General features: G+C 40.6%; 4 protein-coding genes across 4 annotated transcripts; 3 read left to right on the top strand and 1 right to left on the bottom strand.

The window, feature by feature from the left end:
- Positions 1-7,471: 7,471 nt before the first annotated feature.
- On the bottom strand, positions 7,472-19,130 carry LOC139314982 (leukocyte elastase inhibitor-like). The gene is made up of 7 exons (XM_070941003.1): positions 18,964-19,130; positions 17,484-17,661; positions 13,729-13,866; positions 13,148-13,230; positions 12,794-12,828; positions 12,149-12,291; positions 7,472-7,546 (listed from the first exon to the last, which is right to left on the bottom strand). The coding sequence occupies exons 1-7, from the start codon at positions 19,128-19,130 to the stop codon at positions 7,472-7,474; spliced, it is 819 nt and encodes a 272-aa protein (XP_070797104.1).
- A 17,253-nt stretch (positions 19,131-36,383) lies between these two features.
- On the top strand, positions 36,384-45,208 carry LOC139314830 (serpin B8-like). The gene is made up of 7 exons (XM_070940749.1): positions 36,384-36,589; positions 38,950-39,127; positions 40,453-40,593; positions 41,115-41,232; positions 41,579-41,721; positions 42,520-42,675; positions 44,155-45,208. The coding sequence occupies exons 1-7, from the start codon at positions 36,423-36,425 to the stop codon at positions 44,557-44,559; spliced, it is 1,308 nt and encodes a 435-aa protein (XP_070796850.1). The 5' UTR covers positions 36,384-36,422; the 3' UTR covers positions 44,560-45,208.
- A 14,536-nt stretch (positions 45,209-59,744) lies between these two features.
- On the top strand, positions 59,745-68,331 carry LOC139314826 (serpin B6-like). The gene is made up of 7 exons (XM_070940744.1): positions 59,745-59,950; positions 62,303-62,480; positions 63,807-63,947; positions 64,469-64,586; positions 64,930-65,072; positions 65,871-66,026; positions 67,301-68,331. The coding sequence occupies exons 1-7, from the start codon at positions 59,784-59,786 to the stop codon at positions 67,703-67,705; spliced, it is 1,308 nt and encodes a 435-aa protein (XP_070796845.1). The 5' UTR covers positions 59,745-59,783; the 3' UTR covers positions 67,706-68,331.
- Positions 68,332-82,362: 14,031 nt separating this feature from the next.
- LOC139314825 (serpin B6-like) lies at positions 82,363-90,949 on the top strand. Its single transcript, XM_070940742.1, has 7 exons — positions 82,363-82,568; positions 84,921-85,098; positions 86,425-86,565; positions 87,087-87,204; positions 87,548-87,690; positions 88,489-88,644; positions 89,919-90,949. The coding sequence occupies exons 1-7, from the start codon at positions 82,402-82,404 to the stop codon at positions 90,321-90,323; spliced, it is 1,308 nt and encodes a 435-aa protein (XP_070796843.1). The 5' UTR covers positions 82,363-82,401; the 3' UTR covers positions 90,324-90,949.
- Positions 90,950-105,368: the final 14,419 nt, after the last annotated feature.

The following is a 105,368-nucleotide window of genomic DNA, read 5'->3' as shown; positions in this document are numbered from 1 at the left end:
AATCGAGCCGAGAATTACAGTCTTTTTGCAATCATGAGTCACAATATCATTTGACCAGATTCAGTGATATGATAGTTATAATGATGGTCATTAAGTGAACATGCGGTTGTTAAGGAAATCCCCAATGGGCATTTTTTTCAGGAAACTTGAAGTGAAAGCTGGAATCTGGCAAAAAAATTGTGGTCATGGGACCACCGGATACTTGCCATAAAAGTGAGTCAGTTGCCAAATGCCCAAAATACAATCACATAACCAGAAGATATGTGCCTGGGTAGCTTAACCACATCATAAGTAGCTCTGGGGAGGACTGTTGTAACTTCATTAAGTGACCTTTTGGAAATCAATGATGAGCTGTAGGATAAAAAAAATATTTTTTTAATCCTAATTAAGAATGAATGAATTCTGTAATACAGCCAAAGGGAAACCAATAAGCACTATGCATCCAGTTAACAGAATAAAATGTAGTAGAAGAACCAGTAATGTAAAAGTAATGAGACATTGTACAGTATTAGCACTGTGAGAAATGGATTATTTTATTTTATTTTATTTTATTTTGAATTTGTATACCGCCCTTCTCCCTGAGGACTCAGGGCGGTGAACAGCCAAGTAAAAACATCAAGTACAAATATTAAAATACAGTTAAAATATACATATATAAATTTGGCCCCATTAATTAAAAACAATAAACAAAACACTTAAAAACACTTAAAAAAAATTAGGCCAGCCCGGCTTGCTGGAAAAGGAAGGTTTTAAGGGCACGGCGGAAGGCACCGAGGTCTTGGATTCTCCTTATCTCTGGAGGCAATTGATTCCAGAGGGTAGGTGCCCCCACAGAGAAGGCCCTCCCCCTGGGGGTCACCAGCCTGCACTGTTTGGCTGATGGCACCCCGAGGAGGCCCTCTCTGTGGGAGCGCACGGGTCGATGGGAGATTGTCGGTGGCAGCAGGCGGTCTCGAAGATAGCTAGGCCCTATGCCATGGAGCGCTTTAAAGGTGATAACCAACACCTTGAAGCGCACCCGGAAGACCACTGGGAGCCAGTGCAGCTCGCGCAGGAGCGGTGTTACATGGGAGCGCCAGGCTGCTCCCGTCACTACCCGCGCTGCTGCATTCTGGACCAGTTGGAGCCTCCGGGTGCTCCTCAAGGGGAGCCCCATGTAGAGAGCGTTGCAGTAGTCAAGGCGAGAGGTGACGAGGGCATGAGTGACTGTGCACAGGGAATCCCGATCAAGAAAGGGCCGCAACTGGCAAATCAGGCGAACCTGACAAAAGGTCCCCCTGGTTACAGCTGTCAGATGTTCCTCCAAGGACAGCTGCCTATCCAGGAGGACTCCCAGATTGCGAGCCCTCTCTGTGGGGGCCAACGACTCGCCCCCAATAGTCAGTGATGGAGTCAACTGACTATATCGGGATGCCGGGAGCCACAGCCACTCAGTCTTGGAAGGGTTGAGCCTGAGCCTGTTCCTCCCCATCCAGATCCGCACAGCCTCCAGGCACTGGGACATCACTTCAAGGGCATCGTTGGGGTGGCCTGGGGTGGAGATGTACAGCTGGGTGTCATCAGCGTACTGGTGGTATCTCACCCCAAAGCCACGGATGATCTCGCCCAGCGGCTTCACATAAATGTTGAACAGGAGGGGCGAGAGGACCGACCCCTGAGGCACTCCACATATAAGAGGCCTTGAGGTCGACCTCTGCCCACCTGCCAACACGAACTGCGACCGGTCGGAGAGAAAGGAGGAGAACCACCGTAATACGGTGCCCCCCATCCCCAACTCTTCCAGCCGGTGCAGCATGATACCATGGTCGATGGTATCAAAAGCCGCTGAGAGGTCTAACAGGACCAGAACAGAGGAACAACCCCTGTCCCGAGCCCTCCAGAGATCATCAACCAACGCGACCAATGCCGTTTCCGTGCTGTGCCCAGGCCTGAAACCAGACTGGAACGGATCCAGATAGGATGTTTCCTCCAAGAATTGTGGAAACTGTCGCGCGACCACACTCTCAACAACCTTCGCCAGGAAGCGAAGGTTGGAGACAGGACGATAGTTGGCCAATATTGCCGGATCCAGGGACGGCTTCTTGAGGAGAGGCCTCACCACCGCTTCTTTCAAAGCGGCGGGGAAGTGACCCTCACTCAACGAAGCGTTGATAACACCCTGGAGCCAGCCTCGTGTAACCTCCCGGGAGGCCAGTACCAACCAGGAGGGACACGGGTCCAGTAAACATGTGGCCGCACTAAGTCTCCCCAAAATCCTGTCCACATCATCCGGAGTCACAGCATCAAACTCCTCCCAGGTAACATTCTCAAGACTATTCCTCGTCACCCTGCCCTGATCTACCCAGTCAGAGTCCAAATCCCCCCGGATCTGAGCGATTTTGTCATACAGGTATTGTCCGAAATCCTCCGCCCTGCCTTCCAAGGGATCCTCCCGCGCTCCCGGATGGAGCAGGGAGCGGGTTACCCTGAACAGGGCGGCCGGACGATTCCCTGATGACGCAATAGAGGCGGAAAAGTAGTTAAACTTTGCCGTCTTTATCGCCACTAGGTAGGTCTTAATATGCGACCTTACCAGTGTTCGGTCAGATTCAGCGAGACTGGCCCTCCAACCACTCTCTAGGCGTCTTTTCCGGCGTTTCATCTCCCTCAGCTCCTCGGTGAACCAAGGAGCCGCGAGGGATCGACACCGGGTCAGAGGCCGCAAAGGCACGACTCGATCCAAGGCCCCACCAGCCGCCCGATCCCAGGCAGCTACCAGGTCCTCGGCCGAGTCGTGTGCCAGATCTTCAGGAATTGGCCCAAGCTCCATCTGGAACCTATCAGGATCCATCAGGCGCCTGGGGCGGATCCATCTAATTGGGTCCGCCTCCCTGCGGCGGGGTGTAGCGGTTCGAAGGTCCAGACGAAGGAGTGAGTGATCTGACCATGACAAGGGTTTCATGTCTATATCCCCTATAATAAGACCACTCAACCACTGGCCAGAGACAAAAATCAGGTCCAGCGTGTGTCCCCCCCTGTGAGTGGGGCCATGAACTAACTGGGTCAGGTCCATGGCCGTCATGGAAGCCATGAACTCCCGAGCCATCTCTGACGTTTCACCAACGGACGGCAGATTGAAATCACCCATGACCATAAGCCTGGGTGTATCAACTGCCACCGTGGCTATCACGTCGAGTAGCTCGGGCAGGGCCGTTGCCACGCGGCAGGGAGCCAGGTACGTAAGCAGCAAGCCCATCTGAACCCCATGACCCCATCTCACAAAGAGGGACTCACACCCGGCAATCTGTGGCACAGTGGTCTCCCTCGGACCCAGACCTTCGTTAATAAGCCACCCCCCCGCCCCTCCCCTGGGCCCTTATCACTTTTGCTGGTTACATTTTCAATCAATTTATTACAGTCTTAGACCAGAGACCAAAAGAAATAAAAACGCTCAGTAAATATACATAAAATAATAAATAACAACTAAAATCTATAATAAAACCCAGTCTTCCAATTATACAGGGTCTAACTATACTGCAATTACAATCTTGGTGGCCCATTGTAGTTCAACACTAAAAGGGAAAAGACTAAGCAGTGCAAAGGGTTTGCCACATTTATTATATAACATAACTATGGTGGAGAAGACACGTGTTTGTGACGAATCCCCAATGCTGCTGCAGAGAATCTTGCCACCTGCACTGTAATGATGGACTGTTCATCCTTAAGCAGCCACTGAAGATAGGTAGTCCCGGAAAAGCCACAATACCTAGCAGTTATTGGCAGAATATGTTTTTTCTTAATCTCTGTGTAAAAGGAACATCTAAGGATCTTGTGACCCACAATCTCCACCTTTCCTGAGCCACAGGAACAGAGTCTTTCTGTCAATGGTATCCTTTTATACTTGGAGTACAGGATGGCCGATGGAAGTGCAGGGCACTGTGTGAGTGAAAATGCTTTCCAGTGGTTTGCTGACTCCAACTGACTAAGATAGCTGGCAGGAGCAACAACACATCTAATGGCATCTGGAGCCAGAAACAGCAGAGCTTTCCCTAACTCCGCCTGCCTCTTGATGTCCTCCACCCTTTGTCAGAAGGTTTGTCTTGCTAAGTCATAGTCCACCTTGAGTATTGAAGCTGGTCAGAAGCTTGATTTGGCAAGGTTGGACTCTGCAGCCTTGATCCATGATGGAAAGAATTTGTCTTGGAGGATTAATGGACTGCAGGTTACATTATCTGCTGCCATATTTACCATCCCGAAGAGTCTTCTCTTCTAGGCAATAGCAGGCATTCTGTCCCATGTAAAAGGAATGAGCTGGTATTCACTGAGATGACTTGGAAATTTTGCATAATACCCTAAAAATTCACAATATAGCAGGACATACTTTATTAATAGTAATAAATGAATTATTACCTAGTAGTGAAGCTGCAGAATAACTAGATTCCTTATTATGGAAAATGAGGAATCAGATTGTTGGGGGCAATATGCTGACTTTGTAAACTGATTGGAGAGCGTATGAAGTGGTATATTCTGTAAGTCTATGTGCTATTGCTATTAACAATCACATGATTCACTTAACTGCAGCAATTCGCTTAACAACCTGGGAAAAGAGGACATTAAATGCGACTCACTTAACTGCCTTCTTTAACAAAGGAAATTCTGGACCTAATTGAGGTTGTAAGTCAAGGACTACCTGCAATATATGCTGGCTTCCTTTATAGTGGACTCTCCCAAATTTGTATACTGTATATAATTCAAAGCAGCAAATATTCCTAATATTTCCCCTCCCACTTTTAGCAATTTGATATGATTGACAGACATTTTACCCTCACACATAAGTTATACATATTTTTTAAATGTTTATTATTCTTAACATGCAAACTATGATACATTTTTAAAAGATAAAATGTAAATAAGATCCAAACTCAGAGAAGCATAGCCAGGAAATTCAAAGGGTTTTCAAGTTTCAGGATTGAAATTAAATGTGTTTAGACAGTAAGTGAGCAAACATTTTAAGCCTGATGTTCTTTAAATTTGGATACTATTTACATAATTTATATAAAATGTTATTTACAAATACAAAACAACTGTTAATGTGCATGACTACAATTACTGGTAAGAAGACTTTGTTATTGGATTATCCCTGAACTATTGTTTTGTCACTGCGTTTTTTTATTTACCAGCTGAGCTCTCATTTCTGGACTATCAGACTTTCCGTAGTTTGCCAAGAATCCTTATCAGTAAGCTAAATTGCGCATGTCTCTCCACCCACATTCCTTCACACTTTTTCTTTCTTCTCTTGCCAAGAGCCGTCCGGCTGATGAGAAGTAGCCGATAAGAACTTTTGCAAAAATGTAACAATTAAATTTTAGCTAGTTAGATGTTTTATTTTCTTTATAACAAATAAATGAGTTTTCTTAGAAGATATATCTTCGGGTTTGTTTTCTTAAAGTATGCTGGCAAGGAAAGGTCTTGATCCACCCCTCTTAATCAAGGTGCAATTATCCCAATGGCAGAATGGGATTAATCAGCGCCCTGACAATATCTACTGCTTTATCTGTGTATGACCTGCACTGTTTATTGGACTGTGTCTTATTACTATTTCCCGAAAGTAAACACAACTCAGTGTATCTGTGTGTTGGCTGTGTTATTTCCTAATTACTCACAATTGCTTTTCATGTGCACACCCTTGCTGCTCAAGGGTTGCTCTGCGAATTCCTCAACATTGGTTATGGGCCCAGGATATTGAGAGTTAGTGTGAATACACAGTACCATATTCAGACAGCTGTTTTTGTAGTTTATTGTTTAAGTGAAGATGGCACAAGAACAGTCACCAACATATTTCTGATAACCCGGTTGGATGGAACAAACTACGTTTCCTGGTCTATGAAGTGCAGCCTAATTCTGCGTAAGGAAGGACTATGGGCTGTAGTTCATGATCCACCAGATTTAACTGCTTGGAATTCAGCAGACGACGAAGATGCAAAAAAAAAAAAATAGCCAAATTTAACTGGGATAATGAAAGGGCTCTTTGTATAATTGGACTGACACTGAGTGACCAGCAGCTAGTCTATATTTCTGGTGAGGAATCTGCTGCCAAGTGTTGGGACGCTTTGAAGAGGATTTATGTTCATGATAGTGTGGGTGCACACATACATCTTACACATAAACTGTTTAGAATTCATCTTCTGAAAGGTGGAGATACGTTAGCTCATTTGGAGTTTATGAAAAGGACTTTACAAGAGCTACATGAAAAGGAGCTGATTTTCTCAGAGCTTCATCAGGTCTATATCATTTTTTTCGTCTTTGGATGAAAGTCATGATGATTATGTGTCTTCACTGGAAGTCCTGTCCAGAGATGAACTGACATTGACCGCCATAACCAGAAGTTTGTTAGAAGAGTCCAGAAGAAGGCAAGATAAAGACCAACTGAGAAAGTGACAACCACAGGAAGAAAACCTGTCTTCAACTGCCTATACTGTTAGAAAATGTTTTTCTTGTGGAGCTAAGGGTCATATAGCTAGTTTCTGTAAAAAGGGCAAGAAACTGAATAGTGGTAGTTAACAGAGAGCTTAAAAGGATGTTAGTTTAGCAATATCCAGCTCAACTACAAGTGTAAACCATGATTTGTGGGTAGTTGACATTGGAGCATCGCAGTCTATAACTAATGCTATCTGTGAAAGCATTGTTAAAAGCTTGGTTTGTAGTAACATTTAGGGGAGATAAATGTATGATAGAAAAAAATGGTATAAGTGTTACTGCAAAGTTAGAAAATGATTTGTTTGTTCTGAATGATGATCTATTAATCATGGCTAATGCTATCTCAGTTTACGATAACACGAAGCCACATGATGAATATATTCATTTGCTTCATAGGCGTTTGGGACATGTAAACTTTAAAATGTTAAAGAAAACTGTAGAATTATCTGATGGGATAAAACCAAAACCTTGTAAAAATATTTAAACTGCAATCTTGCAGCCAAGAAAAGAGTAAGGTAACTCCTGCAAACAGAGTTAATTGGTTTACAACCAATGAACCTTTAGAGGTAGTGTTTGCAGATATCATTGGTCCTAAAAAACCTAGTTTAGGAGGAGCCTGTTATATATTGAGTATAATAGACCATTTTTCCCATAATGGTTTCTGTTACCTTATGAAAACCAAAACAGAAACATTCCAGCATTTTTCAAACTGGCTGAGGTTTCTGAGAGGAAAAAGAAACGCAAGGTTCTTTGCCTGGTAACTGACAATGGTACTGAGTTTACCAATCACAAGTTTACAGCTATATTACAGAAAGCTGCATTGAACACAAGCGTTCTGCCCCTTATAGACCGCAACTTAATGCGTATATTGAATGCAGAGGGCAAACGTTGCAGGCTATGGCTCGAACCATGTTATCTGATTCTGGTTTGCCTGAGACACTTTGGGGTGAGGCAATAATGTGTGTATACCATGTCTTGAATAACATAGTTAATTCAACAACTGGTGAATTACCATTCACACGTTGGCATGGTAGAAGACCAGAATTGAGTTATTTGCATACATCTGGAGCCCCAGCATGGGTTCATATTCCTTTGCAATTGAGGCGAAAGGGGCAACGTAGAGCAAAGAAGCTGTTTTTTGTTGGTTATGAATCCAACCACAGGTTATATAGATTTTGGGCGCCAGGTACCACTAGTGTGTACTGCAGTGCTAGTGCCAAGTTCTTGGAGCATGTTGGTTGGAGTAAGCTTGAGTAGGAATCTGACAAGGTAAATGATAGTGTTATTGTGGATACTCAATTATTTAATGATAACCCTGATAATGAGATAGTTGAAGAACCTTCTATTACTGTAAAGGAAGAAGAGGTTATAGGGAAGGTAGAAGAGGAATTACCTATAGCAAGTCCTGAGTTACCTAGATGTTCAACTAGAGAGAAACGTCCACCTGATAGGTATCAAGCAAATATGGCATGTCAGGTGAACATAGAGCTGTCTAACTTTAATGAAATACAACTGTATCCTGAAAAGGATCAGATAGTGTGGAAGAAAGCGATGGACAAAGAGCTGACATCATTAAAGGAGTTAGACGTGTATGAAAACATTAGGTTACCACCAGGTGAGCATGCAATTGTTGTAAGTGGGTTTATAAACTAAAAACTGGTGTGGATGGGACTGTTACCCATAAGGCAAAATTAGTTGCTCAAGGATTTGCTCAATCAGATAAGGACTATGATGAAGTGTTTGCACCTAGTCTGAGGGAGACTACTTTGCGAGCAGCTTTAGTGTGGGCAGCTAAGAATAATTACAGGATAAATCATATAGATGTTGAAACTGCATATCTGCATGTACCATTACAACATACGATCTTTATGAAGAAGTCTCTAGGTTTGAATACTGATGGGAAGACTGATTGTTGGAGACTGAAGAAAAGTCTTTATGGCTTAAAGCAGTCTGGTTATGAGTGGAATAAATCTATTGTTAATAAGTTGGTTGATATGGGTTTTGTAGTTAGTATAGCTGATCCATGTTTATTCAAGAAAGAGAAAGATGGTTTAATTTCTTTATTATTGCTGACGATATAGCACTTATAACAAAATCTGAACAAGAAGCTACCAAAATTGTTTCTATGATACAAAATAAGTTCAGAATTAGGAATTTGGGAGAAATTAAGCATTATCTAGGACTTGATATAGTTAAAACTAGTAAAGGTTACAAAATTTCGCAAGCCAAGAAAATTAATCAATTGCTTAAACATTATAATATGGAACTCTGTAAGTCTGCAAAAACACCAATGAGTCAGGATTTTAAACATAGTAATATTCAAAGTCCTATATTTGATAAGGAGATATATCAATCCTTAATAGGCAGTCTATCATATTTAAGTAATTGGTCTAGGCCAGATATATCTTATAGTGTGAACCAACTGGCTAGATATATTGCTGAACCTACTGAAAGGCACTGGCAAGCTGCTAAGTGAATACTTAGATATCTGAAGCAAATGATTTATTATTGGTTATATTTGGAGCCTAGTAGTAACTTAGTTTTAAAGGCATATGCTGATGCAAGTTTTGCAACTGATCTACGTACTCGTAAATCAACATCAGGTTAATGTTGGGTAATGTTTTGCTGGACATAGTTGAGCTGGTTGCATTGGTAGATGATCTCTGGAGGGCTCGGGATAGGGCTTGCTCCTCTGTTTTAGCCCTGTTAGACCTCTCAGCGGCTTTTGATACAATCGACCATGGTATCATGCTGCACTGGTTGGAAGAGTTGGGGATGGGGGGCACCTTGTTACGGTGGTTCTCCTTTCTCTCTGACTGGTCGCAGTTTGTGTTGGCAGGGGGGCAGAGGTCGACCTTGAGGCCTCTCATTTGTGGAGTGCCTCAGGGGTCGGTCCTCTCGCCCCTTTTGTTCAACATTTATGTGAAGCTGCTGGGTGACATCATCCATGGCTTTGGGGTGAAGTACCACCAGTACGCTGATGACACCCAGCTGTACATCTCCACCCCAGGCCACCCCAACGATGCCCTTGAAGTGATGTCTCAATGCCTGGAGGCTGTGCAGATATGGATGGGGAGGAACAGGCTCAAGCTCAACCCTTCCAAGACTGAGTGACATCCCGATATAGTCAGCTGACTCCATTGCTGACTATTAGGGGCGAGTCTTTGGCCCCCTCGGAGAGGGCGCGCAATCTGGGAGTCCTACTGGATATGCAGCTGTCCTTGGAGGAACATCTGATGGCTGTAGCCAGGGGGACCTTTTGTCAGGTTCGCCTGATTCGCCAGTTGCGGCCCTTTCTTGATCGGTATTCCATGTGCACAGTCACTCATGCCCTTGTCACCTCTAGCCTGGACTACTGCAACGCTCTCTACATGGGGCTCCCCTTGAAGAGCACCCAGAGGCTCCAACTGGTCCAGAATGCGGCTGCGTGGGTAATTACGGGAGCTGCATGGCGCTCCCACATAACACCACTCCTGCGCGAGCTGCACTGGCTCCCAGTGGTCTTCCAAGTGCGCTTCAAGGTGTTGGTTACCACCTTTAAAGCGCTCCATGGCATAGGACCTAGCTATCTTCGAGACTGCCTGCTGCTACCGACAACCTCCCATCGACCCGTGCGCTCCCACAGAGAGGGCCTCCTCAGGGTGCTATCAGCCAAACAATGTAGGCTGGTGACCCCCAGGGGGAGGGCCTTCTCTGTGGGGGCACCTACCCTATGGAACCAGCTGCCCCCAGAGATAAGGAGAATCCAAGATCTCGGTGCCTTCCACCGTGCCCTTAGAACTTTCTTTTTTCAGCAAGCCGGGCTGGCTTAACATATTTTTAAATATTTTTAATTGGTTTGTCATTTTAAACTGGGGCCAAATTAATATATATTCTTTTAATTGTTTTTAATGTTTGTATTGTATGTTTTTATCTGGCTGTACACCGCCCTGAGTCCCTCGGGAGAAGGTGCGGTATATAAATTCGAAATAAAATAAAAATAAATAAATAAAAAATATAGCTAAACTAACATCGTTTTTAGCTCTCAGTTGACTACCAGTATTCAGTTTCTTGCCCTTTTTACAGAATCTAGCTACATGAACCTTAGAACCTCACAAGAAAACATTTTCTAACAGTATAGGCAGTTGAAGACAGGTTTTCTTCCTATGGTTGTCTCTTTCTCAGTTGGTCTTTATCTTCCCTTCTTCTGGACTCTCCTAACAATCTAACGGTTATGCCAGTCAATGTCAGTTCATCTCTGGACAGGACTTCCAGTGAAGACACATAATCATCATAACTTTCATCCAAAGAGGAAAGAATGATATAGACCTGATGAAGCTCTGAGAAAATCAGCTCCTTTTCATGTAGCTTTTGTAAAGTTCCTTTCATAAACTTCAAATGAGCTAACATATCTCCACCTTTCAGAAGACGAGCTCTAAACAGTTTATGTGTAAGATGTATGCGTGCACCCACACTATCACGAACATAAATTCTCTTCAAAGTGTTCCAACACTTGGCAGCAGACTCCTCACCACAAATATGGACTAGCTGCTGGTCACTAAGTGTCAGTCCGATTATACAAAGAGCCCTTTCATTTTCCTGGTTAAATATGGCTATTTGCTTCGCATCTTCATCGTCTGCAGAATTCCAAGCAGGTACATCAGGTGGATCATGAACTACAGCCCATATTCCTTCCTTACGCAGAATTAGGCTGCACTTCATAGACCAGGAAATGTAGTTTGTTCCATCCAACCGGCTTATCAGAGATATGTTGGTTGACTGTTCTTGTGCCAACTTCACTTAAACAATAAACCACAAAAACAGCTGTCTGAATATGGTACTGTGTATTTACACTAACTCTCAGTATCCTTGGCCCATAACCAGTGTAGAGGAATTCGCAGAGCAACCCTTGAGTAGCAAGGGTGTGCACATGAAAAGCGATTGAGAGTAGTTAGGAAATAACACAGCCAACACCCAGATACACATACAGTAGTTGTGTTTATTTTCAGGAAATAGTAATAAGGCCCAGTCCAATAAACAGTCCAGGTCATACACAGATAAAACAGTAGAAAGTAATAAAATAGTCCAGGGATAATCCAGTAACAAAGTCTTCTTACCAGTCGTTGTGGTTAATAAACAGTTCTTCTGGATTTGCAAACAGTAGCATACAGAGATATCAGAGAGCACGAACAGCAAAGATATCAGGAAAAGAAGTAAAGAGAAAAAAACAGGTTTTTAGCACCCTTTGAAGGACATTGGCTACAGAGCTAACCAATCAGGACACAGTATGATACAATACAGCACTACAGCAGTCTTAAAGCTATAGTCATGGTCTATATACTGCCAACCCAACAAGTTAGATAAAATCATTTCCTAACACATATATTAACAAATATATTCATTAAACACTTTGTAGTTTTTGCGGTTAATCACATAGAATTAGTGGGAATAGTGCTGCACGAAAAATCCCTGTGCAAAGTTTCAATGACAGAAAAGTCTGAATTGCTACACACAAAGCCTGAAGGACTTAAGATGACTGACTTTCATGATTCATCTATTTCCATGAAGATCAATAAAATGGAAGGAGTAAGCAATTTCTTTGCTACAGGAATGTTTCAAATTAATTCCACACTTGCTTCAGATATATGCAAAATAACACAATTTAAAATATTCAGAATGTCTCTTTTACTTTGTTAATACAGTAAATGAATACCTTGTTAATCCAGAAGGGCTTTTCCTCTGTGTAATTTTTGTTGAACTTATTTGCCCAGTTTCCCTTGAAATAGATTGCATTCACCAAAACCAGTCTTATAAGCGAATCAATTATTCCAGGGACAAGCAGATCCTGAATTTTTCCTTTGAAAAATTCCTTTGAATTTTTCTCTGTCTCCGTCTTTGTGTCTGTCCCTCTGTCTCTCTGTCTCTCTCTCTTCATTTTAATTTAATTATTAGATTTCTCTCTTCAGGAGCTCAAAGTAATCACCCAGAGAACTCCTCTGACTGAGGATGGAATGTAGCTTTGGCTTCCTCGGGGCCAGTCCAACCTCCATCCACCCATCTTCCCTCCCTTAACATTTATATAGTTGCCCATCTTATATCATTATTTAGTAAGGTTACCACACACATACAAGTTAAATAACAGGCAAGTTAAATAACAGAAATATGCTCAGATGTGTCCATCAATAAAACCAATAATATATTCATGGCTAGAATTTCATCTCAGGTTTGATGAGCTTCTATGTAGCAAATAATGGTTAACTATGATGGGTTTGCCTGCCTTGTCTGTCTCTCTCACAGGCACACACAATATTGCATGTCTTACTTAATGCAGCTACTAATTAACTCTTATCAATCTCACCTGAGGTTTTTTCTTCTACCCAGGCATTTATATATTTTATTTATTCATTTGATTTATTTGATTTTTATACCGCCCTTCTCCAGCGGGACTCAGGGCGGTGAACAGCCAAGGTAAAAACATAGCATACAAAAATTAAAACAGTTTTAAAAATATTAAATAATTTCAGCCCACAATTTAAAACAACCCAGTTAAAATTAATTTCAAATTAAAACCAAAGGATGGGATCAAGCCAGCCCGGCTAGATGAAATAAGTGAGTTTTAAGGGCCCGACGAAAAGTCCGGAGGTCCGGTATCATGCGTATCTCTGGGGGTAGGTCGTTCCAGAGGGCGGGTGCCGCCACAGAGAACATATATCTTTTCGAATCTTCTGAAGCTTGTGTGAAGTTAAATTTCTCCAGACCTGCATGGTAGAATCTCTGAGTGGATTCTATAAATGACTTAAGAAACAATGACATCTCAACAACAGAAGCAAATATAAAGAACACGAATTGATTTTGTCTCATTTTTCTATGAACTAATAATCTGGAAACATGATTTATTACACTCAATATTACCTAAAACCAGCTAATGCTATTGGTTAGTTAATACAGCCTAGAAATTTTCAGATATTAGGAACTATATGGAATTATCCTAGATAACATAGTTTATTCAAAAATATATCTGGCAATTATGGGTCACATGGTTGTATTTATGACTTTTATTTGAAAGTTCTATATTTAGAAACATCCCACTGGATGTTCCTGTAACATTCCCAGTAAAAGCAGTTACACTTTTAAATTCCCCCTCTAGATAACTCAATGAACCAAATAAAGCTACAGGAATATTTGGTACTTTATTAGAGCCAAACTTCAATTGCAATGAGATAGGCAAACATTAGAATAAACAGAGCATTTATGGTGGTTTCCAGCCAGATCTCCAACATGTATGTAACTTACTGCAAGAAAATCATATGATGTTTCTCCAAAGAGCTGGTTGACTAGACTGAGGCTATAATTGGCACCTGGTTTGTTGATATCAGAAATAAGATTCTCAAATCTTTTGTGAACCTCTCCATCTTTGGGTAGAGATAGCCCCTATAAGATGATATTTAGTTAGTCAAATTAAGTTTAACATCTATTCAAAATGTAATACCACAATAGCAGACTTTGGAAAACAGACACATTTCAATCTCTACATGTTTTGGGGAAAATTTTTTTGAAGTATTACCTGCAGATGTATAGCTTTTAAAGTTAATGGCTAATGAAAGCCAAACAGTATTGAGCCTAGATAATATAGACATCGACATGGACATATGAAAAAAATTGGCACAAATAAAAGGATAAAAATAGGCAAAACATAGCCATAAACACATTGAAGGATTACATATAAATGGGGATAGTAGGACAGGGAGGGTATGCACGCTGGTGCGCTTATGCATTTTATGTATTTATTGATAATATTTCTTCACCCATTTGCTCATATACAGTTCTCCATTGTTAGATCTTGGACTAGGAATCTGAATTATTTTAGTGCTTGAATCTCAAGCTTACAGAGGAGGCTGAATTTATTTTTTTTAAAAAAACCTTCCTTAAAGGCAGCTGATTCCTCACTGTTGCCCAGAAAACTGATATACTATGGGTGTCCATAAAGTTCCTAAAAGTTAAGCTTGACCTGACTTTACTGCACATGTTTGGAGTTCTCCATGTTTGAAAGTCCTAGTCTTTGATCTCCTTTGAAAATCAATTTGACTGAGAATCAAAAGAAATAGGGAATTTTCAGAAATGTTATTTTCCTAGAAAAATAGATTTCTAAATCACAAAGAGCAACCCCTCCATGTATAAAATATTTTTTTAAGAAGCAGAAGGAACATTCTTGTATTTCCTATAGGAGCCATCTTTAAAACATGTTTTGCCTTCTCTGTCACAATATTTGCTCTCTGAAACCATGAGTCCAGGTGGACACCCAAGTTGCGAACCCTCTCCATGGGGGCCAATGACTCGCCCCCAATAGTCAGTGATGGCACCAACTGACTATATCGGGATGTCGGAAACCACAGCCACTCGGTCTTGGATGGGTTGAGCCTGAGTCTGTTTCTCCCCAACCAGATCTGCACGGCCTCGAGGGACCAGGACATCACTTCAAGGGCATTGTTGGGGTCGTCCAGGGTGGAGATGTACAGCTGGGTGTCATCAGCATACTGGTGGTACTTCACCCCGAAACCACTGATTATCTCACCCAGTGGCTTCACATAAATGTTGAACAGGAGGGGCGAGAGGACTGACCCTTGTGGCACCCCACATATGAGGGGCCTCGGGGTCGACCTCTGCCCCCCTGTCAACACAGACTGCGACCGGTCAGAGAGAAAGGAGGAGAACCACCACAATACAGTGCCTCCCACCCTTAACTCTTCCAACCAGTGCAGCATGATACCATGGTTGATGGTATCAAAAGCCGCTGAGAGATCTAACAGGCCCAGGGCAGAGGAGCGTCCCCTGTCCCGAGCCCTCCAGAGATTATCTACCAATGCGACCAATGCCATTTCCATGCTGTACCCGGGCCTGAAGCCCAACTGGAACAGATCCAGATACGTCGTTTCATCCAGGTGCTGGGGGAACTGTTGCGCAACCACACTCTCAACAACCTTCGCCACAAAGCGAAGGTTGGAGACCGGACGATAATTAACCAACATTGCCGGGTCCAGGGAAGGCTTCTTGAGGCGAGGCCTCACCACTGCCTCTTTCAAGGCAGCGGGAAAGTCATCCTCACCCAACGAAGCATTTATAATACCCTGGAGCCAGCCTCGTGTCACCTCCCAGGAAGCCAGCACTAACCAGGAAGGACACGGGTCCAATAAACAAGTGGTCGTGTCCAGTCTGCCCAGAATCCTGTCCATGTCCTCAGGGGTCACAGGATCAAACTCATCCCAGATAACATTCTCAAGACCTGCCCCTGTCCCTCCCCCTGAGACTACCCAGTCGGAGTCCAAATCTTCCCGAATCTGAGTGATTTTGTCATAAGATACTGAACAAAATCCTCGGCTCTACCCTCCAAGGGGTCCTCCTGCGCTTCCTGGTGGAGCAGGGAGCGGGTCACCCTAAACAGGGCGGCTGGGCAGTTATCTGATGATGCAATAAGAGCAGCAAAATAACTACATTTTGCTGCTTTTATCGCCACTAGGTAATTCCTAATATGAGATCTTACTAGTGTCCGGTCCGATTCAGAAAGACTGGCCCTCCAACTACTCTCTAGACGTCTTTTCCAGTGCTTCAACTCCCTCAGCTCCTCAGTGAACCAAGGAGCCAAATGAGATCGGCGCCGGGTCAGAGGCCACAAAGGCATGACCCGATCCAGAGCTCCAGCGGCCGCCCTATCCCAGGCAGCCACCAGGTCTCCAGTCGAGGCATGTGCCAGAGCCTCAGGAAATGGCCCAAGCTCCATCTAGAACCTGTCAGGTTCCATCAGGCGCCTGGGGCGGAAACATCTTATCGGCTCTGCCTCCCTGCGGCCGGGTGCAGTGGTTCGAAGGTTGAGACGAAGGAGAGAGTGATCTGACAATGACAAGGGCTCGGTAACTATATCCCCTATCTCAAAGTCACTCAACCATTGTCCAGAGACAAAAACCAGATCCAGCGTGTTTCCCCCCGTGTGGGTAGGGCCATGAATTAACTGGGTCAGGTCCATAGCTGTCATGGAAGCCATGAACTCCCGAGCCACCTCAGATGCCTCACCCATGGACGGCAGGTTGAAATCCCCCATGACCATAAGCCTAGGGGTATCAACCGCCACTGCGACAATGACGTTGAGTAGCTCGGGCAGGGCTGCTGCCCGAGCTACTGATTTTGGGTTAATTGTGGTGAAATTGTGGTGAAATTGTCGGATCCACAAAAATGATTTTTCAAATCCTGAGACTTCAAGTTAAGGACTTTTGCCCGAAATAATACCATTTTCTAAGAGCCGTGGTGGTGCAGTAGTTAGAATGCAGTACTGCAAGCCAACTCATGGCTCACTTCAGGAGTTCGATTCTGAATGGCTCAATGTTGACTCAGCCCTTCCATCCTTCTGAGGTTGGTAAAATGAGGACCCAGATTGTTGGGGGAAATATGCTGAATATTTCAGCATAAATTGCTGAAGAAAAAGAAAAGAAAAAGCAATTTTAAAGAAAATTGCTTAGAGAGGGCTGTAAAGCACTATGTACTATGTAGTAGTATATGAATATTTTCATAATCAGCAGTTGCCATAATGACCTTGAAGAAGTCAAGCACAGAGGGCTGAATCCCTATCAGACTTCCTATGCATGCTGTTTACATTCCAAGAAAATAGGAGCTGCTCCCATCCTCATGCAAACAGAATCCCAAATCTGGATGAGAATTGGGAGCAGAGTTAAAGAATCTGAATAACAGTGGCATCTGTTGAGCTTGCTGCATTTTTCAAAAGCTAATCAGAAAGTTGGCAATCACCAACAAGTTGCTGGGAGGATCATTTGCATTAAACTTCTTGAAGAGGTTGAGGGCAAAAATGGTGTTTGCCGCAGAAAGGCTGTCCATGTTTTCGAGCGTAGAAAACAAATTGCAGTTGCATGATTGCAAAATGGGCAGTGTATAAACTTCATAAATAAATAAAATAGATGTTCTCATAATTGGCTAGCTAGAGTGGGACAAGATCACAGCCAACCCCCTTTTTTTTCTTTTTGATAAAATGTATCTTAATATACCTTTAACATCTGAGCTTCTGTGTTTTTTCTGGCACCCAACAAGACCATTAGCAGTGCAGAAGATATACTCAAAGGAGAAAAAAACAAGTTTTGGGAAGAATCATTTGCACTACGTTTCTTGAAGAGGTTGAGGGCAAAAATGGTGTTTGCCGCAGAAAGGCTGTCCATGTTTTCAACCCTGGAGAACAAATATAGTACGATAAATCACAGATTAATGCCTAGATAATGAGATTACCAGAATATCCCACCCATGTTCTACTCGATTGTTCTACTTGAACAATTATTCTACTTGCTTTAAGGAATGTGATTTACAGAACCTAGTGGATAAAATATAAGGGAACTATGAACCCCACTTCCAGATTCATATATATTTCCAAATTTTTTTTAAATATTAATATTAATTTTTAAATATTAATTCCAAAAATAAGAACACCTCCTGATTGTGAAAAGGAGGACACTGCTGTACACTCATGCTCATTTTCTATAGAGGCAGCTCTCATTTCCATGTGAGAAAGGAGGGGCAGGAGAAGCCAGGTGGACGCCAAATCTTATACAGTAACTAAAGCTACTGAATAAGGATAACTACATTATTCCCCCATGAAAGTGGTCTTTTTGTAGGCCCCCACTGCAAAAAACGGAAGGTCCAGAACAAAAATGTGATCTGAATTGAGATGAAACTGCAATTAACTTAAATTTAATTAAAAACTGTCAATGCTAATATTAAATAATTGATGAATAAGGACTAACGAATAATACCAAACATTATTTAAGAACCTTCCCCTTCTTTCACATAGACACTATCTCTCTCTCTATCTATCTATCTATCTATCTATCTATATATATATATATACATGTATGTATGTATGTATATTACATTAATGCACCACTATAGCCTAAATCACCATAACATATTAGATTACATATATTAGGTGCTGTAAATGCTAATTTGAAAAGAAAATTAGAAGAGAAGAGAGAAGTAGGCATCTTTCTAGTCGGACGATGCAACTCCTACCTGTGAACTCAGGTGAATCCCTGTTTCATAGCAACTCTGCTACAAATAGGCTGACTCAAGTATTCAGCACACAGATATCCAGTAATCCTAAACAATAGGAAGCAAACGTCTTGCCAGCTTGTATCAGTCAGAGTAGAAAAGTAGTAACTTTATTAAGTTTTTCATCCTGCAGGATTTCGTGGGGGGATGCTCCCCCATTCAATGCAACGATACAGCAATCCTGTCAGGACACTGGGATGGACAATCCCAACTAGGCAGCACGTCCTCACCTTATAGTTAGGTGTTTTCATGATGCCAAAGGCACCAGTCAGCTCTATCACCAGAACATCTAAATATTTACACAACAACGTCCCAACCAAGGGAGCCACCATGAAGTGTCAAGCAGCCCTAAAGTGAGGCTATGTCAATCTCACCTGTGGCACCTACAGGGATTAGAACAAGACAGAGAGAAACATACAATGGTTTTACCTTGAAGAGGTAGTGTTCTGAACTGGTAGGGCAGTTACTGGAGACATCTGGCTGGAGAGGAACACTGACAAAGCTGCAATAAGTCGTGGAAGAAGTAAAATGAACATTTTGGGGGTAATGTCCTCCCTGGTTTGACTCAAGAGCCTCCAGGCACAAGGGCTCACCATGAGCGATGGAAATCACTGGTTAGAGAAGGAAGAGGCTAGAAGGGCAGGAGAGGAATCTGGATGTGGAGCAGTGGTGAGTTCCTCCCGGTTCGGCCCGGTTATCCTGAGCCGGTAGCGGTGATGATATGATGTCACCGAACAGGTTCTGTCACCCCCCGCACCTCCCCACCCACCTCTTGCGCCCCCATCCACCCCCGGGTTATTCTTACCTTTTATTTGGCCCCACCCCCAATCTATTGCTGCATCCTGAGTCCCAGCTGATGGCTAGAGGGAAAAAAACTGTTTAAACTCTTGCCAGGGGGCTTCAAAGGGCCGCCCTACAGCTGATCAGTGTTAAAAGAAAACAAATGAGTAGACCGGTGCCTGCAAAAATACATGAGTAGATCAGTGCCTGTAAAAATAAATGGGTAGATTGGTACAGCTCTGCAAGCAGTTAAAAGCCTGGTAGACCAGTACCTCTGCTAAATCCTAAATAATTGTCACATGACCATCAAGCCACGCCCACAAAATAAGCCACGCCGACAGAACCGGTAGTAAAAAAATTTAGAACCCACTCCTGATGTGGAGAGGTGGATGTTCATGACTATCTCTTTAAACTTCCTGGGAGTGGCCTTTTGAACAGTCACAGTCTCACTTGGGGCTACACCATTGCAACATAATTTCTAGCTATCTTAATAAACCTACTCTTTAGTTTGTGGGAAGGCCAGCAGCTACTAATCATAATTTTATGTATAAGTGGTTAAACTTAATAAAATATCAAATTAAATTATTAATTTGGTTAATTATTAACTCTGGGGATAGAGCTGACTGGTGCCACACTGTCCAGAGACTAATAGTAAAGATATCCTAGCAAATTTTGACTAATCTTGAAAATTTAAGCAGGATGAATCCTGGATGGAGACCACTGCAGGGATAGACTGAGATAAGAGAAAAACATCCTGGAAGAAGGCAGGATCGAAGCATTTGTACATTATGCCAAGGAAGCAAAATTGATCTTTCCTTCCAGAAGTTACTCTAACTTCCTAACTAGTTGTAGGTTTGGTGAAACTATTCTGGGTGTAGCAACCGCTGATTCAGTCTAAAGAGGGAACGGTGCAATCGATCTTGAAATAGTCTTTGCACATAGACCAGGGGTGACAAACTGAATTTCATTGAGGGCTGCATCAGGGTTGTGATTGACCTTGGGGGGCCAGGCAGGTGTGGCCGACGGGTGAATGTGGCCAACTGGATGGGCGTGGCCAGCTTGATGCCACTCCACAAACTGCTGGCATGTTTCCTCTTTGCATTGGGTAAACCGGGCCAAAGCGACATGGGCCAACCCCTTAAATTTTCCAGTAAGGTCCTCCAGGCCAGATCCGACCACATCACATGCCTTGTGTTTGATGCCCCTGATATAGTTCATCATTTGTCCATATCCAAATATCTAAATTACTTCTGGCTTCCATTCTACCAAGAAATAGGATGTAGGAACTGCTGCAATAGCACTAACTTTGTTTTCCACAACTAGTTAGGTTTTTTTTTTTAGAAAAGTGTATTAAGATTAAATGTTTGATTTATGAGAAGAAAAAAATGTTATTCACTGTCTGATTTGACACAACCCTCTCATTGTGCCTTCAGACTTCCAGTTTAGATTCTTCAATGCACTGAGTCCCATGTTCTGAGCTTCTACATCATGGGGGTTAAACTCATGGCGTCACATTGCTGACATGTGATGTTTTATGACATTTTTTCCAGGAGCTGGGGCGGGTGTGGCCTGTGCATGACGCATCCGGCCCATAGGCCACCAGTTTTACACCCCTGCTCTACATGTTATGCAGGAAACTAGAGGAGGAAAATGCATAAAGTACATTTGGTACCCTGAGTTATTTATAAAAAAATAATAAAGGCGGAATAAAAATAATAAAATAATATACCCTAATACGGGTGAAATGCTCCTGGTTCGGACTGGATTGCCTGATCTGGTAGCGATGGGTGGGTGGTTCGGAGAACCAGTAGCAAAAATCCCTGAGCCCCCCCTTCCCCCCCCCCCCCCCACCATGCCCAGCTGAGCCACACGATCATCAGAGGCTTTTTTTTTTTTTTACTTTTAAAAGCATTTTTTCTACAACCTCTTCCGCAGAAAAAATGCTTTTAAAATTTAAAAAAAAAAAGCCTCTGATGATCGCGAGACTCAGCTGGGATTGTCAGAGGCTTTTCAAAGCATTTTTTTCTGCAACCACTTCGTCTGAAGAGGTGGTAAAAAAAATGCTTTGAAAAGCATCTGACGATCCCAGCTGTGTTGCCTGATTGGCGGAGAGGCTTTTCAAAGCATTTTTTTCTGCAAGATTAGTCAAAATTTGCTAAATTTTGACTAATTAGTCAAAATTTGCAAAATTTGCTTTACTGTTAGTCTCTGGACAGTGTGGCACCAGTCAGCTCTCTCACCAGAGTTAATAATTAACCAATGGTGTAGCCCCAAGTGAGACTGTGACTGTTCAAAAGGCCACTCCCAGAATGTTTAAAGAGATAGTCAGGAACATCCACATCTCCACATCCAAATTCCTCTCCTGCCCTTCTAGCCTCTTCCTTCTTCTCTAACCAGTGATTTCCATCGCTCATGGTGAGCCCTTGTGCCTGGAGGCTCTTGAGTCAAACCAGGGAGGATAGTACCCCCAAAATGTTCATTTTACTTCTTCCAGGATTTATTGCAGCTTGGTCAGTGTTCCTTTCCAGCCAGATGTCTCCAGTAACTGCCCTACCAGTTCAGAACACTACCTCTTCAAGGTAAAACCATTGTATGTTTCTCTCTGTCTTGTTCTAATCCCTGTAGGTGCCACAGGTGAGATTGACATAGCCCCACTTTAGGGCTGCTTGACGCTTTGTGGTGGCTCCCTTGGTTGGGACATTGTTGTGTAAATACTTAGATGTTCTGGTGATAGAGCTAACTGGTGCCTTTGGCATCATGAAAACACTTAATTATAAGGTGACAACGTGCTGCCTAGTTGGGATTCTCCATTCCAGTGTCCTGACAGGACTGCTGTATCATTGCATTGAATGGGGGGAGCGTTCCCCCCCAAAAAATCCTGCAGGATGAAAAACTTAATAAAGTTACTACTTTCCTACTCTGACTGATACAAACTGGCAAGATGTTTGCTTCCTATTGCTTAAGATTGCTGGATACCTGTTTGCTAAATACTTGAGTCAGCCTATTTGTAGCAGAGTTGCTATGAAACAGGGATTCACCTGAGTTCACAGGTAGGAGTTGCATCGTCTGACTAGAAAGATGCCTACTTCTCTCTTCTCTTCTAATTTTCTTTTCAAATTAGCATTAACATTAATGCACCACTATAGCCTAAATCACTATAACATATTAGATTACATATATTAGGTGCTGTAAATGCTAATTTTACAGCACCTAATATATGTAATCTAATATGTTATGGTGATTTAGGCTATAGTGGTGCATTAATGTAATATACATATATATATATATATGTATATATAGTAAGATTGTCTATGTGAAAGAAGGGGAAGGTTCTTAAATAATGTTTGATATTATTCATTAGTCTTTATTCATCAATTATTTAATATTAGCATTGATAGTTTTTAATTAAATTAAGTTAATTGCAGTTTCATCTCAATTCAGATCATATTTTTGTTCTGGGCCTTCCGTTTTTTGCAGTGGGGGCCTAAACAAAGACCACTTTCATGGGAGAATAAGCAAGTTGTATTTGTCTGCATACCTTCAACTTTTGTCTTTAGGAATCTGTAATTATCCTTATTCAGTAGCTTTAGTTATTGTATGGCATCCACCTGGCTTTTCCTGCGCCTCCTTCCTCACATGGAAATGAGAGCTGCCTCTATAGAAAATGAGCATGACTGTACAGGAGTGTCCTCCTTTTCACAATCAGCAGGTGTTCTTATTTTTGGAATTAATATTTAATAGTTAATATTAACTTTAATATTAAAATTAATTTTTTTTGGAATTTTTGCAATTATAAATGAATCTGGAAGTGGGGTTCATGGTTCCCTTATATTTTGTCCACTAGGTTCTGTAAATCACATTCCTTAAAGCAAGTAGAATAATTGTTCAAGTAGAACAATCAAGTATAACATGGGTGGGATATTTTGGTCATCTCATTATCTAGGCGTTAATCTGTGGTATATATCATACTATATTTGTTCTCCAGGGTCGAAATCATGGACAGCCTTTCTGCGGCAAACACCATTTTTGCCCTCAACCTCTTCAAGAAGCTTAGTGCAAATTATTCTTCCCAAAACTTGTTTTTTTCTCCTTTGAGTTTGTCTTCTGCACTGCTAATGGTCTCGTTGGGTGCCAGAAATAAAACAGAAGCACAGATATTAAAGGTATATTAAGATACAATTCATCAAAAAGAAAAAAAGGGGGGTTGGCTGTGATCTTGTCCTCACCCTTGCTAGCCAATTATGAGAACATCTATTTTATTTATTTATGAAGTTTATACAATGCCCATTTTGCAATCATGCAACTGAGGGTAGGACAAGAAGTAACAGGTGGAAACTAATCAAGGAGAGAAGCAACCTCGAACTAAGGAGAAATTTCCTGACAGTTAGAACAATTAATCAGGGAAACAACTTGCTTCCAGAGGTTGTGAACCCTCTAAAACTGGAAGTTTTTAAGAAGATGTTGGATAACCATTTGTCTGAAGTGCTGTAGGGTTTCTTGCCTGAGCAGGGGGTTGGACTAGAAGACCTCTAAGGTCCCTTCCAACTCTGTTATTCTTTCTATTCTATTAACTGTGGGTGGCTAATATATCATCTGGTCTAAAAAGTTCCTTTTTTTTTAATTACTAACATTACAAACAACATATACAATACTTCACCCTGCGCTATACATAAGAAAGGAAGATTTGGTTCTTCGGATATATCCTCATGATCGCCAAAATCCATGTTCTCGGGGTACAGGTACCGAAGCATCCAATTTTCCCAGCGCATAGTCCACGAATGGTTTCCAAATTTTCCAGAAAATATCTTCTTTATAGTCACCATTTCTAATTTTAATATCACATGTCATTTTATCGTTTAGAGCTAATTTCCACATTTCACAATACCATTCTTCTATTCTAAAATTCACATCTAATTTCCAATATCTGGCTATTATAATTCTACCCATTATAATCATAATTCTAATCAATTCTTTCTCATATTTTGTTGGTTCTATTTCCTTAATTATCAACAGTAATATAGTTTCTGGTCTCAATATTATTACTTTCCCCATCATTTCAAATATCATTTCCTCCAATTGTTGCCAATCATCTGGTCTAAAAAGTTCCAAATACACCTATAACCTCAACCTGGCTGCCCCCCCTAAGATGATGCTGTTCATGCAATTGCCAATTTTCTGATTAACTTTTGAAAAATGCAACAAGTACAAGAGGTGCCATTGTTATCAAGATTCTTTAACTCTGTTCCCAATTCTCATCCAGATTTGGGGTTCTGTTTGCATGAGGATGTGAGCAGCTCCTATTTGCTTGGAATGTAAACAGCATGCATAGGAAGTCTGATGGAGATTCAGCCGTCTGTGTTTGACTTCTTCAAAGATATTATGGCAATTGCTGATTATGAAAATATCAATAGCAATAGCACTAAGATTTATATACTACTACATAGTGCTTTACAACCCTCTCTAAGCAGTTTACAGAATCAGCATATTTCCACCAACAATCTGGGTCCTCATTTTACCAACCTCAGAAGGATGGAAGACTGAGTCAACTTTCAGCCATTAAGAATCGAACTCCTGAAGTGAGCCGTGAGTTGGCCTGCAGACTGCGTTCTAACTACTACGCCACCAGGGCTCTTAGAAAATGGTATTATTTCGGGCAAAAGTCCTTAACTTGAAGTCCCAGGATTTGAAAAATCATTTTTGTGGATCCTAGAGATACCTTTCATCACAATTAACTCAAAATCACCTTAAAGTCAGCTCTTCAAGGCCCATTTGAAGGATGGGATGGTCAGGGGAACTTGAATCTCTGAGGCAAAATGGTTTCAGAGAGCAAATATTGTGACAGAGAAGGCAAAATATGTTTTAAAGATGGCTCCTATAGCAAATACAAGAACGTTCCTTCTGCTTCTTAAAAAAATATTTTACACATGGAAGGGTTGCTCTTTGTGATTTAGAAATCTATTTTTCCAGGAAAGGAACATTTCTGAAAATCCCCAATTTCTCTTGCTTGTCAGTCAAATTGATTTTCAAAGGAGATCAATGACTAGGACTTTCAAACATGGAGTCCAAACATGTACAGTAAAGTCAGGTCTCGTTGTTTACTAAGCAGTTTACAGAGCCAGCATATTGCCCCCCACAATCTGGGTCTTCATTTTACCAACCTCAGAAGGATGGAAGGTTGAGTCAACACTGAGCCATTCAGAATCAAACTCCTGATGTGAGCCGTGAGTTAGCCTGCAATACTGCATTCTAACTACTGCGCCACCATGGCTCTTAGCAAATGGTATTACTTTGGACAAAAGTCCTTAACTTGTAGTCTCAGGGATTGAAAAACCATTTTTGTGGATCCTAGAGATACCCTTTACTACAATTACCCCCAGATCAGGACAATTTAATGATATGCTGTGGTAGGAAAAACATGCTACCTCCAATTTAAGTCCTAAAATTGACTTCATTTTCTTTTAAATAAAAGGAACTCTGAACTTGGGGAATGGAAAGATGGACTAGAACTTTCAAACATGGAATAGTCCAAACATGTGCAGGAAAGTCGGGTCAAGCTTAAATTTTAGGAACTTTATGGACACCCGTACTATATCAATTTCCTGGGCAACAGTGAGGAATCAGTTGCCTTTAAGGAAGGGTTTTTAAAAAAAAACAAAAAAAAAAAAACAATCAGCCACCTCTGAAAGCTTGGGGTTCAAGCACTACCCAAATATTAACTAGGCCCAATAGTGTTTGGCTTTCATTAGCCATTAACTTTAAAAGCTATACATCTGCAGGTAATCCTTCTAATAATCTACCTCCAAAATATATAGAGATCATTTGAAATATGTATGTTTTCCAAGGTCTGTTATTGTGGTATTACATTTTGAATTAATGTTAAACTTAATTTGATTAAGCATATGTCATTTTATATGTGCTCTTATAGGGAGGGAGGGGGTGCAGCGGGGGTTTGAGGCTGGTTTGGGGCTTCCCGCCTGAAGGAAGAAAGCAGCAAAGCCAGGAGCCATGCACACCCCACTCGACCCCTGCTGCGCAGTTCTCCTCCCCCGCCTACCAAGGGCAGGGGAATGATTAAATCCCCTGCTCTTCTAGGCAAAACAAAGGAGGGCCAGCCATCATCCCTCTTGGCAGTTTCCACCCCCAAAGCCTCCCCAGAGCTCTTTTTGTGCCAGAGGCCGAAATTTTGGTGTAGGCTCCGTGAACTGCCAGAGCGCCCACCTGGGAATCAAAGGTGGCGCTGGTCAAAGGCAATCCCAAGGCTCCAGTTGCCTCCATCTCCCGCTCACTGACCTGATTCACATAGCGCTGGTTAGCGGCTGGTCTTTCTGACGTCGGGGCCCGTGGTAGCGCTGGGTCAGGTGTGATTCAGGCCAGGAGATGGATGGAGGGTTCCCGCTTGGCGGACCCAGGCAGCCTCGTTGCCAGGTGTTCTTTGGATGGAGCCCCGAAAGCGGCTGGCGAGGGGGATGGGCAGCAGCGGCGGGTGAGGCTAGTTCACGGGGTGGCCGGGGGACGGGGAGATCAGAGCCGGGCTTGGGCAGGCCCTGCCCAGCCCCAGAAGCACCGGCTGCAAGGGCTTCCCGGAGGGGAGCCGGCTGCCTACCTGCCGAGCCTGGTGGCAGGATATGGCCCTTGGGCGTCTCTGCCTTCCAAATATGCAGTTTCCTGGAAGCAATATGGAGAGTCTAAATATAAGGAGCAGAAATCTGTTGAGCGTAATCAGGGCTGGGAGGCTGCCATGTTGGTTTTACGTCCAGCAGATGGCGCTGTTTTTCAATGTTTGTCAATGTTTGTCAATGTCTTTCAATGTTTTCCAATGTTTTTCATGTTTTTACCTGTCACAGGTGTGACATGTATATAATATAGGTATATAAGAACACACCCGTAGTCAAATTCAACATTGTGTCAAAACTTGAAAGCAATCAGTGAAGAACTTTCGGAGATGTGCGGTTATGTACAAACGGACATTTACATTTTTATTTATATAGATAAAAGCAGCTAAATTTAAAACTTCCTAAACTTTAAATGGCTAGGCCTAAAAAAAGAACAACTAAAAAACCCCCCAATTAACTATTTTTTTAAAGCTCCCAAAGGGGGAAAAAACTTACCCAATAGAACAGGGGTCTCCAATCTTGACAACTTTAAGACTTGTGGACTTCAACTCCCAGAATTCCTCAGCCAGCTTTGCTGGGAGTTGAAGTCCACAAGTCTTACAGTTGCCAAGGTTGGAGACCAAGGCAGGCAGGCAGATAGAGCTGCTCACCGATGAGTTTGATTGCAGGCAGGGAGATTCAGTTGCTTGCTGATGCAATGGGTTGCAGTTATTACAGCAAGCGAAGCAAGAAAGGAGTTGTGACCAGCAGCTAAAGTAAGCAAGCTGGAGGCTGGAGGGGGAGGGATTTTTGCTAGCGGTTAGCAGGCAACTCAGCTGGGATCGTCAGAGCTTGGATTGTCAGAGCCATTTAAAAGAAAAAACTTTTTTTCTTCGAAATGGGTCTGACGATCCAAGCTGAGTTGCCTGATTAGCAGACAACTCAGCTGGGATCTTCAGAGCTTGGCTCGTTAGAGCCATTTAAAAGAAAAAAAAGGCTCTGATGATCGCGCACCTCAGCTGGGCATGGGGGCGGGGGCAGGGATTTTTGCAACCGGTTCTCCAAACTGCCCGCCACCATCGCTACCTACTCACACGAGCCGGTCCGAACCGGGGGCATTTCACCCCTGGAAAAGACTAAGCAGTGCAAAGGGTTTGCCACATTTGTTATATAACATAACTATGGTGGAGAAGACACGTGTTTGTGACAAATCCCCAGTGCTGCTGCAGAGAATCTGGCCACCAGCGCTGTAGTGATGGACTGTTCATCCTTAAGCAGCCACTGAAGATAGGTAGTCTCGGAACAGCCAGGATACCTAGCAGTTATTGGCAGAATATGTTTTTTCCTAATCTCTGTATAAAAGGAACATTTGAGGATCATGTGACCCACAACCTGCACCTACCCTGAGCCACAGGAACAGAGTCTTTCTGTCAATGGTATCCTCTTATACTTGGAGTACAGGATAGCTGATGGAAGTGCAGGGCACTGTGTGAGCGAAAATGCTTTCCAGTGGTTTGCTGACTCCAACTGACTAAGATAGCTGGCAGGAGCAACAACACATCTAATGGCATCTGGAGCCAGAAACAGCAGAGCTTTCCCTAAGTCCACCTGCCTCTCAATGTCCTCCACCCTTTGTTGGAAGGATTGTCTTGCTAAGTCATAATCCACCTTGAGTATTGAAGCTTGCGAGAAGCCTGATTTGGCACGGTTGGACTCAACAGACTTGATCCATGATGAGGAGAGTTTGTCTTGGAGGATTAATGGTGTGTAGGTTACATTATCTGCTGCCATGTTCACCGTCCCACAAAAGTCTTCTCTCTTCTAGGCAGTAGCAGGTGTTCTGTCCCATATAAAAGGAATGAGCTGGTATTCACTGAGATGACTTGGAAATTTCACAAAATACCCTAACTATTCACAATATAGCAGGACATACTTTATTAATAGTAATAAATGAATTATTACCTAGTAGTGAAACTGCAGAATAACTAGATTCCTTATTATAGAAAATGAGGAATCAGATAGTTGGGGGCAATATGCTGACTTTGTAAACTGCTTGGAGAGTGTATGAAGTGGTATATTTTGTAAGTCTATGTGCTATTGCTATTAACAATCACATGATTCACTTAACTGCAGCAATTCGTTTAACAACCTGGGAAAAGAGGACATTAAATGTGACTCACTTAACTGCCTTCCTTAACAATGGAAATTCTGGACCTAATTGAGGTTGTAAATCAAGGACTACCTACAATATATGCTGGCTTCCTCTATTGTGGACTCTCCCTAGTTTTTATACTGTATATAACTCAAAAGCAGCAAATATACCTAATATTTCGCCTGTCACTTTTAGCAATTTGATATGATTGACAGCCATTTTATCCTCACAAATAGGTTATACATATTTTTTAAAAAATGTTTATTATTCTTAGCATAATTGAAATTATTGAATTTCACATTGAAATTAAATGTGTTTAGACAGTAAGTGAGCAAACATTTTAAGCCAGATGTTCTTTAAATTTGGATATTTACTTGGGTATTGGATATTTATTATTTACTGCCATTAAGAAGAAAAGAAATTGCATTTATCTTTTCAGGAATTATTCTTACAACTCTGTTATCCGGTGCTTCATTTCAACCCAACAAAAGGAACTAAAAAATTTTCATAGGTTGTGAAACCAACCAAAAGAATAAAATAAAGGAAGAGAGCAATTCTGCCATAAATACTGTATATAAATAAAATGTGCATGTACACAGCGCATGACTATCTATTTCCTGTTTTGTTCTGTTCCTTATTTTTGACAATGTATCAGCAATTTTTTCACCATAGGAAGAACCAAGCTAACCCCGTTAATTGCGTCTTTAAAGTTATCATTTTCAATCAGTTGTGATGAATGATTTTATTCTGGAATGATTTTATGCTGTACTGAACCTGAAAACTTTGTGTGTGATGGCAACAGCGGGGGTGGTGGGGGTGGATTTTGATTCATGTTTTCAGTCATTAGGAGTTTCTTTGATAAATGTTTCTAATTCTTGAAGGAACATAGAAAGCTTGGTACAGCCTGATAAGAGAACTGGTTCAAATCATTGAGGATATTGACGTTCATTACTTGCAAACTCATTATGATATAAAGACATCTCCTGAATATGAAGATGAGCTTTAACGAGATTTATGTTAGGCACAAATAAAAAAGTTATTTGCCGTCTGATTTGCCACAGCCCTGTCAGTGTGCCTTCAGACATCTAGTTTAGATTCTTCAGTGCACTGAGACTCATGTTCTGAACTTCTACTTCACAGGTGTCAAACTCACCACACATTGCCACCATGTGATGTTTCATGACATTTTTTCCCTTCGTAGAGCTGGGGTGGCTTTGGCCTGTGTGTGAGACGCATCCAGCCTGCGGGCCGCAAGTTTTACACCCGTGCTCTACATGTTATACAGGAAACTAGAGGAGGAAGAAGCATAAAGTACATTTGGTACCTTGAGTTATTTATAAAAAAAAATAAAGGCAGAATAAAAATAATAAAATTATATACCCTGCTGGAGTCTTACTCTGGAAGGGAAGATTCATGGAGTTTCCTTGGCATAATATACAAATACTTCAATCCCGCCTTCTTCCAGGATGTTTTTCTCTTATCTCAGTCTATCCCTGCAATTTCCCAGTGGTCTCCATCCAGGATACATCCTGCTTAACTGTTATGTCCTTATAAGGACATCCGCCCTGATTGGCTGCTAGCCATCGGGCGGGAAATTTGAATCCCTGTCAAGGGGCGGTGCGTCTGCCGGAGCGAATATAAGGAGAGCTCCGGCAGCGCGCCAGCAGTCTTGTCTTGTTACTTTTGTAGCTAATAAAGTTACTAATGTATCGAGCTGGTCACGTCTTCATTTCCTGCGCCTGATCTAACACTGGCGACGAAGGACTAGAGAAGAGAACCTGAGCAAGACTCGTGGCACGATCGCCCACCGAGCTGAAGTCACTAAACCACAGCGACTCTCAGAATGGCAACTCCGCAAGCTCCGATTGCCGCACTGAACCCATTCGACCCATCCCGAGAGAAGTGGAGGTCATACATGGTCCGATTCCGGCAGTTTCTGCGAGGCAATGGCTATCAGAACCTCGACGATGAGCGGAAAAGAGCCCTCTTCCTGGCTCACTGCGGATCGGACGTCCTGGAGATGGCGATTGACCTCGTGGCACCCAGGGACATTGAGGAGATGTCCTGGAACGACCTGCAAGAAGTCCTACAGGAGCACTATGCACCCACAGGCACCCCAATCGCCAACAGGTTCACCTTCCAGCAGAGAAACCAGCGGGAAGGTGAATCCATCAAGGAATTCGTGGCAGCGCTTCACCAAATCGCTGCCAACTGCGAGTTCGACAATGTGGACAATGCCATCCGAGACCGCGTTGTTTTTGGAATGAGAGATGTGGGTCTGCAGAAGAAGTTCCTCAGCCGAAAGAGGATCCCACTCAAAGACGTCCTCGACGAAGCAACAGCGGCGGAAACATCCAAGAAGGCAGCCACCGCGATGGTAAAAGCAAGAGGGATCCACAAGATCCACAAGTCGGGCCTGAACTCATCAGACGACTCAACCACGCAATCCAAGTCTGATGAGGAAAGGGCCGTCCACAAGGTTTCCCGCGCCCCCCAGGCGAGAAAACCCACAGCATGGCGACCGGGGAGAACGATGCGGCAGCTGCAAAGGCGACCACCCCAGGGCAACCTGCAGATGGAGGGACGCAACCTGCCGCCGATGCCTGAAGAGGGGGCACATCGCCGAGGCCTGCAGAGCAGCAGATCCAGCCCCAGAACCGCCCAGACCACAATTCGCGGGGAGGAGGAATATCCCCGTAACAGAACTGTGCACCAGACCACCATCGCACACACAAGCGACGAGGGGACCACCAAGTTCCACGTGACGCTGCTGGCAGAGGGGTCACCATGCAAGATGGAGGTAGACTCCGGATCCGCCTACTCCATCATGGACTGGCAGCACCTACAGCAGCTGAAGCCATCCTGCAAGAAGACCCAGCTGAAAACCCCGAAGTCAAGGCTTGTGGACTTCAACGGAAACCCCATTGGAATCCTGGGCAGAACCACCATCCACATCAAATACAAGGACTTTAACGGAGAGCTGCCCATCACCATCATGGAGAACAGCCGACCGAACCTGTTAGGAGTGGAGTGGTTTAAGCCACTGGGCCTTTCCATCGAGGGCATCCACAAAATCCACAGGGACGAACTCGACACCATCATCGAAGAGTTCCAAGAAGTCTTCGATGGTAAGCTGGGGAGATTTGTGGGGAGGCCAATTTCCTTTAATCTGGACAAGGGAATCACCCCAATTAGGCTTAAGCCCCGCCGAGTTCCGTTTGCCCTGCGGCCTAAAGTAGACGAGCAGCTGGATAAGCTGATCGCCCAGGGCATCCTGGAACTGATCGATCAGGCCTCATGGGAGATCCCCATTGTGACCCCACTGAAGCATGAAGGGTCTGTGCGCATCTGCGCCGACTACCATTGTACCATCAACAAGGCGTTGGCACAGCGCGCATACCCAGTCCCAGTAGTGCAACATCTGCTGCATTCCCTGGGATCTGGCTCAATTTTCCCGAAACTGGACCTGGCCCAGGCTTACCAGCAACTGCCAGTGGATGAAAAAACGGCGGAGGCACAAACAATTGTCACGCACAGGGGGGCATTCAAATGTAATCACCTCCAATTTGGAGTCAGCGCTGCCCCCGGCATTTTCCAATCTATGATGGAGCGCCTTCTCCAAGGCATTCCAGGGGTGGTGCCTTACTTCGACGATGTGCTAATCTCCGGTGACTCACGAGCTCAACTCCGTGAAAGTCTCAGGCTTGTCCTGCAGCGTTTCAGGGCCAAGGGCTTGAGGGTCAGGCGGGACAAGTGCATCATAGGAGTACAGGAAGTCGAGTTCCTGGGCTATCTCATTGATAGCACTGGCATCCACCCCACCAAATCAAAAGTGGAAGCAATCCATGAGGCTCCAAGCCCAAAAAACAAAACGGAGCTTCAGGCATTCCTTGGGTTGCTCAACTTCTACGAAATTTTTCTAAAACAGAAAGCCACAGTTGCTGAGCCACTCCACCGCCTGCTGGGGAAATCGGCTTCCTGGAAGTGGGGCCAGGAAGAGGAAGCAGCATTCCGGGCCATCAAAGGACTATTGACGTCCAAGAGCGTCCTCATCCAGTACAGCGAGACGCTCCCCATCAAGCTGACTTGCGATGCGTCGCCTTATGGGGTGGGGGCAGTTCTCAGCCACGAACTGCCCAACGGCACGGAAGCCCCAATCGCTTATTTCTCAAAGACCATGTCCGGCGCAGAACGGAACTACAGTCAGCTGGACAAAGAAGCCCTGGCCATCGTGGCAGGAGTGAAGCGCTTCCATGAATACCTCTACGGAAGACGTTTCACCATAGTCACCGACCACAAGCCACTCCTGGGACTCCTCGCAGGCGACCAACCCACCCCGACCTTCATGTCCCCACGGATGATGAGATGGGCCATCTTCCTAGCCGGTTACTCTTATAGGCTCGTGCACCAGCCAGGCACAGCCATAGGAAACGCCGACGCACTCAGCAGATGCCCATCGAAAGATCCGGTTAAAGACCCAGCCCCCACGCTCCACCTGTTCCACATAGATGATGACGCCAGCTGTCCAGTATCATCCGCAGATGTGGCCGTCCACACCCAAAAGGATCCCACACTCCGCCAAGTGAAGTCCTGGATCCTCAGAGGGTGGCCATCGGAAAAGACGGAAGAGAGGTTCAGCCCGTTCGCCAGGAAGCAGAAGGAGCTGTCCACCATAAAAGGCTGTCTGCTATGGGGAGACAGGGTGCTGATCCCAAGCACTCTGCAACGGCGGACGTTAGAGACTTTGCACAAAGGGCATCCGGGCATCGTCCGCATGAAGGCCCTGGCACGGAGCTACGTCTGGTGGCCCTCCCTGGACAGAGACATTGAACAATGGGTCTCCAGATGTGACCCGTGCCAAGAAGTTCGCCCAGCGCCGCCACAATCCAAAGTCGCAAAGTGGGACACCCCCAGCAACCCATGGTCGAGGATACACATCGACTTCGCGGGTCCAATGCAAGGGCGACACCTCCTCATCATGGTAGATGCCTTCTCCAAGTGGCTCGAGGTGGTACCCATGGCATCTACCACAACAGAAGCGACGATCCGAGCCCTGCACCGCCTTTTCACCACACATGGACTACCGGACGTGCTGGTCTCCGACAACGGCCCCCAGCTCACATCCCTTGCCATGGAGTCCTTCCTGGCAGGACTGGGCATCCGCCACGCCCTGTCCACCCCGTACAGGCCAGCCGGAAACAGACAAGCTGAACGCATGGTGAGGCTCACCAAAGAGGCACTCACCAAGATGGGCCCGGGAGACTGGCAGGAACGGATAGACAACTTCCTCCTCACCCAGCACATCACGCCGCATGCCACCACCCACAAGAGCCCGGCCGAAATGCTGATGGGCAGAAGGTTGAGGTCACCCTTGGACCGGCTGCACCCCCAATACAGCCCAGAAGTGACCGCAACCGCCAGCCGCCCGCTTTGCGCCTTCAGCAAGGGAGATTCAGTTTTCGCGCTGAATTTCAACGGCTCTCCTAAGTGGCTGAAGGGGAAGATTGACAGCACAACCGGCCCGAAATCCTACACCGTGGAGTTGGAAGATGGACAGGTCTGCAGACGTCACATCGACCAACTCCGGAAAAGGGGGGGGGAGCACACGAAAACCAACCTGACGAGGAAGGCCTACAATACCCAGACGAGGCAGGCCTACAACACCCCGGCGAGGTAGGCCTACCACACCCAGACGAGGTAGGCCTACCACACCCAGACGAGGCAGACCACCGCCATCCCGACGAGGCCGGCCCAGCACACTACCAGGCACTGTCACGTCGGCAGTCCAGCAAGGTAGACCGGGGCCAGCCGCACGGGGGATGGCAACACCAACCCAGCAAGGTGGGCACCTGGCACAACAGGGCCAGGGACCACCAACCCAGCCCACAAGTAGACCGGGACCTGCCCAGAGGAGAAGCATCGCACCCCACCAGTGACGGCAGCCTACGCCAGCCCGGCCAGGGAGACCGCAGTCCCAGGTGAATAGACCGGGACCCAGCCAAGACGGGCACCCCACTACCCATGGGCGAGGGTGGCACACGACTCCCCGGCGAGGGGGACCCCCACCCATCTCAGAAGACAGCCAGGAAACAACAACCCGACCCGGATGACCCCAGGCACCAACCAGCGGTAGACCAGGGACTAGGGGGAAGGGAAAGCCAACAACAACCCAGCCAGGGAGACCTGCACCACCCCGGCAGGGGAGACCTCCGCCGCTCCGCAGAGGTAGCCCCTCAACAACATCCCGACCAGGTCGACCACTGCCAACCAGACGGGGTAGACCAACGCCAGCCCAACCGAGGGGACCGACACCGCCCCTGCGAGGTCGAACAGCATGCCACGAGCCAGCACCAACCGCAGCCGGCGGGCCGGACCCAAGGGCACCGAGTGGAACCACCACCCAGACGGCAGCAAGCCGGACCGCAACTGAACTGCAGCGCCCGGGAGACCAGGGAGGAGCAAGCGACAGCCTGGGACTTACCGAGACTCAGATGCTCTTCCCGGGTCGGAACCGAGCAACCAAGACGAGGCGATAGATCCACAGGCCAGGAGGAAGACCACCAGAACCAGCCAGCCAAGGTTTGCGGTCCGGCCGGAGGCGCTGAGGGTGACCCCGCACACTCGACAGCCGAACCAAGCCCGGTTCCGGGGAGGGAACCAGGAGACGCAAGAGCCCCGTCCATCCAGGCCGGAGACGGAGAAGAAGTGAGACTGCGCAGGTCAGCTAGGGTGCCGAGGCGTCCTACGTACCTACGCGATTACGTGACTTTTGTTGACGAAGTTTGACAGTTCCCGGACTAAGGGGGGAGGAGTGTTATGTCCTTATAAGGACATCCGCCCTGATTGGCTGCTAGCCATCGGGCGGGAAATTTGAATCCCTGTCAAGGGGCGGTGCGTCTGCCGGAGCGAATATAAGGAGAGCTCCGGCAGCGCGCCAGCAGTCTTGTCTTGTTACTTTTGTAGCTAATAAAGTTACTAATGTATCGAGCTGGTCACGTCTTCATTTCCTGCGCCTGATCTAACATTAACTTTTCAAGATTAGTCAAAATTTGCTAGGAAACCTTTACTGCTAGTCTCTGGACAGTGTGGCACTGTATTTAATAATTTAATTTGATTTTTTTAAGTTTAACCACTTATATATAAAATTATGATTAGTAGCTGCTGGCCTTCCCGCAAACTATAGAATAGGTTTATTAAGATAGCTAGAAATTATGTTGCAATGGTGTACTTCTGTTTTTAGAGCCCAAGGGCCACTCCCAGGAAGTTTAAAGAGATAGTCATGAACATCCGCCTTTCCATGTCCAGATTCCTCCCCTGCCCTTCTAGCCCTTTCCTTCTTCTCTAACCAGTGATCTCCATTGCTCATGGAGAGTCATCGTGCCTGGAGGCTGTCAAGTCAAATCAAGGAGGACAGAACTCCAAAAATGTTCATTTTGCTTCTTCCAGGATTTATTGCAGCTTTGTCAGTGTTTCTCTCCTGCCAGATGTCTCCAGTAACTGCCCTACCAGTTCAGAACACTACCTCTTCAAGGTACAACCATTGTATGTTTCTCTCTGTCTTGTTCTAATTCCTGTAGGTGCAACAGATAGTCCCAATTTAGGGCTGATTGACAGTTTGTTGTGGCTCCCTTGGTTGGGACGTTGTTGTATAAATACTTAGATGTTCTGGTGATAGAGTTGATTGGTGCCTTTGGCATCATGCAAACACCTAACTATAAGGTGACAACGTGCTGCCTAGTTGGGATTGTCCATCCCAGTGTCCTGATAGGACTGCTGTATTGTTGCATTGAATGGGGGAGCGCCGGCCAAAATCCTGCAGGATGAAAAACTTAATAAAGTTACTACTTTTCTACTCTGACTGATACAAGATGGCAAGACGTTTGCTTCCTATTGTTTAGGATTGCTGTTCTTGTTCTTTTCTAATATGGAAGGTAGTTTCCAGTTTTTCGAAAGATTTCTTGACTACACCGTTTGCAGAGAAGAGGTAGAAATTCTCTTGAGCAACAGAAAAATGATAAAATTTAGTGGAAGCCACAGTGGACATATTGGGAGGCAAAACTAAAGGCTTATTGTTTGTAGGATTTGTTAACTAACTCAGAGTCATAAATAGCATCTATGATTTCGGATTCTCCTAAACGAATCATTTGGCTAGGCTAGACTAGTCTGGGCTGGGCTAGAATAGAATAGAATAAAATTAGAATAGAATAGAATAGAATAGAATAGAATAGAATAGAATAGAATAGAATAGAATAGAATAGAATAGAATAGAATAGAATTCTTTATTGGCCAAGTGTGATTGGACACACAAGGAATTTGTCTTGGTGCATATGCTCTCAGTGTACATAAAAGAAAAGATACGTTCATCAAGAATCATAAGGTACAATACTTAATGATAGTCATAGGGTACAAATAAGCAATCAGGAAACAATATCAATATAAGTGATAAGTATCCAAGCAACAGTCATAAGTGGAAGGAGATGGGTGGTGGGAACGATGAGAAGATTAATAGTAGTGCAGATTTAGTAAATAATTTGACAGTGTTGAGGAATTATTTGTTTACCAGAGTGATGGTGTTCGGGAAAAAACTGTCCTTATGTCTAGTTGTTCTGGTGTGCAATGCTCTATAGCGTTGTTTTGAGGGTAGGAGTTGAAACAGTTTGTGTCCAGGATGTGAGGGGTCTGTAAATATTTTCACAGCCCTCTTTTTGACTCGTGCAGTATACAGGTCCTCAATGGAAGGCAGGTTGGTAGGAATTGTTTTTTCTGCAGTTCTAATTATCCTCTGAAGTCTGTGTCTGTCTTGTTGAGTTGCAGAACCAAACCAGACAGTTATAGAGGTGCAGATGACAGACTCAATAATTCCTCTGTAGAACTGTTTCAGCAGCTCCTTGGGCAATTTGAGCTTTCTGAGTTGGCGCAGAAAGAACATTCTTTGTTGTGCTTTTTTGATGACGTTTTTGATGTTAGCTGTCCATTTTAGATCTTGCGATATGGTAGAACCTAGAAATTTGAAGGTCTCTACTGTTGATACTGTGTAGTCTAGTATTGTGAGAGGTGGAAGTATGGAAGGGTTTCTCCTAAAGTCTACCACCATTTCTACGGTTTTGAGTGTGTTCAGTTCCAGATTATGCACTTTTCTATAATCTATTACTTAAAAGCCACCTTTATCTTCTCTTTACTGAATTCTTTTTAATCCTCTTTCTGTTTGTTTCTTCTTTTACCATAAATATCTGTTTGCTTGATACTTAAGTCAGCCTATTTGTAGCACAGTTGCTATGAAACAGGGATCCATCTGAGTTCACAGGAAGGAGTTGCATTGTCTGACTAGAAAGAGGTCTACTTCTCTATTTTCTTCTAATTTTCTTTTTAAATTAGCATTTACATTACCTAATATATGTAATCTAATTATTTTACATTAATCTGAAAAATCCTCGAAAACAGGTCAAAAAAACCTCAAAAACGGGCTGAAAAAAGCCTCAAAAACGGGCCAGAAAAAGCCCCAAAAATGGGCAAAAAAAGATTGGAAAAAGACAAGAAAAAGGGGAGCCCAAAAAAGGGCTGAAAATGGTGTGTGCAGAGACCAAAAACTTTTTTTTTGTTTTCCTCTTCTAAATTTAGGTGCATCTTATCGTCTGAAAAATACGGTAGGTAGGTAGGTAGTAGGTAGGTAGGTAGGTAGGTAGGTAGGTAGGTAGGTAGGTAGGTAGGTAAAGAGAGAGAGAGAGAGTTCCCTTATATTTTGTCACCTAGATATTGTAAATCATATTCCTTAAAGCAAGTAGAATAATTTTTCAAGTAGAACAAAAAATAGTTGCATGGATGGGATGTTTTTTCGTCATCTCATTATCTAGGCGCTAATCTGTGGTTTATCATACTATATTTGTTCTCCAGGCTTGAAAACATGGACAGCATTTCTGCGTCAAACATCAAATTTGTCCTCAACATCTTCAAGAAGGTTACTGCAAATGATTCTTCCCCAAACTTGTTTTTTTCTCCTTTGAGTATATCTTCTGCACTGCTAATGGTCTCGTTGGGTGCCAGAAATAACACAGAAGCTCAGATATTAAAGGTATATCAAGATACAATTTATCAGAAAGGGAAAAGGGGGGGTTGGCTGTGATCTGGTCCCCACCCTTGCTAGCCAGTTATGAGAACATCTATTTTATTCATTTATTAAATTTATATGATGCCCATTTTGCAATCATGCAACTGTGGGCGGCTAATCTAGCATCTGGTCTAAAAAGTTCCAAGTACACCCATCAACTCAACCTGGCTACACTCCTAAAATGATGCTGTTTATGCGATTGCCAACTTTCTGATTAGCTTTTGAAAAATGCAGCAAGCTCAACAGATGCCATTATTATCAAGATTATTTAACTCTGCTCCCAATTCTCATCCAGATTTGGGGTTCTGTTTGCATGAGGATGGGAGCAGCTCCTATTTGCTTGGAATGTAAACAGCATGCATAGGAAGTCTGATAGGGATTCAGCCCTCTGTGCTTGACTTCTTCAAGGTCATTATGGCAACTGCTGATTATGGAAATAGCAATAGCACTAAGACTTATTTACTACTTCGTAGTGCTTTACAGCCCTCTCTAAGCAGTTTACAGAGCCAGCATATTGCCTCCCACAATCTGGGTCTTCATTTTACCAACCTCAGAAGGATGGAAGGTTGAGTCAACATTGAGCCATTCAGAATCAAACTCCTGATGTGAGCAATGAGTTAGCCTGCAATACTGCATTCTAACTACTGCGCCACCATGGCTCTTAGCAAATGGTATTACTTTGGACAAAAGTCTTTAAATTGAAGTCCCACAGTTTGAAAAACCATTTTTGTGGATCCTAGAGATACCCTTTACTACAATTACCCCCAGATCAGGACAATTTAATGATATGCTGTGGTAGGAAAAACATGCTACCTCCAGTTTAAGTCCTAAAATTGACTTCATTTTCTTTTAAATAAAAGGAACTCTGAACTTGGGGAATGGAAAGATGGACTAGGACTTTCAAACATGGAATAGTCCAAACATGTGCAGGAAAGTCAGGTCAAGCTTAAATTTTAGGAACTTTATGGACACCCGTACTATATCAATTTCCTGGGCAACAGTGAGGAATCAGTTGCCTTTAAGGAAGGGTTTAAAAAAAAAACAATCAGCCACTTCTGTAAGCTTGGGGTTCAAGCACTACCCAAATATTAACTAGGCCCAATACTGTTTGGCTTTCTTTAGCCATTAACTTTAAAAGCTATACATCTGCAGGTAATCCTTCAAATAATTTACCTCCAAAATATATAGAGATCATTTGAAATATGTATGTTTTCCAAGGTCTGCTATTGTGGTATTACATTTTGAATTAATGTTAAACTTAATTTGATTAAGCATATGTCATCTTATAGGTGCTCTGTATACCCAACGATGGAGAGGTTCACCAAAGATTTGAGAAACTTATTGCTGATATCAACAAACCAGTCTCAAACCAGACTAGCCTCAGTCTAGTCAACCAGCTCTTTGGAGAAACATCATATGATTTTCTTGCAGTAAGTTACATACATGTTGGAGAACTGGCTGGAAACAATCATAAATGTTGTGTTTGTTCTAATGTTTGCCTATCTCATTGCAATTGAAGTTTGGCTCTAATAAAGTACCAAATATTCCTGTAGCTTTATTTGGTTCATTGAATTATCTAGAGAGGAAATTTAAAAGTCTAGCTGCTTTTACTGGGAATGTTACAGGAATACACAATAGGCTGTTCCTAAATATAGAACTTTCAAATAAAAGTCGTAAATAGAACCCTGTTACTTATAATTGCCAGATACATTTTGAATAAACTATGTTAATTTAGGATAATTCCATATACTTCCTAATATCTGATATAGTTTTTCTAGGCTGCCCTATGGCATTGACTGGTTTTAGGTAATATTCAGTGTAATAAATAATTACACTGTAAGTATTGTTGTAATAAATAATTTCCAGATTGTTAGGTCAAAGAAAAATGAGACAAAATCAATTCTTGTTCTTTATATTTGCTTCTGTTGTTGAGATGTCATTGTTTCTTAAGTCATTTATAGAATCCACTCAGAGATTCTACCATGCAGGTCTGGAGAAACTTAACTTTACACAAGCTTCAGAAGATTCAAGAAGACATATAAATGCCTGGGTAGAAGAAAAAACATCAGGTGAGAATGATAATAAGAGTTAATTAGTAGCTGCATTAAGTAAGATATGCAATATTCTGTGTGCCTGTGAGAGAGACAGACAAGGCAGGCAAACCCACCATAGTTAACCATTACTTGCTATAGAAGGTCATCAAACCTGAGATGAAATTCTAGCCATAAATAGATTATTGGTTTTATTGATAGACACATCTGAGCATATTTCCATTATTTAACTTGCCTGCTGTTTAACTTGTATGTGTGTAATAACCTTACTAAATAATGATATAAGATGGGCAACTAAAATAATAAATAATAAATCTTATCCGTCAATTAAAACAGTTTTTTTAAAAAAAAAAATCTTTCAAAGGTAAAATTCAGGATCTGCTTGTCCCTGGAATAATTGATTCACTTACAAAACTGGTTTTGGTGAACGCTATCTATTTCAAAGGAAACTGGGCAAATAAATTCAACAAAAATTACACAGAGGAAAAACCCTTCTGGATTAACAAGGTATTCATTTATTAACAGAATAAAAGAGACATTCTGAATATTTTTAATTGTGTTATTTTGCATATATCTGAAGCAAGTGTGGAATTAATTTGAAAAATTCCTGTAGCAAAGAAATTGCTTACTCCTTCCATTTTATTGATCTTCGTGGAAATGGATGAATCATGAAGATCAGTCATCTTAAATCCTTTAGGCTTTGTGTGTAGCTATTCAGACTTTTCTCCCATTAAAACTTTGCACAGGGATTTTTAGTGCAGCACCACTCCCACTAATTCTATGTGATTAGCCGCAATAACTACGGAGTGTTTAGTGAATATATTTGCTGAGAATGTGGATCTATTATGTATTATCACTTGGACGTATTCGATGGAGGAGGAACAGGCACAATATGTTTCTATGTTGCTCTCCACAAGCAAGCCTAGTTTTGATATTATAAAATTCTGTTCATTTGACAAAACTGCTGATTAAAACCACTGACCTGTGTTTCATTCCATTCTTTTCCTCACAGAATTGATAGTTCGTTTTCCTAAAGATCATAATCTTTGTCTGTTTTTTTAAAATCTAATCCTTAATATTCTAAAATTATTCAAATTCTGTGAAAAGTAAATGATCACTATGTATAAAGACTGGTGGATTGCTAAGACATGATAAATTGTCATATACTGTAAATCCTCAGTTTGTCTTAAGCAAAAGATGAAAGATTTAAGCAGAGGGGAAAAAAACCCTAAGGATAAATACATGGTAGAATTATTTGCATTTATTTGAATGATTTCTTCTAACACACATTTTCCCCACCTGTAGAAAGAAAAGAAAACAGTGCAGATGATGTTCAGGAAAGGAGAATACAACATGGCCCACATATCAGCCGATCGGATTTCCATTCTTGAGATTCCATACGATAATGATTACTTGAGCATGATCATTCTGCTCCCTGATGAGATTACTGGATTGGAAAAGGTGAGTTTTTCTTTCATGAAACAGAATTTAAGCCCTTGTCCATCTCTGGTACTAGATGTACGCTGTTCTTTTTAATATTGAAGCTTGGCTTTCTGCCATTATAGTTGACTTGTATTTTCCCTTATTTTGAAAAGATGCCAAAAAAAAAAAAGAGTCTAAAAAACACCAGCGAATGCATTTATATTTCAAAGTATTGTATACAAAGGGGGATTCCATCTGTAGCTGTTGTGTACAAGGCAGTTGATAAGGTTGCCAATAATGTACAGTATTTCTTCTGATATTATTCAAATGCAAGGGATTCAGTTTTTGATTCTTCAGTTTATACTGTTTCATGTTGAAACAGCTACCAAGGTTCATGTCTTGAAGGAAAGAATAAACAAGTTCATATAGCTGAGGTATTTTTGTGTGTGAGTATCAGGGGTGGGTTCTACTTACCTTTACTACCGGTTTACAATGGAGCCATCCACACGCGTTTGCTTCGCATGTGCAGAAGCGTTCTGATGATGTTGGGGTTGGTGAGCGGAGCCTCCCAACCGTAAGCAACCCACCACTGTTGGGTATGTGCCTTCAACTAAGGTTTAGCTTCTGGCAACTGTCTGGAGAAATTCAAGTAGTTTATTTGGCAACATTTTCAGAAGTTGTTTGCCCTTGCCTGCTTCCTAGGGCTAAGAGAGTGTGACTGGCCCCAAATCACCAAATCTCATAATTCAGATCAAAGTGATGATTTATAACCCAGTGCTTTTAACTGCTACACCAAACTAGGTCTCGTTGTTTACTTTTCTTTTAGAATTCCTTTTACTTTTAGCATAATTGTAAATTATTGGGTTTTCTGGAATAAAAATTGGGATAAATATTTAATACAAACCTGAATAAATTGTAAAAATATTCATTATCAGCACGTGAGTTTTCCCAGAACCGAGTAGATGTGATTCTACTGAGCTGGAGCTACAAAAATATATGTATATATATATATATATGTGTGTGTGTATATATATATATATATATATATATATATATATATATATATATATATATACATACATACATACATACATACATACATACATACATACATACATATATATATATATATATATATATATATATATATATATATTTGTCTGGGCTGTTGGATAAACAATTCTAGAACTAGTGATTCTGCCAGGTGGATCTGGTTATATTCCACATGTTATTTAAAGAATGTAATTGAGTTAGAAATGGATGTACTTTGAAGAGACAGTAAAGTTACACTTATATTCCTACTTTTTCTCCTGGGTCCAAGGTCTACACTATTTTTGTGACTTAATTATCTTTCCTAATGTTCTAGGAAATACAAGAATTTGCAACTGTTTTGTAAGATTTCAGGATTTTTCTGTCATTGTGAGCCCCTGCATCATACTTGTGTCAGTATCAGGATAAGTCATAGTGTCTCGTAACTAGGAATTTCTTTCTCCTTTAATGCTTTTCATCTTATTTTAGCTGGAGAGAGAAATTACATATGAGAAACTCATGGACTGGATCAATCCAGAGAGGATGGCCCTAACAGAAATTGATCTCTCCTTTCCCAAATTTAAATTGGAAGAAAAATATGACCTGAAGCCGGTTCTGAGAAGCATGGGAATGACGGATGCATTTGATGAAGACAAGGCAGACTTCTCTGGAATGTCAACTAACAATGATTTAGTCATATCTGAAGTTGTTCACAAATCATTCATAGAAGTCAATGAAGAAGGGACTGAGGCAGCTGCTGCCACTGGAATAACCTTTGGATTTTACAGTGCAAGGTTGCCATTCACTGTCATAGCTGACCATCCATTCCTCTTTTTGATTAAGCTGCGAACTACAAACAGCACCCTGTTCCTTGGTAGGTATAGTTCTCCATAATGGGTGCATCCAGCATATTTTGGTACAATGGCTCTGACCCTTAATTCCTCATCAGATTTGTTTAAAACATGTAGTACTCAGCTTTCACTATCACACTTACGATCTTTTCTGTAATTAGGGTAGAGATAGTTCCTTCGTAATACTCCATAATACAGGACTTTAAATCTTTCTTTCCAGGATAGAATCATTTCTAATCTATTCAAGAAAATAAGATTTTAGTACAGGTGTTCTGACTGGTAGATGAATCCTGCAAAATTGCTTTGTTTATAGGAATGTGGGCAATGGGGAGCTTAGCAATAGTTGCTAAGCATGAATCAAGGTATTACATCACAGATGTAACTATGCATTTGCCCAATATCCATTTCCATGTGATGATACAAGTGCAGTCAGCTCAGCTTCCATTGTGACATCATGTTTTGTTATTTAATGATGTCATGGCTAGCTGTAGTTGCCTCTGCTTTGCTTATAATAGCAACTGTTAGAATGAGCAAACATTCTTATTGCTTATCGTATTTTTGTGATCATCATTTAATCAAGCAATTTGATTCTATGCTACTCAAATATTTACAAATGATATTTACCTTATATAATTCTTATTTTCCTGCAGTCTTTCATGTAATCAATATTGAAATAAAAGAGCATTTGATTATGTTGCTTCCAAATTTATTTAACAGTTGGTATGGTGATAAGACTCTTTACATCACAGGTCCCAATCCCTGGTCCGTGGCCCTATACCAGTCCATGGTCTGTTGGGAACTGGGCGACACAAGTGTCAGATGAGCATTCAAAGCTTCATTTCAATATGCACAGAATTAGATTGACTGCACAAATCCTTCTGCTCCCCCACTGCCGCCGATCCATGTAGTCAAAAAGTGGGGACCACTGGTTTATATTATTCAGTCGCATATCACTGACACTCATCAGTTATGCCCAAATTGCATTTCAACTAGTCCTTGACTTTAAAGCCCAGAATTACAGTCTTACGTTTTTGCGGTCATAAGTCACATAAGATATTATGAGACCAGATTTATTGCTATGATCTTTATAATGATGGTCTTTAAGTGAACATGCGGTTGTTAAGGAAATCCATTTTCCACAATGGGCATTTTTTGCTAGAAACTGGAAGTGAAACCTGGAAACTGGCAAAAAAATTGTGGTCATGGCACCATTCGCCATAAAAGTGAATCAATTGCCAAGTGCCCAAAATACAATCACATAATCACAAGATGTGTGCCAAGGTAGCTTAACTCTGAGACAACATCATAAGTAACCTCTGGGATGGACTGTTGTAACTTCATTAAGTGGCCAGTTGGAAGACAATGATGACCTGTAGGATAAAAAATTATTTATTGGATTAACAGCATGGAATGGATATGCAAGTGTCAAGTGTCCACTTGATTAAATTCATTATTTTGATATTGAAAGTGGTAAGGTGGATAAAAAGGCTGGTGGGTATTGCCTCTCCTCTTTCTCCATCGCAGCTATCTATCAAATCTTCTAAATGCACAAACTTTAAAAAAAAAACCTATTAGAAATCATGTTAAATAACTGTTAAATAAATTTATTTAACAGTTGGTATGGTGATAAGACTCTTTACATCACAGGTCCCCAACCCCTGGTCCGTGGCCTAGTATCAGTCCATGGTCTGTTGGGAACTGGACCACGCAAGCATCAGATGAGCATGCAAAGCTTCATTTGCATATGCACGAGATTAGATTGAGTGCACAAACCCTTCCACTCCCCCACTGTCGCCGATCCAGGTGGTCATGGGACCACCGGGCACTTGCCATAAAGGTGAGTCAGTTGCCAAATGCCCAAAATACAATCACATAACCAAAAGATGTGTGCCTGGGTAGCTTAACCACATCATAAGTAGCTCTGGGGAGGACTGTTGTAACAGGATAGAATGGATATCCATTTGAGCCAAATGTCCATTAAATTAAATTCATTATTTTGATATTGAATATGGCAAGGTAAATAAAAAGGCTGGTGGGTATTGCCTCCCCTCTCTCTCCATCACAGCATGGCATATCCCACTGATCCATCTATCAAATCTTCTAAGTGCACAAACTTATAAAAAACCCTATTAGAAATCGTGAATGAATGAATTCTGTAATACAGCCAAAGGGCAACAAATAAGCACTGTGCATCCAGTTAACAGAATAAAATGTAGTAGAAGAACCAGTAATGTAAAAGTAATGAGACATTGTACAGTATTAGCACTGTGAGAAATGGATTATCACTTTTGCTGGTTACATTTTCAATCAATTTATTACAGTCTTAGACCAGAGACCAAAAGAAATAAAAATGCTCAGTAAATATACAATTAAAAATTCTAGGATAAAATAATAAAATGACAACTAAAATCTATAATAAAACCCAGTCTCTCAATTATACAGGGTCTAACTATACTACAATTACAATCACAATCCATAAACTGTGTGGCCCGTTGTAGGTTCAATGCTAAAAGGAAAAAGACTAAAAAAAAACTCTCTGTAGAAGGAACATCTAAGGATCATGTGACCCACAATCTCCACCTATCCTGAGCCACAGGAACAGAGTCTTTCTGTCAATAGTATCCTCTTATACTTGCCGTATAGGACGGCCGATGGAAGTGCAGGGCACTGTGTGAGTGAAAATGCTTTCCAGTGGTTTGCTGACTCCAACTGACTAAGATAGCTGGCAGGAGCAACAACATGATGCCACATCTCATGGCATCTGGAGCCAGAAACAGCAGAGCTTTCCCTAAGTCCACCTGCCTCTCAATGTCCTCCACCCTTTGTCGGAAGGTTTATCTTGCTAAGTCATAGTCCACCTTGAGTATTGAAGCTGGGGAGAAGTCTGATTTGGCAAGGTTGGACTCGACAGCCTTGATCCATGATGAGGAGAGTTTGTCTTGGAGGATTAATGGGTTACATTATCTGCTACTATATTCACCATCCCACAAGAGTCACAAAATTTCGCATAATACCCTAAAAATTCACAATATAGCAGGGCATACTTTATTAATAGTAATAAATGAATTATTACCTAGTAGTGAAGCTGCAGAATAACTAGATTCCTTATTATGGAAAATGCAGAATCAGATAGTTGGGGGCAATATGCTGACATTGTAAACTGCTTGGAGAGTGTATGAAGTGGAATATTCTGTAAATCTATGTGCTATTGCTATTAACAATCACATGATTCACTTAACTGCACCAATTTGCTTAACAACCCAGGAAAAGAGGACATAAAATGTGACTCACTTAACTGCCTTCTTTAACAATATAAATTCTGGACCCAATTGAGGTTGTAAGTCGAGGACTACCTACAATATGTGCTGGTTTCTCTATTGTGGACTCTCCCTAGCTTTTATACTCTATATAACTCAAAGCAGCAAATATTCCTAATATTTCCCCTGAGCAATTTGATATGAATGACAGCCATTTTATCCTCACACATAGTTTATACATTTTTTTAAAAAACTGTTTATTATTCTGAACATGCAAACTATCATACATTTTTAAAAGATGAAATGTCAATAAGGTCCAAACCAAGAGAAGCATAGCTAGGAAATTCAAAGGGTTTTCAAGTTTTAGGATTGAAATTAAATGTGTTTAGACAGTAAGTGAGCAAACATTTTAAGCCAGATGCTCTTTAAATTTGGATATTTACTTGGATATTGGATATTTGTTATTTACTGCCATTAAGAAGAAAAGACATTGCATTTATCTTTCCAGGAATTATTCTTACAAGTCTGTTATCAGGTGCTTCATTTCAACCCAACAAAAGGAACTAAAAAATTTTCATAGGATGTAGACAACCTGAAAAAATAAAATAAAGGAAGAGACCAATTCTGCCATCAATATTGTATATAAATAAAATGTGCATGTACACAGTGCATGACTATCTATTTCCTGTTTTGTTCTATTTTTCACAGTACTCTTCCTTATTTTTGACAATGTATCAGCAATTTTTTAACCATAGGAAGAACCAAGCTAGCCCCACTAATTGCTTCTTTAAAGTTATCATTTTCAATCAGTTGTGATGAATGATTTTATTCTGGAATAATTTTATGCTGTACTGAACCTGAAAACTTTGTGTGTGATGGCAACATCGGGGGTGGTGGGGGTGGGGGTGGATTTTGATTCATGTTTTCAGTCATTAGGAGTTTCTTTGATAAATGTTTCTAATTCTTGAAGATACATAGAAAGCTTGGTACAGCCTGATAAGAGAACTGGTTCAAACCATTGAGGATATTGACGTTCATTCCTTGAAAACTCATTATGATATAAAGACATCTCCTGAATATGAAGATGAGCTTTAACGAGATTGATGTTAGGCACAAATAATCAGGAACAGCGGTTGAATTCAAAGCACTAAGAGGTTACTCTTGTCATCTATATGCAAGAATGTAAAGCTAAATTGGCACTAGACAAATGTCAATGGAATTCAAGAGGGGCTGGACTTGGGTCCCTCATGGCTGTGCAATGACCAAGCTAAATTGGTGGTACAATAAGGGTCAGTGAAATTCATGGGGAACTAGACTTGGGTCCCTTGAGACTGTTCAATGACTCTAAACTGATTGTGTGTTTTACTGCACCCTCCAGCTCAGCCTGTTCATCTCCTATAATTGTACTAAGAATGTCTATGGAGATTCTCAGTCATCCAGGTCATGGTTCTCCCAAAGGTGCTTTTTCAAAAGGCAACTGGTCTTTGCTTTTCCTTGAAGTTGTTTCGCTTCTTATCCAAGAAGCTTCTTCAGTTCAGTTACAGAACTGAAAAAGTTTCTTGGATAAGAAGCGAAACAACTTCAAGGGGGAAAAAAGCCCAGTTGCCTTTTGAAAAAGCACCTTTGGGGTATATTAACTATATTATGGGATCCTGTGGTATGTTATATGCCACATATTAGAGTTATGGAGCACGTGTGCTCCATCAGAGATATGTCAACCGATATTAACCAATGAAAGAACTCACTCCAAACTCAATATGTTGGAATTGTATATCAAGTGATTCTCTATCTTTCTAAGTATAACCCACTCCTGGTACACCTCTATTTAGTGAACAACCTACTGCATATAAGTATTATATTTTTAGATTCGGTTTCTGCATCACTCAAGCTGACGACCAATTGTCTCTTACATTGCATGTTTCATTGAGGGCTGCATCAGGGCTGTGATTGACCTTGGGGGACCAGGCAGTTGTGGCCATGTGGTCAGGTGTGGCTGACTGGGTGGGTGGGCCAACTGGATGGGCATGGCCAGCTTGACGCCACTCCCCAAACTGCTTGCATATTTCCTCTTCATACTGGGTAAACTGGGACAGCTCTGCAAGCAGTTAAAATCCTGGTAGACCAGTACCTCTGCTAAATCCTAAAGAATTGTCATATGACCATCAAGTCACACTCACAAAATAAGCCACGCCCACAGAACCAGTAGTAAAAAAATTTAGAACCCACCCCTGGCTGCTGGGTAAACAATTCTAGAACTGCAGCGGTGTCAAACTGGATTTCTTCGAGGGCCAGATCAGCATTGTAGTCTCCTCCATGTGCCAGCTGGGAGTGGGGAGGGAGAGAGGCAGGATGGACGTCTCCTACAGCATCCTGCCAGCCAAAACAGGTTGTGGGCACTCCGTTTGGGCTGCCAGAGGCACCATGGGTCGGTTCTTTGCTATTTCCAGGTGGGCTCGGTGTGCCAGATTTAAACACCGGATCTGACCAAGGGCCTTGAGTTTGACATGCCTAGTGACTCTGCCAGGTGGATCTGGCTTATATTTCACATATTTGTTAATAATCTATTGAGTTAGAAATTGATGTACTTTGAATATAAAGCTACATTTATATTCCTACTTTTTCTCCTGGTTCTAAGACCTACATTTATGACTTTCAGGATTTTTCAGTCATTGTGAACACCTGCATCATACTTGTATTAGTATCAGGATAGGTCATAATATCATATAACTAGGAATTTCTACCTCCTTTAATAGTTTTCATTTTTTTAATCGCATAATTGTAAATTATTGGGTTTTCTGGAATAAAAATTGCTATAAATTTTTAATAGAAACCTGATTCATTGTAAAAATATTTATTATCAGCACGAGTTTTCTCTGATGTAATATATATATATATATATATATATATATATATATATATATATATATATATATATTTATATATATATAAATTTGTCTGGGCTGTTGGATAAACAATTCTAGAACTAGTGATTCTGCCAGGTGGATCTGGTTATATTCCAAATGTTATTTAAAGAATGTAATTGAGTTAGAAATGGATGTACTTTGAATAGACATTAAAGTTACACTTATATTCCTACTTTTTCTCCTGGGTCCAAGGTCTACACTATTTTTGTGACTTAATTATCTTTCCTAATGTTCTAGGAAATACAAGAATTTGCAACTGTTCGTAAGATTTAAGAATTTTTCTCTCATTGTGAGCCCCTGCATCATACTTGTGTCAGTATCAGGATAAGTCATAGTGTCACGTAACTAGGAATTTCTTTCTCCTTTAATGCTTTTCATCTTATTTTAGCTGGAGAGAGAAATTACGTATGAGAAACTCATGGACTGGATCAATCCAGAGAGGATGGCCCCAACAGAAATTGATCTCTCCTTTCCCAAATTTAAATTGGAAGAAAAATATGACCTGAAGCCGGTTCTGAGAAACAAGGGAATGACAGATGCATTTGATTAGGACAAGACAGACTTCTCTGGAATGTCAACTAACAATGATTTAGTCATATCTGAAGTTGTTCACAAATCATTCATAGAAGTCAACGAAGAAGGGACTGAGGCAGTTGCTGCCACTGGAATAACCTTAGTATTTCTCAGTGCAAGGTTGCCATTAAATGTCATAGTTGACCATCCATTCCTCTTTTTGATTAAGCTGTGATCTACAAACAGCACCCTGTTCTATGGTAGGTATAGTTCTCCATAATGGGTGCATCCAGCATATTTTGGTACAATGGCTCTGACCCTTAATTCCTCATCAGATTTGTTTAAAACATGTAGTACTCAACTTTCACTATCACACTTACAATCTTCTCTGTAATTAGGGTAGAGATAGTTCCTTCGTAATACTCCATAATACTGGATTTTAATTCTTTCTTTCCAGGATAGAATCATTTCTAATCAATTCAAGAAAATAAGATTTTAGTATAAGTGTTCTGACTGGTAGATGAATCCTGCAAAATTGCTTTGTTTATAGGAATGTGGGCAATGGGGAAATAGTTGCTAAGCATGAATCAAGGTATTACATCACAGATGTAACTATGTATTTGCCCAGTATCCATTTCCATGTGATGATACAAGTGCAGTCAGCTCAGCTTCCATTGTGACATCATGGTTTGTTATCAGAATGATGTCATGGCTAGCTGTAGTTGCCTCTGCTTTGCTTATAATAGCAAGTGTTAGAATGATCATACATATTTTTGTGATCATCATTTAATCAAGCAATTTGATTCTATGCTACTCAAGTATTTACAAATGATATTTACCTTATATAATTCTTATTTTCCTGCAGTCTTTCATGTAATCAATATTGAAATAAAAGAGCATTTGATTGTGTTGCTTCCAAATTTATTTAACAGTTGGTATGGTGATAAGACTCTTTACATCACAGGTGCCCAACCCGTGGTCCATGGCCCTGTACCAGTCCATGGTCTGTTGGGAACTAGACCAGGCAAGCATCAGATGAGCATGCAAAGCTTCATTTGCATATGCACGGGATTAGATTGAGTGCACAAACGCTTCTGCTCCCCCACTGCCGCCGATCCATGTAGTCAAAAAGTGGGGACCACTGGTTTATATTATTCAGTCACATATCACTGACACTCATCAGTTATGCCCAAATTGCATTTCAACTAGTCCTTGACTTTAATCGAGCCCAGAATTACAGTCTTAAGTTTTTGCGGTCATAACTTGCAATATTATGTGACCAGATTTAGTGCTATGATAGTTATAATGATGGTCTTTAAGTGAACATGCAGTTGTTAAGGAAATCCCTTTTCACCAATGGGCATTTTTTGCTAGAAACTGGAAGTGAAACCTGGAAACTGGCAAAAAAATTGTGGTCATGGCACCATTCGCCATAAAAGTGAATCAATTGCCAAGTGCCCAAAATACAATCACATAATCACAAGATGTGTGCCAAGGTAGCTTAACTCTGAGACGACATCATAAGTAACCTCTGGGATGGACTGTTGTAACTTCGTTAAGTGGCCAGTTGGAAGACAATGATGACCTGTAGGATAAAAAATTATTTATTGGATTAACAGCATGGAATGGATATCCATTTGAGCCAAGTGTCCACTTGATTAAATTCATTATTTTGATATTGAAAGTGGTAAGGGGGATAAAAAGGCTGGTGGGTATTGCCTCCCCTCTCTCTCCATCACAGCTATCTATCAAATCTTCTAAATGCACAAACTTAAAAAAACAAACCCTATTAGAAATCGTGAATGAATGAATTCTGTAATACAGCCAAAGGGCAACCAATAAGCACTATGCATCCAGTTAACAGAATAAAATGTAGTAGAAGAACCAGTAATGTAAAAGTAATGAGACATTGTACAGTATTAGCACTGTGAGAAATGGATTATCACTTCTGCTGGTTACATTTTCAATCAATTTATTGCAGTCTTAGACCAGAGACCAGAAGAAATAAAAACGCTCAGTAAATATACAATTAAAAATTCTAGGATAAAATAATAAATAACAACTAAAAACAATAATAAAACCAGTCTGTCAATTATACAGGGTCTAACTATACTACAATTACAATCATAATCCATAAACTGTGTGGCCCATTGTAGGTTCAATGCTAAAAGGGAAAAGACCAGGGGTGAAATCTAAATTTTTTTGCTACCGGTTCTGTGGGCGTGGCTTAATTAGTGGGCGGAGCTTGGTGGTAAGGTGACTGAGTGGGCGTGGCCAAGTCAATGTCACTTCTTTGCCCTTTTTTAACCTACAAATCACAACACAACACAACTGGCTCACCCACAATGTAAAAGCAGCTGTGCTAGACCCAAAATGGCCCCTGCAACAAGCAGGAACCTCACACAGCCACAAAAAGCCCAAAAAAACAACTTTCACACTTTACACACACACAACACAACACAACACAACTGGCTCACCCACAATATAAAAGTAGCTGTGCTAGACCCAAAATGGCCCCTGCAACAAGCAGGAACTTCACACAGTCACAAAAAGCCCAAAAAACCAACTTTCACACTTTACACACACAAAATTCCACATACAGCTTTGTGAGATTTTGTGTGTTTGTGTAGTTAGAGTGAAACACTACAGAAACACACTAAATCTCAGAAATCTGCACAAATATTATATTATTTTATTTTATTTTATTTTTATTTTTATACTAGCTGTACCCGGCCACGCGTTGCTGTGGCCCAGTCTGGTGCTTCCGCTGGGCTAAAAGAGCGAGGCTGAAGTCCCAAACTCTCCACGAACATTTGGTGGGCATGGCCAACTCATCATCACTCACTTTCATCAGTCACATGACAGCCCCCGAGCCACGCCTACCCAGCTGGTGATTAGGGCAGAGAACCGGTTGCTAAAAAACAATGGGAACCACAAAATCCTCCCTCTCTGTCTCCCCCTCTCTCTTTGTATCTCTCTGTCTCTCTCTCTTCCCCGACTGTATCTCTCTCTGTGTCTCTCTCCCTCTCTCTGTATCTCTATGCTCTCTCTCTCCCCTCTCTGTATCTCTATGTGTCTCTCTCTCCCACTCTCTCTCTCTGTATCTCTCTATGTGTGTGTGTGTCTCCCTCCCACCCCTGTCTCTCTGTATCTCTCTCTGTCTCTCTCTCCCTCTCTCTCTGTTTATCTCTGTCTCTGGGCCGGCCTCTTCTGCATCCCCCGCCATCGCCCTTACCTTTTTCTGGCCAGACCTTCGCAGCTCTCCGAACCACAGCAGAAACCCGGGGGCCCCCTCCGTCCTCCTTACACATATGTTCTCTGGGGGCTCAACAGGGAGACGCATAGCAGGGAAGGGAAGGGAAGGGAGGGAGGGAGGGGGTGCAGCGGGGGTTTAAGGCTGGTTTTGGGCTTCCCGCCTGAAGGAAGAAAGCAGCAAAGCCAGGAGCCATGCACACCCCACTCGACCCCTGCTGTGCAGTTCTCCCCCCCCACCTACCAAGGGCAGGGGAATGATTAAATCCCCTGCTCTTCCAGGCAAAACAAAGGAGGGCCAGCCATCATCCCTCCTGGCCGTTTCCGCCCCCAAAGCCTCCCCGGAGCTCTTTTTGTGCCAGAGGCCGAAATTCTGGTGTAGGCTCCGTGAACTGCCAGAGCGCCCACCTGGGAATCAAAGGCGGCACTGGTCAAAGGCAATCCCGAGGCTCCAGTTGCCTCCATCTCCCGCTCACTGACCGGATTCGCATAGCGCTGGTTAGCGGCTGGTCTTTCTGACTTCGGGGCCCGTGGTAGCGCTGGGTCAGGTGTGATTCAGGCTAGGCGATGGATGGAGGGTTCCCGCTCGGCGGACCCAGGCAGCCTCATTGCCAGGTGTTCTTTGGACAGAGCCCCGAGAGCGGCTGGCGAGTGAGATGAGCAGCAGCGGCGGGTGAGGCTAATTCACGGGGTGGCCGGGGGAGGGGGCAGTCAGAGCCGGGCTCGGGCAGGCCCCACCCAGCCCCAGAAGCGCCGGCTGCAAGGGCTTCCCGGAGGGGAGCCGGCTGCCTATCTGCCGAGCCTGGTGGCAGGATATGGCCCTTGGGTGTCTCTGCCTTCCAAATATGCAGTTTCCTGGAAGCAATATGGAGAGTCTAAATATAAGGAGCAGAAATCTGTTGAGCGTAATCAGGGCTGGGAGGCTGCCATGTTGGTTTTACGTCCAGAAGATGGCGCTGTTTTTCAATGTTTTTCAATGTTTGTTAATGTCTTTCAATGTTTTCCAATGTTTTTCATGTTTTTACCTGTCACAGGTGTGACATGTATATAATATAGGTATATAAAAACACATCCGTAGTTGAATGCAACGTTGTGTCAAAATTTGAAAGCAATCAGTGAAGAACTTTCGGAGATGTGCGGTTATGTACAAACGGACATTTACATTTTTATTTATATAGATAAAAGCAGCTAAATTTAAAACTTCCTAAACTTTAAATGGCTAGGCCTAAAAAAAGAACAACTAAAAAACCCCCCAATTAACTATTTTTTTTAAAGCTCCCAAAGGGGGAAAAAACTTACCCAATAGAACAGGGGTCTCCAACCTTGGCAACTTTAAGACTTGTGGACTTCAACTCCCAGAATTCCTCAGCCAGCTTTGCTGGGAGTTGAAGTCCACAAGTCTTACAGTTGCCAAGGTTGGAGACCAAGGCAGGCAGGCAGATAGAGCTGCTCACCGATGAGTTTGATTGCAGGCAGGGAGATTCAGTTGCTTGCTGATGCAATGGATTGCAGTTATTACAGCAAGTGAAGCAAGAAAGGAATTGTGACCAGCAGCTAAAGCAAGCAAGCTGGAGGCTGGAGGGGGAGGGATTTTTGCTAGCGGTTAGCAGGCAACTCAACTGGGATCGTCAGAGCTTGGATTGTCAGAGCCATTTAAAAGAAAAAAAAGGCTCTGATGATCGCGCACCTCAGCTGGGCATGGGGGGCGGGGGCAGGGATTTTTGCAACCAGTTCTCCAAACTGCCCGCCACCATCGCTACCTACTCGCCCGAGCCGGTCCGAACCAGGGGCATTTCACCCCTGGAAAAGACTAAGCAGTGCAAAGGGTTTGCCACATTTGTTATATAACATAACTATGGTGGAGAAGACACGTGTTTGTGACAAATCTCCAGTGCTGCTGCAGAGAATCTGGCCACCAGTGCTGTAGTGATGGACTGTTCATCCTTAAGCAGCCACTGAAGATAGGTAGTCTCGGAACAGCCAGGATACCTAGCAGTTATTGGCAGAATATGTTTTTTCCTAATCTCTGTATAAAAGGAACATTTGAGGATCATGTGACCCACAATCTCCACCTACCCTGAGCCAGAGGAACAGAGTCTTTCTGTCAATGGTATCCTCTTATACTTGGAGTACAGGATAGCTGATGGAAGTGCAGGACACTGTGTTAGTGAAAATGCTTTCCAGTGGTTTGCTGACTCCAACTGACTAAGATAGCTGGCAGGAGCAGCAACACATCTAATGGCATCTGGAGCCAGAAACAGCGGAGCTTTCCCTAAGTCCACCTGCCTCTCAATGTCCTCCACCCTTTGTTGGAAGGTTTGTCTTGCTAAGTCATAGTCCACCTTGAGTATTGAAGCTTGCGAGAAGCCTGATTTGGCACGGTTGGACTCAACAGACTTGATCCATGGTGAGGATAATTTGTCTTGGAGGATTAATGGTGTGCAGGTTACATTATCTGCTGCCATGTTCACCGTCCCACAAAAGTCTTCTCTCTTCTAGGCAGTAGCAGGTGTTCTGTCCCATGTAAAAGGAATGAGCTGGTATTCACTGAGATGACTTGGAAATTTTACAAAATACCCTAACTATTCACAATATAGCAGGGCATACTTTATTAATAGTAATAAATGAATTATTACCTAGTAGTGAAACTGCAGAATAACTAGATTCCTTATTATGGAAAATGAGGAATCAGATTGTTGGGGGCAATATGCTGACTTTGTAAACTGCTTGGAGAGTGTATGAAGCAGTATATTCTGTAAGTCTATGTGCTATTGCTATTAACAATCACATGATTCACTTAGCTGCAGCAATTCATTTAACAACCTGGGAAAAGAGGACATTAAATGTGACTCAGTTAACTGCCTTCCTTAACAATGGAAATTCTGGACAAAATTGAGGTTGTAAATCAAGGACTACCTACAATATATGCTGGCTTCCTCTATTGTGGACTCTCTCTAGTTTTTATACTGTATATAACTCAAAAGCAGCAAATATACCTAATATTTCGCCTGTCACTTTTAGCAATTTGATATGATTGACAGCCATTTTATCCTCACAAATAGGTTATACATATTTTTAAAAAAATGTTTATTATTCTTAGCATAATTGAAATTATTGAATTTCACATTGAAATTAAATGTGTTTAGACAGTAAGTGAGCAAACATTTTAAGCCAGATGTTCTTTAAATTTGGATATTTACTTGGGTATTGGATATTTATTATTTACTGCCATTAAGAAGAAAAGAAATTGCATTTATCTTTCCAGGAATTATTCTTACAACTCTGTTATCAGGTGTTTCATTTCAACCCAACAAAAGGAAGTAAAACATTTTCATAGGTTGTGAAACCAACCAAAAGAATAAAATAAAGGAAGAGAGCAATTCTGCCATAAATACTGTATATAAATAAAATGTGCATGTACGCAGCGCATGACTATCTATTTCCTGTTTTGTTCTGTTCCTTATTTTTGACAATGTATCAGCAATTTTTTCACCATAGGAAGAACCAAGCTAGCCCCGTTAATTGCGTCTTTAAAGTTATCATTTTCAATCAGTTGTGATGAATGATTTTATTCTGGAATGATTTTATGCTGTACTGAACCTGAAAACTTTGTGTGTGATGGCAACAGCGGGGGTGGTGGGGGTGGATTTTGATTCATGTTTTCAGTCATTAGGAGTTTCTTTGATAAATGTTTCTAATTCTTGAAGGAACATAGAAAGCTTGGTACAGCCTGATAAGAGAACTGGTTCAAATCATTGAGGATATTGACGTTCATTACTTGCAAACTCATTATGATATAAAGACATCTCCTGAATATGAAGATGAGCTTTAACGAGATTGATGTTAGGCACAAATAATCAGGAACAGCGGTTCAATTCAGAGCACTAAGAAGTTAGTCTTGTCATCTATACGCAAGAATGTAAAAATGTATTAAGATTAAATGTTTGATTTATGACAAGAAAAAAGTTATTTGCCATCTGATTTGCCACAGCCCTGTCAGTGTGCCTTCAGACATCTAGTGTAGATTCTTCAGTGCACTGAGACTCATGTTCTGAACTTCTACTTCACAGGTGTCAAACTCACCGGACTTTGCCATCATGTGATGTTTCGTGACATTTTTTCCCTTCGTGGAGCTGGGGTGGCTTTGGCCTGTGTGTGACGCATCCAGCCTGCGGGCCGCAAGTTTTACACCCCTGCTCTACATGTTATACAGGAAACTAGAGGAGGAAGAAGCATAAAGTACATTTGGTACCTTGAGTTATTTATAAAAAATAATAAAGGCAGAATAAAAATAATAAAATAATATACCCTGCTGGAGTCTTACTTCTGGAAGGGAAGATTCATGGAGTTTCCTTGCCATAATGTACAAATACTTCAATCCCGCCTTCTTCCAGGATGTTTTTCTCTTATCTCAGTCTATCCCTGCAATTTCCCAGTGGTCTCCATCCAGGATACATCCTGCTTAACTTTTCAAGATTAGTCAAAATTTGCTAGGAAACCTTTACTGCTAGTCTCTGGACAGTGTGGCACTGTTTTTAATAATTTAATTTGATTTTTTTTAAATTTAACCACTTATATATATAATTATGATTAGTAGCTGCTGGCCTTCCCGCAAACTATAGAATCATGGCTTAGGACCCGGGTACTTGCGGGACCGCCTACTACCACCAATAGCCTCCCACCGGCCGGTACGCTCCCATAGAGAGGGGCTCCTCCGGGTGCCGTCAGCCAAACAATGCCGACTGGCGGCCCCCAGGGGGAGAGCCTTCTCTGTGGGGGCACCTACTATCTGGAACGAGCTCCCCCCAGAGATACGGAGGATCCCGGATCTGCACACCTTCCGCCGCGCCTTAAAGACCTTACTATTTCACCAGGCCGGCCTGGCCTAATTTTCCCCCTCTTTTATAAAAGATTTTAAAATTTTAAATATCTTTTAGTATTTATATATTCAATTTTAAATTGGTTTTAAAAGTTTGGGGTTTTAAATTTGTCAGGGCCAAAATTATTTAATTTGATTTTATTCTATTTTTTAAGTTTTGTATTGCATGTGTTTTTATTGTTTGGCTGTGCACTGCCCTGAGTCCTTCGGGAGTAGGGCGGTATAGAAATCTAATAAATAAATAAATAAATAAATAAATAAAATAGGTTTATTAAGATAGTTAGAAATTATGTTGCAATGGTGTACTTCTGTTTTTAGAGCCCAAGGGCCACTCCCAGGAAGTTTAAAGAGATAGTCATGAACATCCGCCTTTCCATGTCCAGATTCCTCCCCTGCCCTTCTAGCCCTTTCCTTCTTCTCTAACCAGTGATCTCCATTGCTCATGGAGAGTCATCGTGCCTGGAGGCTGTCGAGTCAAATCAAGGAGGACAGAACCCCAAAAATGTTCATTTTGCTTCTTCCAGGATTTATTGCAGCTTGGTCAGTGTTCCTCTCCAGCCAGATGTCTCCAGTAACTGCCCTACCAGTTCAGAACACTACCTCTTCAAGGTACAACCATTGTATGTTTCTCTCTGTCTTGTTCTAATTCCTGTAGGTGCAACAGATAGCCCCGATTTAGGGCTGATTGACAGTTTGTTGTGGCTCCCTTGGTTGGGACGTTGTTGTATAAATACTTAGATGTTTTGGTGATAGAGTTGATTGGTGCCTTTGGCATCATGCAAACACCTAACTATAAGGTGACAACGTGCTGCCTAGTTGGGATTGTCCATCCCAGTGTCCTGACAGGACTGCTGTATCGTTGCATTGAATGGGGGAGCGCCGGTCAAAATCCTGCAGGATGAAAAACTTAATAAAGTTACTACTTTTCTACTCTGACTGATACAAGATGGCAAGACGTTTGCTTCCTATTGTTTAGGATTGCTGTTCTTGTTCTTTTCTAATATGGAAGGTAGTTTCCAGTTTTTCGAAAGATTTCAGAGAAATCTCAGAGAAGAGATAGAAATTCTCTTGAACAACAGAAAAATGATAAAATTTAGTGGAAGCCACAGTGGACATATTGGGAGGCAAAACTAAAGGCTTATTGTTTGTAGGATTTGTTAACTAACTCAGAGTCATAAATAGCATCTATGATTTCGGATTCTCCTAAACGATTCATTTGGCTAGGCTAGACTAGTCTGGGCTGGGCTAGAATAGAATAGAATAAAATTAGAATAGAATAGAATAGAATAGAATAGAATAGAATAGAATAGAATAGAATAGAATAGAATAGAATAGAATAGAATAGAATAGAATTCTTTATTGGCCAAGTGTGATTGGACACACAAGGAATTTGTCTTGGTGCGTATGCTCTCAGTGTACATAAAAGAAAAGATACGTTCATCAAGAATCATAAGGTACAATACTTAATGATAGTCATAGGGTACAAATAAGCAATCAGGAAACAATATCAATATAAGTGATAAGTATCCAAGCAACAGTCATAAGTGGAAGGAGATGGGTGGTGGGAACGATGAGAAGATTAATAGTAGTGCAGACTTAGTAAATAGTTTGACAGTGTTGAGGGAATTATTTGTTTACCAGAGTGATGGCGTTCGGGAAAAAACTGTCCTTATGTCTAGTTGTTCTGGTGTGCAATGCTCTATAGCGTTGTTTTGAGGGTAGGAGTTGAAACAGTTTATGTCCAGGATGTGAGGGGTCTGTAAATATTTTCACAGCCCTCTTTTTGACTCGTGCAGTATACAGGTCCTCAATGGAAGGCAGGTTGGTAGGAATTGTTTTTTCTGCAGTTCTAATTATCCTCTGAAGTCTGTGTCTGTCTTGTTGAGTTGCAGAACCAAACCAGACAGTTATAGAGGTGCAGATGACAGACTCAATAATTCCTCTGTAGAACTGTTTCAGCAGCTCCTTGGGCAATTTGAGCTTTCTGAGTTGGCGCAGAAAGAACATTCTTTGTTGTGCTTTTTTGATGACGTTTTTGATGTTAGCTGTCCATTTTAGATCTTGCGATATGGTAGAACCTAGAAATTTGAAGGTCTCTACTGTTGATACTGTGTAGTCTAGTATTGTGAGAGGTGGAAGTATGGAAGGGTTTTTCCTAAAGTCTACCACCATTTCTACTGTTTTGAGTGTGTTCAGTTCCAGATTATGCACTTTTCTATAATCTATTACTTAAAAGCCACCTTTATCTTCTCTTTACTGAATTCTTTTTAATCCTCTTTCTGTTTGTTTCTTCTTTTACCATAAATATCTGTTTGCTTGATACTTAAGTCAGCCTATTTGTAGCACAGTTGCTATGAAACAGGGATCCATCTGAGTTCACAGGAAGGAGTTGCATTGTCTGACTAGAAAGAGGTCTACTTCTCTATTTTCTTCTAATTTTCTTTTTAAATTAGCATTTACATTACCTAATATATGTAATCTAATTATTTTACATTAATCTGAAAAATCCTCGAAAACAGGTCAAAAAAACCTCAAAAACGGGCTGAAAAAAGCCTCAAAAACGGGCCAGAAAAAGCCCCAAAAATGGGCAAAAAAAGATTGGAAAAAGACAAGAAAAAGGGGAGCCCAAAAAAGGGCTGAAAATGGTGTGTGCAGAGACCAAAAACTTTTTTTTTGTTTTCCTCTTCTAAATTTAGGTGCATCTTATCGTCTGAAAAATACGGTAGGTAGGTAGGTAGTAGGTAGGTAGGTAGGTAGGTAGGTAGGTAGGTAGGTAGGTAAAGAGAGAGAGAGAGAGTTCCCTTATATTTTGTCACCTAGATATTGTAAATCATATTCCTTAAAGCAAGTAGAATAATTTTTCAAGTAGAACAAAAAATAGTTGCATGGATGGGATGTTTTTTCGTCATCTCATTATCTAGGCGCTAATCTGTGGTTTATCATACTATATTTGTTCTCCAGGCTTGAAAACATGGACAGCATTTCTGCGTCAAACATCAAATTTGTCCTCAACATCTTCAAGAAGGTTACTGCAAATGATTCTTCCCCAAACTTGTTTTTTTCTCCTTTGAGTATATCTTCTGCACTGCTAATGGTCTCGTTGGGTGCCAGAAATAACACAGAAGCTCAGATATTAAAGGTATATCAAGATACAATTTATCAGAAAGGGAAAAGGGGGGGTTGGCTGTGATCTGGTCCCCACCCTTGCTAGCCAGTTATGAGAACATCTATTTTATTCATTTATTAAATTTATATGATGCCCATTTTGCAATCATGCAACTGTGGGCGGCTAATCTAGCATCTGGTCTAAAAAGTTCCAAGTACACCCATCAACTCAACCTGGCTACACTCCTAAAATGATGCTGTTTATGCGATTGCCAACTTTCTGATTAGCTTTTGAAAAATGCAGCAAGCTCAACAGATGCCATTATTATCAAGATTATTTAACTCTGCTCCCAATTCTCATCCAGATTTGGGGTTCTGTTTGCATGAGGATGGGAGCAGCTCCTATTTGCTTGGAATGTAAACAGCATGCATAGGAAGTCTGATAGGGATTCAGCCCTCTGTGCTTGACTTCTTCAAGGTCATTATGGCAACTGCTGATTATGGAAATAGCAATAGCACTAAGACTTATTTACTACTTCGTAGTGCTTTACAGCCCTCTCTAAGCAGTTTACAGAGCCAGCATATTGCCTCCCACAATCTGGGTCTTCATTTTACCAACCTCAGAAGGATGGAAGGTTGAGTCAACATTGAGCCATTCAGAATCAAACTCCTGATGTGAGCAATGAGTTAGCCTGCAATACTGCATTCTAACTACTGCGCCACCATGGCTCTTAGCAAATGGTATTACTTTGGACAAAAGTCTTTAAATTGAAGTCCCACAGTTTGAAAAACCATTTTTGTGGATCCTAGAGATACCCTTTACTACAATTACCCCCAGATCAGGACAATTTAATGATATGCTGTGGTAGGAAAAACATGCTACCTCCAGTTTAAGTCCTAAAATTGACTTCATTTTCTTTTAAATAAAAGGAACTCTGAACTTGGGGAATGGAAAGATGGACTAGGACTTTCAAACATGGAATAGTCCAAACATGTGCAGGAAAGTCAGGTCAAGCTTAAATTTTAGGAACTTTATGGACACCCGTACTATATCAATTTCCTGGGCAACAGTGAGGAATCAGTTGCCTTTAAGGAAGGGTTTTAAAAAAAAAACAATCAGCCACCTCTGAAAGCTTGGGGTTCAAGCACTACCCAAATATTAACTAGGCCCAATACTGTTTGGCTTTCTTTAGCCATTAACTTTAAAAGCTATACATCTGCAGGTAATCCTTCAAATAATTTACCTCCAAAATATATAGAGATCATTTGAAATATGTATGTTTTCCAAGGTCTGCTATTGTGGTATTACATTTTGAATTAATGTTAAACTTAATTTGATTAAGCATATGTCATCTTATAGGTGCTCTGTATACCCAACGATGGAGAGGTTCACCAAAGATTTGAGAAACTTATTGCTGATATCAACAAACCAGTCTCAAACCAGACTAGCCTCAGTCTAGTCAACCAGCTCTTTGGAGAAACATCATATGATTTTCTTGCAGTAAGTTACATACATGTTGGAGAACTGGCTGGAAACAACCATAAATGCTCTGTTTGTTCTAATGTTTGCCTATCTCATTGCAATTGCAGTTTGGCTCTAATAAAGTACCAAATATTCCTATAGCTTTACTTGGTCCATTGAGTTATCTGGAGGGGAAATTTAAAAGTCTAGCTGCTTTTACTGGGAATGTTACAGGAATACACAATAGGCTGTTCCTAAATATAGAACTTTCAAATAAAAGTTGTAAATAGAACCACGTTACCTATAATTGCCAGATATATTTTGAATAAACTATGTTAATTTAGGATAATTCCATATACTTCCTAATATCTGATATAGTTTTTCTAGGCTGCCCAATGGCATTGACTGGTTTTAGGTAATATTCAGTGTAATAAATAATTACACTGTAAGTATTGTTGTAATAAATAATTTCCAGATTGTTAGGTCAAAGAAAAATGAGACAAAATCAATTCTTGTTCTTTATATTTGCTTCTGTTGTTGAGATGTCATTGTTTCTTAAGTCATTTATAGAATCCACTCAGAGATTATACCATGCAGGTCTGGAGAAACTTAACTTCACACAAGCTTCAGAAGATTCAAGAAGACATATAAATGCCTGGGTAGAAGAAAAAACATCAGGTGAGAATGATAAGAGTTAATTAGTAGCTGCATTAAGTAAGATATGCAATATTGTGTGGGCCTGTGAGAGAGACAGACAAGGCAGGCAAACCCACCATAGTTAACCATTACTTGCTACATAGAAGCTCATCAAACCTGAGATGAAATTCTAGCCATAAATAGATTATTGGTTTTATTGATAGACACATCTGAGCATATTTCCATTATTTAACTTGCCTGCTGTTTAACTTGTATGTGTGTAATAATCTTACTAAATAATTATATAAGATGGGCAACTAAAATAATAAATAATAAATCTTATCCGTCAATTAAAACAGTTTTTTTAAAAAAAAACCTTTCACAGGTAAAATTCAGGATCTGCTTGTCCCTGGAATAATTGATTCACTTACAAAACTGGTTTTGGTGAACGCTATCTATTTCAAGGGAAACTGGGCAAATAAGTTCAACAAAAATTACACAGAGGAAAAGCCATTCTGGATTAACAAGGTATTCATTTATTAACAGAGTAAAAGAGACATTCTGAATATTTTTAAGTGTGTTATTTTGCATATATCTGAAGCAAGTGTGGAATTAATTTGAAAAATTCCTGTAGCAAAGAAATTGGTTACTCCGTCCATTTTATTGATCTTCGTAGAAATGGATGAATCATGAAGATCAATCATCTTAAATCCTTCAGGCTTTGTGTGTAGCTATTCAGACTTTTCTCTCATTGAAACTTTGCGCAGGGATTTTTAGTGCAGCACCACTCCCACTAATTCTATGTGATTAGCCGCAATAACTACGGAGCGTTTAGTGAATATATTTGCTGAGAATGTGGATCTATTATGTATTATCACCTGGACGTATTCGATGGAGGAGGAACAGGCACAATATGTTTCTATGTTGCTCTCCACAAGCAAGCCTAGTTTTGATATTATAAAATTCTGTTCATTTGACAAAACTGCTGATTAAAACCACTGACCTGTGTTTCATTCCATTCTTTTCCTCACAGAATTGATAGTTCGTTTTCCTAAAGATCATAATCTTTGTCTGTTTTTTTAAAATCTAATCCTTAATATTCTAAAATTATTCAAATTCTGTGAAAAGTAAATGATCACTATGTATAAAGACTGGTGGATTGCTAAGACATGATAAATTGTCATATACTGTAAATCCTCAGTTTGTCTTAAGCAAAAGATGAAAGATTTAAGCAGAGGGGAAAAAAACCCTAAGGATAAATACATGGTAGAATTATTTGCATTTATTTGAATGATTTCTTCTAACACACATTTTCCCCACCTGTAGAAAGAAAAGAAAACAGTGCAGATGATGTTCAGGAAAGGAGAATACAACATGGCCCACATATCAGCCGATCGGATTTCCATTCTTGAGATTCCATACGATAATGATTACTTGAGCATGATCATTCTGCTCCCTGATGAGATTACTGGATTGGAAAAGGTGAGTTTTTCTTTCATGAAACAGAATTTAAGCCCTTGTCCATCTCTGGTACTAGATGTACGCTGTTCTTTTTAATATTGAAGCTTGGCTTTCTGCCATTATAGTTGACTTGTATTTTCCCTTATTTTGAAAAGATGCCAAAAAAAAAAAGAGTCTAAAAAACACCAGCGAATGCATTTATATTTCAAAGTATTGTATACAAAGGGGGATTCCATCTGTAGCTGTTGTGTACAAGGCAGTTGATAAGGTTGCCAATAATGTACAGTATTTCTTCTGATATTATTCAAATGCAAGGGATTCAGTTTTTGATTCTTCAGTTTATACTGTTTCATGTTGAAACAGCTACCAAGGTTCATGTCTTGAAGGAAAGAATAAACAAGTTCATATAGCTGAGGTATTTTTGTGTGTGAGTATCAGGGGTGGGTTCTACTTACCTTTACTACCAGTTTACAATGGAGCCATCCACACGCGTTTGCTTCGCATGTGCAGAAGCGTTCTGATGATGTTGGGGTTGGTGAGCGGAGCCTCCCAACCGTAAGCAACCCACCACTGGTGGGTATGTGCCTTCAACTAAGGTTTAGCTTCTGGCAACTGTCTGGAGAAATTCAAGTAGTTTATTTGGCAACATTTTCAGAAGTTGTTTGCCCTTGCCTGCTTCCTAGGGCTAAGAGAGTGTGACTGGCCCCAAATCACCAGATCTCATAATTCAGATCAAAGTGATGATTTATAGTCTAGTGCTTTTAACCGCTATACCAAACTAGGTCTCGTTGTTTAGTTTTCTTTTAGAATTCCTTTTAGCTTTTAGCATAATTGTAAATTATTGGGTTTTCTGGAATAAAAATTGGGATAAATATTTAATACAAACCTGAATAAATTGTAAAAATATTCATTATCAGCACGTGAGTTTTCTCTATATATTTGTCAGGGCTATTGGGTAAACAATTCTAGAACTAATGATTCTGCCAGGTGGATCTGGTTTATATTCCACATGTTATTTAAAGAATGTAATTGAGTTAGAAATCTTTGAATAGACAGTAAAGTTACACTTATATTCCTACTTTTTCTCCTGGGTCCAAGATCTACACTATTTTTGTGACTTAATTATCTTTCCTAATGTTCTAGGAAATACAAGAATTTGCAACTGTTTTGTAAGATTTCAGGATTTTTCTGTCATTGTGAGCCCCTGCATCATACTTGTGTCAGTATCAGGATAAGTCATAGTGTCACGTAACTAGGAATTTCTTTCTCCTTTAATGCTTTTCATCTTATTTTAGCTGGAGAGAGAAATTACATATGAGAAACTCATGGACTGGATCAATCCAGAGAGGATGGCCCCAACAGAAATTGATCTCTCCTTTCCCAAATTTAAATTGGAAGAAAAATATGACCTGAAGCCGGTTCTGAGAAGCATGGGAATGACGGATGCATTTGATGAAGACAAGGCAGACTTCTCTGGAATGTCAACTAACAATGATTTAGTCATATCTGAAGTTGTTCACAAATCATTCATAGAAGTCAATGAAGAAGGGACTGAGGCAGCTGCTGCCACTGGAATAAACTTTGTATTTTACAGTGCAAGGTTGCCATTAAATGTCATAGTTGACCATCCATTCCTCTTTTTGATTAAGCTGCGATCTACAAACAGCATCCTGTTCCTTGGTAGGTATAGTTCTCCATAATGGGTGCATCCAGCATATTTTGGTACAATGGCTCTGACCCTTAATTCCTCATCAGATTTGTTTAAAACATGTAGTACTCAACTTTCAATATCACACTTACGATCTTCTCTGTAATTAGGGTAGAGATAGTTCCTTCGTAATACTCCATAATACAGGACTTTAAATCTTTCTTTCCAGGATAGAATCATTTCTAATCTATTCAAGAAAATAAGATTTTAGTACAGGTGTTCTGACTGGTAGATGAATCCTGCAAAATTGCTTTGTTTATAGGAATGTGGGCAATGGGGAAATAGTTGCTAAGCATGAATCAAGGTATTACATCACAGATGTAACTATCCATTTGCCCAGTATCCATTTCCATGTGATGATACAAGTGCAGTCAGTTCAGCTTCCATTGTGACATCATGGTTTGTTATTTAATGATGTCATGGCTAGCTGTAGTTGCCTCTGCTTTGCTTATAATAGCAAGTGTTAGAATGATCATACATATTTTTGTGATCATCATTTAATCAAGCAATTTGATTCTATGCTACTCAAGTATTTACAAATGATATTTACCTTATATAATTCTTATTTTCCTGCAGTCTTTCATGTAATCAATATTGAAATAAAAGAGCATTTGATTATGTTGCTTCCAAATTTATTTAACAGTTGGTATGGTGATAAGACTCTTTACATCACAGGTCCCAATCCCTGGTCCGTGGCCCTATACCAGTTCATGGTCTGTTGGGAACTGGGCGATGCAAGTGTCAGATGAGCATGCAAAGCTTTATTTCAATATGCACAGAATTAGATTGACTGCACAAATCCTTCTGCTCCCCCACTGCCGCCGATCCATGTAGTCAAAAAGTGGGGACCACTGGTTTATATTATTCAGTCGCATATCACTGACACTCATCAGTTATGCCCAAATTGCATTTCAACTAGTCCTTGACTTTAAAGCCCAGAATTACAGTCTTACGTTTTTGCGGTCATAAGTCACATAAGATATTATGTGACCAGATTTAGTGCTATGATCATTATAATGATGGTCTTTAAGTGAACATGCGGTTGTTAAGGAAATCCATTTTCCCCAATGGGCATTTTTTGCTGGAAACTAGAAGTGAAACCTGGAAACTGGCAAAAAAATTGTGGTCATGGCACCATTCACCATAAAAGTGAATCAATTGCCAAGTGCCCAAAATACAATCACATAATCACAAGATGTGTGCCTGGGTAGCTTAACCACATCATAAGTAGCTCTGGGGAGGACTGTTGTAACAGGATAGAATGGATATCCATTTGAGCCAAATGTCCATTAAATTAAATTCATTATTTTGATATTGAATATGGCAAGGTAAATAAAAAGGCTGGTGGGTATTGCCTCCCCTCTCTCTCCATCACAGCATGGCATATCCCACTGATCCATCTATCAAATCTTCTAAGTGCACAAACTTATAAAAAACCCTATTAGAAATCATGAATGAATGAATTCTGTAATACAGCCAAAGGGCAACAAATAAGCACTATGCATCCAGTTAACAGAATAAAATGTAGTAGAAGAACCAGTAATGTAAAAGTAATGAGACATTGTACAGTATTAGCACTGTGAGAAATGGATTATCACTTTTGCTGGTTACATTTTCAATCAATTTATTACAGTCTTAGACCAGAGACCAGAAGAAATAAAAACGCTCAGTAAATATACATTTAAAAATTCTAGGATAAAATAATAAAATGACAACTCAAATCTATAATAAAACCCAGTCTCTCAATTATACAGGGTCTAACTATACTACAATTACAATCACAATCCATAAACTGTGTGGCCCATTGTAGGTTCAATGCTAAAAGGAAAAAGACTAAAAAAAAACTCTCTGTAGAAGGAACATCTAAGGATCATGTGACCCACAATCTCCACCTATCCTGAGCCACAGGAACAGAGTCTTTCTGTCAATAGTATCCTCTTATACTTGCCGTATAGGACGGCCGATGGAAGTGCAGGGCACTGTGTGAGTGAAAATGCTTTCCAGTGGTTTGCTGACTCCAACTGACTAAGATAGCTGGCAGGAGCAACAACATGATGCCACATCTCATGGCATCTGGAGCCAGAAACAGCAGAGCTTTCCCTAAGTCCACCTGCCTCTCAATGTCCTCCACCCTTTGTCGGAAGGTTTATCTTGCTAAGTCATAGTCCACCTTGAGTATTGAAGCTGGGGAGAAGTCTGATTTGGCAAGGTTGGACTCGACAGCCTTGATCCATGATGAGGAGAGTTTGTCTTGGAGGATTAATGGGTTACATTATCTGCTACTATATTCACCATCCCACAAGAGTCACAAAATTTCGCATAATACCCTAAAAATTCACAATATAGCAGGGCATACTTTATTAATAGTAATAAATGAATTATTACCTAGTAGTGAAGCTGCAGAATAACTAGATTCCTTATTATGGAAAATGCAGAATCAGATAGTTGGGGGCAATATGCTGACATTGTAAACTGCTTGGAGAGTGTATGAAGTGGAATATTCTGTAAATCTATGTGCTATTGCTATTAACAATCACATGATTCACTTAACTGCACCAATTTGCTTAACAACCCAGGAAAAGAGGACATAAAATGTGACTCACTTAACTGCCTTCTTTAACAATATAAATTCTGGACCCAATTGAGGTTGTAAGTCGAGGACTACCTACAATATGTGCTGGTTTCTCTATTGTGGACTCTCCCTAGCTTTTATACTCTATATAACTCAAAGCAGCAAATATTCCTAATATTTCCCCTGAGCAATTTGATATGAATGACAGCCATTTTATCCTCACACATAGTTTATACATTTTTTTAAAAAACTGTTTATTATTCTGAACATGCAAACTATCATACATTTTTAAAAGATGAAATGTCAATAAGGTCCAAACCAAGAGAAGCATAGCTAGGAAATTCAAAGGGTTTTCAAGTTTTAGGATTGAAATTAAATGTGTTTAGACAGTAAGTGAGCAAACATTTTAAGCCAGATGCTCTTTAAATTTGGATATTTACTTGGATATTGGATATTTGTTATTTACTGCCATTAAGAAGAAAAGACATTGCATTTATCTTTCCAGGAATTATTCTTACAAGTCTGTTATCAGGTGCTTCATTTCAACCCAACAAAAGGAACTAAAAAATTTTCATAGGATGTAGACAACCTGAAAAAATAAAATAAAGGAAGAGACCAATTCTGCCATCAATATTGTATATAAATAAAATGTGCATGTACACAGTGCATGACTATCTATTTCCTGTTTTGTTCTATTTTTCACAGTACTCTTCCTTATTTTGACAATGTATCAGCAATTTTTTAACCATAGGAAGAACCAAGCTAGCCCCACTAATTGCTTCTTTAAAGTTATCATTTTCAATCAGTTGTGATGAATGATTTTATTCTGGAATAATTTTATGCTGTACTGAACCTGAAAACTTTGTGTGTGATGGCAACATCGGGGGTGGTGGGGGTGGGGGTGGATTTTGATTCATGTTTTCAGTCATTAGGAGTTTCTTTGATAAATGTTTCTAATTCTTGAAGATACATAGAAAGCTTGGTACAGCCTGATAAGAGAACTGGTTCAAACCATTGAGGATATTGACGTTCATTCCTTGAAAACTCATTATGATATAAAGACATCTCCTGAATATGAAGATGAGCTTTAACGAGATTGATGTTAGGCACAAATAATCAGGAACAGCGGTTGAATTCAAAGCACTAAGAGGTTACTCTTGTCATCTATATGCAAGAATGTAAAGCTAAATTGGCACTAGACAAATGTCAATGGAATTCAAGAGGGGCTGGACTTGGGTCCCTCATGGCTGTGCAATGACCAAGCTAAATTGGTGGTACAATAAGGGTCAGTGAAATTCATGGGGAACTAGACTTGGGTCCCTTGAGACTGTTCAATGACTCTAAACTGATTGTGTGTTTTACTGCACCCTCCAGCTCAGCCTGTTCATCTCCTATAATTGTACTAAGAATGTCTATGGAGATTCTCAGTCATCCAGGTCATGGTTCTCCCAAAGGTGCTTTTTCAAAAGGCAACTGGTCTTTGCTTTTCCTTGAAGTTGTTTCGCTTCTTATCCAAGAAGCTTCTTCAGTTCAGTTACAGAACTGAAAAAGTTTCTTGGATAAGAAGCGAAACAACTTCAAGGGGGAAAAAAGCCCAGTTGCCTTTTGAAAAAGCACCTTTGGGGTATATTAACTATATTATGGGATCCTGTGGTATGTTATATGCCACATATTAGAGTTATGGAGCACGTGTGCTCCATCAGAGATATGTCAACCGATATTAACCAATGAAAGAACTCACTCCAAACTCAATATGTTGGAATTGTATATCAAGTGATTCTCTATCTTTCTAAGTATAACCCACTCCTGGTACACCTCTATTTAGTGAACAACCTACTGCATATAAGTATTATATTTTTAGATTCGGTTTCTGCATCACTCAAGCTGACGACCAATTGTCTCTTACATTGCATGTTTCATTGAGGGCTGCATCAGGGCTGTGATTGACCTTGGGGGACCAGGCAGTTGTGGCCATGTGGTCAGGTGTGGCTGACTGGGTGGGTGGGCCAACTGGATGGGCATGGCCAGCTTGACGCCACTCCCCAAACTGCTTGCATATTTCCTCTTCATACTGGGTAAACTGGGACAGCTCTGCAAGCAGTTAAAATCCTGGTAGACCAGTACCTCTGCTAAATCCTAAAGAATTGTCATATGACCATCAAGTCACACTCACAAAATAAGCCACGCCCACAGAACCAGTAGTAAAAAAATTTAGAACCCACCCCTGGCTGCTGGGTAAACAATTCTAGAACTGCAGCGGTGTCAAACTGGATTTCTTCGAGGGCCAGATCAGCATTGTAGTCTCCTCCATGTGCCAGCTGGGAGTGGGGAGGGAGAGAGGCAGGATGGACGTCTCCTACAGCATCCTGCCAGCCAAAACAGGTTGTGGGCACTCCGTTTGGGCTGCCAGAGGCACCATGGGTCGGTTCTTTGCTATTTCCAGGTGGGCTCGGTGTGCCAGATTTAAACACCGGATCTGACCAAGGGCCTTGAGTTTGACATGCCTAGTGACTCTGCCAGGTGGATCTGGCTTATATTTCACATATTTGTTAATAATCTATTGAGTTAGAAATTGATGTACTTTGAATATAAAGCTACATTTATATTCCTACTTTTTCTCCTGGTTCTAAGACCTACATTTATGACTTTCAGGATTTTTCAGTCATTGTGAACACCTGCATCATACTTGTATTAGTATCAGGATAGGTCATAATATCATATAACTAGGAATTTCTACCTCCTTTAATAGTTTTCATTTTTTTAATCGCATAATTGTAAATTATTGGGTTTTCTGGAATAAAAATTGCTATAAATTTTTAATAGAAACCTGATTCATTGTAAAAATATTTATTATCAGCACGAGTTTTCTCTGATGTAATATATATATATATATATATATATATATATATATATATATATATATATATATATATATATATATATATATAAATTTGTCTGGGCTGTTGGATAAACAATTCTAGAACTAGTGATTCTGCCAGGTGGATCTGGTTATATTCCAAATGTTATTTAAAGAATGTAATTGAGTTAGAAATGGATGTACTTTGAATAGACATTAAAGTTACACTTATATTCCTACTTTTTCTCCTGGGTCCAAGGTCTACACTATTTTTGTGACTTAATTATCTTTCCTAATGTTCTAGGAAATACAAGAATTTGCAACTGTTCGTAAGATTTAAGAATTTTTCTCTCATTGTGAGCCCCTGCATCATACTTGTGTCAGTATCAGGATAAGTCATAGTGTCACGTAACTAGGAATTTCTTTCTCCTTTAATGCTTTTCATCTTATTTTAGCTGGAGAGAGAAATTACATATGAGAAACTCATGGACTGGATCAATCCAGAGAGGATGGCCCCAACAGAAATTGATCTCTCCTTTCCCAAATTTAAATTGGAAGAAAAATATGACCTGAAGCCGGTTCTGAGAAACAAGGGAATGACAGATGCATTTGATTAGGACAAGACAGACTTCTCTGGAATGTCAACTAACAATGATTTAGTCATATCTGAAGTTGTTCACAAATCATTCATAGAAGTCAACGAAGAAGGGACTGAGGCAGTTGCTGCCACTGGAATAACCTTAGTATTTCTCAGTGCAAGGTTGCCATTAAATGTCATAGTTGACCATCCATTCCTCTTTTTGATTAAGCTGTGATCTACAAACAGCACCCTGTTCTATGGTAGGTATAGTTCTCCATAATGGGTGCATCCAGCATATTTTGGTACAATGGCTCTGACCCTTAATTCCTCATCAGATTTGTTTAAAACATGTAGTACTCAACTTTCACTATCACACTTACAATCTTCTCTGTAATTAGGGTAGAGATAGTTCCTTCGTAATACTCCATAATACTGGATTTTAATTCTTTCTTTCCAGGATAGAATCATTTCTAATCAATTCAAGAAAATAAGATTTTAGTATAAGTGTTCTGACTGGTAGATGAATCCTGCAAAATTGCTTTGTTTATAGGAATGTGGGCAATGGGGAAATAGTTGCTAAGCATGAATCAAGGTATTACATCACAGATGTAACTATGTATTTGCCCAGTATCCATTTCCATGTGATGATACAAGTGCAGTCAGCTCAGCTTCCATTGTGACATCATGGTTTGTTATCAGAATGATGTCATGGCTAGCTGTAGTTGCCTCTGCTTTGCTTATAATAGCAAGTGTTAGAATGATCATACATATTTTTGTGATCATCATTTAATCAAGCAATTTGATTCTATGCTACTCAAGTATTTACAAATGATATTTACCTTATATAATTCTTATTTTCCTGCAGTCTTTCATGTAATCAATATTGAAATAAAAGAGCATTTGATTGTGTTGCTTCCAAATTTATTTAACAGTTGGTATGGTGATAAGACTCTTTACATCACAGGTGCCCAACCCGTAGTCCATGGCCCTGTACCAGTCCATGGTCTGTTGGGAACTAGACCAGGCAAGCATCAGATGAGCATGCAAAGCTTCATTTGCATATGCACGGGATTAGATTGAGTGCACAAACGCTTCTGCTCCCCCACTGCCGCCGATCCATGTAGTCAAAAAGTGGGGACCACTGGTTTATATTATTCAGTCACATATCACTGACACTCATCAGTTATGCCCAAATTGCATTTCAACTAGTCCTTGACTTTAATCGAGCCCAGAATTACAGTCTTAAGTTTTTGCGGTCATAACTTGCAATATTATGTGACCAGATTTAGTGCTATGATAGTTATAATGATGGTCTTTAAGTGAACATGCAGTTGTTAAGGAAATCCCTTTTCACCAATGGGCATTTTTTGCTAGAAACTGGAAGTGAAACCTGGAAACTGGCAAAAAAATTGTGGTCATGGCACCATTCGCCATAAAAGTGAATCAATTGCCAAGTGCCCAAAATACAATCACATAATCACAAGATGTGTGCCAAGGTAGCTTAACTCTGAGACGACATCATAAGTAACCTCTGGGATGGACTGTTGTAACTTCGTTAAGTGGCCAGTTGGAAGACAATGATGACCTGTAGGATAAAAAATTATTTATTGGATTAACAGCATGGAATGGATATCCATTTGAGCCAAGTGTCCACTTGATTAAATTCATTATTTTGATATTGAAAGTGGTAAGGGGGATAAAAAGGCTGGTGGGTATTGCCTCCCCTCTCTCTCCATCACAGCTATCTATCAAATCTTCTAAATGCACAAACTTAAAAAAACAAACCCTATTAGAAATCGTGAATGAATGAATTCTGTAATACAGCCAAAGGGCAACCAATAAGCACTATGCATCCAGTTAACAGAATAAAATGTAGTAGAAGAACCAGTAATGTAAAAGTAATGAGACATTGTACAGTATTAGCACTGTGAGAAATGGATTATCACTTCTGCTGGTTACATTTTCAATCAATTTATTGCAGTCTTAGACCAGAGACCAGAAGAAATAAAAACGCTCAGTAAATATACAATTAAAAATTCTAGGATAAAATAATAAATAACAACTAAAAACAATAATAAAACCAGTCTGTCAATTATACAGGGTCTAACTATACTACAATTACAATCATAATCCATAAACTGTGTGGCCCATTGTAGGTTCAATGCTAAAAGGGAAAAGACCAGGGGTGAAATCTAAATTTTTTTGCTACCGGTTCTGTGGGCGTGGCTTAATTAGTGGGCGGAGCTTGGTGGTAAGGTGACTGAGTGGGCGTGGCCAAGTCAATGTCACTTCTTTGCCCTTTTTTAACCTACAAATCACAACACAACACAACTGGCTCACCCACAATGTAAAAGCAGCTGTGCTAGACCCAAAATGGCCCCTGCAACAAGCAGGAACCTCACACAGCCACAAAAAGCCCAAAAAAACAACTTTCACACTTTACACACACACAACACAACACAACACAACTGGCTCACCCACAATATAAAAGTAGCTGTGCTAGACCCAAAATGGCCCCTGCAACAAGCAGGAACTTCACACAGTCACAAAAAGCCCAAAAAACCAACTTTCACACTTTACACACACAAAATTCCACATACAGCTTTGTGAGATTTTGTGTGTTTGTGTAGTTAGAGTGAAACACTACAGAAACACACTAAATCTCAGAAATCTGCACAAATATTATATTATTTTATTTTATTTTATTTTTATTTTTATACTAGCTGTACCCGGCCACGCGTTGCTGTGGCCCAGTCTGGTGCTTCCGCTGGGCTAAAAGAGCGAGGCTGAAGTCCCAAACTCTCCACGAACATTTGGTGGGCATGGCCAACTCATCATCACTCACTTTCATCAGTCACATGACAGCCCCCGAGCCACGCCTACCCAGCTGGTGATTAGGGCAGAGAACCGGTTGCTAAAAAACAATGGGAACCACAAAATCCTCCCTCTCTGTCTCCCCCTCTCTCTTTGTATCTCTCTGTCTCTCTCTCTTCCCCGACTGTATCTCTCTCTGTGTCTCTCTCCCTCTCTCTGTATCTCTATGCTCTCTCTCTCCCCTCTCTGTATCTCTATGTGTCTCTCTCTCCCACTCTCTCTCTCTGTATCTCTCTATGTGTGTGTGTGTCTCCCTCCCACCCCTGTCTCTCTGTATCTCTCTCTGTCTCTCTCTCCCTCTCTCTCTGTTTATCTCTGTCTCTGGGCCGGCCTCTTCTGCATCCCCCGCCATCGCCCTTACCTTTTTCTGGCCAGACCTTCGCAGCTCTCCGAACCACAGCAGAAACCCGGGGGCCCCCTCCGTCCTCCTTACACATATGTTCTCTGGGGGCTCAACAGGGAGACGCATAGCAGGGAAGGGAAGGGAAGGGAGGGAGGGAGGGGGTGCAGCGGGGGTTTAAGGCTGGTTTTGGGCTTCCCGCCTGAAGGAAGAAAGCAGCAAAGCCAGGAGCCATGCACACCCCACTCGACCCCTGCTGTGCAGTTCTCCCCCCCCACCTACCAAGGGCAGGGGAATGATTAAATCCCCTGCTCTTCCAGGCAAAACAAAGGAGGGCCAGCCATCATCCCTCCTGGCCGTTTCCGCCCCCAAAGCCTCCCCGGAGCTCTTTTTGTGCCAGAGGCCGAAATTCTGGTGTAGGCTCCGTGAACTGCCAGAGCGCCCACCTGGGAATCAAAGGCGGCACTGGTCAAAGGCAATCCCGAGGCTCCAGTTGCCTCCATCTCCCGCTCACTGACCGGATTCGCATAGCGCTGGTTAGCGGCTGGTCTTTCTGACTTCGGGGCCCATGGTAGCGCTGGGTCAGGTGTGATTCAGGCTAGGCGATGGATGGAGGGTTCCCGCTCGGCGGACCCAGGCAGCCTCATTGCCAGGTGTTCTTTGGACAGAGCCCCGAGAGCGGCTGGCGAGTGAGATGAGCAGCAGCGGCGGGTGAGGCTAATTCACGGGGTGGCCGGGGGAGGGGGCAGTCAGAGCCGGGCTCGGGCAGGCCCCACCCAGCCCCAGAAGCGCCGGCTGCAAGGGCTTCCCGGAGGGGAGCCGGCTGCCTATCTGCCGAGCCTGGTGGCAGGATATGGCCCTTGGGTGTCTCTGCCTTCCAAATATGCAGTTTCCTGGAAGCAATATGGAGAGTCTAAATATAAGGAGCAGAAATCTGTTGAGCGTAATCAGGGCTGGGAGGCTGCCATGTTGGTTTTACGTCCAGAAGATGGCGCTGTTTTTCAATGTTTTTCAATGTTTGTTAATGTCTTTCAATGTTTTCCAATGTTTTTCATGTTTTTACCTGTCACAGGTGTGACATGTATATAATATAGGTATATAAAAACACATCCGTAGTTGAATGCAACGTTGTGTCAAAATTTGAAAGCAATCAGTGAAGAACTTTCGGAGATGTGCGGTTATGTACAAACGGACATTTACATTTTTATTTATATAGATAAAAGCAGCTAAATTTAAAACTTCCTAAACTTTAAATGGCTAGGCCTAAAAAAAGAACAACTAAAAAACCCCCCAATTAACTATTTTTTTTAAAGCTCCCAAAGGGGGAAAAAACTTACCCAATAGAACAGGGGTCTCCAACCTTGGCAACTTTAAGACTTGTGGACTTCAACTCCCAGAATTCCTCAGCCAGCTTTGCTGGGAGTTGAAGTCCACAAGTCTTACAGTTGCCAAGGTTGGAGACCAAGGCAGGCAGGCAGATAGAGCTGCTCACCGATGAGTTTGATTGCAGGCAGGGAGATTCAGTTGCTTGCTGATGCAATGGATTGCAGTTATTACAGCAAGTGAAGCAAGAAAGGAATTGTGACCAGCAGCTAAAGCAAGCAAGCTGGAGGCTGGAGGGGGAGGGATTTTTGCTAGCGGTTAGCAGGCAACTCAACTGGGATCGTCAGAGCTTGGATTGTCAGAGCCATTTAAAAGAAAAAACTTTTTTTCTTTGAAATGGGTCTGACGATCCAAGCTGAGTTGCCTGATTAGCAGGCAACCCAGCTTGGATCATCAGAGCTTGGCTCGTTAGAGCCATTTAAAAGAAAAAAAAGGCTCTGATGATCGCGCACCTCAGCTGGGCATGGGGGGCGGGGGCAGGGATTTTTGCAACCAGTTCTCCAAACTGCCCGCCACCATCGCTACCTACTCGCCCGAGCCGGTCCGAACCAGGGGCATTTCACCCCTGGAAAAGACTAAGCAGTGCAAAGGGTTTGCCACATTTGTTATATAACATAACTATGGTGGAGAAGACACGTGTTTGTGACAAATCTCCAGTGCTGCTGCAGAGAATCTGGCCACCAGTGCTGTAGTGATGGACTGTTCATCCTTAAGCAGCCACTGAAGATAGGTAGTCTCGGAACAGCCAGGATACCTAGCAGTTATTGGCAGAATATGTTTTTTCCTAATCTCTGTATAAAAGGAACATTTGAGGATCATGTGACCCACAATCTCCACCTACCCTGAGCCAGAGGAACAGAGTCTTTCTGTCAATGGTATCCTCTTATACTTGGAGTACAGGATAGCTGATGGAAGTGCAGGACACTGTGTTAGTGAAAATGCTTTCCAGTGGTTTGCTGACTCCAACTGACTAAGATAGCTGGCAGGAGCAGCAACACATCTAATGGCATCTGGAGCCAGAAACAGCGGAGCTTTCCCTAAGTCCACCTGCCTCTCAATGTCCTCCACCCTTTGTTGGAAGGTTTGTCTTGCTAAGTCATAGTCCACCTTGAGTATTGAAGCTTGCGAGAAGCCTGATTTGGCACGGTTGGACTCAACAGACTTGATCCATGGTGAGGATAATTTGTCTTGGAGGATTAATGGTGTGCAGGTTACATTATCTGCTGCCATGTTCACCGTCCCACAAAAGTCTTCTCTCTTCTAGGCAGTAGCAGGTGTTCTGTCCCATGTAAAAGGAATGAGCTGGTATTCACTGAGATGACTTGGAAATTTTACAAAATACCCTAACTATTCACAATATAGCAGGGCATACTTTATTAATAGTAATAAATGAATTATTACCTAGTAGTGAAACTGCAGAATAACTAGATTCCTTATTATGGAAAATGAGGAATCAGATTGTTGGGGGCAATATGCTGACTTTGTAAACTGCTTGGAGAGTGTATGAAGCAGTATATTCTGTAAGTCTATGTGCTATTGCTATTAACAATCACATGATTCACTTAGCTGCAGCAATTCATTTAACAACCTGGGAAAAGAGGACATTAAATGTGACTCAGTTAACTGCCTTCCTTAACAATGGAAATTCTGGACAAAATTGAGGTTGTAAATCAAGGACTACCTACAATATATGCTGGCTTCCTCTATTGTGGACTCTCTCTAGTTTTTATACTGTATATAACTCAAAAGCAGCAAATATACCTAATATTTCGCCTGTCACTTTTAGCAATTTGATATGATTGACAGCCATTTTATCCTCACAAATAGGTTATACATATTTTTAAAAAAATGTTTATTATTCTTAGCATAATTGAAATTATTGAATTTCACATTGAAATTAAATGTGTTTAGACAGTAAGTGAGCAAACATTTTAAGCCAGATGTTCTTTAAATTTGGATATTTACTTGGGTATTGGATATTTATTATTTACTGCCATTAAGAAGAAAAGAAATTGCATTTATCTTTCCAGGAATTATTCTTACAACTCTGTTATCAGGTGTTTCATTTCAACCCAACAAAAGGAAGTAAAACATTTTCATAGGTTGTGAAACCAACCAAAAGAATAAAATAAAGGAAGAGAGCAATTCTGCCATAAATACTGTATATAAATAAAATGTGCATGTACGCAGCGCATGACTATCTATTTCCTGTTTTGTTCTGTTCCTTATTTTTGACAATGTATCAGCAATTTTTTCACCATAGGAAGAACCAAGCTAGCCCCGTTAATTGCGTCTTTAAAGTTATCATTTTCAATCAGTTGTGATGAATGATTTTATTCTGGAATGATTTTATGCTGTACTGAACCTGAAAACTTTGTGTGTGATGGCAACAGCGGGGGTGGTGGGGGTGGATTTTGATTCATGTTTTCAGTCATTAGGAGTTTCTTTGATAAATGTTTCTAATTCTTGAAGGAACATAGAAAGCTTGGTACAGCCTGATAAGAGAACTGGTTCAAATCATTGAGGATATTGACGTTCATTACTTGAAAACTCATTATGATATAAAGACATCTCCTGAATATGAAGATGAGCTTTAACGAGATTGATGTTAGGCACAAATAATCAGGAACAGCGGTTCAATTCAGAGCACTAAGAAGTTAGTCTTGTCATCTATACGCAAGAATGTAAAAATGTATTAAGATTAAATGTTTGATTTATGACAAGAAAAAAGTTATTTGCCATCTGATTTGCCACAGCCCTGTCAGTGTGCCTTCAGACATCTAGTGTAGATTCTTCAGTGCACTGAGACTCATGTTCTGAACTTCTACTTCACAGGTGTCAAACTCACCGGACTTTGCCATCATGTGATGTTTCGTGACATTTTTTCCCTTCGTGGAGCTGGGGTGGCTTTGGCCTGTGTGTGACGCATCCAGCCTGCGGGCCGCAAGTTTTACACCCCTGCTCTACATGTTATACAGGAAACTAGAGGAGGAAGAAGCATAAAGTACATTTGGTACCTTGAGTTATTTATAAAAAATAATAAAGGCAGAATAAAAATAATAAAATAATATACCCTGCTGGAGTCTTACTTCTGGAAGGGAAGATTCATGGAGTTTCCTTGCCATAATGTACAAATACTTCAATCCCGCCTTCTTCCAGGATGTTTTTCTCTTATCTCAGTCTATCCCTGCAATTTCCCAGTGGTCTCCATCCAGGATACATCCTGCTTAACTTTTCAAGATTAGTCAAAATTTGCTAGGAAACCTTTACTGCTAGTCTCTGGACAGTGTGGCACTGTTTTTAATAATTTAATTTGATTTTTTTTAAATTTAACCACTTATATATATAATTATGATTAGTAGCTGCTGGCCTTCCCGCAAACTATAGAATCATGGCTTAGGACCCGGGTACTTGCGGGACCGCCTACTACCACCAATAGCCTCCCACCGGCCGGTACGCTCCCATAGAGAGGGGCTCCTCCGGGTGCCGTCAGCCAAACAATGCCGACTGGCGGCCCCCAGGGGGAGAGCCTTCTCTGTGGGGGCACCTACTATCTGGAACGAGCTCCCCCCAGAGATACGGAGGATCCCGGATCTGCACACCTTCCGCCGCGCCTTAAAGACCTTACTATTTCACCAGGCCGGCCTGGCCTAATTTTCCCCCTCTTTTATAAAAGATTTTAAAATTTTAAATATCTTTTAGTATTTATATATTCAATTTTAAATTGGTTTTAAAAGTTTGGGGTTTTAAATTTGTCAGGGCCAAAATTATTTAATTTGATTTTATTCTATTTTTTAAATTTTGTATTGCATGTGTTTTTATTGTTTGGCTGTGCACCGCCCTGAGTCCTTCGGGAGTAGGGCGGTATAGAAATCTAATAAATAAATAAATAAATAAATAAAATAGGTTTATTAAGATAGTTAGAAATTATGTTGCAATGGTGTACTTCTGTTTTTAGAGCCCAAGGGCCACTCCCAGGAAGTTTAAAGAGATAGTCATGAACATCCGCCTTTCCATGTCCAGATTCCTCCCCTGCCCTTCTAGCCCTTTCCTTCTTCTCTAACCAGTGATCTCCATTGCTCATGGAGAGTCATCGTGCCTGGAGGCTGTCGAGTCAAATCAAGGAGGACAGAACCCCAAAAATGTTCATTTTGCTTCTTCCAGGATTTATTGCAGCTTGGTCAGTGTTCCTCTCCAGCCAGATGTCTCCAGTAACTGCCCTACCAGTTCAGAACACTACCTCTTCAAGGTACAACCATTGTATGTTTCTCTCTGTCTTGTTCTAATTCCTGTAGGTGCAACAGATAGCCCCGATTTAGGGCTGATTGACAGTTTGTTGTGGCTCCCTTGGTTGGGACGTTGTTGTATAAATACTTAGATGTTTTGGTGATAGAGTTGATTGGTGCCTTTGGCATCATGCAAACACCTAACTATAAGGTGACAACGTGCTGCCTAGTTGGGATTGTCCATCCCAGTGTCCTGACAGGACTGCTGTATCGTTGCATTGAATGGGGGAGCGCCGGTCAAAATCCTGCAGGATGAAAAACTTAATAAAGTTACTACTTTTCTACTCTGACTGATACAAGATGGCAAGACGTTTGCTTCCTATTGTTTAGGATTGCTGTTCTTGTTCTTTTCTAATATGGAAGGTAGTTTCCAGTTTTTCGAAAGATTTCAGAGAAATCTCAGAGAAGAGATAGAAATTCTCTTGAACAACAGAAAAATGATAAAATTTAGTGGAAGCCACAGTGGACATATTGGGAGGCAAAACTAAAGGCTTATTGTTTGTAGGATTTGTTAACTAACTCAGAGTCATAAATAGCATCTATGATTTCGGATTCTCCTAAACGATTCATTTGGCTAGGCTAGACTAGTCTGGGCTGGGCTAGAATAGAATAGAATAAAATTAGAATAGAATAGAATAGAATAGAATAGAATAGAATAGAATAGAATAGAATAGAATAGAATAGAATAGAATAGAATAGAATAGAATTCTTTATTGGCCAAGTGTGATTGGACACACAAGGAATTTGTCTTGGTGCATATGCTCTCAGTGTACATAAAAGAAAAGATACGTTCATCAAGAATCATAAGGTACAATACTTAATGATAGTCATAGGGTACAAATAAGCAATCAGGAAACAATATCAATATAAGTGATAAGTATCCAAGCAACAGTCATAAGTGGAAGGAGATGGGTGGTGGGAACGATGAGAAGATTAATAGTAGTGCAGACTTAGTAAATAGTTTGACAGTGTTGAGGGAATTATTTGTTTACCAGAGTGATGGCGTTCGGGAAAAAACTGTCCTTATGTCTAGTTGTTCTGGTGTGCAATGCTCTATAGCGTTGTTTTGAGGGTAGGAGTTGAAACAGTTTATGTCCAGGATGTGAGGGGTCTGTAAATATTTTCACAGCCCTCTTTTTGACTCGTGCAGTATACAGGTCCTCAATGGAAGGCAGGTTGGTAGGAATTGTTTTTTCTGCAGTTCTAATTATCCTCTGAAGTCTGTGTCTGTCTTGTTGAGTTGCAGAACCAAACCAGACAGTTATAGAGGTGCAGATGACAGACTCAATAATTCCTCTGTAGAACTGTTTCAGCAGCTCCTTGGGCAATTTGAGCTTTCTGAGTTGGCGCAGAAAGAACATTCTTTGTTGTGCTTTTTTGATGACGTTTTTGATGTTAGCTGTCCATTTTAGATCTTGCGATATGGTAGAACCTAGAAATTTGAAGGTCTCTACTGTTGATACTGTGTAGTCTAGTATTGTGAGAGGTGGAAGTATGGAAGGGTTTTTCCTAAAGTCTACCACCATTTCTACTGTTTTGAGTGTGTTCAGTTCCAGATTATGCACTTTTCTATAATCTATTACTTAAAAGCCACCTTTATCTTCTCTTTACTGAATTCTTTTTAATCCTCTTTCTGTTTGTTTCTTCTTTTACCATAAATATCTGTTTGCTTGATACTTAAGTCAGCCTATTTGTAGCACAGTTGCTATGAAACAGGGATCCATCTGAGTTCACAGGAAGGAGTTGCATTGTCTGACTAGAAAGAGGTCTACTTCTCTATTTTCTTCTAATTTTCTTTTTAAATTAGCATTTACATTACCTAATATATGTAATCTAATTATTTTACATTAATCTGAAAAATCCTCGAAAACAGGTCAAAAAAACCTCAAAAACGGGCTGAAAAAAGCCTCAAAAACGGGCCAGAAAAAGCCCCAAAAATGGGCAAAAAAAGATTGGAAAAAGACAAGAAAAAGGGGAGCCCAAAAAAGGGCTGAAAATGGTGTGTGCAGAGACCAAAAACTTTTTTTTTGTTTTCCTCTTCTAAATTTAGGTGCATCTTATCGTCTGAAAAATACGGTAGGTAGGTAGGTAGTAGGTAGGTAGGTAGGTAGGTAGGTAGGTAGGTAGGTAGGTAAAGAGAGAGAGAGAGAGTTCCCTTATATTTTGTCACCTAGATATTGTAAATCATATTCCTTAAAGCAAGTAGAATAATTTTTCAAGTAGAACAAAAAATAGTTGCATGGATGGGATGTTTTTTCGTCATCTCATTATCTAGGCGCTAATCTGTGGTTTATCATACTATATTTGTTCTCCAGGCTTGAAAACATGGACAGCATTTCTGCGTCAAACATCAAATTTGTCCTCAACATCTTCAAGAAGGTTACTGCAAATGATTCTTCCCCAAACTTGTTTTTTTCTCCTTTGAGTATATCTTCTGCACTGCTAATGGTCTCGTTGGGTGCCAGAAATAACACAGAAGCTCAGATATTAAAGGTATATCAAGATACAATTTATCAGAAAGGGAAAAGGGGGGGTTGGCTGTGATCTGGTCCCCACCCTTGCTAGCCAGTTATGAGAACATCTATTTTATTCATTTATTAAATTTATATGATGCCCATTTTGCAATCATGCAACTGTGGGCGGCTAATCTAGCATCTGGTCTAAAAAGTTCCAAGTACACCCATCAACTCAACCTGGCTACACTCCTAAAATGATGCTGTTTATGCGATTGCCAACTTTCTGATTAGCTTTTGAAAAATGCAGCAAGCTCAACAGATGCCATTATTATCAAGATTATTTAACTCTGCTCCCAATTCTCATCCAGATTTGGGGTTCTGTTTGCATGAGGATGGGAGCAGCTCCTATTTGCTTGGAATGTAAACAGCATGCATAGGAAGTCTGATAGGGATTCAGCCCTCTGTGCTTGACTTCTTCAAGGTCATTATGGCAACTGCTGATTATGGAAATAGCAATAGCACTAAGACTTATTTACTACTTCGTAGTGCTTTACAGCCCTCTCTAAGCAGTTTACAGAGCCAGCATATTGCCTCCCACAATCTGGGTCTTCATTTTACCAACCTCAGAAGGATGGAAGGTTGAGTCAACATTGAGCCATTCAGAATCAAACTCCTGATGTGAGCAATGAGTTAGCCTGCAATACTGCATTCTAACTACTGCGCCACCATGGCTCTTAGCAAATGGTATTACTTTGGACAAAAGTCTTTAAATTGAAGTCCCACAGTTTGAAAAACCATTTTTGTGGATCCTAGAGATACCCTTTACTACAATTACCCCCAGATCAGGACAATTTAATGATATGCTGTGGTAGGAAAAACATGCTACCTCCAATTTAAGTCCTAAAATTGACTTCATTTTCTTTTAAATAAAAGGAACTCTGAACTTGGGGAATGGAAAGATGGACTAGGACTTTCAAACATGGAATAGTCCAAACATGTGCAGGAAAGTCAGGTCAAGCTTAAATTTTAGGAACTTTATGGACACCCGTACTATATCAATTTCCTGGGCAACAGTGAGGAATCAGTTGCCTTTAAGGAAGGGTTTTAAAAAAAAAACAATCAGCCACCTCTGAAAGCTTGGGGTTCAAGCACTACCCAAATATTAACTAGGCCCAATACTGTTTGGCTTTCTTTAGCCATTAACTTTAAAAGCTATACATCTGCAGGTAATCCTTCAAATAATTTACCTCCAAAATATATAGAGATCATTTGAAATATGTATGTTTTCCAAGGTCTGCTATTGTGGTATTACATTTTGAATTAATGTTAAACTTAATTTGATTAAGCATATGTCATCTTATAGGTGCTCTGTATACCCAACGATGGAGAGGTTCACCAAAGATTTGAGAAACTTATTGCTGATATCAACAAACCAGTCTCAAACCAGACTAGCCTCAGTCTAGTCAACCAGCTCTTTGGAGAAACATCATATGATTTTCTTGCAGTAAGTTACATACATGTTGGAGAACTGGCTGGAAACAACCATAAATGCTCTGTTTGTTCTAATGTTTGCCTATCTCATTGCAATTGCAGTTTGGCTCTAATAAAGTACCAAATATTCCTATAGCTTTACTTGGTCCATTGAGTTATCTGGAGGGGAAATTTAAAAGTCTAGCTGCTTTTACTGGGAATGTTACAGGAATACACAATAGGCTGTTCCTAAATATAGAACTTTCAAATAAAAGTTGTAAATAGAACCACGTTACCTATAATTGCCAGATATATTTTGAATAAACTATGTTAATTTAGGATAATTCCATATACTTCCTAATATCTGATATAGTTTTTCTAGGCTGCCCAATGGCATTGACTGGTTTTAGGTAATATTCAGTGTAATAAATAATTACACTGTAAGTATTGTTGTAATAAATAATTTCCAGATTGTTAGGTCAAAGAAAAATGAGACAAAATCAATTCTTGTTCTTTATATTTGCTTCTGTTGTTGAGATGTCATTGTTTCTTAAGTCATTTATAGAATCCACTCAGAGATTATACCATGCAGGTCTGGAGAAACTTAACTTCACACAAGCTTCAGAAGATTCAAGAAGACATATAAATGCCTGGGTAGAAGAAAAAACATCAGGTGAGAATGATAAGAGTTAATTAGTAGCTGCATTAAGTAAGATATGCAATATTGTGTGGGCCTGTGAGAGAGACAGACAAGGCAGGCAAACCCACCATAGTTAACCATTACTTGCTACATAGAAGCTCATCAAACCTGAGATGAAATTCTAGCCATAAATAGATTATTGGTTTTATTGATAGACACATCTGAGCATATTTCCATTATTTAACTTGCCTGCTGTTTAACTTGTATGTGTGTAATAATCTTACTAAATAATTATATAAGATGGGCAACTAAAATAATAAATAATAAATCTTATCCGTCAATTAAAACAGTTTTTTTAAAAAAAAACCTTTCACAGGTAAAATTCAGGATCTGCTTGTCCCTGGAATAATTGATTCACTTACAAAACTGGTTTTGGTGAACGCTATCTATTTCAAGGGAAACTGGGCAAATAAGTTCAACAAAAATTACACAGAGGAAAAGCCATTCTGGATTAACAAGGTATTCATTTATTAACAGAGTAAAAGAGACATTCTGAATATTTTTAAGTGTGTTATTTTGCATATATCTGAAGCAAGTGTGGAATTAATTTGAAAAATTCCTGTAGCAAAGAAATTGGTTACTCCGTCCATTTTATTGATCTTCGTAGAAATGGATGAATCATGAAGATCAATCATCTTAAATCCTTCAGGCTTTGTGTGTAGCTATTCAGACTTTTCTCTCATTGAAACTTTGCGCAGGGATTTTTAGTGCAGCACCACTCCCACTAATTCTATGTGATTAGCCGCAATAACTACGGAGCGTTTAGTGAATATATTTGCTGAGAATGTGGATCTATTATGTATTATCACCTGGACGTATTCGATGGAGGAGGAACAGGCACAATATGTTTCTATGTTGCTCTCCACAAGCAAGCCTAGTTTTGATATTATAAAATTCTGTTCATTTGACAAAACTGCTGATTAAAACCACTGACCTGTGTTTCATTCCATTCTTTTCCTCACAGAATTGATAGTTCGTTTTCCTAAAGATCATAATCTTTGTCTGTTTTTTTAAAATCTAATCCTTAATATTCTAAAATTATTCAAATTCTGTGAAAAGTAAATGATCACTATGTATAAAGACTGGTGGATTGCTAAGACATGATAAATTGTCATATACTGTAAATCCTCAGTTTGTCTTAAGCAAAAGATGAAAGATTTAAGCAGAGGGGAAAAAAACCCTAAGGATAAATACATGGTAGAATTATTTGCATTTATTTGAATGATTTCTTCTAACACACATTTTCCCCACCTGTAGAAAGAAAAGAAAACAGTGCAGATGATGTTCAGGAAAGGAGAATACAACATGGCCCACATATCAGCCGATCGGATTTCCATTCTTGAGATTCCATACGATAATGATTACTTGAGCATGATCATTCTGCTCCCTGATGAGATTACTGGATTGGAAAAGGTGAGTTTTTCTTTCATGAAACAGAATTTAAGCCCTTGTCCATCTCTGGTACTAGATGTACGCTGTTCTTTTTAATATTGAAGCTTGGCTTTCTGCCATTATAGTTGACTTGTATTTTCCCTTATTTTGAAAAGATGCCAAAAAAAAAAAGAGTCTAAAAAACACCAGCGAATGCATTTATATTTCAAAGTATTGTATACAAAGGGGGATTCCATCTGTAGCTGTTGTGTACAAGGCAGTTGATAAGGTTGCCAATAATGTACAGTATTTCTTCTGATATTATTCAAATGCAAGGGATTCAGTTTTTGATTCTTCAGTTTATACTGTTTCATGTTGAAACAGCTACCAAGGTTCATGTCTTGAAGGAAAGAATAAACAAGTTCATATAGCTGAGGTATTTTTGTGTGTGAGTATCAGGGGTGGGTTCTACTTACCTTTACTACCGGTTTACAATGGAGCCATCCACACGCGTTTGCTTCGCATGTGCAGAAGCGTTCTGATGATGTTGGGGTTGGTGAGCGGAGCCTCCCAACCGTAAGCAACCCACCACTGGTGGGTATGTGCCTTCAACTAAGGTTTAGCTTCTGGCAACTGTCTGGAGAAATTCAAGTAGTTTATTTGGCAACATTTTCAGAAGTTGTTTGCCCTTGCCTGCTTCCTAGGGCTAAGAGAGTGTGACTGGCCCCAAATCACCAGATCTCATAATTCAGATCAAAGTGATGATTTATAGTCTAGTGCTTTTAACCGCTATACCAAACTAGGTCTCGTTGTTTAGTTTTCTTTTAGAATTCCTTTTAGCTTTTAGCATAATTGTAAATTATTGGGTTTTCTGGAATAAAAATTGGGATAAATATTTAATACAAACCTGAATAAATTGTAAAAATATTCATTATCAGCACGTGAGTTTTCTCTATATATTTGTCAGGGCTATTGGGTAAACAATTCTAGAACTAATGATTCTGCCAGGTGGATCTGGTTTATATTCCACATGTTATTTAAAGAATGTAATTGAGTTAGAAATCTTTGAATAGACAGTAAAGTTACACTTATATTCCTACTTTTTCTCCTGGGTCCAAGATCTACACTATTTTTGTGACTTAATTATCTTTCCTAATGTTCTAGGAAATACAAGAATTTGCAACTGTTTTGTAAGATTTCAGGATTTTTCTGTCATTGTGAGCCCCTGCATCATACTTGTGTCAGTATCAGGATAAGTCATAGTGTCACGTAACTAGGAATTTCTTTCTCCTTTAATGCTTTTCATCTTATTTTAGCTGGAGAGAGAAATTACATATGAGAAACTCATGGACTGGATCAATCCAGAGAGGATGGCCCCAACAGAAATTGATCTCTCCTTTCCCAAATTTAAATTGGAAGAAAAATATGACCTGAAGCCGGTTCTGAGAAGCATGGGAATGACGGATGCATTTGATGAAGACAAGGCAGACTTCTCTGGAATGTCAACTAACAATGATTTAGTCATATCTGAAGTTGTTCACAAATCATTCATAGAAGTCAATGAAGAAGGGACTGAGGCAGCTGCTGCCACTGGAATAAACTTTGTATTTTACAGTGCAAGGTTGCCATTAAATGTCATAGTTGACCATCCATTCCTCTTTTTGATTAAGCTGCGAACTACAAACAGCACCCTGTTCCTTGGTAGGTATAGTTCTCCATAATGGGTGCATCCAGCATATTTTGGTACAATGGCTCTGACCCTTAATTCCTCATCAGATTTGTTTAAAACATGTAGTACTCAACTTTCAATATCACACTTACGATCTTCTCTGTAATTAGGGTAGAGATAGTTCCTTCGTAATACTCCATAATACAGGACTTTAAATCTTTCTTTCCAGGATAGAATCATTTCTAATCTATTCAAGAAAATAAGATTTTAGTACAGGTGTTCTGACTGGTAGATGAATCCTGCAAAATTGCTTTGTTTATAGGAATGTGGGCAATGGGGAAATAGTTGCTAAGCATGAATCAAGGTATTACATCACAGATGTAACTATCCATTTGCCCAGTATCCATTTCCATGTGATGATACAAGTGCAGTCAGTTCAGCTTCCATTGTGACATCATGGTTTGTTATTTAATGATGTCATGGCTAGCTGTAGTTGCCTCTGCTTTGCTTATAATAGCAAGTGTTAGAATGATCATACATATTTTTGTGATCATCATTTAATCAAGCAATTTGATTCTATGCTACTCAAGTATTTACAAATGATATTTACCTTATATAATTCTTATTTTCCTGCAGTCTTTCATGTAATCAATATTGAAATAAAAGAGCATTTGATTATGTTGCTTCCAAATTTATTTAACAGTTGGTATGGTGATAAGACTCTTTACATCACAGGTCCCAATCCCTGGTCCGTGGCCCTATACCAGTTCATGGTCTGTTGGGAACTGGGCGATGCAAGTGTCAGATGAGCATGCAAAGCTTTATTTCAATATGCACAGAATTAGATTGACTGCACAAATCCTTCTGCTCCCCCACTGCCGCCGATCCATGTAGTCAAAAAGTGGGGACCACTGGTTTATATTATTCAGTCGCATATCACTGACACTCATCAGTTATGCCCAAATTGCATTTCAACTAGTCCTTGACTTTAAAGCCCAGAATTACAGTCTTACGTTTTTGCGGTCATAAGTCACATAAGATATTATGTGACCAGATTTAGTGCTATGATCATTATAATGATGGTCTTTAAGTGAACATGCGGTTGTTAAGGAAATCCATTTTCCCCAATGGGCATTTTTTGCTGGAAACTGGAAGTGAAACCTGGAAACTGGCAAAAAAATTGTGGTCATGGCACCATTCGCCATAAAAGTGAATCAATTGCCAAGTGCCCAAAATACAATCACATAATCACAAGATGTGTGCCTGGGTAGCTTAACTCTGAGACGACATCATAAGTAACCTCTGGGATGGACTGTTGTAACTTCATTAAATGGCCAGTTGGAAGACAATGATGACCTGTAGGATAAAAAATTATTTATTGGATTAACAGCATGGAATGGATATCCAAGTGTCAAGTGTCCACTTGATTAAATTCATTATTTTGATATTGAAAGTGGTAAGGTGGATAAAAAGGCTGGTGGGTATTGCCTCTCCTCTTTCTCCATCGCAGCTATCTATCAAATCTTCTAAATGCACAAACTTTAAAAAAAAAACCTATTAGAAATCATGTTAAATAACTGTTAAATAAATTTATTTAACAGTTGGTATGGTGATAAGACTCTTTACATCACAGGTCCCCAACCCCTGGTCCGTGGCCTAGTATCAGTCCATGGTCTGTTGGGAACTGGACCACGCAAGCATCAGATGAGCATGCAAAGCTTCATTTGCATATGCACGAGATTAGATTGAGTGCACAAACCCTTCCACTCCCCCACTGTCGCCGATCCAGGTGGTCATGGGACCACCGGACACTTGCCATAAAGGTGAGTCAGTTGCCAAATGCCCAAAATACAATCACATAACCAAAAGATGTGTGCCTGGGTAGCTTAACCACATCATAAGTAGCTCTGGGGAGGACTGTTGTAACAGGATAGAATGGATATCCATTTGAGCCAAATGTCCATTAAATTAAATTCATTATTTTGATATTGAATATGGCAAGGTAAATAAAAAGGCTGGTGGGTATTGCCTCCCCTCTCTCTCCATCACAGCATGGCATATCCCACTGATCCATCTATCAAATCTTCTAAGTGCACAAACTTATAAAAAACCCTATTAGAAATCATGAATGAATGAATTCTGTAATACAGCCAAAGGGCAACAAATAAGCACTATGCATCCAGTTAACAGAATAAAATGTAGTAGAAGAACCAGTAATGTAAAAGTAATGAGACATTGTACAGTATTAGCACTGTGAGAAATGGATTATCACTTTTGCTGGTTACATTTTCAATCAATTTATTACAGTCTTAGACCAGAGACCAGAAGAAATAAAAACGCTCAGTAAATATACATTTAAAAATTCTAGGATAAAATAATAAAATGACAACTCAAATCTATAATAAAACCCAGTCTCTCAATTATACAGGGTCTAACTATACTACAATTACAATCACAATCCATAAACTGTGTGGCCCATTGTAGGTTCAATGCTAAAAGGAAAAAGACTAAAAAAAACTCTCTGTAGAAGGAACATCTAAGGATCATGTGACCCACAATCTCCACCGATCCTGAGCCACAGGAACAGAGTCTTTCTGTCAATAGTATCTTCTTATACTTGCCGTATAGGACGGCCGATGGAAGTGCAGGGCACTGTGTGAGTGAAAATGCTTTCCAGTGGTTTGCTGACTCCAACTGACTAAGATAGCTGGCAGGAGCAACAACATGATGCCACATCTCATGGCATCTGGAGCCAGAAACAGCAGAGCTTTCCCTAAGTCCACCTGCCTCTCAATGTCCTCCATCCTTTGTCGGAAGGTTTATCTTGCTAAGTCATAGTCCACCTTGAGTATTGAAGCTGGGGAGAAGCCTGATTTGGCAAGGTTGGACTCGACAGCCTTGATCCATGATGAGGAGAGTTTGTCTTGGAGGATTAATGGGTTACATTATCTGCTACTATATTCACCATCCAACAAGAGTCACAAAATTTCGCATAATACCCTAAAAATTCACAATATAGCAGGGCATACTTTATTAATAGTAATAAATGAATTATTACCTAGTAGTGAAGCTGCAGAATAACTAGATTCCTTATTATGGAAAATGCAGAATCAGATAGTTGGGGGCAATATGCTGACATTGTAAACTGCTTGGAGAGTGTATGAAGTGGAATATTCTGTAAATCTATGTGCTATTGCTATTAACAATCACATGATTCACTTAACTGCACCAATTTGCTTAACAACCCGGGAAAAGAGGACATAAAATGTGACTCACTTAACTGCCTTCTTTAACAATATAAATTCTGGACCCAATTGAGGTTGTAAGTCGAGGACTACCTACAATATGTGCTGGTTTCTCTATTGTGGACTCTCCCTAGCTTTTATACTCTATATAACTCAAAGCAGCAAATATTCCTAATATTTCCCCTGAGCAATTTGATATGAATGACAGCCATTTTATCCTCACACATAGTTTATACATTTTTTTAAAAAACTGTTTATTATTCTTAACATGCAAACTATGATACATTTTTAAAAGATAAAATGTAAATAAGATCCAAACTCAGAGAAGCATAGCTAGGAAATTCAAAGGGTTTTCAAGTTTCAGGATTGAAATTAAATGTGTTTAGACATTAAGTGAGCAAACATTTTAAGCCAGATATTCTTTAAATTTGGATATTTACTTGGATATTGGATATTTGTTTTTTACTGCCATTAAGAAGAAAAGACATTGCATTTATCTTTCCAGGAATTATTCTTACAACTCTGTTATCAGGTGCTTCATTTCAACCCAACAAAAGAAAGTAAAAAATTTTCATAGGATGTAGACAACCTGAAAAAAATAAAATAAAGGAAGAGAGCAATTCTGCCATAAATATTGTATATAAATAAAATGTGCATGTACACAGTGCATGACTATCTATTTCCTGTTTTGTTCTATTTTTCACAGTACTCTTCCTTATTTTTGACAATGTATCAGCAATTTTTTCACCATAGGAAGAACCAAGCTAGCCCCACTAATTGCTTCTTTAAAGTTATCATTTTCAATCAGTTGTGATGAATGATTTTATTCTGGAATAATTTTATGCTGTACTGAACCTGAAAACTTTGTGTGTGATGGCAACATCGGGGGTGGTGGGGGTGGGGGTGGATTTTGATTCATGTTTTCAGTCATTAGGAGTTTCTTTGATAAATGTTTCTAATTCTTGAAGGAACATAGAAAGCTAGGTACAGCCTGATAAGAGAACTGGTTCAAACCATTGAGGATATTGATGTTCATTACTTGAAAACTCATTATGATATAAAGACATCTCCTGAATATGAAGATGAGCTTTAACGAGATTGATGTTAGGCACAAATAATCAGGAACAGCGGTTGAATTCAAAGCACTAAGAGGTTACTCTTGTCATCTATACGCAAGAATGTAAAGCTAAATTGGCGCTGGACAAAGGTCAATGGAATTCAACAGGGGCTGGACTTGGGTCCCTCATGGCTGTGCAATGACCAAGCTAAACTGGCGCTACAATAAGGGTCAGTGAAATTCATGGGGAACTAGACTTGGGTCCCTTGAGACTGTTCAATGACTCTAAACTGATTGTGTGTTTTACTGCACCCCCCAGCTCAGCCTGTTCATCTCCTACAGTCATACTAAGAATGTCTATGGAGATTCTCAGTCATCCAGGTCATGGTTCTCCCAAAGGTGCTTTTTCAAAAGGCAACTGGTCTTTGCTTTTCCTTGAAGTTGTTTCACTTCTTATCCAAGAAGCTTCTTCAGTTCAGTTACAGAACTGAAAAAGTTTCTTGGATAAGAAGCGAAACAACTTCAAGGGGGAAAAAAGCCCAGTTGCCTTTTGAAAAAGCACCTTTGGGGTATACTAACTATATTATGGGATCCTGTGGTATGTTATATGCCACATATTAGAGTTATGGAGCACGTGTGCTCCATCAGAGATATGTCAACCGATATTAACCAATGAAAGAACTCACTCCAAACTCAATATGTTGGAATTGTATATCAAGTGATTCTCTATCTTTCTAAGTATAACCCACTCCTGGTACACCCCTATTTAGTGAACAACCTACTGCATATAAGTATTATATTTTTAGATTCGGCTTCTGCATCACTTAAGCTGACGACCAATTGTCTCTTACATTGCATGTTTCATTGAGGGCTGCATCAGGGCTGTGATTGACCTTGGGGGACCAGGCAGTTGTGGCCGTGTGGTCAGGTGTGGCTGACTGGGTGGGTGGGCCAACTGGATGGGCATGGCCAGCTTGACGCCACTCCCCAAACTGCTTGCATGTTTCCTCTTCATACTGGATAAACCGGGACAGCTCTGCAAACAGTTAAAAGCCTGGTAGACCAGTACCTCTGCTAAATCCTAAAGAATTGTCATATGACCATCAAGCCACACTCACAAAATAAGCCACGCCCACAGAACCAGTAGTAAAAAATTTAGAACCCACCCCTGGCTGCTGGGTAAACAATTCTAGAACTGCAGCGGTGTCAAACTCAATTTCTTCGAGGGCCAGATCAGCATTGTAGTCTCCTCCATGTGCCAGCTGGGAGTGGGGAGGGAGAGAGGCAGGATGGACGTCTCCTGCAGCATCCTGTGTGCCTGGGTAGCTTAACCACATCATAAGTAGTTCTGGGGAGGACTGTTGTAACAGGATAGAATGGATATCCATTTGAGCCAAATGTCCATTAAATTAAATTCATTATTTTGATATTGAATATGGCAAGGTAAATAAAAAGGCTGGTGGGTATTGCCTCCCCTCTCTCTCCATCACAGCATGGCATATCCCACTGATCTATCTATCAAATCTTCTAAGTGCACAAACTTATAAAAAACCCTATTAGAAATCGTGAATGAATGAATTCTGTAATACAGCCAAAGGGCAACAAATAAGCACTATGCATCCAGTTAACAGAATAAAATGTAGTAGAAGAACCAGTAATGTAAAAGTAATGAGACATTGTACAGTATTAGCACTGTGAGAAATGGATTATCACTTTTGCTGGTTACATTTTCAATCAATTTATTACAGTCTTAGACCAGAGACCAGAAGAAATAAAAACGCTCAGTAAATATACAATTAAAAATTCTAGGATAAAATAATAAAATGACAACTCAAATCTATAATAAAACCCAGTCTCTCAATTATACAGGGTCTAACTATACTACAATTACAATCACAATCCATAAACTGTGTGGCCCGTTGTAGGTTCAATGCTAAAAGGAAAAAGACTAAAAAAAACTCTCTGTAGAAGGAACATCTAAGGATCATGTGACCCACAATCTCCACCTATCCTGAGCCACAGGAACAGAGTCTTTCTGTCAATAGTATCCTCTTATACTTGCCGTATAGGACGGCCGATGGAAGTGCAGGGCACTGTGTGAGTGAAAATGCTTTCCAGTGGTTTGCTGACTCCAACTGACTAAGATAGCTGGCAGGAGCAACAACATGATGCCACATCTCATGGCATCTGGAGCCAGAAACAGCAGAGCTTTCCCTAAGTCCACCTGCCTCTCAATGTCCTCCACCCTTTGTCGGAAGGTTTATCTTGCTAAGTCATAGTCCACCTTGAGTATTGAAGCTGGGGAGAAGCCTGATTTGGCAAGGTTGGACTCGACAGCCTTGATCCATGAGGAGAGTTTGTCTTGGGGAATTAATGGAGTGCAGGTTACATTATCTGCTACTATATTCACCATCCCACAAGAGTCACAAAATTTCGCATAATACCCTAAAAATTCACAATATAGCAGGGCATACTTTATTAATAGTAATAAATGAATTATTACCTAGTAGTGAAGCTGCAGAATAACTAGATTCCTTATTATGGAAAATGCAGAATCAGATAGTTGGGGGCAATATGCTGACTTTGTAAACTGCTTGGAGAGTGTATGAAGTGGAATATTCTGTAAATCTATGTGCTATTGCTATTAACAATCACATGATTCACTTAACTGCACCAATTTGCTTAACAACCCAGGAAAAGAGGACATAAAATGTGACTCACTTAACTGCCTTCCTTAACAATGGAAATTCTGGACCCAATTGAGGTTGTAAGTCGAGGACAACCTACAATATGTGCTGGTTCCTCTATTGTGGACTCTCCCTAGCTTTTATACTCTATATAACTCAAAGCAGCAAATATTCCTAATATTTCCTCTGAGCAATTTGATATGAATGACAGCCATTTTATCCTCACACATAGGTTATACATTTTTTAAAAAAACTGTTTATTATTCTTAACATGCAAACTATGATACATTTTTAAAAGATAAAATGTAAATAAGATCCAAACTCAGAGAAGCATAGCTAGGAAATTCAAAGGGTTTTCAAGTTTCAGGATTGAAATTAAATGTGTTTAGACATTAAGTGAGCAAACATTTTAAGCCAGATGTTCTTTAAATTTGGATATTTACTTGGATATTGGATATTTGTTATTTACTGCCATTAAGAAGAAAAGACATTGCATTTATCTTTCCAGGAATTATTCTTACAACTCTGTTATCAGGTGCTTCATTTCAACCCAACAAAAGAAAGTAAAAAATTTTCATAGGATGTAGACAACCTGAAAAAATAAAATAAAGGAAGAGAGCAATTCTGCCATCAATATTGTATATAAATAAAATGTGCATGTACACAGTGCATGACTATCTATTTCCTGTTTTGTTCTATTTTTCACAGTACTCTTCCTTATTTTTGACAATGTATCAGCAATTTTTTCACCATAGGAAGAACCAAGCTAGCCCCACTAATTGCTTCTTTAAAGTTATCATTTTCAATCAGTTGTGATGAATGATTTTATTCTGGAATAATTTTATGCTGTACTGAACCTGAAAATTTTGTGTGTGATGGCAACATCGGGGGTGGTGGGGGTGGGGGTGGATTTTGATTCATGTTTTCAGTCATTAGGAGTTTCTTTGATAAATGTTTCTAATTCTTGAAGGAACATAGAAAGCTAGGTACAGCCTGATTAGAGAACTGTTTCAAACCATTGAGGATATTGACGTTCATTACTTGAAAACTCATTATGATATAAAGACATCTCCTGAATATGAAGATGAGCTTTAACGAGATTGATGTTAGGCACAAATAATCAGGAACAGCGGTTGAATTCAAAGCACTAAGAGGTTACTCTTGTCATCTATACGCAAGAATGTAAAGCTAAATTGGCGCTAGACAAATGTCAATGGAATTCAAGAGGGGCTGGACTTGGGACCCTCATGGCTGTGCAATGACCAAGCTAAATTGGTGGTACAATAAGGGTCAGTGAAATTCATGGGGAACTAGACTTGGGTCGCTTGAGACTGTTCAATGACTCTAAACTGATTGTGTGTTTTACTGCACCCTCCAGCTCAGCCTGTTCATCTCCTACAATTGTACTAAGAATGTCTATGGAGATTCTCAGTCATCCAGGTCATGGTTCTCCCAAAGGTGCTTTTTCAAAAGGCAACTGGTCTTTGCTTTTCCTTGAAGTTGTTTCGCTTCTTATCCAAGAAGCTTCTTCAGTTCAGTTACAGAACTGAAAAAGTTTCTTGGATAAGAAGCGAAACAACTTCAAAGGGGAAAAAAGCCCAGTTGCCTTTTGAAAAAGCACCTTTGGGGTATACTAACTATATTATGGGATCCTGTGGTATGTTATATGCCACATATTAGAGTTATGGAGCACGTGTGCTCCATCAGAGATATGTCAACCGATATTAACCAATGAAAGAACTCACTCCAAACTCAATATCAAGGAGTTTGATGCTGTGACTCCCGATGATGTGGACAGGATTTTGGGGAGACTTAGTATGGCCACATGTTTACTGGACCCGTGTCCCTCCTGGTTGGTACTGGCTTCATGGGGAACTAGACTTATGTCCCTTGAGACTGTTCAATAAGTCTAAACTGATTATGTGTTTAACTGCATCCTCTAGCTCAGTCTGTTCATCTCCTACAGTCGTACTAAGAATGTCTATGGAGATTCTCAGTCATCCAGATCATGGTTCTCCCAAAGGTGCTTTTTCAAAAGGCAACTGGACTTCGCTTTTCCTTGAAGTTGTTTTGCTTCTCATCCAAGAAACGTCTTCAGTTTCTTGGGCATACTAACAATATTATGGGATCCTGTGGTATGTTATATGCTATATATTAAAGTTATGGAGCAGGTGTGCTCCATCAGAGATATCTCAACTGATATTAACCAATGAAAGAACTCACTCCAAACTCAATATGTTGGAATTGTATATCAAGTGATTCTCAATCTTTCTAAGCTGCTTCTCTCTTGGATGAGGTGCCCTCTTTGCTTGTGTATATAAATAAAGAGTAGAGTCCACCTTTTGGCTTAGGTTCTAATGGATCGACTGACATTTACAGGTAATATGTGTGCATGTGCTATTATTTGTGTACATGCATCTGAGCATAAACAAAATATTCATTCAAATGCAACTGAGAGTGTGAAGACCAGCACTGTCTCTGTACAAAGGAGTCAAACTTTAGCCAAGATGAAATCTTCCTGCATTCCAGGAACAGATCTCAGAAATCAACCAATCCCATACCACTTACTTGCTTAAAACTACCAGTAGCATCTATGAAGAAAAAATACATTTTTATTTATTAATGTGAGTAGCATATTTTCCATAAACTCTATTATTTCATTTTAAATGCATTCAGAGGTCTAATCTCCAAGATTATTGGGGAAATCATTCTAAACTGCAGAAGGGGTTTTTAAAGGAATTTGGGATGTTGCAAATCTGAGCAGTAGCCTCTTCTAACCTCATTATCTAAATTAGAAGCATAGGGACCAAGAAGATAAAGGATGCTTTGGAAAGGGCTTAGCTACAGGCCTTTAGGTTCTCATTTTCCTTCCGGTACCTGTATGTGAGCAGTCTAAGTGTCTTCATCTGATTACTATGGAATGAGAGGCAGAATTGACTATCCCTTCTCCTGACTTCTCAGTCTGCTCCATTGTTTAGAAATGGGACTTACAACACCCAGGAAGACTATCAGGTGCACAAAGGAACAGGGCTGGGAATTACAACAAGAAGGTTGTTTGCATTCGTGAACTGGTGTAACACTCTGCTTTCAGGAGGAATTCTACCTTTTAAATGGTGATCTAATTGATTTGGGGACACCCCAGTGGTTCTCCCCGGTTCAAGCAAACCGGTAGCACTATTGGTGGGAGGCTCCGCCTAACCGCCTGGACGTCATCAAATACAATCTGCACATGTGCAGAAGTGGCACACACGCGAGCGAACCGGTAGCAAAGGTAAGTATAACCCACTTCTGGTACACCCATATTTAGTGAACAACCTACTGCATATAAGTATTATATTTTTGGATTTGGCTTCTGCATCACTCAAGCTGACAACTAGTTGTCTCTTACATTAGAATACTCCAAAATGTTTGTGTAAACAGTGGGCTCATTTAACAGATAAGGTCTGGTGAAACTCTTCTGGGTGTGGAAACCGCTGATTCAGCCTAAAGAGGGAAAGGTGCAATTGATCTTGAAATAATCTTTGCACATAGATCAGGGGTGTCAAACTCAATTTCATTGAGGGCTGCATCAGGGCTGTGATTCACCTTGGGGGACCAGGCAGGTGTGGCCGTGTGGTTGGGTGTGGCTGACTGGGTGGGTGGGCCAATTGGATGGGCATGGCCAGCTTGACACCACTCCCCTAACTGCTGGCATGTTTCCTCTTCGCATTACACCAGGCCAAAGCCACACAGGCCCAAGGTTTCCTCTTCACATTGGGTAGACCAGGCCAAGTCAACGTGGGCCAGCCCATTATATTTTCAAGGATGATCCCGTGGGCCAGATCCAACCACATTGCGGGCCTTGTGTTTGAGTCCCCTGATATAGACCATCGTTTATCCATATACAAATATCTAAATTGCTTTGGGCTTCCAGTTTACCAAGAAATAGGCTATACGAACTGCTGCAATAGCACTTACTTTGTGGGTTACTGAGGGTTTGTTTTTTTTAGAAAAATGTATTAAGATTAAATGTTTGATTTATGACAAGAAAAAAGTTATTTGCCATCTGATTTGCCACAGCCCTCTCATTGTGCTTCAGACGTCTAGTTTAGATTCTTCAATGCACTGAAACTCATGTTCTGAGCTTCTACTTCACGGGTGTCAAACTCACAGCATATTGCCATCATGTGACATTTCGTGACATTTTTTCCCTTCGTGGAGTTGCGATGGTTTTGGCCTATATGTGACGCATCCAGTCCACGGGCCGCGAGTTTTACACCCCTGCTCTACATGTTATACAGGAAACTAGAGGAGGAAGAAGCATAAAGTATATTTGGTACCTTGAGTTATTTATAAAAAATAATAAAGGCGGAATAAAAATAATAAAATAATATATCCTAGTAGAGTAACTTCTGGAAGGGAAGATCCATGCAGTTTCCTTGGCATAATGTACAAATACTTCAATCCCGCCTTCTTCCAGGATGTTTTTCTCTTATCTCAGTCTATCCCTGCAATTTCCCAGAAGTCTCCATCCAGATTCATCCTGCTTAACTTTTCAAGATTAGTCAAAATTTGCTAGGATACCTTTACTGCTAGTCCCTGGACAACGTGGCACTATTTTTAATAATTTAATATTTTATTTATTTATTTGTTTGTTTGTTTATTTATTATTTATTTTATCAAGCATATATAAGATAACAGGTAAAAGTATAAACATAATTTGAATATATGAAAAAAGTAAGTAAAAAGGAATATTAGGACAGGGACGGTAGGCACTCTGGTGCACTTATGCACACCCCTTACAGACCTCTTAGGAATGGGGCGAGGTCAACAGTAGACAGTTTAAGGTTAAAGTTTTGGGCATTTGGGGAAGAAGCTACAGAGTCAGGTAGTGCATTCCAGGCATTGACCACTCTGTTACTGAAGTCATATTTTCTGCAAACGAGTTTGGAACGGTTTACCTTGAGTTTGTATCTATTATTTGCTTGTATATTGTTGTGGTTGAAGCTGAAGTAGTCATTGACAGGAAGTACATTGTGACAGATAATTTTATGTACTATGCTTAGGTCGGACTGAAGTCAGCATAGTTCTAAATTGTTTAAGCCCAAAATTTGAAGTCTGGTGACATAAGGTATTTTATTGTGGTTAGAGGAATGGAGGACTTTTCTCATAAAATATATCTGGACTCTCTTAATTTATGTCCGATATGCAGTGCGGGTTCCAGACAGATGAGCTGTATTCAAGAATTGGTCTAGCAAATGTTTTTTATCCTCTAGTTAGTAGTACAACATTACCAGATAAGAAGCTATGCAAGATTAGGTTAACAACTCTTAATGCCTTTTTGGCAATGTTGTTACAGTGGGCTCAGGCACTTAGATCAATAGAAATGAGTACTAATTTATAACCACTTATATATAAAATTATGATTAGTAGCTGCTGGCCTTCCCGCAAACTATAGAATAGGTTTATTAAGATAGCTAGAAATTATGTTTCAATGGTGTACTTCTGTTTTTAGAGCCCCAAGGGCCACTCCCAGGAAGTTTAAAGAGATAGTCATGAATATCCGCCTTTCCACATCCAGATTCCTCCCCTGCCCTTCTCGCCCTTTCCTTCTTCTCTAACCAGTGATCTCTATTGATCGTGGAGAGTCGTTGTGCCTGGAGGCTGTTGAGTCAAACCAGAGAGGACAGTACCCCAAAAATGTTCATTTTGCGTCTTCCAGGATTTATTGCAGCTTTGTCAGTGTTTCTCTCCTGCCAGACGTCTCCAGTAACTGCCCTACCAGTTCAGAACACTACCTCTTCAAGGTACAACCATTGTATGTTTCTCTCTGTCTTGTTCTAATTCCTGTAGGTGCAACAGGTAAGATTGACATAGCCCCGCTTTAGGGCTGATGGACAGTTTGTTGTGGCTCCTTGGTTGGGACGTTGTTGTGTAAATACTTAGATGTTCTGGTGATACAGCTGACTGGTGCCTTTGGCATCATGAAAACACCTAACTATAAGGTGACGTGCTGCCTAGTTGGGATTCTTCATCCCAGTGTCCTGATAGGACTGCTATATCATTGCATTGAATGGGGGAGCGCCACCCAAAATCTGGCAGGATGAAAAACTTAATAAAGTTACTACTTTCCTACTCTGACTGATACAAGCTGGCAAGATGTTTGCTTCCTATTGCTTAGGATTGCTATTCTTGTTCTTTTCTAATATGGAAGGTAGTTTCCAGTTTTTCCAAAGATTTCTTGACTACACCGTTTGCATCTATAATTTCAGATTCTCCTAAATGGTTCATTAGGCTAGAACAGAACAGAACAGAACAGAACAGAACAGAACAGAACAGAACAGAACAGAACAGAAGGAATTTGTCTTGGTGCATATGCTCTCAGTGTACATAAAAGAAAAGATATATTCATCAAGAATCATAAGGTACAACACTTAATGATAGTCATAGGGTACAAATAAGCAATCAGGAAACAATATCAATATAAGTTGTAAGTATCCAAGCAACAAAGTAACATAGTATTAAATTTATACTTAATTATAATGAGATAGCGTTTAGTATTTAAAATAGTCAACGCAAATTGAACAAAAGGATTTACCGGGATGTAACTATGAATAAGTATTTGGGGGTTCGATACGACCCCCGGTTTGTCCTTCTCTGTGGTTGTCTTTATGTGTTGTGTTGTTTACCCATATATAACTTATATTTGTTCAAAAATTACACTATATGTTTTTTTATCTGTAAATAATTAATAAAGATCTATTTTTAAAAAAAATAAGCGGAAGGAGATGGGTGGTGGGAACGATGAGAAGATTAATAGGAGTGCAGACTCCTATTAATATACATATAATATATGTAATCTAATTATTTTACATTAATCTGAAAGATCCTCGAAAACAGGTCAAAAAAAACCTAAAGAACGGGCCAAAAAAAGCCTCAAAAATGGGCTGAAAAAAGTCCAAAAATGGACCAGAAAAAGCCCCCAAAAATGGGCAAAAAAAGATTGGAAAGGGGCAAGAAAAAGGGGAGCCGAAAAAAGGGCTGAAAATGGTGCGCACGGAAGCCAAAAACTTTTTTTTGTTTTCCTCTTCTAAATTTAGGTGCGTCTTATAGTCTGAAAAATATGGTAGGTAGATAGGTAGGTAGGTAGGTAGGTAGGTAGGTAGGTAGGTAGGTAGGTAGGTAGGGAGATAGGTAGGTAGGTAGGTAGATAGAGATAGAGATAGAGATAGAGATAGGGATAGGAATAGGGATAGGGATAGGGATAGGGATAGGGATAGGGATAGGGATAGGGATAGGGATAGGGATAGGGATAGGGATAGGGATAGGGATAGGGATATATACTGTAGATATATAGTAGATAGTTTCCTTATATTTTGTCACCTAGGTACTGTAAATCATATTCCTTAAAGCAAGTAGAATAATTGTTCAAGTAGAACAAAAATATAATTGCGTGGATGGGATGTTTTTTGGTCATCTCATTATCTAGGCGTTAATCTGTGGTTTATCATACTATATTTGTTTTCTAGGCTCGAAAACAACAGCAGCCTTTCTGCGGCAAACACCATTTTTGCCCTCAACTTCTTCAAGAAGCTTAGTGCAAATGATCCTTACAGCAACTTGTTTTTTTCTCCTTTGAGTTTGTTTTCTGCACTGCTAATGGTCTCGTTGGGTGCCAGAAATAACACCGAAGCTCAGATATTAAAGGTATATCAAGATACAATTTATCAAAAAGGGGAAAAAAGGGAGGTTGGCTGTGATCTGGTCCCCACCCTTGCTAGCCAGTTATGAGAACATCTATTTTATTCATTTATTAAATTTATATGATGTTCATTTTGCAATCATGCAACTGTGGGCAGCTAATCTAGCATCTGGTCTAAAAAGTTCCAAGTACACCCATCACCTCAACCTGACTACACTCCGAAGATGATGCTGTTTGTGCGATTGCCAACTTTCTGATTAGCTTTGGAAAAGCTGTGACTACATCTAAGCAGGAAACCAAGACATCGCATTTAACTTGATTTGGTTTTGAAGAAAAATAAAAATAAAGGAACTTTGAAAGGCATTTCTACTACAACTTTTGATTTTGCTCATTGTATTTAAGCCAGAACTAAGAAGGGTGACAAAAG

This window comes from Pituophis catenifer, unplaced genomic scaffold (assembly GCF_029215685.1).
Source record: "Pituophis catenifer annectens isolate HBS135680 unplaced genomic scaffold, rPitCat1.0.hap2 SCAF_3, whole genome shotgun sequence".
Lineage (NCBI taxonomy): Eukaryota > Metazoa > Chordata > Lepidosauria > Squamata > Colubridae > Pituophis > Pituophis catenifer.
Note: the sequence above shows the minus strand (reverse complement) of the source record. Positions and strands in the feature narration are given on the sequence as shown.

Excerpts from the sequence above, each read along its gene's own strand:
- LOC139314825 (XM_070940742.1), top strand. The coding sequence starts at position 82,402 with ATGGAGAGTCATCGTGCCTGGAGGCTGTCGAGTCAAATCAAGGAGGAC. Across the intron at positions 86,566-87,086 it reads CATCATATGATTTTCTTGCA|TCATTTATAGAATCCACTCA; the intron begins GTAAGTTACATA and ends TTGTTTCTTAAG. Across the intron at positions 88,645-89,918 it reads AGATTACTGGATTGGAAAAG|CTGGAGAGAGAAATTACATA; the intron begins GTGAGTTTTTCT and ends ATCTTATTTTAG.
- LOC139314830 (XM_070940749.1), top strand. The coding sequence starts at position 36,423 with ATGGAGAGTCATCGTGCCTGGAGGCTGTCAAGTCAAATCAAGGAGGAC. Across the intron at positions 41,233-41,578 it reads GGTAGAAGAAAAAACATCAG|GTAAAATTCAGGATCTGCTT; the intron begins GTGAGAATGATA and ends AATCTTTCAAAG. Across the intron at positions 42,676-44,154 it reads AGATTACTGGATTGGAAAAG|CTGGAGAGAGAAATTACATA; the intron begins GTGAGTTTTTCT and ends ATCTTATTTTAG.
- LOC139314982 (XM_070941003.1), bottom strand. The coding sequence starts at position 19,130 with ATGGTGAGCCCTTGTGCCTGGAGGCTCTTGAGTCAAACCAGGGAGGAC. Across the intron at positions 13,867-17,483 it reads CAGAAGCTCAGATGTTAAAG|GGGCTATCTCTACCCAAAGA; the intron begins GTATATTAAGAT and ends ATCATCTTATAG. Across the intron at positions 12,292-12,793 it reads GGTAGAAGAAAAAACCTCAG|GAAAAATTCAGGATCTGCTT; the intron begins GTGAGATTGATA and ends AATTTTTCAAAG.
- LOC139314826 (XM_070940744.1), top strand. The coding sequence starts at position 59,784 with ATGGAGAGTCATCGTGCCTGGAGGCTGTCGAGTCAAATCAAGGAGGAC. Across the intron at positions 59,951-62,302 it reads CAGAACACTACCTCTTCAAG|GCTTGAAAACATGGACAGCA; the intron begins GTACAACCATTG and ends TTTGTTCTCCAG. Across the intron at positions 64,587-64,929 it reads GGTAGAAGAAAAAACATCAG|GTAAAATTCAGGATCTGCTT; the intron begins GTGAGAATGATA and ends AACCTTTCACAG.